General features: G+C 44.2%; 3 protein-coding genes across 23 annotated transcripts; 2 read left to right on the forward strand and 1 right to left on the reverse strand.

The window, feature by feature from the left end:
* Positions 1-20217: 20217 nt before the first annotated feature.
* TIAL1 (TIA1 cytotoxic granule associated RNA binding protein like 1) lies at positions 20218-42480 on the reverse strand. 15 transcript variants are annotated; one of them, XM_029245434.1, is made up of 15 exons: positions 41889-41933; positions 39723-39790; positions 39167-39228; positions 34113-34209; positions 28867-28949; positions 28423-28521; positions 28129-28183; positions 27884-27971; positions 25914-25989; positions 23892-24000; positions 23145-23240; positions 22951-23035; positions 22596-22719; positions 22119-22258; positions 20218-21282 (listed from the first exon to the last, which is right to left on the reverse strand). In XM_029245434.1, the coding sequence occupies exons 6-15, from the start codon at positions 28447-28449 to the stop codon at positions 21156-21158; spliced, it is 927 nt and encodes a 308-aa protein (XP_029101267.1). In that variant the 5' UTR covers positions 28450-28521; positions 28867-28949; positions 34113-34209; positions 39167-39228; positions 39723-39790; positions 41889-41933; the 3' UTR covers positions 20218-21155. The 15 variants fall into 15 exon arrangements, with proteins under 15 accessions (XP_029101267.1, XP_029101264.1, XP_029101272.1 ...); XM_029245431.1 differs by having other exon boundaries at positions 28423-28572; positions 41889-41932; XM_029245439.1 differs by having other exon boundaries at positions 25914-26826; positions 28423-28572; positions 41889-41918.
* On the forward strand, positions 41568-42252 carry LOC114908804 (protein bassoon-like). Its single transcript, XM_029245441.1, has 2 exons — positions 41568-41921; positions 42069-42252. Exons 1-2 carry the CDS (start codon positions 41743-41745, stop codon positions 42229-42231), a joined length of 342 nt encoding a protein of 113 aa, XP_029101274.1. The 5' UTR covers positions 41568-41742; the 3' UTR covers positions 42232-42252.
* Positions 42481-81555: 39075 nt separating the features above from the next.
* BAG3 (BCL2 associated athanogene 3) lies at positions 81556-104445 on the forward strand. 7 transcript variants are annotated; one of them, XM_029245424.1, is made up of 7 exons: positions 81576-82585; positions 90187-90332; positions 90658-90801; positions 95020-96257; positions 97694-98020; positions 99423-99827; positions 103071-104438. In XM_029245424.1, exons 4-7 carry the CDS (start codon positions 96240-96242, stop codon positions 103884-103886), a joined length of 1566 nt encoding a protein of 521 aa, XP_029101257.1. In that variant the 5' UTR covers positions 81576-82585; positions 90187-90332; positions 90658-90801; positions 95020-96239; the 3' UTR covers positions 103887-104438. The 7 variants fall into 7 exon arrangements, with proteins under 7 accessions (XP_029101251.1, XP_029101253.1, XP_029101250.1 ...); XM_029245423.1 differs by lacking the exon at positions 81576-82585 and adding an exon at positions 87985-89849; XM_029245418.1 differs by lacking the exons at positions 90187-90332; positions 90658-90801 and having other exon boundaries at positions 81556-81633; positions 81757-82585; positions 96156-96257.
* Positions 104446-121896: the final 17451 nt, after the last annotated feature.

The following is a 121896-nucleotide window of genomic DNA, read 5'->3' on the forward strand; positions in this document are numbered from 1 at the left end:
TTCCTGCTAAACAAAGGCAGGTTGATTATTTCAGTATGCAATCATACTTGTATTTCTCCAATCTCAAAGCAAAAAAAACACACAAAAAACCAAAAACAAAACAAAGCAGTTCTCTATTGCTCTATTTCACTGCAGCACTTCTCAGCAAAGTGCCTCGAATGAGTTGTCTGTACTCATCGTCTCCCATCCCTCTCCTCCACTCTCCTAAGCCCTCTCGGTCTGCTTGCTTCTCCACCACCCCACTCAACTGCTCTTGCAAAATCACAGTGGCATCCCCCTTGGGAAATTTAAGTCAGTTCCATCTCTGTCTTACTTGAGCCACTGTCAGCATCGGACCCTGTTGATGCCTTCCTCCCTTGAACCACTTTCTTCCTTTGACTTCCAAGACACCACTCTCTCCTGGTGTTCTTTCCACCACGTTTGCTGTCCCCACTGCCACCTCTCCTTCCACTTAAAGGTGAACACTGCATGCTTAATTTTAGGATCTCTCGTCTTGCACACTTACTCCCTTGACCATCTCATCAAGTCTCATGGCTTCTAATACCATTAAAAAAAATAGACTTTGGGGACTTCCCTGGCTGTCCAGTGGTTAAGACTCTGCGCTTCCACTGCAGGGGACTCAGGTTCGATCCCTGATCGAGGAACTAAGATCCCTCAAGTCGCGCAACGCTGCTAAAAATATAAAAAATAAAAATAGACTTTGTTTTTTAGAACAATTCTGGTTCCACAGCAGAATTAAACAGAAAGTACACAGAGTTCCCATGCACCCCTCACTCCCCGCCCCCAGTACAGCCTACCTCACCAGGGTGGTACATTTGCAACAAGCGGTGAATCTGTATCGACACATCATTTTCACCCAGGTACGTGTGAAATACCATTTTTAACTTTTTTTTTTGGCCGCACCACTTGTCTTGTGGGATCTAAGTTCCCCGACCAGGGATCGAACCCGGGTCCTCAGCAGTGAAAGTGCTGAGTCCTAACCACTGGACCGTCAGGGAATTCCCTGGAATACCATTTTCAGACCACACAACTCCCACCTTTCCATCTCCAGCCTGGACTTGCCTGTTTGACATCTCCTCTTGGATGCTGACTAAGACATCTCAAACTGAGTGTGTCCAAAACGGATCCGCCTCTTCCTGCCCACACCCACACTACCCGCAGCCTTCTCCTCTCCCCTGAAGACAGCTCCACCCTTGCAGTTGCTCAGACCAACTATCTCGGAGTCCCTTCTGATCATTCTTCTCACACCTCACATCTAGTCCATCAAGTAACTCTGCAGGTTCCACCTTCAAAATAAATCCAGAAGCCCATGCTTGCACCATCTCCATCTCCACATCAGCCCCATCCAAGTCACCATCCAGTGCCCTGGTTTACTACAGCATCCTCCTAACAGGTCACTCTGCTTCCAATTGCCATAGTCTATTCTAAACGCACCAACCAGAGTGAGCCTTTAGAAACAAGGGAAGTCTCACCATGTCAACTCTCTGTTCAAAGCTGCAGTGGCTCCCCATGTGGCCCCAAGAGAAAGCCCAAGACCTTATAAAGACTGACAAGACCCCACATGACTGGGACCTCCATTCCCCTCTGACCTCCTTTCCCGTTCTCCTGCCTCACTCATCTGTTCCAGCGAAACCTCCCCCTATCCCTCAATCCCACCCCTCCAACAACCCCACCTCATGACCTTTGCATTGGCTCTTCCCTCTGTCTAGGGTATGCATGGTGCGCGCTCTCAGTTTCTTCAGGTATTTAACCAAATGTCACCCCATCAGTGTTTAAAATGGCAATCCCACGCCTGTATTTCCATGCCCCGTTTTCCTCCACTCCTGCCGTGTTTCTCTGTAGCGCGCACCACCTTCTAACGTGCTGGAACTTACTTCCTATGTATGTATATTGTCTGTTTCTCTGTACAGTACCTACACTCGCTCCACTCTCCACTCTCCCTAGAATGTAAGCCCTGCTGTCCCAGCACCTAGAAGAGTGCTTGTCACATTTGTCACATAGTGAGCACTCCACAAAAATGTGCTGGTGAATCAAGACGAGAAATACTTATCCCCTGTCTCCCAAAACTCCACTAAGATGACAGAAAAGACCTTACAAATACAGTAATATATATATATATATAAATATATATTTTTTTTTTTTTTTTTTTTTTTTCCCGGTACACAGGCCTTTCACTGTTGTGGCCTCTCCCGTTGCAGAGCACAGGCTCCGGACGCGCAGGCTCAGCGGCCATGGCTCACGGGCCCAGCCGCTCCGCGGCATGTGGGATCCTCCCGGACCGGGGCACGAACCCGTGTCCCCTGCATCGGCAGGCAGACTCCCAACCACTGCGCCACCAGGGAAGCCCAATACAGTATATTTTTATAATAAGGTACAAACCTGCCTGGACAAGGGTACTGGCAAGGAGGCAATAATGGGAGAGATATTTCTTCTTTTTAAAATTGAAGTATAGTTGATTTACAATATTATAAAATGTCAACCAATCTGAAAGCAGATGGAGCAGCAGAAACTGCTTTAACACGATAAAGGAGCCACCACCGGAGGCGGGCAGCTGGGCGCTGGTGAGGGGGCCAGTGTACACTGCAGAGCCGCACATGAGTTCCGGACCACAGGGCAGGCAAGGGCTGAAAACGGGTTTTGGATCAATCTCTGTATAAGGAGGCCTCACTCAGCCTCCCTCCCACCCTAGCCCAGGAAACCAGAAATTGTTGTGGGAAATGTGGAGGCACAGAGGCTGTGGACTTAGGGACCACTGGTCAGGCTGAGGTGCAAATGAGACTCTGGGCTGTATGAGAGTTAAGTGAACGTCTGCATCCTGAACTGGGAGGCCCCTTCCCCTCCCTGCATCCAGAAAGCCAGCAGCAAGTTGCTGATAAATAAAACAAATCATAATAGATATGAATGTTTAGGGATTCCCCAAAGTTATCACATCTAACTAACCATAAAGAAATACACCGTCCACAAGCCTCTTTCACACACATACAGCTTCTGAGAGCTTTTGATGCCTCCCTCTCAAATATGAGGGGTATGCGAGGATCACAGACGTTTAATGCCTCTGACATGAGAGACCAGAACAAACAAGATAAGAATTCAGGGGAAAGACAATAGAGAGAGTAGAATAAATCTTTTTTAAAAACTGTATTTACCCGAGAGAGAGTGAAGTTATTGCATCCATAAAACAAGAAACAGAACTTGGAATATAAATATAAAAACAAAATATTTTTTAAAGGGGGTTGGAAGAAAAAGTCAAGGAAATCTCCTAAAAAGTAGAACAAATGAAGAAAACTGTATAATAGGAGAGAAAGAAAACTAGTAGAGAATCAGTCCAAGTAATAGGAGTTCTAGAAACACATTACAAGGAAAATAGTGGAGAGGAAATTAAAGATACAATTCAAGAAGATTGTCCAGACTAGAGAAAACTCATCTCCAAACTGAAAGAGCCCACAAAGTGGGCACAATGACACACCTACAACAAAGTACACCAGCAGGAAATTTCAAAACAGACAATTTCCAAAAAACTTACAAAAAAGCATACTGCTGGTGGGAATATAAAATGGTATAACCACTTCAGAAAGCAGTTTGGAAGTTTCTTTAAAAGTCAAACATATACCGAGTGTATAATTCAGACATTCCACTTCTATGTATTTACCCAAGAAAAATAAAAGCATATGTCTATACAAAGATTGTACATGAATGTTCACAGCAGCTTTATTTGTAATATCCTCAAACCGGAAACAACCCAAATGTCCATCAACAGCTGAAGAGATGGACATTCTGTGGTATATACATACAACAGAATCAATATTTTAAAAATTGTGGTATATACATACAACAGAATCAATATTAAAAAATAATGAATTATTGATACATTCAACAGCATGGATGAATCTCAAAACTATTATGCTCAGTAAAAAAGCCAAAACGGGTACATACTGTATGATTCCATTTATGTAAAATTCTAGAAAACGCAAACTAAACTATAGTGACAGGAAGTAGATCAGTGGTTGCTCGGGGATAATAGCGAGTGGAATGGGGTGGGGGGGTCAGGTGGGAAGGATGCATTTCAAAGGGGCACAAGGAAAGTTTAGAGGTGATGGATATGTCCATTATCTTGATTGTGGTGATGGCTTCACAGGTGTATACGTCTGTCAGAACTTAAATCGCATACTTTATGTATGTGCATTTCATCGTATATCAAGTATACGTCAATAAAGCTGTTTGTAAAATCACCTATGAGTTGAGAATGTAAAATGGTGTAGCCCCTTTGGAAATAGTTGGGCAGTTCCTCAAAAAGTTAAACATGAAATTACCGTATAACTCTGAAATTCCACTTCTGTGTATCTACCCAAGAGAAATGAAAACAAATGTCTGCACTAAAACTTGTGTGTATGAATGTTCAAAGCAGCATTATTGATAATAGCCAAAAAGTGGAAACCCAAATGCCCATCAACTGATGAAGGGATAAACAGATGTGGTGAATATTATTCAACAATACAAAGGAATGAACCCTGATGTATGCTACATGCACGAACCTGAAAAATATTTCACTAGGTGAAAGAACCATCACAGAATACCACATGCTGTGTGATCCAATTTAGATAAAGTTCGAAGTAAGCAAATCTGTAGAGACAGAAAGTAGATTAGTGGTTACTTAAGCCTGGAGGCAAAGAAGGAATGGGGGGGTGACTGTTAATAGGTACAAGCTTTCTTTTGGGGATGATGAAAAAGTCCTAAAATTAGGTTATGGTGACGGTTGAACAGTTCTGTAAATATACTTAAAATTATGTAATTGTATGCTTTAAATAGGTGAACACTATGTCAGCGGTCCCCAACATTTTTGGCACCAGGGACCGACTTCGTGGAAGACAATTTTTTCTCCGCAGGGAACGGGGGGATGTGGTTCAGGCGGTAATGCGAGCGACGGGGAGCGGCAGATGAAGCTTCACTCTCTCGCCCCCCACTCACCTCCTGCTGTACGGTTCGGTTCCTAACAGGCTGCGGACCAGTAGCGGTCCACGGCCCGGGGTTGGGGACCCTTGCTCTATGGTATATAAATTACATCTCAACAAAACTGTTAAAAATTTTTTTAATTGCAAAGATCAAAACCAGCTCACATACAAAGGTTCAGAAGGCAAACTGTCACTGGACTTCTTGGAAAACTACTGGAGGATATGGTGCAACAATATAAGAAAAGGCAAAAAGAGGGTAAAACTCAGGCTCCTAGGAACAGGGAACCCAACATCAAAGAGAGGCAAAGTCCCTGTTGGGATGCCGGTGGGCATGTGGTAAAGTCAGGACAGCCAGTCCAGAGGGAAGCATGACAGTAAAGGCTCCAGGAGCCTCATCTGATGAGTCTGAATGTTTTGACATTGTATTGAAAAGCATTTGATACATCTGTGGCTCTATTTGGCTAAAATTAGTGACAAGTTTATAGAAAACTAAGCAAAGAAAAATCAGTCAATTATTAACTCCAGGAAAAACCCCAAAGAGTACAAGAAAGAAAACAACTAAAATATACGACTTGTAATTAGTAATGACAGAGTCATAAATGCTTTTAACTGAAAACGGATACATTTGGGGGAGGGGGATTGAGGAGAACGAAAAGTAAGACAGCGAAATACTCATCTACCATAATGGGAAGTCAGCAGCAAAATTCTAAGATTGTTGCCTTAAGAGACAGCAGTATTGTATATTGTTCCTGTTATGTGGAGGTAAATATCAGAAGAAACAGTTAAAAATTTTAAACGATGGCCTCTGAGGAGTAAGCTTGGGAGAGGATGGTGAAGGGGAGTGCTCTTTGACTTGACTTTTTGTACTGTTTGACTTTTTAAGCTATTATATATCATTTTAAAATAAAAATTAATTTAAAAAATTCTAGTAGGGCTTCCCTGGTGGCGCAGTGGTTGAGAGTCCGCCTGCCGATGCAGGGGACATGGCTTCGTGCCCCGGTCCGGGAGGATCCCACATGCTGCAGAGCGGCTGGGCCCGTAAGCCATGGCCACTGAGCCTGCGCTCCGCAACGGGAGAGGCCACAACAGTGAGAGGCCCGCGTTCTGCAAAAAAAAAAAAAAATTCTAATAATCATCACGTGTCTAGTACATAACAAAAGAGGTAAGAAGACTTGGTGATATCACCAATAACAATAACAGCTAGATTTCACTGAGCAGTTTGTATGTGTGTGGCACGGTTCTAAGTACGGTTTTAAATACTGTTCTCATTTAACAACCCCTTGAAGGGGTCTTAATCCAGCTGCAAGTAAAATTGTGAGTCTCCATGGATTAAACAAGCACATTCACACACATTTTCATTTGATCTTCCCTAAACCTCATGATACGGGAATAAAGATGGAGAAAACTGAGTCTCAGAGAGGTCTGGACAACCGTTCAATGTCACAGGTACAACTGAAAAAACAGGACTGGAATTCAGGTCTTTGGGCTCCTGGTACTCTTTATACACATGCCTCACATCCACGAAAAAATGATTTTTAAAAATCGCTGTTCCTGGTGTCTACTTTGTAACACTGTTCCCTCATCATATTTTTATTTTTTGATGTAGACCATTTTTATTTTTTAAACATCTTTATTGGAGTATAATTGCTTTACATTGTTGTTAATTTCTGCTGTATAACAAAGTGAATCAGCTATACGAATACATATATCCCCATATCCCCTTCCTCTTGCGACTCCCTCCCACCCTCCCTATCCCACCCCTCTAGGTGGTCTCAAAGCACCGAGCTGATCTCCCCGTGCTATGCAGCTGCTTCCCACTAGCTATTTTACATTTGGTAGTGTATATATGTCACTTCGTCCCAGCTTACCCTTCCCTCTCCCCGTGTCCTCAAGTCCATCCTCTATGTCTGCATCTTTACTCCTGTCCTTCCCCTAGGTTCTTCAGAACCTTTTTTTTTTTTAGATTCCATATGTGTTAGCATTTGGTATTTGTTCTTTTCCTTCTGACTTACTTCACTCTGTATGACAGACTCTAGGTCCACCCACCTCACTACAAATAACTCAATTTCGTTTCTTTTTATGGCTGAGTAATATTTCATTGTATATATGTACCACATCTTCTTTATCCATTCACCTGTTGATGGACACTTAGGTTGCTTCCATGTCCTGGCTATTGTAAATAGAGCTGCAATGAACATTGTGGTACATGACTTTTTGAATTATGGTTTTCTCAGGGTATATGCCCAGTAGTGGGATTGCTGGGTCGTACGGTAATTCTATTTTTAGTTTTTTAAGGAACCTCCATACTGTTCTCCATAGTGGCTGTATCAATTTACATTCCCACCAACAGTGCAAGAGGGTTCCCTTTTCTCCACACCCTCTCCAGCATTTATTGTAGATTTTTTGATGATGGCCTTTTTTGATTCTGACTGGTGTGATGATACCTCATTGTAGTTTCGATTTGCATTTCTATAATGATTAGTGATGTTGAGCATCCTTTCATGTGTTTGTTGGCCATCTGTATATCTCCTTTGGAGAAATGTCTATTTAGGTCTTCTGCCCATTTTTGGATTGGGTTGTTTGCTTTTTTGATATTGAGCTGCATGTGCTGCTTGTATATTTTGGAGATTAATCCTTTGTCAGTTGCTTCGTTTGCAAATATTTTCTCCCATTCTGAGGGTTGTCTTTTCTTCTTGTTTATGGTTTCCTTTGCTGTGCAAAAGATTTGAAGTTTCATTAGGTCCCAATTGTTTATTTTTGTTTTTATTTCCATTTCTCTAGGAGGTGGGTCAAAAAGGATCTTCCTGTGAGTTATGTTCTGCCCATGTTCCTCATCTTATTTTTAAATGTTAAAGGAGAAAAGGGTTTGGCATTTTCAAGTATCTTAACCAGACCTTCCTTAAAATCCTTAAAATCCAGATGAAAACTGCTCTCTGAAAAGCCAAAAAAAAAAAAAAAAGGGAGAAAGAAGTGCATTTTTGCACACAAACTCATGCACAAATAAGGAATGACCATGACATAATAATTTTTTTTTTGAACAATCATATTGCAACACACATCTCGCACTAAATGTGGTCCATTCTGTGTGATCATGCAGACACTCCTCAGCACTCCTGAGACAACGGGGTGCTGCGACTGCTCAGACCTTACAAAAAAACTACTCCCTGGGTACGTCTAATGGTGAGCAATATCATGCAGCCGTCACCAGTTTTGGGAAACTGCTAAAAGCCATTTGATGGAAATCAGCAGAATGACATGGGTGATACAGTGGTGAAATGCTGGTGGGGGGCTGCGATACACAGCTGTAAAATAGCTGGGCCAACTTACGGGTGTGGCTTATAAACCAATCTCAAAAAACGACTTCAAAAGAATCAGCATTTGCCAAGAGGATTACAGGTGACTTTTTTTTTTTTTTTGTGCTACGCGGGCCTCTCACTGCTGTGGCCTCTCCCGTTGCGGAGCACAGGCCCCGGACGCGCAGGTTCAGCGGCCATGGCTCTCGGGCCCAGCCGCTCCGCGGCATGTGGGATCTTCCCGGACCGGGGCACGAACCCGCGTCCGCTGCATCGGCAGGCAGACTCTCAACCAGTGCGCCACCAGGGGAGCCCAGGTGACTACTTTTTAAGACAAATATATACTTCACATTTTGGATATATAAAATCTGGCATGATTAAAAGAAATTCATTTTATAAAAGCAAAAAGTTACAATACTAAAGTTTACGGCCATCATATAACACACCCACAAATGTTCCTTAGTACTTAGTAAAAAACAATGGACATTTTTTGAACTAGTCAGTTCCATAAGACAGAATTCAATGAAGAACATTTAAAAAATTATTTTTTAACCCAAGCCTAATTGATATTGAAAAATACAAAAGTTTTAACGATTTTAATTAAAAGTATCTGGTTATTCATCTACACTTATAAACTAATCTCCAGAACTCTTTTAAATGCTTTTAAAAATCATAAAACCTAACCAAGGTAGAAAGCAATCTTCAAAAGACAGGTCATTTATCAAGATATTCCCATTTACCATTTCCAAGTACCATTTGATCAGCCATCAAATTTCACCTAAAAGCTATTTTACAGCTGTTTCACATGTAGTTGAAGAAAATGTTAAAAATGGTGGTAAACATATAAGAAAATCATCTGACAAAATACAGGGACTGCAGATCATGTCGTTCTTGCCTACATTTTAGCCAGACAGAAACTTCTGTGAATCACTACTTCTTAGACGTTCACTGACCAAATTCTCAGGAAATGTACTTTGGCTCACAAGTTTGATATTTTTATCAGATTTTAAAGGAACATTACATGTGAGTTTTTGCACCTTAAACCAAAAAGAAAAAAAAAGCTGAAATAATATACAAAACCATAAGTCTTGAAGATACTTGGGGTGGAAAAATACACGTGTGTATACACAAATGAACATGTATGTACATATTCACCTATATGCATGCACATGTATGCATATATACATATTTAAATGAGTTTTTAAGCAAGCTGAAAAGCAGTGCGTTTTGTTGGCCCAGCAACTGGATAAATGCACTTTAGAAATAGTCTGCACAGCTACACCTCTCAAGAGTAGGCAATAGTTCCACACAGAGATCTGGCAATCATCAGATCCAAAGTTTTCAGCCCATAAAAAGGAGTTACCTTTATAGGGAGGCAAATACCACAAATTTCTGTTTATCAGGATTGTTAGATGATCTCTGTTGATAAAGACAGGAGAATCCACTAACAGTACTTAGTTTTACATGCTTCCAGTCATAAATACCAAAATACCTTCTTTAATAACTGCTAATCCCACACATTTACATCATAGGCTATAAAGTGCCATTTTTGATCCAGTCCATATTTTGAAGGGATTTACAGATACAGGTAAAATTTGTAGCCAGGCACTATTTACAACCTTGAACAATCTTTCCAGATGAGGCCACGTCTGTTCTCAGCCACTACTACCCTCAACCTTTTTCAGTCAGGGTCACCAGAAAGTTTTTTCACCCTTAACATAAACAGCAGTAAATTCTCCAAGGGCGAACATACCACATTCCTGACTTTATAGGATAAATGGATACGCGGCGGTTAAGGAAGACTGTTATCTGCTACATTTTGCAGGCATTGTTCTCCTAGTGTTGCTGAGGTTGATGGCCTACCTTATTTCTTCATGTCTAATATTTTTATGTCATTAGGTTAAAAAAATGACAGATTAAAATCACCTTAAGGCAATGTAAGAAGAAATTCACTAATAAGCTGATGACTAGCTGAGATCTTAACTCACCTAATGTCTTAAATAACTAAGTTCTGTCACATAAAATGAAAACTTGACAAAGCAAAGATGTGGAAGAGTACTGTTTCTCAAAAGGAAAAGTATCTAAGAACAGTCATCTAACAAGAAGAAAGCTGAGTAAATTTACACACAGACTCTAATTCTGTCAGAGAGAAAATGAGAAGAATTCTGAGATGTTACAAATCTGAAAGGAAAGTAGTGCCTAGGCCCAAGCAGTAACGACTCTGTTTATTATTATTATATTATTTTTTTTATTTTTATTTTTTGGGGTTGCGGGCCCCTCACTGTTGTGGTCTCTCCCGTTGTGGAGCACAGGCTCCGGACGCGCAGGCTCAGCGGCCATGGCTCACAGGCCTAGCCGCTCTGCGGCATGTGGGATCTTCCCGGACCGGGGCACGAACCCGCGTCCCCTGCATCGGCAAGCGGTCTTTCAACCACTGCGCCACCAGGGAAGCCCTCTGTTTATTATTTTTTAATGTGAGCTATAAAATTCAAAAGTTATATACGTTATTGTGTCAAAAATACACAACATAAAAATTTCCATCTTAGCCATTTTTAAGTGTACAGTTCAGTACGGTCACACTGTTGTGAAATAGATCTCCAGAACGTTTTCATCCTGCAAATCTGAAACTATACCCATAAAACAATTTCCCTTTCTCTCTTCCCTTCAGCTCCTGGTAACCTCTCCTTTACCTTCTTTCTCTATGAATCTGACTACTTTAGATACCTCATATAAGTGGAATTACACGGTAATTTTCTTTTTGTGACAGGCTTATTTCACTTAGCACAACTTCTTCAAGCTTCATCCAGGTTGCAGCGTGCATCAGAATTTCCTTCCTTTTAAAAGGCTGAAAAATATTCCATTATATATATATACGTTTTGTATAATCCATTCATCCGTCGATGGACATCTGAGTTGCTTCTATCTCTTGGCTATTGTGAACACTGCTATAAACATGGGTGTACAAATATCTCTTTGAGAATCTGCTTTCAACTCTTCTGGATATATACCTGGAAGTGGGATTGCTGGGTCATGTGGTAATTCTCTTTTTAATTTTTTGAGGACTCTCCAGATTGTTTTTCATAGCTGTTGCACCATTTTACAATCCTACCAACAGTGCACAAGTGTTTTAATTTCCCCACATCCTCATCGACATTTATTTTGTTTTGCTTTTTTATGGAGTAAAAAAAAAAAAAAAAGTTATACACTTTTTACGTCCACAGTAAAGTTTTCGGTTTAAGGTAAGTTAGAAAAATGGAAATAACTGTCTAAAAATTTTCAAAATTTTAAAGTGTATATAGCCAACTAGATCATTGTTCCCAGAACTTAAAACGTTTTAAACTCCACGTTATTTTTACTTAGATCTCTACTTATTCTTTCTTTTGAACACACTGTCCTTATTCTAGCCCATCCGGGAGCAGAAGATAAGTAAGGGTGCATTCAACTGTAAACATGGGAACAGCTGCCAGTGGTAGAGAAGGGGATGAGGCGGGTGTGCATGACAGGAGAAGGGCAGAAGGGCAGATCTGGAACCTAGACCAGCTTCCCTCTTGAAGATTTCCTTTCCAATCACTGCCACAAGCACGTTCAGGAACATCGACAGCAGCTCCTGAAAGGAAGCTGACTTGCCTTTTCCCCAAAACAGCTGAGAACTGAGAGGCTCCCATCACCAGCAGTAGCCACCTAGACTGCCAGAGGAAGCTCTCAACGGCCCACTTGACTTTGGGAGTGACAAGGTGGAAGGCGCAGCAACTGTGCCTTGAATAATAATAATAAATGACCCACACTGCTTCCTGTAGCAGTGCATTTCCCTCATTCTAACAGAACTAACCAGACCCATGCTCAAATTTTGTACACAATGCATCTATTTCCCTTCTGTTCCTACTTTATCATCATTATTTGCCATTAGGCCCTTTGTAAAGTTTGCAAATTTACCTCATAAAAACTTACTCATTCACTCAACAACTATTCATTAAGCATCTGATACATAGGTACTGTGAGAGTGGCAAACGAGACAAAATCACTACCCTCGTGGAATTTATAATCTGCTAGAATGCCATTAATCAAATAATCACATAACTATCTATGTCTATTGTTTCAAGGACCATAAAGAAAAAAATAAGGGATAATGAAAGTATAACTGGGCAATCCTTAAATTAGATGTGGGAATGAGGCAGTCAGGGAAGACTTATCTGAAAAAAATGACAAGCTGATACAAATAGCCAAGTAGAGAGTGGTAGGAGCTTTCTAGACTAAGAAGGCATATGCAAAGGCCCTGAGGTGGGAAAGCTCAGCCAGGGTGACTGGAGCTTGTTAACAGGGGGGAGGGGGAGAAGGGCTAGATGGGTAGGAAAGCACCCAGTTGTGCAGGGCTCTAAAGCATGGCAAGGACTTGAGATTTTAGGCTAAGTCCAGTGGGAAGTTATTGAGGCATTTTCAGGCTACATGTTAGTAAGTGTTTATTAAAAATTAATGCAACTGTATACTAAGATTTATTAAGTGAATAAAGAAAGGTGCAGAAGCGTACATACAGGGCTTCCCTGGTGGCGCAGTGGTTAAGAATCCGCCTGCCAATGCAGGGAGCACGGGTTCGAGCCCTGGTCCGGGAAGACCCCACATGCCGCGGCGCAACTAAGTCCATGTGCCACAACTACTGAGCCCGTGCTCTAGAGCCCACGTGCCACAACTACTGAAGCCTGCACACCTAGAGCCCGTGCTCCACAATAAGAGAAGCTACTGCAATGAAAAAGCCCACGCACTTCAACGAAGAGTAGCCCCTGCTCGCCACAACTAGAGAAAGTCCACGCACAACAACGAAGACCCAATGCAGCCAAAAATAAATAAATTAATTTTTAAAAAGTGTATATAATACACTATCATTTATGTGGAAAAGGGAGGGAGAATAAATGTTCATATATAGGTACCTCTGAAAAAAATACAAGACACTGATAACACTAGTGTCTCCTGAGATGGGAACTAGACGGCTAGGAGACAGTGGGAGGAACAATTTTTTACTGTATACCTTTTTTTTTTTTTTTGTGGTACACGGGCCTCTCACTCTTGTGGCCTCTCCCGTTGCGAAGCACAGGCTCCGGACGTGCAGGCTCAGCGGCCATGGCTCACGGGCCCAGCCGCTCCGCGGCATGTGGGATCTTCCCGGACTGGGGCACGAACCTGTGTCCCCTGCATCGGCAAGCAGACTCTCAACCACTGCGCCACCAGGGAAACCCCCTGTATACCTTTTTTTAATCTTTTGAATTATGTATCACACTTAAAGAGTTACCTATATAACAGTAAGTTAAAAATTAAAAAGTCACTCTGGCTGTTGTGTAGAAAAGACTAAAAGGGTTAAAAGCTTAGCTTAAGACATAGGTAAGATATAGGAACAGTTAAAAATGAAAAAGATTGATAACACCTAGTGTTGAGGAAATGCGGGGAGTAACTGGAATTTTCATATGCTGCATGCAAGTGCAAACTGATGCAACCATTTTTGGAAATTATTGGGGAGCATCTGCTAAAACTGATCAGACACATATCCTATAACCCAGACTTCCATCCCTAGGTATACTCAACAGAAATGTGTACTATGTTCCCTAAGATTTATAAAAATTCATTACAGCACTATACATAACTCCCAAATGGAAAACCAAGTGTTTAAGGAGAGTAGAATGGATAAATTGTAGCACATTCACACACTACTAGCACACTGAAAAACTCAGCTATATGCAACAAGAAACCCATTAACAGTAAATCAGAAACAAAAGAATATACACTGCTTAATTCCACAGTTATATAGTTCAAAAACAAGCAAACTGATTTAAGATCATAGAAATCAGGCTAGTGGTTATCTTAGGGGAAGAGCGGAGGTCAGAGACTAGAAAAAAGCATGAAGGCTTCTGAACTGCTGTCAATGTCCTATTTCCCAATCTTGGTGGCACTACATGAACGTGTTCGCTTTGTAAAAGTTCAGAGCTGTACACGTGTGTGTACTTCTGTGTGTCATGTCCTAACTTCTTAAAAGTATATATACCAGGTAAGAAGCTACTGTAGTAGTCGAAATCGAAGATGGTAGGTTAAACTAGCATAAGAATAGAGAACAGGGCTTCCCTGGTGGCGCAGTGGTTGAGAGTCCGCCTGCCGATGCAGGGGACACGGGTTCGTGCCCCAGTCCGGGAAGATCCCACATGCCGCGGAGCGGCTAGGCCTGTGAGCCATGGCCACTGAGCCGGAGCGTCTGGAGCCTGCGCGTCCAGAGCCTGTGCTCCACAATGGGAGAGGCCACAACAGTGAGAGGCCCGCGTACTGCAAAAAAAAAAAAAAAAAAATAGAGCAAGTAAAGACGAGATTTATAAAGTGAGATCTACTTTTTTTTTTTCCTGCTTTTGCATTTTGTCACCAGTCTAGTAGGTCTAATAAAAGCATCAGCAAATTGAAAGCCAAGACAAAGCCACTTGCTTGAATGAGGTTAACAAATTTGAGTAAGGTTGTAAAGTCCTGGGAGTAAACACAAGTAATTTCCAGATATATTAGAATTTAAAACCTTTGCGTTTGACAGCACTAGTTTCAGGACACATTTAAGACCCAATCAAACTAGAAATACAGAATATAGGGCATTCAATAAACATTTACCCTTCGTGATAGAAGGGCAGACTGAATTTTAAATACACTATTTTAAACGCGCACTTGCAGGTGACACCATACCATGAGAGATCAATACTATTAAAATTATTACCTACTGTTTTCCTACAAGTCTTTTATAAACTGTCTTATTCTCACATAATTAGGAAATTTCCTTATATCCTAACCAGTTTATCAGCATTGCTGAAGCACACACAAACTTTAGATGTCTATGTGATATATATATATAGCAATTATATACATAATCGCTACTTGAAGAATCTCAACTGTGTCACTTCCTATGGTTATTTCCAAGTAGTCTATTATACTCAGATGCTGCGTGGCCAGGAACCCAATTCTGCCTTGCTGGTAGCCCCTCTTCTGAGAAAATAATGCTCCCCAAACTATCTGACACCATGGCCCAGTATCACTCATGTCCTTGAAGAGTGCTACACAGGAGTAGCTATGGTTCCTACCTGGTACATCCAGGTACATTACCATCAGGTGTACATTCTAATCACCTTTGAAAGATGCTTAACAAACTATATTGGGTAGCAATCATAGTGATCATGCACTCTAAAAAACTAGTTTTTCTGGGAAATGTGTGACGACTACCCATGGGATTTTCTTCCCCTGACAACAGCTAGAAAAGGAAGGAAACCATGCCAATGAATTTTATTTCAGATTACATTCACCCACAACTGTGGAGCCTCAGAATCTGCATTTTAACAAGCACTCAGTTCATTCTGATCAAGTTCTAGTCAAGTAGAACACCAAGTGGTATTCTGGTTCTAAGAGGGAGACTAAAATATTCATTTACTTTTACTTCCTCAATCATGTTCATGCATTAAACATTTACTGAGTATTTACCATGTGCCAAGTATTCTTATGTAAGTCCTAGGGTTTGTGTAGTTACTAGAAGATCCTGCCCCCATGGAGCTTACATTCTAATGGAGGAAAACTGACATAACCAAAGACAGAAAAATAGTGAAGCAACCTGGGAATGAAGTTATCCATTTTTAAAAATAAAAGATTCCTGGTTATAATAAACTAAATGTGGCTTTTGAAGGATATTGTAATCCCATCATTTTACTGAAAATGCTCAAAGGCAGTATTTTAAAAACAGCAGCATGTGCCCAACATTCTAATACACAGATACAAAAATAAAACACACATTAAAGGAAATTGAAAAGAAATGATCAGGGCCAGTAAATGACACCAAGATGTTGGTAACACTTTTTCAATAACCTGGTAAAGTCTCCTAGCCTTCCTGACAAAATGTGCAGTTTGAGCTAACACGTTCAACATCTACACCCAAATTCTGATTATCATGCATATGCTTTACTACACTTGCCCAAGACTCTCTATTCCCATGTCAACGCTCTTCAGAATCAAGGGCTTCTCCCCTCTTCATTACCCTAGTCACCACTCCTTTCCCAATCTCATTAAACAGATAACCAAGGATGAGCTGGGCAATATGCTAAAATATAACCTAGCCAAAGGAAGTTAAAAATGTTCTTCCAAGTTTAGTCCTTTTCAAAAAAAAAGAAGCTAACTAAAATTACTGTACCTATTTTGTTTAGTTATGTTAAGATTGAAGAATTGGCTTTATTTTTGTGAGCAAAAGCAATCATATAAACCACGTATGGAACAATTCAACTCACAACTTTTTTTTTTTTTTTTTTGCGGTACGCGGGCCTCTCACTGTTGTGGCCTTTCCCGTTGCGGAGCACAGGCTCCAGACGCACAGGCTCAGCGGCCATGGCTCACGGTCCCAGCCGCTCCGCAGCATGTGGGATCTTCCCAGACTGGGGCACGAACCCACATCCCCTGCATCGGCAGGCGGACTCTCAACCACTGCACCACCAGGGAAGCCCTCAACTCACAACTTTTAACCAGTAAAATGAACTGTGAAAATTTGAAATTTATGCAATATTAGTATCAATTTTCATAACAGGCACAGTTGCATATGGCTACGTATTTCACGCCCATTTTGTCCAGATGGTTTTGGACCTCTCTTCATTGGTATACCAAAACCCAAGGAAGAAGGATACAGGAACAGGAGAAAAAAAAAAAAATTGCGGGTGGGCAAGTTATGATATCCACCGGATATATATACAGCAAAACCTGGCTTACCTCAAAAATACAATTCTGCTGCACCACCTGATAACCACACTGTTTGCAAACTCTTGTCAGTTCACAAGAACGACACACACAGTCAAAACAGGAGGTCCACAGGCAAGCTAAGCCCAGCTGCAAGATCGACAAGCGGACAGCTCCACCCCAAGAGATTACTTTTCAATGTAAAATTATCCTGGCTTTCCTCTGACAGCTATCCAACAGCACTTTGGTTTTTGTCATGTTTGGCAAACTTTCCAAGCTGACTTCAATATATTAGATGTGGATCACTTTGCCAGAGGAATATCTCAGAGCAACAATGGTTATTGAATTTTGAAAAATGCAACAATCTGGAAAAGTGAAAATTCAGCATTATGTATTAGAACTAGGTTGGAACACTAAGGAAATCATTTACTGGATACATACCTTTTGTCAACTGTTACTCTAATTGACACTGTTCAAAAGCCAAACTATGAACGTCATATGAATTAATCTTCTCTTCCCTTGAACAAAACCCTAATTCAACAAAAGGGTCCGTGAGTATTAGCACCCCCTGCCCCACTTTTTTGTCTAAGATAAACGACTACATATAATTCCCCCTCCTCTATTCACATTTGGGCAATTCTAAAATCAAGTTATTCTCGCCCCTAAAAGAGATACTTATACAAAGTATGTTGTGAATTACAGTTTCTAGTTTATCTGCACTTAAACCCACTCATTTGGACCTCTTAAGAAGGCTTATATAATAATAAAAGCCTAAAACATTTTTGCATCTTTCCAATACCTACTAAAAATGCAAATTCAATGTTTATAACGTATTAAGTGGAAGCCCAAATGCTGATTTTCAATGAATAGGTAAGAGATAATTTGGGTATACCTGCTAGAAAGGTGTCTAGATAATTCATTAAATTCTTTTTCTACTTTTTCTGTTTGTCGAGTGCAATCTTTACTCATAGGTACTACCAAAGATCAATCTAGAAACGGTAAAATTATGGTTCCCATTATTTGTGGTCTCTAATGAGATTTTACAATATTAATATTCAAGAGCATACATTTTTAAGGATGCAAATTTCTACTCCTCCATACCCAGAAATTAAATTTTATTTTATTTTATTTACTTATGGTTTTTTTGCGGTACACGGGCCTCTCACTGCTGTGGCCTCTCCCGTTGCGGAGCACAGGCTCCAGATGTGCAGGCTCAGGGGCCATGGCTCACGGGCCCAGCCGCTCCGCGGCATGTGGGATCTTCCCGGACCGGGGCACGAACCCGTGTCCCCTGCATCGGCAGGTGGACTCTCAACCACTGCGCCACCAGGGAAGCCCAGAAATTAAATTTTAATCCAACAAAAGCAAACAGACTTTTATCACTTATAGAGAACACAGAAATAGGTCCTGAATGTATGTATACTCCATATACCTTACTAAGAACTTAAAAGAAAATGGAATTACTTATTTCATGGCAGGCTGCAAGGAATAATTATGTAATGAACGACAATAAGAAAAAGCCACTTATCATATAGTCTAGTCTTTATTGAAAGACTTACTTCAACTGTTGTTTACAGCTTTGGCTTACGTTGGCCAGTCATTTTAGCCTCTCACTGCCAGCAGACATAAAAATCAAGTGGTAATGGCACGGGGGGAAATACTAGTAGAGAGATGAGAGCAAAGAAGATGGCAGTCAGAAACACATCACCAAAATGAATCTCAGAGTGATTATGAAATAAACATTTTCTTGCCTGCCGAAGAATCTCTGCTGCTGTTTTTAATGAACATGGAAAATGCAACGATTCTTAGGCTTAAACTGGATCAAGATAGCACTGACTTCACTTTGTGTTAAAAAATAGTCTTGAATAGCTTGACAGTTGTATTTTAAAACGGTGCATTTCATCTGGGTAAGTAGCTTTATTTTTTAAAAACCATTTAAAATGAAATAACTTCCATTAATTGAACTGAGCATGTAATCTTGTTCTTTCAGGTAAGATGAAGGACACTTCAGTCGTATGTTTACTATGCAATATAACTAGTCTGCATCGCTTTATTAAATCATAGAATATACCAGCAGCTATATTTAGCTGGTACTGTATTTAGCTACTTAATTTACTGGCAGACCAAAATAGGTAAATTGAGACTTTAATAGGCTTTTCTCAATATATATATAAAAAAATCTTTAGTTCAAGTTTCATATATATTTAAGAAATTTTAACTAGGAGGTATAATTAATTTGAGTGTTCTCCTTATAAAATATAAAGTAACTTTTCCATAACATCCCCCAAAGACACTAACCATGAACAAAAGAAATAAGGGTAAATTTTATAACAGAAGAGTGTAATAGATGAGTACTGTGGTTAAAACTAAAGTGCCATAAAAAATTTGGCCCGAAGATGAACAACTTCAGACCCTGTAAATTTTCATGTTCAACACATTTCTAAATGGGGGAAGAAGGAAAATACCAAAATTATTGTGGAGATCAATTTATAAAACCATCATTATTTTAAAGCTAACTGTAAGACGTCAAAAGTTTAAAAAACAGTAATCTGTGGGTGCTAGCTGAATCTTATTACTTAACTGTAAAGAGTTTTCTCATTTTGGTGCCCAGACCTCAGAACATTTCAAATACGCTGCCTAAACATTTGCACCCCCTAGCTGTCAGAACTCAAAAACAAAGGATTTTTATCTCTTTTACATACCTGCTATGATAGAAATTTGAGGCAGATTTTATGCACATGGCCTGAAAAATACCTCAGAAGCAAATGTCAATCTTACCCAATCAATTCATTTACAAACTCTGCACTCATACAACTCACAGCCTCTGTTCAGGTTTGTCATCCCATGCACACCACCCACAAGGAAAAAATTAATTAAAATAAAAGTCACAACTCTGTATACTATTTAAGTTGAATATCCAATTATAAATTGGTACATCAAAGTGTCTAAATAAGATGTTTTAGCAATCTTGTTAAAAAAATTCTCGGGCAAAATATATCTAATTTTAAAAAACACCCCAAGATTTTTTAAAAACACTGTACTATACAACTTATAGAAACCTTGAAATAGGTTTACAAGGTTTTAATCAAGGTATTTACATACCAAATGATGTAAAGCAAAAAAAGGAAAAAAAAAAAAAGAAATCTAATTTCCAATGACATTTTAAAATGTACTAATAATGCATCAAAGATTTGTATGAAATTAAAATTAAGGCTTTTTCTGTATAGTAATTTGTATAATTTTAATTTTACATAGTAGCCAACCTTGGAAATGTCAGTCTTAAACATTCTTATTCATCCACTGCATTCAATGCAGTGGAGTGTGTTAAGTGTTACTTCAAATAATTACATTGCTGCTACTTCTATGCTGAAGCATGCTTTTTAAACACTGTATTCAATATTTACAATGTATATCATTTAAACTTCATGTAAAAGCATAAGAATGACTGTCTGACTTTAATACAAACACCATACTTGGAATTCTCCCCCCAAAATGAAATGTAATTTACTACAGTTTTAATAATCAACACTTTTAAAAGTTTTAAAAATATGTCTTAATCTGGACCACCAATATTTGCTCAAGTAAGTCAGACAATGCTGTTCCTTATTTAGGTTGCAAAATTTCTTTTATCAGTCTGGCTTCAGTTTCTTTAGGCACAGAGAAAGTATTTCCTCCAAAGCGACTCCAAAATCATGCATTTCTTCTCAATATCACACTTTTTTTCTGCTGACTTCAAATGTGGTCCACCTTGGGGGAGGGGAGGGGAGTATCAAGGTTCAAGATGAACTTATTTGTGATTCCCAGTTTTCCATGATCCTCCCTTTTTTGCTCTTTTAAAAACACAGTGAGTTAAAATACTGAACAGCAAGATAAAAATGGAATAGTATCTAAGAATCAAAATGTATTACCCATTTCTCCTATTATATCAAAATTTGTAGTCAGAATTGTCTTAATTGACTTTATTGTAGTTTTTGTACACAAAGAAAAATCATGTTCATATCCATCATGAACAAAAACTTAAAAAGGCAGAACTAGAAGACATGTGTCCTTCACCAAAGCAAAGCTGTGCTAAAGGTTCCAAACATTTCAATTTTTAAAATAAATATTTTCATTTTCCGATGTCTACTTTCATGTCTTCAGAGTGTCACAAGGAAATTGAAGCTATCATGAATTACATTTTGTTTAGAGTCCCAGCTCACTGTGTTTGGTAACTGGCCATGCCATATCCAGCCTGGTTGGGAGGAGGTATTACAGGGGGAGGGGCTTGTCCTTGGGGAGGCTGAGCACCAAATCCACCCATCCAAGCAGCTGAAGGTGATTGACTTGGAAGAAAAAAAAAAAAAATCTTCAGCAAATGCAAAGAAAAAATTATCTATACAGTTATACAAAAGTCAAGCAGAGCCTAATCATAAACAAGAAATCAACATACTTAAAACAGAGAGCAAAGAAATAAATCATATATATCCATATATGCAAAATATATATTCCAATATTAGTCTTAAATTTTTGCTAAGATAACATATGACTTCTCTGAAAAGTATCTCAAAACTGATTTTTTAAAAATGACAAATGATTCAACTCATCATCTACCCACCATATATTGCACACATGGTATATCAATTTATAAACAATTATAAAAACACAAGTTTACTTTGTAAACAGGAGGAAGAACTGGTGAAAACAAAGGTTTGGGCTGGCTAGAAAAAGCACAAGGGACCAACGCAATCTATCAATAAAGGAAAAAAACTGAGCTACTTTATATTAGATAAATTTCAGAGACTTCTCACACAAGCCAACAGGCATAAATCATTAAATTGCTGAACATATCCAGACAAAGATCTTTTCCATGAAAAAATAAACAAGTAGATAAAACAGTGTATTAGAAATGTAAATCAAATTCTACCAACTGCTCATAGAGATAGGAGGACACATCATATGTTACCCCAAACTCCCTTTCCACCTAGAGAATAAAAAGCAAATTTTTAGCATTACAATTCATTTTTCATAAGGTTTCTACAATGCTTATAATGCCACATAGTTAATGCCACATAGTTCAATGTATTTAGTTTAAATAGATTCTCCCTAGGAAAACACACTTTTTAATTCCTTTTGTCGGAACTATATGTGCTTCTATACTGGAAAAACTCAAACAACTTACTCTACTCCAAATCCTTGTTGATTCCATGGTTGCCCATATACTCCATAAGGTGGTACTTGCCACCCATTTGCCATATACTGTCCATACTGTTGTGGGTTTCCATAAACTTGGCTCCACTGGCCCCACTGACTATAGTCGACCTAGGAAAAAGCAAATTACTGTTTTAGGGAACAAGTAAGAAACACAGTATTTGAAGAAAGTGGGAGACAAGGAAGAGAAAAACTAAGCACCCTTATGTGAATAGGACTCTGTTATTTATCATTGTCTAAGTTTATTGGGGTGGTGACACCTGTGAAAAGAAAGTATTAAGATTCAGTTAATACCGCAAAATAATCACTTTTGAAATAGCATTAATAAAATCAACTGAAAGCAGCTATATGCTTTACTTTTTTGTTTGCTTTCTTTTACAATTTCTAAAGCTTTTATGTAGATATGTAAGAAGGAGACCTTAAAAAGTGCTATGAAAAATTGGATTACCTGTTGGAAGTTTTTAGTCATATCAGGAGATTCTTTACCCCAATAGCATTTAACAACATGTCCTTCAATTGTAGTACCATTCACCGAAACAATGGCATGGGCCGCACTTTCATGGGTAGAAAATCTAAGAGAAGGTGAGAATGAAGTTTTTTGTTTTTTATTTTTTAAAGTACTTAGTAAGTAATACAGAAACTCCTTAATTTATAAGTATCAACTTGGTATTTTCCTAAAGTACATCATGTAGGAGTTTAAAGTTCTACATTGCAAAGAAGTACTAAAATAACAAACTCTGATACCTGAGGGGATCAAATAATATAACTGAAAGGAATGGATCAAATGTAAGGTAGGATTTTACCTGACAAATGAATAGCCCTTCTCTGGAAAAACTCTGATTTCCATAATTTGCCCAAATGGTGAGAATGTCTGTCTCATAAGCTGATCTGAAAAACAAACATACAAATAAAATATTTAAGGTTCATGTTATCATGAAATTGCTGCTAATAATGATGAAGCTCCAGAGAAGGGGATTAGAAAAACCAGACACTGTACCTGTTAACCCAGAAGCAATTCCTCCGCAGTACACAGTACAATTTTTTGGGCTTGACTGGTTTACTACATCTTCAAATCTCAACTGCTTAGTGTTATCTATATGCAGAAAGAAAACAAAAATGTTGATGGGGCTTCCCTGGTTGCACAGTGGTTAAGAATCTGCCTGCCAATGCAGGGGACACGGGTTCGAGCCCTGGTCCAGGAAGATCCCACATGCCACGGAGCAACTAAGCCCATGAGCCACAACTACTGAGCCTGCGATCTACAGAGCCCAGGAGCCACAACTACTGAGCCCGCGTGCCACAACTACTGAAGCCCACATGCCTAGAGCCCGTGCTCTGCAACAAGAGAAGCCACCACAGTGAGAAGCCCGCGCACCACAACGAAGAGTAGCCCCCGCTCGCCGCAACTAGAGAAAGCCCACGCGCAGCAATGAAGACCCAACGCAGCCAAAAAAAAAAAGTTATACATCATTATAAAACTGATTACCATATACTATTAAGATATGCCTCATTGTAGGCAGAAATAGAATTTTTTCTCCTTGACACTATGATCTGACCTATAAAATCACCTGGTTCACAGCTCCAAATATACTTGCATCAAAGCCCAGTTATTTTCCCACAATTGTATTGAAGATAAAATGAGTCTTGAAATGTTAATAAAATTTCAATGTTAAGAAATTAAGACTAAACTAATACATGATTTTGTGAAGTATCCATAAAAACATATAAAGGAGACATATCTTACTTTCTTGTGTACTTTTAGGGGCAGGTGGTTTACGTGTGGCCCAATTGGTTCTGATTTGACGACCACCCAACCACTGACCTCCCATATGCACAATTGCATTTTCTGCATCCTACGGAGAAAAAGAAAAAAAACAGCAATTACAAACACAGAAAAGAGTGGTTCATAAGACTCATTAAGATGAAATAAAACACTGGCACTTCTGGATCCAATAAATCTTATCAGTAAGTGACTCATTAAAGCAATATTTATTTATAGATTTTTAAATACCAGGACAGGGACTTCCCTGGTGGTCCAGTACCTAAAACTCCCGCGCTCCCAATGCAGGGGGCCCAGGTTCAATCTCGGGTCAGGGAACTAGATCCCACATGCCGCAACTAAGAGTTCACATGCTACAACTAAAGATCCTGCATGCTGCAAGGAAGATCGAAGATCCCGCGTGCAGCAACTAAGACCCGGTGCAGCCAAATAAATAAATTAAAATATTTTAGAAAAAAAAACAAAAAAAACCCAGGATAGCATTTAAGCATCAAGGGAAATTATAATTCAAACATAAAAGGAGAAAATTACAATCCCACTGATCACCAAAAAAAAGGACAGAATTCTTTTCAAATATCTTAATTTTATGGTTGATGTGTAATATGACTTTTACTGAAGTATCTAAAAACTCTTTGATACTATGGTCTAAATACCACCTAACCCCCCCATTCTACATTCTAATAACAATGGACTATGACACAAGATTTAAAACTTAAGACGGAAGACTTCTACATTATGATTTAGAATGCTGTAAAACTGAGTTCTACAATAAACTGAGTTAGGTATGGAACTCATGCCCCCTACAGTGGAAGTGAGGAGTTGTAACCACTGGACTGCCAGGGAATTCCCAAAAAATGAATTTAGGAAGTAATGTGAATTTGCAATGAATCTAAGCAAAAAAAGGATACAACTCCTGCCCTTTATCTTACTGCTTCAATAAAATGTAAACAATTTAAGTTGTTGAAACTGTTCCAAAACATTAATACCAAAGCCCATTTTATTATCTGATGTTACAGTTAATGCAAATGCTTAGATATTTGGTACCTCGTCCTTAAATACATGCAAAAATCAAGACAAATTGCTTAAAATTTCATTTACATAATTTGCTGTAGTCATTAACGTCCCAGCTACAAAAATATGGATAATAATTAAAAAGTTAAGGGACTTCCCTGGTGGTCCAGTGGTTGAGAATCCGCCTTCCAACGCAGGGGATGTGGGTTCAATCCCTGGTCGGGGAACTAAGATCCCACACTAAGCCCACGCACCACAACTAGAGAGCCCGCGTGCCCCAGGTACAGAGCCCACGTGGTGCACTACAACTGGAGAGAAGCCCATGCGCCACAACTAGAGAGAAGCCCACAGGCCACAACTAGAGAAGCCTGCATGCTGCAACAAAAGATCCTGCATGCCACAACTAAGACCCAACGCAGCCATACATACATACATAAATAAAAGCATTTTAAGAAAGTTAAAATTGAGATTTTCATGGTTAAGACAAATATAATTTTTAAAAACATTTATTTTATTATTTATTTGGTTATGCCAGGTCTTAGTTACGGCAGGTGAGCTCCTTAGTTGCGGCATGCGAATACTGAGTTGCAGCATGCATGTGGAATCTAGTTCCCTGACCAGGGATTGAACCCAAGCCCCCTGTGTTGGGAATGCGGAGTCTTAACCACTGTGCCACCAGGGAAGTCCCAAGACAAATATAATTTAACTTCCCTTCAAATTCTGAGATTAGCTCATTTGTCCTAGTTGTGAGTTTTACTTCTAACACATCTTACCCTTACCAAGTCACAAAGTTCAATATACTTCATTATAATCAGCCTATTTTTCCCAGTTATTTCCAAGCTTATGAAAAAAAAGAACGAACTACACCTTATTATTAAAACAAAATTACACAATAGTTGTTTGTAGTCAACATCCAAAAATATTCATTAACAACTAAACTTTGTATTAAATTCAAATTGAGTTGAAAGAACATACCAGTTTATTATAAAAAGATACAAAGCCATAGCCTTTGGATTTTCCAGTTGCCATGTCTTTAACTACTCGGGCATCCCTGTGAAAAGAAGCACAGCTAAATGAGGGAAGTAAAAGTCATCCTCAAAATAAAAACTAAAAGGAACCACACACACTGTATTGTGAGCATTTTTTTAAATAAAATTCCAGTTAGCCCTAATTAACTACAGCCATTCCTGAACTCTCCCTAACGCTTCTTTACCTGTTAGAAAAAAGCAGTAGGACAAAAACATGTAATAAACATGCAACCTAATCAAACAGCCTGTGCTTTCTAAACTAAATGCTCAAATTTGAAGATTAATAGGAACAATAGTTTCCTTTTCTAATATTCTATTCGCTAGTGTCCTCTAAGGTTTACTGGTTCTATAAATTACTGTAACAATGCTAACTACTTTACCATGCAATCTCTAAATAGTTAAATGTCTTCTGCCTAGTGATACAAAATATATGAAATATTAAAAAATTGAAAAAGAGGAAAAAATAGGAATTAAAAAGGCATACATGGCCTGTTAACAGATTTCTTTATTTTTCTTGGTCAATTCTCTACCATCATTTTGGAGTTTGGGCAGCTGTAAATTTTGAAAAATTGACATTTTCAGAAATTTAAGAAAGGAGAATAAAAAACTAACAACAATGCTAAGCACACCAGTACGAAAACAACAAATTTACACAGAAATTTTAGTGAGTAAGTTAAAATGATTGGAAATATAGAACTCCACTGAATATAGAATGTTAAAATGTAAATACTAAAATATGTATATATAAATAATGTATAATAAGAATAAATAGAAATGAGAAAAAAATCTACAACTGAGTTCCAGTGTGCACAGTTCCTTGCAGTTAGCCTTCAAGATCCTGTCCATTCTTATGAGCAATTCTGCAAAATAACCAGAATGCTATTACTTTTAATTGTGACTTGGACTTTAGAAAAACTGCAGGTCTCAGGTATAAATATAGATTGAAAAACAGCAACCTGTATTATTTTTTATACTGATTTTTAAAACAGTACTACTTACCACATCTAGATTAAAAAGCAAAGTAAATATCAAAATAGAAAATTAAGAATTAAATCTATCAAATAAATTAAATCTATAGAACAACAAATTGCAGAGAGAAATACTGTTGTTCTTAGGTGAAACGTATTTTTGTAAAGTAGTACTAAAACGTTTAACTTCAATCTATAGGAAATACATAAAATAAAGTGATTTTAAGCAGAAAGATAAATTGTGATAAACATTTTATAGAACTTGTAACACTTTAAATTTTCCAATATATTTGATCAAGTAACATACAGCAAAATCTGAGCACCAACTTCGTTTAAAAAAAAAAAAAAAAAAAAAATCAAACCACAATTGGGCCCTACCCTAGCAGAATCAAATACCACTAACAAAAAAAATCTACTAATTAATCCCACATTTATGGCTCAGACATTGAAACATTTTACTACTATAATAATGCTACTTTTCAGCTAAAATATCAAAACACATTTATCATTATAATTAAACATGTACATTTCCAATTTCACAATATATCCAAGGATTTACCTACTTTCCCCATTTATAAATTCCTCCTATAAAAGTTTAATACACAGTATGAATCATTTATTTTTGGTTAACCCGTATCTTTAACCACCAAAGTTTGAAAACACTTGACAAAAAGCTGGACTTTGTAATAAGTTTTACCACCCAAACATCTGCTTTAAAGATAACAAACAGAATCACTTAATTTTTAACATGTTATACACAGGATTAGATGAAAACAAGACCCCAAAACACTGAAATGACATTAACATTTTCAACAACATCTACTAATCAAAAAAACAAAACAAACAAAAATCACACTAACTAGGGAAAGAAAATCTTAGTTCTGATACAAGTTAATCATGTACAATTTTGCCTATCACTACTGAATATAGTATTGATTATGATACTTACGATATTTTACCAAAGGGGGCAAATGCTGATTTGATATCTTCTGTTGTAATTTCTGGACTCAAATCCCCAACAAACACGTGGAAATGATCTGAAATCAAAGCATTTGGTAATCAAATACTTAAGAAGTCAGGTACTAAACCTTTTTTAGGCAACACTAAAGGAAGAAAAAAACCTATTTGAGCTGGTAATGCTGCCAAGGATAATTTCAGAACTCTTCCACAGTAAAATGCAGCAGGAGTACTTACTGGAAGTATCTTTTTTCTGGCTACTTGGTGTTGTTGCCCAGTTTACTTTGACCTCCTAAAAATAAAGATTATATTTAATAAAATTATTAGGCATGTCATTATGAATCACAACACTTACCACTTATTAAATCATTTTATCAAGCAGGATTATTTTGGTAAAAGCACTAGGCTGAATAAAGCAAAACCATCACTTGGCAGAGCTGAATATTTGTTAAAAACTTGCTAAGAAAGAATACAAACTAATTTGACATGCAAATATATATACTCATAAGATGCCATCATTTATTATCTTACCTTTCCCAAAATTTTTCTCCCATTCATAGCAGCTAATGCAGCAGCTGCATCTCTGTGTTCATAAAATTCCACAAAGCAATATGGGTCATTGCTTGTATGCTGCAAAACAGAAAATCCAACAGAAGAGTTGACCCTTCTGCTATCGGGTTGCTGAGAAGAAAATCCAGGAAAAAACATTACTGATAGCTAGGCATGTACGAGGTGAGACTGCATAAGCTTATGAAAGCCTAACACTTTAAAAATAAGATTTACACCTATACCTGACTTTGCACCTCAGAATACTGTTGTACTCAAACAGAACTACAAAGCAGTACAGAATCATGACTACCAGCATTAAATCAAAGTACAGAATTCTGGTGAAGTATGTTAAATATAAAACAGAAGTTTATATTAGACCAAACAAAACCTCAAGTTCAGATTTGAGAGATAAGGACCACTCCTTACCACTGCTCTTCTCTCCCAACATTATTTTCAAAGGGATGAATTCTATTTATGCATCATAATCCTTCATAAACTGTATCCCATGACTATAAAAAAAATACAGAAATGAACCAACTTTACAAACTTTACTCCTGATCGAAACTAGGATTAGTACTATTGATACATATAATAAGACGAGATTATGTATTTCTTTTCTGTACAAGGAAGGAATAAGAATGAAAAAAGAAAAATTTCAGATTTATAACCAGCTGTTGAAATGAAATCCCTACCTTTCAAAATCTTCTGAAGCTCTGGAGATTCTATACACTTTGAATTTGGTCTTCCAAAGACCAGAAAAATATACTAGTGATTAAGAAAAGATTTCTGAAAATGTGTCTGAATAAAATATTCCACAACAAGCTAAAATTTTATATCACAAAACACCAATATAAGAGAGTGAATACCTAAAGAGTGGATATAAGTATATGTATAACTGATTCACCTTCCTGTACACCTGAAACACAACATTGTAAATCAACAATACTCCAATAAAAATTTTTTTTAAAAAGTGAGTACCTAATATGACACCAATGAATATAAAACACCAATATAAGATGAGAAAGTACCTAAGATATAACAACTGTAACACCTAAGAACCAAAACGGAAATGAATTTTATAAGACTGCAACCTATATTGAACAGCTATACAGTTGTACAAATATATTTTTTACATAAGGTTAAAAATATCACTATTCAATGTAAAATATCTAAAAATAATGTTTAAAATGTGGAATTCCAGTTGCACTTACAAGGGATTAAAAATACCAGATAAAATAAAGCTCTTTTCAACAACCACTGTTTTTCATTCCAGGGAAGTTTTACCAGAAAAATCCAAAATAAGACGTCTAAAACAATAGTGGTGAAGCAACCAGAAGGCATTTCCTTGAGGGGAAAAAAGCGTAATCATTAATACTGACAAGAAAACTACTATGGGCTCTCATACAAAATCCTATTGATGTAGCCACGTGAATGCTGTTCTTAGGAGGCAGAGAAAGGAAATAGGGAAAAGACTCCAAACATTCCTTTTGTAGAAGAGTTAATGTTTACCAGTAACACTCACTGAAGAAAAGGTTTAAAGGTAAATATGAAGCTAACACTGTGCTAGTCAACTTTTCCTTGTACTCCTACCTCTTCTGCCCTGATGGTCTCTAAGGAAAACACTGTTAACCATAGCAAAACATACAGGAGTCCAATGGTAGAACTATGATAACAACGGGCTTTAGTAAACTAGTCTACTCATGCATACTGACTTCAAATTTATCTAACTAGTAGTAGGCCAGATCCCATTCAGTGTATGTACATACATGTACACACACACACACACACACACACACACATATATTCACATCACACTGCATTTCATCTCATTTAAGACACCATTTTTTGTCACTGTCAGAGATGTTAAAATTTTTTAACATTTGCCTTAGAATTGATAATATACATTTATTATAATATACAGGGAAAGCTAGAATCTACAATAAACAGTATCTAAAGTAAAACATCGTAAAACTAAGGGGAGGAAAGGGATTTCTCATACCCTAAAATGAAATTTATGAAAGGAAACGAACAGTCTGTACTAGAGTTCATGAGTTCATGCCCTTTGAAAGTTTCCCATTTACACCACCACCAAGTGACACTCTGAAATCAACTGTGTCCTTGGCACGGTGTTGTCACCAATTTTTGTTGGATGACATAAATGTCAAGACAAAGAAATATGAAATTTTACAACTATTTACAAGTTCAAATATAGGAGTTGTAGAATACAGATAAATTATGAAAGTTCACTTCAAACTCCTCTACCCCTTCATATGGCTGACTGTGCACACAGGTTTTAAAAAATATATGTATCAAATGTTTCTCAAAAATTTTCTAGCGACTCTCCACTTTCTCACATTTCACTCTTTCCTAAACCCACTCCAGTCAGTTTCCAACCCAACCACGGAAAGGAAACTTCATGTTGAGCTCACCAATGACCTCCCTGCCATCTCTGTGATCCCTTTTCTGTCCTCACCTTGATTTTCAAGCAGAATTCAAAACTGTTGACAACTCTCCTCCTCTTCTAAATATTCTCCTGTAGATTCCACCATACTCTCTTGGTTTTCCTGTTTCTTCACTGGAGGATCTTTCAGAAAGTATTTCTTCCTCCTTAACTCAAACTATAAATGTCACTTAAGTGTTGAGATGCTCCAGGGCTCGAACCTAGGCCCCCTCTGCTCTCTTCTCTCTCAGCGCTCTCTCTAGATCTAGGAGCTAGATCTTATCCAGTCCCATGGCTTCAAATTATCACTGCAAGCTAGTATCATCAACACTGGTTTCCCTAGAGTTCCAAAACAGTTTATCCAACTGCCTACATATGACGTCCATTTATATGTCTAATGCACATCTTAAAATTAACATTGCCAAAACAGAGCTTGATTCCCACCACTCCCCACCCCCAATCAATCCTGTGTCTCCCTCAGTCATGCCATGCCCATTTTAGCAAATAGCATTAACATACACACAACTGCAAACAAGAATCTAAGGGGTCTTTCCTGATGTCTTCCTTTATGTCCCACGGCCAATCCAGTCCTACTGATTCTACCTCCAAAATGTATCCCAAACTTATCTACCTCTATTTCTATGGCTACGACTCTAAAGAACATCACCTCCTACCTAGGCTAGTGAAATAAACACAGCTGGTTTCCCTCTCCTTCCACTCTTGCCCCCTACAATCCATTCTCCATACAATAATCATTTTCCAAATAAAGTAACGTTAAAAATGCAAATAAGGGGCTCCCCTGGTGGCGCAGTGGTTGAGAGTCCGCCTGCCGATGCAGGGGACATGGGTTTGTGCCCTGGTCCGGGAGGATCCCACATGCCGCGGAGCGGCTGGGCCCGTAAGCCATGGCCGCTGAGCCTGCGCTCCACAACGGGAGAGGCCACAACAGTGAGAGGCCCATGTACTGCCAAAACAAAAAAGCAAATAAGAATACTTCATCAGGAGGACTTCCCTGGTGGTGAAGTGGTTAAGAACCTGCCTGCCAATGCAGGGGACATGGGTTCGAGCCCTGCTCCAGGAAGACTCCACATGCCGCGCAGCAACTAAGCCCGTGCGCTACAACTACTGAGCCTGCGCTCCAGAGCCCGCGAGCCACAACTACTGAAGCCCGCGCGCCTAGAGCCCGTGCCCCGAAACAAGAGAAGCCACCGCAATGAGAAGCCCACACACCGCGAAGAAGAGCAGCCCCCACTCGCCGCAACTAGAGAAAGCCTGCATGCAGCAATGAAGACCCAATGCAGCCAAAAACAAACAAACAAATAAATTAATAAAAAAGAATACTTCATCGCCCTACTTAAAATCCCCACTGCAGAGTAAAATCCAAACACTCTGTCGTGGCTCATACTGCCCTATGTGATTCCAAACCCTGCCTGCCTACTCTATTATACTCATTTCCCACCATTCACCAGGTTCCAACCACCCTGGTCTTTGGTTCCACAAATGCACCAAGCTCATTACCAACACAAGGCCTTTGTATGGGCTGTTCCCTCTGCCTCCAGCTCTTAATGTAGATGGCACCATCTTGTTATTCCTATCTCAGCTCAAAGAGGTGATTTCCGATAGTAGTCATTATCATGTTGGTCCCATACCAAACATCCATAGTCTAAAAAAGACTCATTTGATCTTTTAAAATTTGGTTGAGTCAACTGCCCACTGATTACAGATTTCTAGATCACAGATCATAACCAAAAAGCCTCAACATTCAATTATGCAACTTCAGTTCCCATCTCCTTAAGAACCTACATTATTACTTTCACAATATAGACGCCAACTGCAGCAAGACGTCATCCCTCACCACCTAGCCTATACAGCACCAACATTGCAATCATCATCACAGAACTGTTATATTCTCTTAAAAGCTCTTACTCCTATCCAGAATTATCTTGTTTACTTGTTATTTACAATACTCCCACTAACATGTAAACTCTTGTGAACCTCACTGGTCTAGCTCTGCATTATATCCCCAATGCTTTGAACACTGCCTAGTACAAAGTAAATTTTTGATTAATTAAAGAAAGAATGAATAAATAATTAAAGACAGGAAGGAAAGAAGAGATAATATACCAGAACAGAGTGATAATTATCCTTATTAGTTAAGAATGAAGATCAAAAGGCCACTTTGCTTTACATATTTCTAATAGTTCCCCTCCGTCTCAGAATATAACACAAACTCCTTAGCACAGCTCTGGCCCCTGCTGAACACTCCTGCCTCATCTCCTGGCATCTCCTAAGACTAATCCCTTTCGAAACTCCAACCACGTTATGGTTTCTATCTTTCCCTCTATCTCACAAGCACTCCCGCTCTCTGTCTACCAGGCTTGATCAACATTCTTCTCTCTACCTGGATTCCCTTCTCTCTCAAATTCCTGTCTAGCCAGTTTCCATTACTATCCTTTTCGGTTTCAGCCTAGACACTGAATCCTCCCCTGACTGAAGACTGTACGGACCTATAAGCTCCTATAGCACTTTAAACTATCAACTTCCACACTATTTATTATCCTATATCTTTAGTGCCTATTATTTCCTCTGTCTCCCTCACAGACTGGAAAATTCTATCGCGCTAGGAACCGTTTTATTCACCACTGTATCCCTAGCACTTACCGTGGTATCTGGTACATACTTAACAGTTGAAAAAAAAAAGTGTTAATAAATACAATGAAAACCGAGTCATTGGGCACTGCTCCAGAGTCTTAACCAGGAAAGTATAAAAAGTAAGATTTTTTTGAAAAAAAGGAAAATAAATTATCCTAACAATTTAAATCCCTATCTACATGAAGCCGCTCAGTCAGCATTCACTACAACTGAAGATGCCTGTGTGGCACTATACTCATAACCTAACGTTCTTCTACACACACCAATTCTTATTGGAAATATATGAAATATAACCCAGTTTTTCAACATTCTGAGATAAGCTCTAACAACTTTACACAAGCAGAATCACTTGAAGGTAACTACATCATGAAGGACCCTTTGAAAATAACAGCACAGAAACTCTGTCCTCTCAGATAAACTCCATTCTAAACCTAGTTTGTCAGTCAAATCAAATAAGTCAACACAACATGAATCTCTCCATCTAGTAACTTGAAACTTAAAATGATACTCATCAACTCATGTATCTCAAAATGTTAAACATTATGCTAATTGTCAGCACAGGGAACTGGGAAGATCTTACCTCTGTTATCATTTTACAGCTTTTACAGGGTCCAATCTGACTGAATAACTGAAGAATAAGAACTTCTGTCACATCTCTGGAGAGGTTACCTACGTATCTGTACAGAAAGAAAAAAAAAATCAGCTATTTCCCTTCAGCTCTGGCTCTAAAGCATTATCATCTACTCATCATCTTTTATTTCATCTTAACTTCCTCTGTCTTCAGTAAAATTTTTCCAATTAAGCCTGATCCTTTGAGTGTAAGATTAACTCTCATTTAGGAAAGCAATAATTATTCTTAGGTCACTAAAATATCACTTCAAAAGACTCTATTAAAAACAAATCAGGGGCTTCCCTGGTGGCGCGGTGGTTGAGAGTCCGCCTGCCGATGCAGGGGACACGGGTTCGTGCCCCGGTCCGGGAAGATCCCACGTGCCGCGGAGCGGCTGGGCCCGTGAGCCATGGCCGCTGAGCCTGCGCGTCTAGAGCCTGTGCTCCACAGTGGGAGAGGCCCACGTACGGCCAAAAAAAAAACCAAATCAATATGACCTTGCTTACCCCCCAAAGCATATTATTCTGTACCTATATATCATTTTCTCATCTTATTTGTTAGAATAAAAATAATAAAAATTTAAATCAGTCTCAAGATAACTATAATTTTTAGATATGAAACACAATTCAAAATAATGTATAACACACACACATAATACCACAAATATTGATTCATTAAAACACCTGATCATAGAAGGATATCAGACACAAGGTGAGTTTACCTTAGACCCCCAACCAAAGCAATTACATGAACAAAGAAGAGAATTAAAGTTATAGCAAAACACAAAGATTGAAGGATTTTGTTCTTTCTACCTTGCTAATAAGATTGTTATCGATGGTAGGTCTTCATAGTTTTGTTTTAGGAGAGCAGGGTAAAATAAAATTCACACTCAAAAATGCATCAGAATCAACAAAATACATCTTTATGTAGATAACAAAGCAAATATAAAGATTTCTCTAGAAATTCAGAGAAAATTTAAGACAAATCCAGGTATACTTTTCTCCTCGGCGGTACGCGGGCCTCTCACTGTTGTGGCGTCTCCCATTGCGGAGCACAGGCTCCAGACGCGCAGGCTCAGTGGCCATGGCTCATGTGCCCAGCCGCTCCGCCGCATGCGGGATCCCCCCAGACGGGGGCACGAACCCGTGTCCCCTGCATCAGCAGGAGGACTCTCAACCACTGCGCCACCAGGAAACCACCCAGGTATACTTTTGACTATAACATATCTAAAGATTTTTTAAAAAATTACAAATTGAATGTATGTATTTTATATAAGAAACTTAAAACACACATAAGTTTAAAAGAGAAGAACACCACCACCCAGAGATGACCACCTTGTATCATGGATCTTTTTCTTTTTTTTTTTTTGGAGTATAATTGCTTTAAAATGTTGTGTTAGTTTCTGCTGGACAGTGAAGTGAATCAGCTCTATGTATACATATACCCCCTCCCTCTCCCCCATCCCACCCATCTAGGTCTTCATAGAGCTCGGAGCTGAGCTCCCTGTGCTATACAGCAGGTTCCCACTAGCTATCCATTTTACACACGGTAATGTATTTATGTCAAACCGAATCCCCCAATTCATCCCACCCTCTGCTCCCCCCCTACCCTGTCCAAACATCCGTTCTCTATGTCTACCTTTCTATTCCTGCCCTGCAAATAGCTTCATCTGTACCGCTTTTCTAGATTCCACATATATGTGTTAATATACAGTATTTGTTTTTCTCTTTCTGACTTTCTTCACTCTGTATGACAGACTCTAGGTCTATCCACATCTCTACAAATGACCCAATTTCATTTCTTTTTATGGCTAATATTCCATTATATATATGTACCACATCTTCTTTACCATGGATCTATCTTAATTTAGCTTAATAAACTTTAAGTCTTTCTCGCACTCAGCATATAGTTCCTAAAACTCACATCAGTTATGATCCTCATAAACCAAACAACATTTATAAAATTTAACACATTTTCTTCTGGAAAGTAAAAGGACATAAGTTTTATTTTCCTAACTATAATACATAACATCTGGAAACAATGTACTGAGACCAATATAAGCCTTGTATCTACAGTTGCCATAGTTTAAGACAGGATACTCTGAAAGGGAAAAATAAGACTGAGAAAGGTAAGGTTAAGTGTTAAAAAGAAAAAAAAATTTGATTAAGAACGAATAGCAATTTTCTTTTCACCTAAGAATTTCACTGCAATGGGTGCTAATAACTTTAACACGCTCTAAAAATGAAACACAAGTCCAATGTTACTTAAATGGAAGACTAAACCAGTGACAAACTGGTTTAGGTCCACTATGCCACCTTTTTGTTATATTTAAAGTAGAGCAGACCCATCAGTAGGCTGTGCAGTGACATACTTTTCCCAGCAGTAGTGAAAGGTTATAGGCTTCTGAGCTAGCCAGACAATTGCCTATTTTCTTTTTTAACTCATAGGGGTTTGTGAACCTGTATCCATGGAATTTCTTTTTGTACAAGGTAGACCTATCTGTAAAGAAAATGAACAGTGACCTTGGTCTCTGAAGTGTTAACACTCAACTAACCTAAAATGCTAATAGTTAGCTCATTTCTAAGAGAATAGGAGCGGATAAAACTGATTCTCAAAAAAAAAAAAAAAACAAACTGATTCTCACATATCAAAGCTAACTAGCAACAAAGTTAAAATTATCACTTGAATGTAACAAACTGTAAATGATTTAAGTAATTTTAATTTGTATGACTGTTTAATGATTTTTCCAGGAAAAAATTGCACGGGCATTAACTACCTTACATACCTAACAGTCACAAAGCTGTTACTGTTTCACAGGATTTTTATTCCAAGTCAACCAATTTCTAATCAACTGAAGATTCTGAAGAATTTCTAGAGGCACATTTAGATATATTAATTTATATTTCAAGCACTGATAACAAAGAGCAAAAGGTTAACGCAAGTTTAGAATGTCATGAAATACTTAGAGAAAAAGTTTAGTTTTAAGGTTTCCTATTTTTCAAATATCTCCACTAAAAGTTCAGTTGGTAAAGTAGCAAACTCCAAAAACTAATATAAAAATGGCCTTCCAGGGCCTTCCCTGGTGGCGCAGTGGTTGAGAGTCCGCCTGCCGATGCAGGGGACACGGGTTCGTGCCCCAGTCCGGGAAGATCCCACATGCCGCGGAGCGGCTGAGCCCGTAATCCATGGCCGCTGAGCCTGCGCGTCCGGGGCCTGTGCTCCGCAACGGGAGAGGCCACAACAGTGAGAGGCCCGTGTACCGCAAAATAAATAAATAAATAAATAATAAAATAAAAATGGTCTTCCATAACAACATGTAGAACATCTTAATTTGCCAGGATAAAAAGGAGATAATTCACCATATAATTTCACCTAAATTATACAGAAACCTGAGACTGCCTTTTCCTTTACTCAAGAGTTCTGTAATTCATTCACCTACATTTGCCTTCATCCATCATAACACTTAATACAGAAACATTTTACAGCTTTTAAAATACTATACAGCTTAAGTACCTTTACGTTATCATAAAATTATCTGTCCCAAAATAAATACTAACAAAAATATTCAACTCTTGACCTGGTAAAAACATCATCTCTTGGTAGCACATAGAAATATTTACTTTTTCTTTCTAAATCATCTACACTTCACTTTCTTTCTACTTTGGTTATAAAATCGTCAATATATCCTAAAGTTCCAAGGGTTTAAATATAAAATTTCTACTTGAAGAACACATACAAAATAACAGAAAAAGACAAACGGCTCAAATTATTGTATTGAGATCAATTCAAAGAGTAAACACTTAGGAAATTCCAAAACGATTTTTAACTCAAGGGGGGAAAAAAAAGCAAACCTTAGGTCTATTTTGTCTTCTAAGAACAGGAACTGTAGGAACTAATGCATTAAAAATGGAAAATTATGTCTTTATCCCTAAAGTCAGGGTTAAAATCAAATTTGAGACTAGAACTTGGCAGTTTCACAGCAGGCAAAAGTTCACATTGCCAAACTACTTCCTATGTACAACCAGGCAGAATTTTAAGTTAAGAACATCATGCCTTTCAGAAGACTAATCACACTTTTCAATACTGAATGTGCTCTCACTCTGAAAAGATTAGCCCTACGAAGGCTGAAATTACCAGCACTTTTACACAAGACACTATGGCTAAGTAATATTTTTACTTTTGTTCTTGAAAATTCCTATATAAGAGGGGATTTTGTAACAGTATCCTTCAATGGGCCTCTAATGTGCTGATCAATTTGTCGATATTTCATTTTAGGAAGGAGGCAGGGTGGAGGAAAGGTGCAGGAGGCACAAGTGAACTGACCAACTATATAAGGAATATCAACACACATACACATACATTTTAAAGAAACAGAAAATATGATTAAATTGTATGAGAGGCTTAATTACAGCCACAATATAGCCAAATGTATGGTACAGCTAATCAATTTTATAATGGGATTTAACAGTATTTACTGCTATTGCCCTTAGATGTTCAGATTATACTCTAAATGAATGGCTTATTTCCTCCTTTTGACTGAGTCTCTATCGGGAAGAAAACGGCCTTAAAGATGGCATTGCATTAACATGGTATAATTCCAGATCCACAATTCCTACTCATTTTGGCGCATTGAGTAGATGAAGAAAATAAAACTACAATAGAACACCATTACAATTTAATGTTGTATAACAGATTCAGATATACCATGGATCAAATCACTGTACTCAAAGCTACACACAACACAAATCTGAAATGTGGGTCCTACAAGGTAGGTGTCAGGCAGTTCACTTCCAACACCAGTGTTATACAGCATGATCTCATTTGTTTTTTTAGATCCCAAGATACCCAATACATTTACCCCCCAATACAAAAAATGTCAAATGGGAACAAAGAACATCAGAAAACAGACCTTCAAAGAAACTATATGACAAATTTTAGGCTCAACATCAAAGCAATTCTATATCACTTTAAATACCATCAAATAAATTAGTAATACTGTAGGTAATGAATATTTAAAGACCTACCTAGGCTATAAACACCATATTGTTTTCTGATGATAGAACCATATGTCTTAGCTTGTGTGTGTCTGCAGGAAAAAAACCTCACTAGTAACACACAGGCATATTAAGGAAACAGTTTAAGATAAGCTTTGTTACGAGTACATTCTTTTAAAACATACCAGCCACTTGAAAGCCTAATCCAAAGATCACGATGTAAAATAAAAGAAGGATCTCCATAAATAAACAAAAAACCCTACTAGGTATCAACCTCTAAAGTCACCTTCAAAGTTTTTATCATGTTACCTGTATCTAAAAGAACCCTTTGAGAAATATGTAAAATGAACACTTAAAAAAATATGCATTTTTATTAAAATCTGACAAAAATCCAAATGTGGAACATTCGCTTTTATCTCAAAATTTTACATTTCAAATTTCAAAAAATATAAAAATCAACAGACCGCACCACATATGACCATCATGTCTGCTTATATAATTTTAAATCAATCAGGACTTTTTAAAAAAACGGACTTTATATTAATTTAATGAAAGGAAGTATAATCATTGTAAAATATTTGAGTACCTCTTATGTTCCAGGCAGTGAACTAAGTGCTGCAGGGTTAAGACCTAGGAAGATGTAGCAGTCCTTGTCTAAAAAAAAAAAAAAAAAAAAATCCTTCCCATGGAGAAGAGTGGGAGAAGGAAAAAGGAAGACAGAATAGTAAACATATACTGACATACAGATACAACGAAGCTCAAGATGTTTCTTTACTTATATGTATACATGTCACATTTTTAGATAACTGTAAACATAGACAACTTAACTGTGTTTCTGAGAAAGAACAGGAGACTGGAGAAGGTAGAGGTAGGAAATAAGTGACAAAGAAGTTAGCTTATTAGTCTACGGTCTAAGATGTGATGGAGATGAGAAGGCAGACGCAAAGTGCTTGTATGAATTAAAGGTACTGCAATAGCATTTTGTTTAGCATGACAAAACAGGAATTCTTCATAAGGAACAGATAGATACAGTTAATGAGAAATATGCCTTGAGGATTAACCAATTATTCAGTAGCTATTAGGATGGGATGACATTTCAGATTTTTAAATACAATGTAACTTTTATCGTTGTTAAATACATGCTTGCTAGGCCTAAATCAAGCTTTCCCAGATGCTTCCATCAAAGAACACATTGCTAACTAAATACCAAGTCTTGGCTTCAAGAGATGTTAGAGGACAAATTTCAAGTTTGTCCCAATGCTCTCTTTTCTGGGAAAAGAGAGCAGAAATGGAAGACAGCACAAAACATAAATATTGATACAAAACTTCCTACTAAGCAGACTTCCCATTCAAGCATTTGATGTACTTAAGTTGACCTCAAATTCTCAAAAGGGATAGCAGATACTTTAGTGAGACATTAGAGAAGTAGGAATAAAAAAGTGTAAGCCCCCCCCCAGCCAAAAAAACAAACTTGTATTAATGTTGAACATAGACATCTACCTTCTTTACGGAGCAAACTTTCTTTGGTAGGACTAGAGATGAGAAACTAGTCTAACTTCCTAAGTACCCATTCACCTTCATCTGTTCCCCAAAAAGTAATTTCCCCATCAGATAGCAGAGCCAAGTGAACTATGATCGTATCAATACCAGCAGAGGCAAGAGAAAACAAAGCAGCGACCTGACTGACTCCTTGCACTCGAGGCAGGTGTGCTGAGCTTCGAGAGACTTGGAAAACCCAAGATGCCCAACTTAAACATTTAATTAGAAATTACACTTAAAAAAATGCAGGAAAAAAGAAAGGACTGCCACACTATTTGGAAAGGAATGCAAATGCTGAGTCATCACTCTTCATTAGGAAGGAAAGGAAACTCGAATAAGCGATTCAAAGACGAAATTCATTCATTACACTGGGCTTCAGAGTAAAGAGCAACAGCAAGATAGAAGAAAAAGCGCTCAAAAGACACATCGAATAGCTGATAAAAACATCATTTTATCCAACTCTGAAGGTCTCGATCCACAGATTAGGAGGGGGTAACACCACTTTAACAACTGGTTGTCAGTTTAGCGCAGGTAGCGCTCAAAGTAAACTTCTTCATCCAAGAAGGGAAAGATGCTCCGGCGGCAAGAGGGATCCCTTTTGCACTTTAAAAGTAGCGGGCGCTGGGCAAAGTGTTTCTGACAGCGTGGGCGGGGGCACGTGGGGCAGAAAGACAGTAGGGGCTTGAGTAGTGTTAGAATGTCCGGCTTCCTCGAAGAGCTCAACTTGGGATAAGAGCAGGGAGCGACTGGGGACTTGGAGGGCGTGAGTGCTAATTCCTCGCGGCCCGCAGGGGATGTGGCTGCGGTCCCACCCCCGGTCCCACCCCCACCAGGCCCAGCCCCCGTGGGGGACCGGCAGCTCCCGGCCCGGCCCGGCCCAGGGCCCCCGGAGCAGAGGGGGAGCAGGAGCTCTACCGGGCCTGACAGGCTCTGGCGTGCAGAAACCCGGCTTAGGAGGAGGTTGCAAAGAAGGGCGCGAGAGGAAAAGGTCGAAATAAGCCCCGGACCCCAGGAAGTGACTATGTTTGGGGGAAGGGAGAGCTTCCTTTCTAAGGAAAAAGGGACAGATGAGGAATGCACTTCGCGTCCGCGCCACCGCGGCCAGGGAGCCGCCAAGAGTCCCGCCTTCGGCCCCGCTCTCCTGCTCCCTCCCACAGCGTCCCGCGGTGCCCGGGCCTCTCGGCGCCTGGCACCCCTCGTCTCGGGTACTCACAGAGTCCGGGGCTGCCCGTCGTCTTCCATCATGGTGGGTGCGACGGAGCGATCCCGGGACAAGGGGGAGGGCAGGGCCGGGGAGGGGAGGGGGTGGGGAGGAAGGGGAGGGGGGCTACGGGCACCGGCTGGGGACAGAGGAAAACGCACCGAACCCCGCTCTCGGGCTCTCTCCCCCCAGCCCGCTCCGGACACTGCGCTCCAACCAGGAGGAGCAAGAGGAGGAGGAGGATGAACAAAATGGCCGCCGCCACCAGCCAGGCAGGAAACGGGGCACAGCGCAGGCGCGGCCCGCCAGGTCACCGCTCAGGCCAGCCGCGACAGCCTGCAAAAGGGATATCTGAGTGAGTAGAAAAACAGGCCGCTGAGGAAACCCTGTGCCGGGTCACGACGGATCACGTCGTGGCTGTGCGCCGGGTGGTTGGCGAAGCGCGGCCAGCTCAAGAAGAGATAGAGTAAAAAGAGAACCGCCAGGAAGCTGAAGTCTCTGGGAATTGTGGTCCTGGAAATGAGAGAGGGAAGCACTTCCCCAGAGGGCTTCTGGGAACTGCAGTCCAAATAAGGCGGCCGGCGCCCGCGGCGCGCTGGGACGCGAAGAATAGAATTCTGGGGAGTGTAGTCGTACGTGAGACTGTGGCGACCCGGAAGCCGGCGTGCTGGGAGGGGAGGGGAAGAATAAAAGCGACGTTAAAAGGCGGGGAAACGAAGCGAGAAAGACTGCTGTCCGGGAGGTAGACTACGACTCCCAGAGTGCCTTGCGCTGGGGGCTGTCCTAGGGCTGCTCCAGGCATTTTAAGGCTCTTCTGGTGGCTCAGCCCGAGCTGCTGCTCCGCCTCCGTCCAGCCCGAGCGCGGTTTCTTCAACTGCGGCTGCGGCAGTGCTTTGGCTCCGCGTGGTGTCTGAGCCCTCAGGCCCTTGCGGCCCTCCTGTATTCATCAAAACGGCCGGCCCACGGTCATCAACCGCCGCCCCGCGCGAAGGGCGGAGGGCCTGGGGTGGATCTCAGGCCCTCGCTGAGCTGCAGGCTGCGCTCGCCGGGGCTCCTCCCGCTTTCCCAACGGCCGGCAGCGTCCTGTGGGCGCGTTTTCCCGCAAATAGGTATTCTAGCCTGGGTAGGCGGCTTGTAGATTGCTTTACAAGTTTCAAAGGTTTCCCCATCCATTAACTCATAGGATAAGGGGGTAAGAAGGGCAGCCCTCAATTCAAATGACTCTTCGAGTCAGTGTACAGGGGGTGATAATACCCTCCTACCCCCTTATTTAGTTCTTAGAGAGGAAGTCTTTGGTCAGAGACGTGCACAGACTTAAGGTTATGTTTACAGACATCCATGATATGGACGGGGAACGAAGTCTTGTTCGAACGTGTGGGAAACCATGTTCAAACTGGCTACGTAACACTAGAATTTGCTTTGTCTCCCGCAGCAGTTCACGGTATGCTTCCATCCCCACCCCACCTCCCTCTCTAAGCATCTTTAGGAGAACGTGATTGAGTTCGTACCTGCTCTTGTAGCCTAGTGAAGGGTAATGGTGAAGAAAGATTTTTCAGCCTGTTGTCGGAGCTTGAGGGTCCCAGTTAAACAGTGCCTTGAGAGTTGGTTTTACAAACACTACCAGTGAATCCTAATCCTGTAAGGGGAGTGAACCGTGCAAGAAAAGCGTTGTAAAGTCAATATGAGGAGGAGGGGGGATTTCTCTCTGGGAGGCTTCATAGAGACCGTGAGGAGAGAGTTGAGCCCCATGAATCAATAGGAGCAGCAAAAGGGCACAGAGGCCAGGACCCATGGCTAAAATGTATGGGTTTGGGGGAGGGAGGTGTGGGGGAAGACATGGAGTAGGGATATTGAGAGCTAAGTTAGAGAAAGTGAGCAGGGGCTTTATAGAACCGTGTTGTTAAGGATTGATACCAGGCTGAGGAGTTTGGGCTTTATCTTCCAGTCAATGAGGAGCTTATTCAAGGGTTTTATTTTTTTAACCGGACCTGGGTATAAAACTGTATTTATCATAATCCAATTCATCATTGATCCACGCCTGGCCCACTGTATTGATTTCCTGTTGTTGCTGTAACAAACTTAGTGGCTTAAAACAACAGGAATGCATTATCTTAGTGTTCTGGAGGTCAGAAGTCTGAAATCAGTTTCACTGGACTAAAACCAAGGTGCTGGCCAGGCTGGTTTCTTCTGAAGTCTAGGGGAGAATGGTTTTCTTGCCTTTTCCAGCTTCTAGAAGCTGCCTGCATTCCTTTGCTTTTGGATCCTTTATCTTCAAAAACAGCAGCATAGCGTCCTCTTTCCTCTGACCTCGGACTGCCTCTCTCCTTACCTCTCTTTCTGACTGATCATCCTTCCTCCCTCTTTGACTTACAAGGACCCATTGTGATTTCATTGGGCCCGGATAATCTCCCCACTTTAAGACCCTTAAACACATTAGCAAAATCCCTTTTACCATAACATAGTAAATTGACTGGTTCTGAGGATTAGGACATAGACATCGGTGGCGGGTCATTATTCAGCCTACTTTTAAAAATGCAATAATAACTGTGAGCCCTCCACCCTAAAAAAAAGTTATTAGGGCATCAATTTGCATCTAACTCTTCGGTTTGCCTCACACACACACTAACTCATCCTCCTGCCTCCCCTCACCAGGGTTAACCATCATCCTGAATCCTGAATTTACCATTTCTTGTTTTCCTTTTTACAAAATTTTATTTTATATATATATATACATATATATATTTCCAAAAAGTGTGTGTGTATACACATGTATTTTTGAATTGTTTTTAAAGATGTTGTAAAAAAGAATATGCCTATTAGAGTGGCTAGAATGCCAAACACTGACACCACCAAATGCTGGTGAGGATGTAAAGCAACAGGTACTCTCATTCAATGCTGGTGGGTGTGCAAAGTGACACAACACTTTGGAAGACATTTTGGCAATTTCTTACAAAGCTAAACATAGCTCCTAGGTATCTCAATGAGTTGAAACCTTATGTCCGCACAAAAACCTGCACGTAAATGTTTACAGCAGGTTTATTTGTAATTGTCAAAACTTGGAAGCAACCAAGATGTCTTTCAATAAGTGAATGGGACAACTGTAGTACATCCAGACAATGGAGTGTTATTCGGTGACAGAAAGAAATGAGCTATCAAGCCACAGAAAGACATGGAGGAAACGCCAGTCAGAAAAGGCTATATACTGTATGATTCCAACTGTGTGACGTGCTGGGAAAGGCAAAAAATACGGAGATAGTAAAAAGATGAATGGTTGTGGGAGATGGGGATGATAGGTGGAGCACAGGGCATTTTTAGTGGTGAAACTATTCTGTGTGGTACTGTAATGATGGATCCCATAGAATGTACAGCACAAAGAGTGAATCCTAATGTAAACTATGGACTCCGGTTAATAATAATCTGTCAACATTGGTCCATCGTTTGCAACAAACGTACCCATAAATGCAACATAGTAATAATAGGGGAAACTGTATGCTGGTAGAGAGAGGATGTATTGGAACTTTGCACTTTCTTCACAATTTTTCTGTAAACTTAAAACTGCTCTAAAAATAAAGTCCATTACAATGGGAAAAAAACAATGCCTTTGTATCCTCTTGGACTTTTTTCACCCACTGTAACATGGGAAGAATCAGCCATATTTTATGTATTTAGTTCATTTATTTTCACTATTGTATGATATTCCAGTGTGTGAATGTAGCACATTTTGTCTGATTTCTTGTTAATGGACATCTGGGTTGCTTCCAGGTTTTTACTGTTGTGAGCAGTGCTACTATGACTATTCTTGTACTCCCCTGTTATAGATGTACAAGAGCTTTCTTTTGTTTATTCGAGTCTATACCTAAAAGTAAAATTGTTGAGTCACGGGGTATGTGAGTATTCAATTTTAGAAGATAATGTCAAAAATGTCAAACATTTTTTCCAAAGTGGATACATGGATTTGTACTCCCATTAGCATTATGTAGTAGGGCTAATGAGTGGATCCACAACCTCTTCAACACTTGTGTTTGTCAGACTTTTTACATTTTTATCTGTCGAAGTGGTAGCTCAGTGTGGTCTTAATTTGCATTTACCTAATCAATAAGATCGAGTGTCTCTTCATATTTAATAGCCATATGTGTTTCCTCTTCTGAAAAATGCCTATTGATATATTTTGCCTAGTTTTCTATTGGGTTAAATGTGCTTTTTTTGATTGATTTTAAGGAATTCTTTTTTTTAAAACCAATTTATTTATTTATTTATTTATTTATTGGCTGTGTTGGGTCATCATTGCTGCGCGCGGGCTTTCTCTGGTTGCGGTGAGCGGGGGCTGCTCTTCGTTGCGGTGCGCGGGCTTCTCATTGCGGTGGCTTCTCTTGTTGCGGAGCACGGGCTCTAGGTGCGCAGGCTTCAGTAGCTGTGGCGCACGGGCTCAGTAGTTGTGGCTCATGGGCTCTAGAGCGCAGGCCCAGTAGTTGTAGTGCATGGGCTTAGTTGCTCCGCGGCATGTGGGATCTTCCCGGACCAAGGCTCGAACCCGTGTTCCCTGCATTGGCAGGCGGATTCTTAACCACTGCGCCACCAGGGAAGTCCCTTAAGGAATTCGTGATGCTAATCCTTTCGCAGTTATGTATATTGCAAATATCTTCTCCCAGTTTACAACCTCTCTCTCTCTTTAAATGCCTTTAATGAACAAAAGTGCTTAATTAATTAATTAATTAATTATTTGGCTGCACCATGTGGCTTGCAGGATCTTAGTTCCCGGACCAGGGGAGAACCCGCGCCCTTGGCAGTGAAAGTGCAGAGTCCTAACCACCAGACCATCAGGGAATTCCCAAAGGTGCTTAATTTTAAAGTGGTCACATTTATTTGGGGTGTGTATGTGTGTGTGTGTGTGTGTGTATGTGTGTGTGTGTGTGTGTATATGTATGTGTGTGTCTTGTTTAAGAAATATTTCCCTACCTCGAGGTCTAAATTATAGACTCTGAAAGATACTCATCCATAGCGTCTACTAAAAGTTTTTAAACTTAGTATTTGAAATTTAAGTCATTAATCTACCTGGAGTTAAATTTTATACAAATGTAGGGTAGGGATCCAATTTCATATTTTTCCATGTGGATAATCATTATTTTAAAATTCCATTCATTGAACAGCTCCACGCAACTTTTCCCAGTGGATCTGACATGCTCCTTATGTCATCGTGTAATTTGGGTCCTCTAAGAGGTAATAAGATGGAATTAGTTGTGCAAGAGATGCATTGAGGGGAAACTCTTGTGAAGGATGAGAGAATGGGAATAGGCAAGAGTCCCACAATACAGGTTGGACACTTATGAAAAGAGAAGGGAGGAAGGAGGATTGCCTAGGAATTGCCTTCAACTTGTTGCAGCTGTAAGAAAGGCTTGGCTAGGCCATTGGGGACCCTCAGAGAAAAGTTTGCCTCTTAGAGGAGACCCATGTCAGACAGAAATGGCCCATCTCCTATACCCCCGCTGTCTCAGTCACTGGCTGAAAGCAGCCTTGGGAGAGAGCATGGTCTCTACGTGAATGCTACAGTGGATATAAAGTTGCTGTCTTCTAACCTGGGCAAGCCCTGGAGGCTGTCCACTAACTATGCTCCTTGCCCCAGGTTCTCTTGGAGGGAGGTCTTAGTAGGGTACCTTCACGGTCACCAGAGTCCTATGCCAGAATTTCAGATATGCACAGGTTTTTTTCTGGGCTCTCTATTCTATGCCTGTGCCAGTACAAAACTGTTATCTTCATAATAAGCTCAAATCGTGGTAGGCTTAGTCTCCTCCTTCCTGCTTTTCTCTACAAGTGTCCTGGCTACTCTTGGCCCTTTACCCTTCCATGTATATTCGGAGGTTTTAAGCAGAGGAGTAATATCAGACCTGTACTATAGCAGGATAACTCAAGCAGTTGTGTAGGTTATCATACAGATGAAAGGTTTCAGGTTGAGAGAGCTTCTGGGACATAATTTCAATAGTCCAGGTAAGAGAACAGGAGTTACAGATTGAGTGGATTTAGGCAGTAGCAATGAAGAAGACAACGTTATGGATACAAGATAACAGGGAGACAGTAAGGTGGGAGAAAGGAAAAACCAAGTTAAGTCCCCTGTTAATGGCTTGGCCATCTGCCCAGGTTGTGGGGTCTTTCGCTGAGTCAGGAAATACAGAAAGAAGAACAGGTTTTAGGGAAAGTTAGTTTGGTTTTGCACTTGCTGATTGCACATGTTCTTAAAGCTGCCCAATGTTCAAATGGATATGGTGGTCTAGAGCTCATGTAGGGACCAAGACTGGCTACGGGAGTAATTAATCTGTAGGTATAACTGAAGTCTTAGGTGAGAGGAAGTGTCACCTGGGGAGGGTATGGAAGGTAGGAGGGCTGAGAATATGAGAGGACACTAACACATAAGGAGAAATCAGAGGAAGAGGAAGGAAGAGGAACTATACCTTAAAAATTGATAAGGAACAATCAAAAGGAAAGGCTACTACCCAAAACCCATTAGGATGGCTACTATCGAAAACGCCAAAAAACAAAAACAAAACATAACAACTGTTGGTGAGGATGTGGAGAAATTGAAACCCTTGAGCACTGTCGATGGGAATGTAAAATGGTGCAGCCACTGTGGAAAACAGTATGGCAGTTCCTCAAAATTAAAAATAGAAATAGCCATACGATCCAGCAATTCCACTTTTGAATGCATACCGTAAGGAGTTGAAAGCAGGATCTCAAAGAGAAACAATACACCCATGTGGATAGCAGCATTGTTCACAATAGCAAAAGGTGGAGGCAACCCAAGTGTCCATTGATGGATGGATAAACAAAGTGTGGTATATACATGCAATGGAATATTATTCAGCTTTAAAGAGGAAGGAAATTCGGACACATGCTACAACATGGATGAACCTTGAAGACATTCTACTAAGTGGAATAAGCCAGTCCCAAAGGACAAATATTGTATGGTTCCACTTATATGAGGTACCTAGCATAGTCAAATTCAGAGAGAAAGGAAGTAGAAGGGTGGCAGCTGGCGGCTGCGGGAGGGAGGGATGGGGAGCTAGTATTTGACGGGCAGAGTTTCCGTTTGGGATGATGAAAAAGCTCTGGTGATAGATGGTGCTGATGGTCGCACAGTGTGAATGCACTTAATGCCACCGAACAGTACACGTAAAAATGGTTAAGATGGTAAGTTTTGTTATGTATATTTTACCACAATCTTTTAAAAAGAGTCTGAGAGAGATTTCTTCAAGAAGATGAAATGTAATGAATACCTAATCTGCTTGATCTCATTGAAAGGAGACCAAACAACTGGGGGAAAATTGTTGGATAAGTTAATAAGTACATGGAAAACCGAGTGAACAGGAAATAAGACATTTACCAACTCCTTAAAAAGAAAATTATATAGGAAAGGAGAAGTATTGATAATTACATTGTATTATTTGGCTCAGCTGTACATAGCATTTACATGGTCATGATAATAAAGACACTGAATATTGATGTAACCAAAATTATGGTACATATTGGAGGATGAGAGGACAGAAAATATGCATTTGTATGGTAGATGAGGGGTGAAAGAGAGATAAATTCATATCTTTTATAGGGGCAAGTCAACAGATGATACCTAAAATTGAGGAACCGGGAAATGGCAATATAGTCAAGCTATTGAAAGATAGGGACGTAAATACTAAAAATGCAGTTGAGTTGAAAATGGATGATTCTGGGAATAGGAAATGAGAGAGGTTCCAGGAGAGAATTTCTGGTTTTCCTAACAAGCCTTAGAGATTCTGATTCTTTAAACGATGTATATAGATCTGACAAAAATTAGAATTAATCTAAAAAGAAAAGAAAGCATCAATATGGTTGCACCAGTGGAAAAACTAACCCTCCCCTTCCCAATACTAAGCTTCAGACCTGAGAGTGCCCTGTAGATGATGAAAGGCCCTACTTTTGGTAAAATCAAGCAACTAAAACATATATAGTGAAAGGCTGATCTAAATTTGAAATCAGACAAATGAGGAACGCAGACACCCTGAAAACCTAGCCCGTAGCAGTCTCATCCTCTACTGCATGTAAAGTCATTTAGAAACAATTTCAAAAAATCACAGACCTCGGGCTTCCCTGCTGGCGCAGTTGTTGGGAGTCCGCCTGCCGATGCAGGGGACACAGGTTCGTGCCCCGGTCCGGGAAGATCCCACGTGCTGCGGAGCGGCTGGGCCTGTAAGCCATGGCCGCTGAGCCTGCGCGTCCAGAGCCTGTGCTCCGCAACGGGAGAGGCCACAACAGTGAGAGGCCCGCGTACTGCAAAAAAAAAAAGAAAAATCACAAACCTCTGATCTGATGAAAGGTAAAGTGTTCTCAAATCTGTGGTCAGTTACAGTTGGGGACTGGGATCCATTATGTCCTCCAGAGGCCTTAACATGCTCCTTCCTGTAGTGCTTTAACTCCCTGATCTCAAGTCTGTTCAATCAGGACCCTAACGTGGACACAGTCATCAGTTAAGAGACTCTACCTTAAGTTCTCACCCCCTTAACCACTTTGAAAAACAGTTTGACAGTTATCTATAAAATTAAACATAAAAATTACTATATGATCCAGCTGTCCCACTCTAAGTTATTTACTCGAGTGAAATGAAAACTTATACTCACACAAAACCCACACCAGGAATGTTTATAGCAGCTTTATTCGTGTTCATCAAAAACTGGAAGTATCTTGTGACAATTTTACATGCCAACTTGGCTAGACTGTAGTGCCCAGTTGTTTGGTCAGACATTAGTCCAGATGTTGCCGTGGGGGTGTTTTGTAGATGTGAGTAACATTTACAATCAGTTGACTTTAAGTGCTGGAGATTACCTTCATTAATGTGGGTGGGCCTTGTCAAATCAGTTGAAGGTCTTAAGAGCAATCACTGAGGTTTCCTGGAGAAGAAGAAATTCTGCCTTGAAAATGTAACATAGGAGTCCTTCCTGCCTGAGTGTGCAGCCTGCTGGCCTACCCTTCATATTTTGGACTTACTAGCCTTACAATCACATGGGCCTCAAAATAAATTTTTTGTCTCAGTAGATAGATAGATAGACATAGATACAGATATTGATACGGATGATGTAGATAGGTATAGAGGTATATATGCATGTGTATATATGTATAGGTATATGTATACATATATGTACATATATACATATATGTATATCCTACTGGATCTGTTTCTCTGGAGAACCCTGACCGGTACATATCCTACATATCCTTAAACTTCTGAATAGATAAACTGGTACAACATTCATACAATGGAATCACACTTAACAGTGAAAAGGAATGAAACAGCAAGCATGCAACAACAGCAGTGAACCTCAAATGCATAATGCTAAATGAAAGAAGTCAGGTTCCAAAGTCTACGTACTGTGTGACTCCATTTATATGAAATTCTGAAAAAGGCAAAACTGTAGGGACGGAAAACAGATCAGTGGTTGCCAGAGGTCGAGGGCTGGAAGAGGAGTTGACTGCAGAAGGATTTAGGGAGATTTTGGGGTGTGGTGGAACTGTTTTATAGCTTGATTTTATGATAGTTACTTGACTGCATATAAATTATACCTTCATAAAAATATTCTAAGAAATGAATAGGAGGCAATCATGTAAAGAAAATTATTCTACTGAGAAGAAACTGTATGGTAACACAAAACTGCCTACTTAAATATATTAATGATACATAGAAATTGAGACTAAATCTGCAATATAGTAATTATCTTAAAAATAATGTCGGGGCTTCCCTGGTGGCGCAGTGGTTGAGAGTCCGCCTGCCGATGCAGGGGACACGGGTTCGTGCCCCGGTCCGGGAAGATCCCACGTGCCGCGGAGCGGCTGGGCCCGTGAGCCATGGCCGCTGAGCCTGCGCGTCCGGAGCCTGTGCTCCGCAACGGGAGAGGCCACACCAGTGAGAGGCCCGCGTACGGCAAAAAAAAATAATAATAATAATGTCGGTACTTCCCTGGCAATCCACAGGTTAAGATTCTGTGCTTCCACTGCAGGCGGGCAGAGGTTCAATCCTTGGTCGGGGAACTAAGATCCTGCATGCAGTGTAGCCAAACAAACAAACGAAAAACCACACAAGGCAGTTAATAAAAATATTAAAAAAAATAATATGTCATGTACATTAAATTTAATTGAGATATGTACCCTACATAAATTAAATTTAATTGAGATATTTAATTGAGATAAATTAAATTTAATTTAATTGAGATATGTACCCTACATAAATTATATATTTTTAATTGAAATAGTGTTATTTAAGAAATTTATATAAAAAAACCCAAACACCAGTAAACTGAGACTGTTAAAAACAAAAAATCCATGTTGTTGCATGTGACTTTAGTTTATTTTCTCTTCTGTGTTACATTCCATTGTGTGACCATTGCAGTGTATTCATTCTTTCATTAATGTGCACTTTATGCTATCATGAGTAGTGTTGCTATGAATATTAAAGTATTATTTAGTAATAATAATTACCTTTTCCTGAAAATTTACCATTATCCCTATTGCCTACAAATAAAACCCAAAGGGACTCTTATGGCTGCATCAGTAGCTTGTCCTGGGCTCTGGCTTCTGCCTGCGTTCAGCCAATGGAGAGTACTGGCTAGGTTTGCCAGATAAAATACAGGACACTCAGTTAAATTTGAATTTCAGTTAAACAACAATACTTTAGCATAGGTATTTCCCATGTAATCTGGCAACCCTCATATTAGCACGTAGGAGGAAAGAGAAGACAGTATTTATTCCCTCAACTTCCTGCCCACTGGGTGGCTACGCTACAATGGGCTGGCTGTGACACACCCCCGCCTCGGCCATCGGCCCTCAACATACAGCTCACCAGGTTCTAGTAACTGGTCCTTCTTGCTCTGTCAAGCCTAAAGTGGTAGTTGATAGCTCCCAGCTATTATTAGTACCAGGGTACTGTACCAACTCCCCCTTGTTGCTGTTACTAAACCCTGCCCACACTTTTGAAAATAGATCCCTGATTCATTTCCTTTCAGTTTCCCAGTTTGAGTGTGTTGTCTGTGTCCTGCAGAGATGAGGCTGTTCCCAGCTTTTTGAGACAGAATACGTAAATCTTTCCTTTTTTGGCACTCCCACAGCAATTTGTGTATACCCTTCTAACTCCTGGAGAGGCCAGAGTATAGGGCCCCTCCTGCAGGCCCAACGTAAGCTAAGCCCCTCTGATTCTTTCTCTCCTGCTGGTTTGTCACTATCATCTCCTTTAGGGCAGGAAAAACAACAAAAAACTGTTCCAGGGACCTCAGGGCTTCCTTTCCTCTCTGTGCTTTTGGTATGAGCTCTGTATTCTGAACCCTCCAGGCTCTTGGTCTCTGAAACCTCAGGAAACCTTTTCTCTCTCAATAAGCCTAGCTCTTGCAATTGAAAAGTATAGCTTTCAAGACCATTGTCTTGGTTAAATGTTTGAAAAATCCACTCAGAAGCTCTGTGAACTTCTGTGACAGGCCTAGCCCTGACACACTCCCCCCTGAGATGATAAATGTCACTGCCTTTATGGATGAGGGCCAGAGAGCAGTAAGAAGATACTGGGATAGAATAAAGCCTCAGTTACCTCCAAATTTTCTCTCATTGCATGGTACTTAGTATAGTGAGAGTTCAGTGCAATTGTGCTTAAGAAAGATGAAAAAAGAGTTAATAACATAAAAATAGTTATCCGTTATTGAACATTTCATCTGGGCTGTGCAAACAATACCGGTCTTCACCATGCCTGCAAGGCAAGGGAGATTTCGTTTCAGCTCTCACCCGTCTACCCTGTGCTCTGTGATTCATGCCAGGGCTGGGAGTCTGCAAGGTACGTTTCTCCTTTGTCAACTGGCCAAAAAAGGGCCACTAGGGGGAGTTTGGAAGGCAGAAGGGACTTGTTCCTTCTTATTTGCTTGCCAGGAACAGCAGATGGTTCCAATTTCCAACTTCTTTCCACATTCCCGGCATTGCTGGGTGGCGCCCACTTTTCAGCAGTCTGTGCCCCAGCCCCGTGAGACCCCTCCTCCAAGGTCCTGAGGTAGCAGCAGTAGCTGGAGCCCCGTTCTCTAAACTTGTAGGTTCTTGTGATCAACTGTTACACCAATGACCCTTGATGGATGATGCCTCTTGAAGTCAATGCCCTCGTGGAGTTCCCGCCAACATAACTTGGGCTAGGCCAGGTGATCTGCTGTGGCCAGTGGGATATCAGCTAACACAAAGCAGAGCCTGGATCAGAACTTACGCTTCGGGACTCATTTTCTTGGATTGTTGCTGCCACCATCACACGAGGGAGCCCCGTTTAGTTTCCTTGAGGATGAAAGACAGAGACAGAGAGAGAGGCCAACCACCAGGATGTCCCAACCTACTTTCCAGCAGAAGACTGCAGCATGAATGACCCCAGGTGAGACCTGCAGAAGAACTGTCAGGCCAGCCCAGACAATGTGAAGCCTCTAAGCTTTGGGGTAATTTGTTGAGCAGCAATAGAGGGCTGAAGTAGTTCTAATAACCCCAACCTCTTCTCTCCACCAAAGGAATGGTAGCTGCCTCTTGTGGTTATTATCTGTAGCTTCAAAATACCTGTTTTGTTTTTTCAGTCTTCCAACACATGTTTAACAACTTCCCCATGTTCTCTCTGTTAAATCAACTAGTGTAATTTCTTTTGCTGACCGATACAGTGTTATTATACCCATTGTACAGATGAGAAAACTGAGGCTCAGAAATTAAGAAATATGCCAAAGGTCACTGCTAATAAGGGTCCCAGGCTGACTCCAGAGCCCTTGCTATACTTCATAGTAACATTATTCATCTATAGCAATAGATAATTGTACTAGATAGTAAGCAAATTGTTATAGATTGTTATGATGACAATTATTTGAAGTTGATGTCACATAAGAAGTGTTTTGTTCAACATCCAGAAGTCTCCAGCTTGTGAGCCAGCAGAGGGAGCTCTGTCCCCAAGGACCCAGCCAGCCACTGGCTGGCCCAATGGGGAGTAAGGATAACATACCTCTCACCATCAAAGGTTTGGGCAGAGGAAACTGTGGGCTCCTTGAGGAGAAGGGAAAGGAAGCAATGTAACATTTATTAAGCCTCAAGAACTGTGTCAATTTAAATTTTAAAATATTAAACTAGAGCCACTTGTTTCGAGTGGATTGTCCTCCAGGAGGAGGAATCCAGGGTCCCTTCCTCTCCTCCGCCCGGCCTACGCCTGATTCCACCCTGAGGTCAAGAGGAGTTTCTCTGGAACTCAATATGGGCCACACTTGCCAGTGGACAGATTTACTGAGTTAAAGGGACCTCGGGTACAGTGTGGCTCTTTCCTCAGTTTCTTCCGGTAAAATGATAGCAGGAGTAGGAAAGGGCAGGCCTGCTCCCTCCCCAAGACTGCCTCTGACCCCTCCCCGCTTCTTTTCCCGACCTGCACCAGCTCTGCACTTGGCTCCTTGGCTCTTGCCCTCTGGCTACATTTCTCCCTGATGATGAAGGGTTTGTGTGAAGCCAACTTTTCCTCATCACGGTGGCAAAATCTGAGACTCAAGTCTGAGTTCTGTGGTAGGAAGTACTAGACCTCAGAACCTGTAAGCAGGCCTCACAGCCCAACCAACCCGGGCAAGAGAGGGAATACCGGTCCAGCCTCCCTGCATTGGGGTTTAGAGCAAACAATCAATGACCCCTTGGCCTCCCAGTTGCCTGCCATTCCCTCCTGTTTTGGAACTAGGTCTAGCTAGAGCTGATAGGCCAAAGGTAACATTTGGGCGTTCCGGACTTCCCCTAGCTAAATGCCATTTTAAAACATGATGTAATATGTAACACATACTAAAGAATATATATAACATATGACAGTGTCAAGGATAATAAAGTGAATTCTTAGGAACCCACCACCCAACCTAAGAATTAGTACATAACCCACCCCCAGGTTTCTATCTATATGCTCCCCCTCCTCTCATCTAATCTCTACTCCTTTAAGTTAAGGGTTAACTTAAACTAGGCTGAATCTTTTTCCATTCCCTTCTTTCAAATACTAATTTATCACAGTTGTATTTCTTCTTTAATTACATTGACCCTTTTTAAAGGTTCAGGCTCTCGAGTTGGATTTGTCTCATTGTTTTCTCATAATTATATTCAGGCTAAATATTTTTGGTAGGAACACCTTATAGGTGATGCTGTGTCCTCAATACATCCCGTTAGAAGCTACATGGTGTTGATTTGTCCCATTACTGATCATATTAAAGAAGATGCGAAGAAGATAACTGGTGAAGATGTCCACCAGATTTTTCTTTTGGAAAGGAAATTACTGTTGGTAATTAATAAGTAATCTGTGAAGTAATCATTCGAGTTGATGTAAATATCCTTTTCCCCAACATTTTTTCAGCAGTGGTTTTAGCACTTATTGATGATTCTTCCCTGAAACAATTAGTACTACAGTGCTTCCAAAGTTTTCTAGTAAACTCTTTTTCACCAACCCTCGTGCTCTCCCAGTATTTGATTTGAAGTCATATCCTTTTGTTCCCAGTTAAGAGCCATAAAGTAATCAAAAAGCTTATTCTCTTATTTCACCTTCATTCTTTAATTTATTTTCTCCCAGTGTTCTGAAGGTATTGTCTACTCTTTGCTGGCTTCTATTATCGGAAGTGAGAAGTCTCTTGGCACCTAGGGCTGCCCTAACAAAGTACCACAAACTGGGTGTCTTAAACAACAGAAAATTTTCTTCTCCCAATTCTGGAGGCTAGAAGTCTGAGATCAAGGTATTGGCAGCATTGGCTTCTCCTGAACCTCTCTCTGTGGTTTGCAGGTGGCTCTCTTCTCCCTGTGTTTTCACGTGGTCTTTCCTCTGTGTATATCTACATCCTAATCTCCTCTCTCATAAGGACATCAGGGCCTATGTGCTCAGGGCCCTAATGACCTCATTTAGCTTAATTACTTCTTTAAAGACCCTATCTCCAAACACAGTCACATTCTAAGGTACTGGGGCTTAGGACTTCAACACATGTACTTTGTGGGGGAGGGAGGGTGGGGACATTTCAGTTCATAGCAATAAGAATTACAGTATATATCAGGTATGGTAAAAAAAAAAAAAAAAAAGAAATCCACACCCAACACAATATAGTGCAATTGCTCAACACCGAAGACAAAGAGACGATTGTAAAAGCAACCAGAGGAAAAGTCACGCCTCATTTAACAGTAGAGGGGCTCCCTGCCAGGCATCCTGGAATCCAGCTTCTAAAAGCTGTCAAAGCTCAGCTGCGCCCCGCCCCCTGCCGGATGTCTTGTCCTGAGGTTTGCCTTCTCTGAACTTCTCAGCACTAGTTTAGTCCCAAGCCTGTAATGTGGCCTTTCTGCTCACCTGCAGCAGAGGGGTTCTGGCAAAAGTCCCCAGGTGGAGCCAGACCTTAAATCTCTCTCCCACCCAGACCAAAAATGAAAAATCCACCTGGGTTACAGCACCGCTTTAAAAAGTAGATGGGGGACTTCCCTGGCGGTCCCGTGGTTACAGCTCCGCGCTTCCAATGCAGGGGGTGTGGGTTCAATCCCTGGCCGGGGAGCTAGGCTCTCCCATGCCGCGTGGCGCAGCCAAAACAATTTTAAAAATAAATAAAAAGCAAATGCGTGTTGGGGCCACGAAATCTGGCAGGTGGGGTCTGAGTAGAGGGTCAGTGTGGGAGATGAGGTGGGTCTGTATTCCTGGCTGGGGAAATAAAGGCGGCAGAGACTTTATAGAGTTCACAGTTTTGCCAAGGGTCGCAAAGGCAGATGTCTGTGCAGCTAATGAAATCGTCCCTGCTGCCCCTGACTTTCGTGCCCACAGTCACCAGTGCCTGAGGCCTGGCATCTTATGATTCAATTCGTCAGGTGGGGATGTTTGGTCTATCCATGAGACAGGCGTCTGTCTTAGCATTTCCTACAACCCCTATTGCACCAGACATCTGTGTCTGTGCCAGGCAAGTGCTCAGCAGAGGAGTGATGAGTGGGTTGATTGGAAACCCTGGAGGATCTTTGTATCCTGGAACCTGTTGGAGGAATTTATAACTGAGCTGTGCATCTGCTGCTGTAACAACTGTCTCCACCACTCTTGCCTGGAATATGGGCACCACCTTCTCCATGGCGTTCCTTCCCTTCAATGAATTCTCCACATAGCAGTCATGTGGTCTTTGTGAAAAAATAGGAATCAGACTACATCACTGTTTTGCTTAACATCTTCTATGGCTTCCCATGGCACTGAGAATAAAATCCAAGCTCCTTGCTATGGTTTATACGACCCTGCAAGATCTAGGCCCCATTGGCAGAGTCTCTTCTCCTCCTCTTTGTCACTATGGTCCAGCCACCTGGGCTTTCTCAGTTCACCAAACATACCGAGCCCTTCCCCACCCCCAGGACCTTGGCCCTTGTTCATCCTTTTGCCTAGAATGGTCTCTCTCAGTTCTCCCCGGAGCCAGGCCCTTCTCATCTATCAAGTCTCAGTTCACATGTCCCCTCCCTAACGTCCTATGGAAAGCGGACTCTCCCAGTTACTCTCTATTTCATCACTTTATTTCCTTCTGGGTGCTAACCCTAAGCTCTATCCATTTTGTTTCCTTGCTTGTTTACGTCTGTCTCCCCAGCTAGAACCCTACAGTACAGGGACCCTCTCTCATTCTGTTGTCCATTGCATCTCTAGCTCCCAGCACAGTGCCTGGTGCATTCAGTAGGCTTCATGTGCCAGGTGAGGTCTGCCCTGGGTCCTGGACCCTGTAGCAGAACTCTTTTCTTACATTCCAAGGGAAGCCAAAGCTTAGCAGAATCACCAGAGCTGCAGCTCTGGCTCAGTCCAGCTCCTGAGCATCCAGTCTATCAGAATTTAAATGGACCCCAGGAGCCAAAAAGAGTTGAAATGCAGAGCTAGCAACTGTTTACCTCCATAAATTCACCTCCCCATTGCTCACAGTATTAACTCTGGTTTCAGGCGCTTCCACTTCAATTAAGACTTGGCACAGTTCAAAATACCTCTGAACAGTGGGACACTGATTGAATTCCAGGTGCCAGGAAGCCAAATGGAAAAATAACAGTAAAACCACTGGTCCTTTGACATTATAGTTAAAAGCTTTAACAAACAACTATTACACTTCCTTTGATGTTGATTCTGTTCCAGATTAATCTGGAATAAGTGTAGTAACTTACACTGTTTTTAACAGGCCCCATTAGGCACGTCCAGTCCTGTCCACAGTGCTCTTGATCTGAGGTTCCAATTTGTCTCTCTGCACCACTGTTGGTACACAGGGCCGGTCAAGTCTATAAGATTTGTAAATGTTGTAAAGGATGTTTGAATTATTCCAATGGTTGTTTGCATGTATGTTCAAATATAGAACCTCTGGACAAGTTTGTAATTATATATTTTAAGTGCTCTCCTTTCGTCATATAAATTATGGTACCTATTCAATGAAATACTGCCCAGTTATTTAAAAAGAATGTGGGAAATCAATATGTATTAATATGGAAACATGCCCAAACTATTGTTAAGTGAAAACAGCAAGTTGCAGAGCATTAAGTATAACATCTCTCTGTGAGCATGTGTATGTAGATAAATTTTGTTGTAAGCATGGAGTATTTCTGGAAAGAGACCCTACATCATCTCTGGAAGTACAATGGCTATGATGACTATCATTAACATATGTGAGGTGCTTGCTCTCCGCCAGGCGTTGCACCAAGCATTTTTCAATGCCTTCCTTTAATCTCCACAATAATCCTAAGAGGAAGATATTACTATTATCCCTCAATTACAGATTAGGAAACTGAGGCCAGGAGAAGTAACGTAACTCAGTTTCAGTGTCCTAGACTTTTTTTTTTTTTAACTTTGAATCTACATTACTTCTCTCATAAAATCTTTCCCTCTTGGATTTTGAAACTGAGAGGGACAGTAGAAATGTTCAGTCCCAACAGGTTCTATTATGACAGTGAATGAAAATCCAGGTTGCATCACTTCTCGCTGGATGCACTTTCTTCTGGCAGCCTTGCATGGAGAAGGTGATCGGGAGCCCCTGGAGTCATAGCAGAGCTCAGTGGAAGCAGGAAGGAAGAGAGGCCGGTGTGAGGCGCTTCAGGAACCCGCGACTCTGGTTTCCTAAGCGTGTGATTATGCACGAGCTGACCCCACTGCCACTAGGGCGACATTAAGGAGGCCTCAGAACTGAAGAGTAGGGGCTTCCCTGGTGATGCAGTGGTTAAGAATCCGCCTGCCAATGCAGGGGACACGGGTTCAAGCCCTGGTCCAGGAAGATCCCACATGCTGCGGAGCAACTAAGCCCGTGCGCCACAACTACTGATCCTGTGCTCCAGAGCCCGTGAGCCACAACTACTGAAGCCTGCGTGCCTAGAGCCCGTGCTCTGCAACAAGGAAAGCCACTGCAATGAGAAGCCCGCATGCAGCACAACAAAGAGTAGCCCCCGCTCTCTGTAACTAGAGAAAGCCCGCGCACAGCAATGAAGACCCAATGCAGCCAATAAATAAATAAATAAAATACTTTAAAAAAAAACAAAAAACTGAAGGGTAGCACTGTCCCCCAGTAGCCTACATAATTTAAGATTACCCACTGACTGCAACCTTTTATCCAGTGGTACCTGGATAAAACCCATTACCATTCAACACTCATCATGATGCCAGGCCTTACATTAACAATTCGTTTGACACCCACAATTACCCATGAGCCTCCTTATCCCCATTTTAACAGCAAGGAATCTGGCACTTTGTGCAACTCAATAATTTAAGGCCCACAGCAAACTGCAAGATTCGGACTTGAACTCAGGTCTGTCTGATTCCCTGTGAACTTCCATTGTGGGCTTCCCGTGGGTGACCTGATGCTGGACAGGTGTCACAAATTTCATAGGTTCAGCACCCCCTTACTAAGCATCCTTCACCCAAACTGTGTAGGATACAAAAAGTGAACAAGTGCAAGGCTCCTGCCTCTTGAGCCAGCCTCTGTCTGCTCTCAAGTCTTCTTCGTTGGAGGAACATTGAGCAAAGTGGCCATCTGCTACCAGATTGCCCTATGGCCACCTGCCTAATGACCTCTGAAACTGCCCTGAATCTTGTTCCTGTGGTCTACAGCCGAGATCTTCCTGGACTGATTGTTGTGTCCTGGAATTTTCACCTGGGCTCTGGTGCCTCACCCTCCATGGACTGGCCACTCTGCCACCCATGGACCTTAATTTTAATTACTCAGGCCCCATTGCACTCTAGAGATCCAGCTTGGAAATGCAACTGCTTGGCCTCTGCAGAACTTGGGAGGGTTCATCGTGCTCTGAATCTCATGCTCTAGAAATCTGGTGTCTTGGAGATAAGATACCAGGGCAGTTCCTGAAGGATATTCTGAGGCTAAAAATGATGGTGATGGGCAAAGCTAGTCTCCCAGCAATCCCACTTGAACACGGGGCTGCCTGGAGGCACAGGCACACACACGTGTGTGCATACACACACACAGCCACGCTCACACACCACGTTTCATACCTCTGGGTCCTGGCTTGCTCTTCCCTCTGCCTGAAATGCCCTCTCTTCGCGTGGCTGACTGTTACTTAATCTTGGAGATTCAGCTCGGATGTCATACCCTCAACCCCCAAGCTGAGCTAATGCTTTCACAGCACCAGGGTTTACCGCCATGCCAGCCTCCTACAGTGAAACACACCTTCCTCTTTGGACTGCATGTATTTAAGGATGGAGCCGAGGTTCAGGTCCCCTGCGGTTGCTCAGGGTCTCACCTTAAGTCTGGCACGCGCGGGCGCTCAGAGCAGGTAGTTGGCTCTGTCCAGCAGTTGTGTTCTGAGCCTCCAGGTGGCCTCTTCGTTGTGCTGCCACAGGTTCCCATTGTGTGGAAACGTTACCTAAGTGCAGGACTTGTAAGTTTCGGCTTATCTGAGGTTCCTCTGCAGAAGCCGCAATTAAAACAGCTTCCACGATGGAAAAATCACTTCTAGAATTCAATTTCCAAGCCTGTGGCCTGGATCGTTCAAGCTGATTACCGGAAATGGTTGGAGTGCTAATGTCCCTGTGCTGAATCCAAATGGGTGCGTTTACTAGGCTGAGAAATGTTAATCCTGTCTTTGGCCCCAGAAATGTCTGGCCTTCACTTTGGAGGAAAATAGAAAAATAGAGTAGTATAGCCAGCTAGGCTCAATTATATTCCTCTTAAGGAATGTTTTTTCAAAACAAAGCTGGCAGGGGGTGGCAGTGGGGTCCTGCCAATTCTAACCTGGGGCTGCTGGGGGACCTTTGCTGTTCAGGAGATAGTGTGTTACTGACATTGATTTTAAAAATTCAGAAAAAGAGTTGTGAGTAGTCAGTCTTTAGCGCCATCACAAGGCTGGCCAAACATCAAGAGAGTCTGAATGCTGAAGGAGGAGTGCACCTAGGGGAAAGAGCAGAGGTCTGAATCTGCTCTCCTTATGTAAGTAAGAGGGCGCATGTGATCAAATGACAACAAGAAGAATTGACTGAGCCCTGGCTTCTTGCCAAGCATCATGCGGAAAAACTCTACATCCCTTACATCATTTGATCCAATAACTCTTGGAGGTAGATGCTAATACTAACTCCATTACAGCCAGGGAAATAAAGGTTCAAAGAGTGGCCTGTCCGAAGCAGTAGGTGTCCTACATGCTTTGCAAACACTTTTCACAACTTTAAACAATTTTTTCATCCCCCATCTATGGTAGCAACGCAACTGGCCCTGCTTCTGTGTGGCCACCCCTGTGCTGTGTAGTGAGAATTCAAGTTGATCTGACTGAAAGATTGGCAGATGCTCCCCAGGTGGTAGGGCAGCAGGTGCCCTTTTCTCCCCAGGACTCTTCCACGCAGAGCTCAAGACAGCAGAGACAACAGATTCATTAACTAAATGAGTGACCCGCCACCTGCTTGCCCCGTCCAAGCTCTGTGAGGGTCTGTCTTGGGTTACGAGTGCAGGGAGCAGCCATGGAGAGGAACAGACCTTTTGAAGCCCCATGGTCTGGCGTGGAAGTACCTCTGGGCCTCCCCTACCACCTTCCCACCAGTGCTAGGGAGACAGCAAGGAGGGAAGAGTCCCGCTTTGTCAATCAGGAACGCCGCCTCCTGGTGCTGGCACCAGAAGAGGGCGCTGAGCCTACCTCTGGCCCCTGAGCTCAGCCCTGTGACCCAGCCCCAGAGCCCCTGCCTTGCATACATGGTTTGTGGAGCGCTGTAATTAGCTAATGAACCATCTGAATGATATTTCTCTAGTCGTTCAACCAGCCCCTCTCCTCAGGGTGGTAATTGTATTTGAGGTTATTTTGAAATGTTGCTGTATCCAAATAGAGTTTACATCAGCAGACAGCGTGATTAGTAATCCTGCTCTCCCTTGGTGTTTCTAAGCTGTGCTATGAACTGCCTGGTGAGTCGTGCAAAAATGGCTTCTCCAGCCACGGGACCCCCAGGGGGGCTCCTCTGCCAGAAATAACCAACCATCTGAGAGGGGAAGTAGTAAAAGTAACTTCTGGCCAGAATCCAGTTGACCTTGGTTTAGAACAGGTGTTTCCAGAAGAGGTGCGCTGCTGATCTGATCATTGTCTTGAGATGTGAACTCACTCTCCTTTATCTTTACAAGAAAATGTTCTGACACTAATCTCAGACCACCTTCCTTTACCACCTTTTATGGAATTATTAGAGTGATACAGTTAAAAGCATGTAACCCTGCTTACTAAACATCTCCAAGCCTCCATTTCTTTGTCTGTAAAATGGGGATCATGGCAGTGACAGTAACAGGAGTTAACATTTTAGAGCTTATCATGTGTCAGGCACTGTTCCAAGTATTTTACATGAATTGTCTCACGTGAGCCTCAGGATAGCTCCGTGAGATAATATGATTAGGTAATATAACCAGATACCTATGATTATCCTCATTCTTCCTGTCGGGAAACTGAGTAGTGGAGAGGGTCAGTAACTTCTCCAAGATCACTCCCCTGCAAGTAGGAGTGATCCAAATTCTGGAGACTGATTCTAGAACCTACGCACTAACCACTCCGCTACTCTGCCTTTTTCATAAAGTTGTGAGGACTCAGTGACATTCACTAAAGAAATATTTACTCTGTGCCAAATACTGTCACGGGTGTTAGAGTTAAGGACAAGTTCCACCCCCGCCCCCAGCCCCCATAGATATCACATCCAAGTAGGGAAGATTATCCATTTAAAGCTTTTAGTGTAACACTCAGGAGAAGGCCAGTGCCCAGCTCCAGGTGTTAGGGCTTTAGACGTTTCTACATGGTATTTTAGTTATTTATATACATGTTTTAATGCTCCTGCTAGACTGTAAGTTCCCTGAAGGCAAGATTAAATTCTGATTCCTTTCTATATGTTTTCTAACTCCTTACACATAGTGGGAAGTCAGTAAATATTTGTTGAATTAACAAACCTATAGATCCTGAATGTATGTGAAAGAATTGCAAAAAGTGCTTTATCCATGTAGTAATGCAAACGTTTTCAATGTAAAGTTAATCTATAGTGGTAGTTATATCTGAAATGTATTCAATAGAATTACACACCCATGTCAATTGCTAAGAGGATCAGATGAGAGGTATATGAAATGCTGTTTGAAAACTAACACACCAAACCTAAGTAACATGTCATTGGTATAAACGATACAGAGAGATGTATTATATCTCTTCTAGGCTTTCAGTGGAGCAGATGCTAATCCTAGGGCATAAAATGTCCTAGAATGTGGATGAGAACCTACCAACCACACAAGGTAGCAGTGAGTAAATAGTGAGTATTTACACACAAGCCAATACAAGGGATTTTTTAAATTTATTTATTTTTTGGCTGTGTCGGGTCTTAGTTGCGGCACGTGGGATCTTTTGTTGCAGTGCGTGGGCTTCTCTCTAGTTGTGGCGCATGGGCTCCAGAACACTTGGCCTCAGTAGTTGCGGCACTTGGGCTCTCTAGTTGTGGCACACGGGCTTAGTTGCCCCACGGCATGTGGGATCTTAGTTCCCCAACCAGGGATCCAGCCTGTGTCCCCTGCATTGGAACTCAAGATTCTTAACCACTGGACCACCAGGGAAGTCCCTACAAGGGATTTTTATTGTAAGAAGCAAAAAGCTGTATTAGTTATCTATCACTGTATAACATATTACCACGTTTTGTGGCTTAAAACAACAGCAAACACTTATCATCTCACACAGTGTCTGTGGGTCAGAAATTTGGGAGCAGCTTAGCTGGAGGTTTCAGCTCAGTGTTTCACACAGTCAAAATGTCTGACAAGGGCTTGTGGGGCAGGAGGATACACTTCCCAGGTGACTCACTCACAAGTTGGTGCTGGTTGCTGGTGGGAGGCCTCAGCTCCTCTCCATAAGGGCCTCTCCACAAAGCTGCTTGAGTGTCTTCTCAACATGGTGACTGGCTTCCCCCAGGGGGAGTGATTCAAGAGACTAAGGCAGAATCATCAATGTCTTTTATGTTCTATCTTGGAAGTCACACACCCTCTCTTTCTCAGTATCCTATTGGTCACATGAGTCAGCCTTATTCAATGTGGGAGGGGACTATACAAAGGCAAGTACCAGGAGGGGATGGTCATGGGGCCATCCTGGAGGCTGGCTACCACGAAGGGAAACTGGAGCTCAGAAATCAAGAACGGTGGCCACAGCCAGGCCTCCTGAGACAAGAGCTAGAGGGTATCCTGGAGCCAAGACAGCTCTGGACACTTAGGTAGCAGACATCCTTAAGTCTTCACTCTTGTTCTCTGCCCTTCATGTGACTCAGTCACACCTCTGTCTTCTGCCAGTTATTTCTATGTTTCTTACTTCACGTTCCTAAAAGCAAAGCTTGAGGGTTCAGTTCATCTTTTTTTCCCAGGTCATTGCAGGTCACATACCAGCCATTGAGTTGGCTTCTGGGGACCCACTCCTAGCCCAGACATTTAGGGGAGTTAAGGTTCACATGGTCCAAAACACAGACACTTTAGCATAGAGTTTAGTCCGTGATCAGGACAGTCTTGCTAAGATGAGATTGGGGGGAGGTGGGGTCAGAGCTCAAGAAGCATAGTCTGCCCAGTGTGGCTATTGCTCACCAGGCACTGTGCTGGACAGATGGGCCGCAGATGGGGAGAAAGAAGAAAAGCAAATACAAATAAGTTGATCCTTGGCCTCTCTGTCTAACGAGGAAGATGCCCATAACCAAATAATTATAATTTGTGTATAATAAAGTATACTAGTAGTACCTGAGTCAGGTGGGGAAAGTTTTCTAAGAAGACCCGTCTGCCAGGGTCTTGAAGGATGAGATGGATAGGATCCAGATGAAGAGAAGGGAGAAGGGCATTTCTGTCAGGAAGGAACCCATATAGGATATTTTGCGGGGAGGTGAGACTCTGTAGTGGGACTGGCAAGTGGGGTGGATGGGAGGAAAGCTGGCAAGGTTGGCTGGGGTGACACTGCGTTGGGTTTGGCGGCTTAGTGAAGAGTTTGGGTTGTTCCCTGAGAGTGGTGGGAAGTTCTCGAAGGCTCTGAAACAGGAATGAGGACTCCTGTGGGTGGCTCCCGGGGCTGAGGCTTCCTTCGAAGTCTTGTTTAAACACACGCGCATCCATCCCCTTCAGGTTCTAGATCACAGGGGGTTGTGTATGATTTGAGGAAAGCTGTAGTCTCCATTACGCAGAGACATCCATTCTTGTGAGCAACTAATGACTGCCCCTCCGCTGGCTTCCTTTAATAGCAACCAAATATAATTCCACAGGCGTCCAAATTGAGCAAAGTTTTTTCAGCACCAAGAAGGCCACATCTGCAGAATGAAAAGATGTCGTCAGAAGTCTGCGAAAAGTCTCCCTGTGGACTCCTCATCAAATAACTTGTCATCCTCCTACCAAAAAACCTCCCAACCAATTCGGCAAATAATATTTGGAAAATAACCCTTTTTAGCAGTTCAGGTCCTACCAATAAGCAGCTTACAGCAGACTCACAATTCCTATGTAAGTGAGCAAAGTCCAGAGATGCTAGTCGCAGGTTTTATTATTTAAATGTCCATGGGCCAATTTTACGTCTGGGCTTTCACTCTGTGGTTGCTTTGGTGAAGCGTGGTCCTGCATAGGGGAACCATTATGCTGCAGAAGCTCCTGGAAGCTGCATGGCCCATGGTTAAGAGCCTGCCTCTGCAGCCAGCCTGCCTGGGCTGATGTCCTGGCTCTGACACTTTCTACTCTGTGACCTTGGGTAAGTTACTTGAGGTCTCGGCACCTCTGTTTCTCATCTGTGAAATAAGAATGGTCTTAGTCTGTTTGGGCTGTTCTAACAAAATAACAGACTCGGTAGCTTACATGAACAGAAATTTATTTCTCACAGTTCTGGAGGCTGGAGTCCAACATGAAGGAGCCAGTATGATCCGTTCTGGGGGAAGCCCTCTCCATTGTTCACAGCTGGTGCCTTCTCACTTTGTCCTCACGTGGTGGAAGGTGGTCAGGGATATCTCTGGAATCTCTTTCATAAGGCACTGATCCCATTCAGGAGGGCTCCACCCTCATGACTTAAGCACCTTCCAAAGACCCCACCTACTACTACCATCATCTTTGGGGGTTAAGATTTCAACATATGAATTTTTGGGGGGGAGACACAAACATTCAAACAGAATGAATTAATCCTCATGGAAGATTATGAGCATATGGCATATAGCTCCATATAAGTATATGCTGTCATTATTACCCTAGTATAAATTAATTGATCTGCAACTTTTCTCCCATTAAGCTGTACCTATAAATTTTTTTTGTTTTGAGTTAGCTGTCCCAATCATAATAAATGGCACCAATCATCTGGTTGGGTTCATGGAAGAAACCATCCAATCAATCACCAAGTTCTGTTATTTCTTACTCCTAAGTATATTTTGAGTCTTATCTATTTCTTTCTAGTACATATGGTACATATGGTCATTAAGCCTACAGGCTTTGGACCCAGAGTGCCCAGGTGTAAATCCTGACTCTCCATTCGCCAACTGTGTGACCTTGAGCAAATTTCTTTTTTTTTTTTTTTTGCGGTACGCGGGCCTCTCACTGTTGTGGCCTCTCCCGTTGCGGAGCACAGGCTCCAGACGCGCAGGCTCAGCGGCCATGGCACACGGGCCCAGCCGCTCCGCGGCGTGTGGGATCTTCCCGTACCGGGGCACGAACCCGCGTCCCCTGCATCGGCAGGCGGACTCTCAACCACTGCGCCACCAGGGAAGCCCTTGAGCAAATTTCTTAAACTCTCTGAGCCTCGACATTCTCTATAAAACAACAAAAATAATGATACCTACTTCATAGGTGTTTGTGAGGATTGAATGAAATCATGCAGGTGCCTGGCACTTAGTTATACATTCAATAAAACCTAATCTTCATTAATATTATCCCCATTCTAGTCCCAGCCATATCATCTCTCACTTAGATGTTCATGTTGGCCTCTTAACTTAGTACCCTGACCTCCAATCTTGCTTTCCTATGAGGCATTCTCCACATGGCAGCTAAACAATTTCCTAAAAACACAAATCTGATCGTGTCACTCACGGCTTAAAATTCTGCAAATGACGCCCATTGTCCTTGGGATAAGATCCCACACCCTAGAGAGGCCTTGCTGGTTAACACAGACCTTCACACATACTGCAGAATGACTCCTCTGTCCAGCTAACTCCTATTCATCCCACAAGGGCCAGCTGATGTGTGACTTCCTCAAAGATGCCTTCCCAACCTTCTGGCTAGGATGGCTGTTCCTTCTTGGTGTTAACAATTGTGACTAAATTCTTATCTGTACAACTTTCGTGCCCATGGTCTAGAGTTTGTGCTGTTCACGGAAAATCCTCCGAGCTTGGTGTGGTGCCCTGTCCATAGTAACCACTCAATAAATATTTACAGAGTTGTGAATGAATGAACGGACAGATGTGGCATTCCCAGGGAACTAACCCTCTTCTGCAAGTGCCACTCTGCAGAGCCTTGATTCACTTTGCCTTCTTTTGCTCTCTGGGGCAGCGGTGGGGAAAAGGGACACACTGTTTAAAACCCAGCAGGCTGAGGACAGGTTGTCCTGTCACAGAATCAGAGCAGGAAGGCCCTTTAGAGGCTGGTCATTCAGTCCCCTTCCTTGTTAACACTGCCAGTGACCAAGAGCTCACTCTGAACTGTTAGCACGTTCTTCCCCATCTCAATCTTAATCCCGTCTCCTTAAAAGTTGCCATCCAGGGACATCCCTGGTAGTCCAGTGGGTAAGACTCTGCGCTCCCAATGCAGGGGGCCCGGGTTCCATACCTGGTCAGGGAACTAGATCCCGCACGCTGCGGTGAAGATCCTGCATGCTGCAACTAAGACCCAGTGCGGCCTAAATAAATAAATATTAAGGAAAAAAAAAGTTCCCATCCATGTGTGAGACTTTCATTTTCTTCTGTGACTTCTGTATTTTCCAACTTTTACAGAGTGTATATAAACTGCTTGTGTAATTACAGAGAAAACAATAAAAATCTTTAAATTCTAATCACAAAATCTAGTTATGCTTTTTACACGAACAAGAAAGAAAAAGAGAAAGAAACCTAACTGCTGGCCTCCTCTCCCACATGAGGTTGGTAACTGAGTCCAGCGTGAGCACAGCTTGGCCTCCCTTGTCTTTGGGACCTGCCTGCTATTGGCACGGACAGTGAGCTGTTAATAACTAGCATATGCTTTTCCCGACTTTCAAATGCACATTTACCAGCCTAGCGCTGTGGGCAAGGAATGCTATATGGACTCCTAGGGTGCTACCAGGCCTGTCCCAGAGGGTGCAGGCTGCCTCACCATGTTGTAGATGCCATGAAGGCAAACACTGCCTGCTCTAGTTCCCAAGTAGGTCTTGGAACCTTGTGGCCGATCAACAGTACAGGATAGCTGGGTGGGTAAAATGAATATAATTAATCTGGGAAACAGAGACATTTTGGAAAATCATAACAGATTTTTCCCAGGTACAAGTGGGTTAAGATCTAGCCTCCACTGTGTAAGAACAACCCTAAAGAATGCAGAGAAAGAACAGATTAAGATATTGGATGAAATGCTTCATTTATACTTGAGTTTAAAATTTAAAACACATTTTCAAACAGTGGTATATCTTGTATATTATTTATGTACTTAAAAAATAACACTAAAAAACTCCAAACATAAACAATGGAAATGCTGCTAATTACTCCTATTTACTGAGAGTAATGCTTCTTTTTGTGAGTGAAGAGTGATAAAAACTAAACCAGTTTGGCCTGTCAGGGTGAAGAATGTGATCTTTAAACACAAACAATAACCCCCAAAATCATAAAACTAAAGAGGCTGAGTTGCCAGAGGGATCCACAGAAAAAATGAAAAGGGCCCTTCAAATTTAACAACCTATTCTGTATAAAATGGGAATGGCTCCAGTGAAATGCCCTGAGAGATTTGTTCTCCACAGCCTCGGAAAGGGAAAGGAAAATGTGTATTTCAAGCACAGCAACAACTAAAGACCATGTGTCCAGCGGCCAAGAGATGGTACAGAAACACCCAAGTTGGGAAAAGCTTTGATTCTGTGAGACGCTCTCAAATCTGCTCAACCCTCCCGGAAGGCAGGGGAACCCTGTGTCTCTCTACTTTACCTTTGTATTTCAGTCCCTAACACACAGCAGTAGGTGCTTAATAAATATGACGGTCCTGATTCAAGAGCAAGGAGAGATCTGACAACGTGGAATTAATAACGTATCACATTCTACAGTTAACCATGATTAAAATAAAAATTTATTGGCGTATAGTTGATTTACAATGTTGTGTCAGTTTCAGGTGTACAGCAAAGTGAATCAGTTATACATATACATATATCCACTCTTTTTTAGATTCTTTTCCCATACAGGCCATTACAGAGTATTGAGTAGAGTTCCCTGTGCTATAAAGTAGGTCCTTATTAGTTATTTATTTTATATCTAGTAGTGTATATATGTCAATCCCAATCTCCCAATTTATCTCTCCCCCCCTTCGCCCCTGGTAACCATAAGTTTGTTTTCTGCATCTGTGATTCTATTTCTCTTTTGTAAATAAGTCCATCTGCACCATTTTTTAGATTCCACATATAAGCAATAGCATATGATATCTGTCTTTCTCTGTCTGACTTACTTCACTAGTATGACAATCTCCATGTCCATCCATGTTGCTGCAAATGGCATTATTTCGGCAGTTAACGGTGATTAATGTTATTTCATTTCCATCTCATCTCTGGGCAGCAGGACTACAGATGTTCTATTTTCTATTTTTCTGCATTGTCTGAATTGTTTATGAGTATGTTTTGTGGAAAGAAAGTAATATAATTATTTCCCTATTGGGAAAAAGTAATTCTCTTAACCATCATCACCAATTTCTTGACCCCTTCTGGAACAAGGTTGGGAATTCATTCTTCCATAGATTATAATTCAATACAAGGACAAAGTGAATACATTCACTCCATCAATAAATTTATTCAGCACCAACTTGTGGTAACAATTTAGGTAGGCATGGGGAATATGTATGCTTAAAAACCACCAGGTTATGGCCTAAGAGGGAGTCAGACATTAAACACATACTTCTACTAACAAGGTCCAGTTGCAACTCTGACAACTGCAGTGTGGAAGGTACCTGGAGCTAGGAGCACCTGTGTCTCCGGGATCATTCCCCTGCTTAGGCCCAGCTTTCCTCTTCCTCTTTCCCCTCCCAGAAGGCCCTTCCTCCCTCTTCCACCTATTCAAACTTGTCCTTGCTTCAGAATCCTGCTCACCTCTCCAGTTCCTGCTCAAGGCCTCCCTGACGGCTGAGGCCCACCTTCCTCCCTCCCCTCAGCATCTCTCTCAGCTTGTGCTAAGTCAGATACTGCCTTGAGGGTCACACAGCTCACTAGTAGTTGTATTAGTCAGGGTTCTCCAGAGAAAGAGAAAAACAGAGTCTATCTATCTATCTATCTATCTTTCACAAGGCAGAGGAGAGATGGAGAGAGAAAGAGATATTTATTTTAAGGAATTGATTCACACAATTGCGGAAGGGCAAGTCCACAAGCTTCACGGTAGGCCAGCAGGCTGGGCACCCAGGAAAGAGTTTTAGTCCAAGTCCAAAGGCAGTCTGCTGGCAGAACTCCCTTTTGCTCAGAGGACATCAGTTTTTGTTCTGATTAAGGCCTTCAAGGATTAGATGAGGTCCACTCACATTATGGAGGGCAATCTGCTTAACTCAAAGTCCACTATTTTTAAAACTTCATCTCATCCAAAATACGTCTTTACATAAACATCCAAAATAATGTTTGACCAAGTATCTGGGCACCATGGCCCAGCCAAGTTGACACATACAATTAACCATCACAGTAGCCTTATTTCCCTAACTAGAGTCTACCATCTTGGAAGGCACAGGTCAGCTCTTTTTTTTTTTTTTTGCGGTACGCGGGCCTCTCACTGTTGTGGCCTCTCCCGTTGCGGAGCACAGGTTCCAGACGCGCAGGCTCAGCGGCCACAGCTCACGGGCCCAGCCGCTCCGTGGCATGTGGGATCCTCCCGGACCGGGGCACGAACCTGTATCCCCTGCATTGGCAGGCGGACTCTCAACCACTGTGCCATCAGGGAAGCCCCACAGGTCAGCTCTCTCATGTCTGTATCTTCCCACAGGGCCAAGCTCAGGGATTATTGTCAGGAGGTGTTCCATAAATCCCCAAAGAATGGAAAAATAGAACAGCAAGACTTGATAGACTCTCTGGAAGCAACCCTAGGCACCTTCTGGAAACAATAGGGGATGTGTGACCAACATCTGCTTAATCCCCAGAGTGCAAAACACGCGGCTGCAGAGAAACCAGAAGCATAACCCGGATCCTTTCTCTGTTCTGAAAACAGCTCTTCAGACATACTCAGTTATACCTTCCAAGATAATGACAGATTGAGACAGAACTGGCTGTTCGTTTGAGTTTGAACTCAGCACAGCCCTAGCCGGTGAAGAAAGAACAAAAGAACAACACAAAAGCATGCTGTGGCCTAGGGAGGAATTTCTGAACCTGGTCTCTGACTGTCTTTTTAGGACTATGTACCTGTTTCAAGCCTCACCTTTCTCCTAAACCTGTTCCAAATTCAAGCAAAAAGCTCCCACCTCTTATGCCCCTTCCTGGCCCCCACCAACTTTGATCAGCCCCCTGGAGATAAACCAGGCTCAAAGGAGGGGCCCAGTGCTTTCTCAGACGACTCCCAGTCCAAGCTCAAATGTGCAATTCTAAACCCAGAATCTAGTTTCCAGGCTTCCCCTTGGCTCCTGAGCAGCCCCTTGCTTAGGCTGGAGAAGGAAGAAATCTCAAACAGCTGGAGAGGTGGTAGTTCCTCCAGCCATCCTCAGGGCCAGTCGTCATCTTCGTGTGCCCCACAATTATCTGACGCCCCTTTAAAATTCCATCTTTCTGCTTCTGTAAAAACCCTTTTCATTCCTCCTCAGTTTCAGCAGAAAAATGGGCAAAGGATAGCTACAGGCTTAAAGAAAGGGAATACCAAATGTCTCTTAAACAGATGAAAAGATGCTCAATTATGCTCATAATAATAGAAATGCAAATTAAAAATACAAAGCGAATATATCAGATTGGCAAAGATCAGGAAGTTAGGTACACAGTCTGGTAAGATTATGGGGAAACAGGCACTGTGAACACGGCTCGTGCGAGGCTGACCTTTTCTGACCTCTTTGGAGAGCAATTTGGTAAAACAGCTCAAATTTTTAAAATGCACTGGTTCGATGACCAAGCACTTTCACCTCCAGGTATTAATAGATGTACATTCATGCAAAATGACGTGTGCCGGAGAATATACATTGTGGCATTGTTTGTAATAGCAGAAGGCTGGGAACTATCTAAATGTTTATTAAGAGAGGACCAGTTAAATAAATTATAGATTGTTGTACAGCCACTTAAGGGAATAAAGAAGGTCTGTGTGGACTGATATGGAAAATTTCACAGGGTATTAAGTGAAAAGAGTAAAGAGGATGCCAGTGCACATGATGTGCTAGTATTTGTGTGTGGGAAGAATGCACATACATGCTGAGAGATGTATGGCAGAATACCCAGTAACCTGGGATTACTGGTTGCGGGCACCTGGGAGCAGGGACCTGGGAGGCTTGGGAACATTAGAGGAAAGGAGATTTATATTTTTCTGAGTACTGTTACGGGTTGAAATGTGACCCACAAAATTCATTTGTTGAAGTCCTTACCCTCAGTATCTCAAAATGAGACCTTATTTGGTAATAGGGTCATTGCAGAGGTAATTAGTTAACATGAAGTCATACAGGAGTAGTGTGGGCCCCTAATCCAATGAGCCATGTATCCTTATACAAAGGGGAAATTTGGAAACAGACAGGCACACAGGGAGAACATGATGAAGAATGGAGATATTTTTGTTGAGGAAAAATGATGATAAAAATTTTGTCCTACAGTTGGTTGGGTGGGAAAAAAAGGACAAATTTGTATGGATCCAAAAAGTGATAAAAGGTTTGTGAAAAAGGAACTTTGAGAAAAGAATTTTGTATGTTGTCAGGATTAAGATTAGACTGAATTTAATTAGGTAAATGAATTTTGTTATTAACAGTAAATTGGTACAAGACTAAATGTGGTTTTCTCTCTCTGTTAAGAAAATTTTTTTTTCTAAACCAATTAGGATTATTTGGTATGTTTAATTATATGGGAAACATTTGATAACTTTCAGATCATACTGTTGAACTGGGTAAGCAATTAAAAAAAAATTCTGACCGAACGCTATTGTTTTGTTTCTAACCATACTTTTGACCCTGATTTTCAGGATGGAAAAAATTGTCCAGTGAGGTTGTCACAGAGTATAACTACTCATGATGTGTATCACTGCTGGCTCTAAGTTTACTGCTTAAAGCACATGTACAATGTTTGTGTGAGAACTGGATATAAATGGTAAAGTGTATGGTCTATAAAGCATTTCCCAATTAACATACCTCTGAGTCTGTTCATGATATCTGATTAGTTTTCCCTCAACGTGGACAACTAGGCAAATATACAAACAAAAAGAGGCCTAGCACCGAGGGACATGAATGGATCCAGAGCAGGCAACTGAGCCACTCTGGAAAAATATATTGCATATCAGTGCTTTCTATGGAAAGAGTTACAATTAAAAGGGGGAAATGATGGAGGAAATTCTCACATATTGAGGTACGGGGAAGTCATTCTGGCTTATACATGATTTAACTTGAACTTCAAGCAAACCAAAACAGCCTGTTTATGGCCTATTAAACATACATTGTACATCTGCTTTAACCATTTAGAAAAAATACATCCAGGGGCTTCCCTGGTGGCGCAGTGATTGAGAGTCCGCCTGCCGATGCAGGGGACGCAGGTTCGTGCCCCGGTCCGGGAAGATCCCACGTGCCGCGGAGCGGCTGGGCCCGTGAGCCATGGCCGCTGAGCCTGTGTGTCCAGAGCCTGTGCTCCGCAATGGGAGAGGCCACAACAGTGAGAGGCCCACGTACCGCAAAAAAAAAAAGAAAAAAGAAATGAAAGAAAAAATACATTCAGAGAATAATACAAAGATGCATCTTGATTATTATCTTCATTGTAAAATGTCTACAGATTTTCACGTGTTTGTCCAGGTACTATGAAAAGGAATCAAGGAGAGAGGTAATGTTCTCATAATACAAAATATGGATGCTAAGCATGGAGCTCGAGATTATTTCCAATTCTGTCCATTCCCCAAATTAGGCAGGACTATGCCCCACTTCAGCAAGAAGTAACCAAGAGCGGTCGTCGCCCCATTCTCTCAAACAGTTGGGGAAAATTGAAACAGAAATGGAACTAAACCCGAGCTCCTCTGTCAAGTTGATGACTAACCCTCTACCCAAAACCTTCTTCCCCTCTTGTTCTGTACCCATCCCTCCTGAAGATTGAGGAGTATCAAAGAAAAGAGGGCATTGAAACGGAGCAGGACCCTGTGGTCCTTGCCCCCCATGTCCTCCGCCTGCCTTTTGTCTGCGGAAAAACTTTAGCCAAAGAATAAGTTTAATCAGAGAACTGAAAAAATGCAGAAACAGAGAAAAACAGTCAAAGGAGACCAAATAATAATAGTTTAGTCATTAAACATAGTCAAGGACCTTTAGTTCCTCCTTAAGGGCTACAGATAACATTCTGAGCCACATCCTGCAAGCTGTCTTACAGGTACAGAAACCCTCACCAGGTAGAAGAAGCGAACTACATGGTGACCAGACTGTAGCCACGGCATAAGCTGCCACAATTCCGAGAATTGGACTCAAAGAAATGGAAACAAACCGACCCTGGAACTGAAGATTAACTCTACCTAAAACAATTGAGATAACGCTGGTCAGACCACCGATGACCAAATTTCGAGATGACTGTCAGAGCTGGCTGTGCTGTTTCTGCTCGCAGCCCCTCCCTCCGTCTATAGACGCTCTTGTCCACTGATTGTCGGGGGAGGGGGGAGTCGGCCTTTGGACAGGCATCCGCCCTCCTCCCTGCTTGCTGGCATCCAAAACAAAGCAAACTTTCCTTTCCACCAACCTGGCCTCTTTATTGGCTTTTGAGTAGTGAGCAGCCGGACCCCACTTTCGGTTACAGGTTGAATCCTGCCTGGTGGGGAGATGAGGAATCAAGAAATTCTACCTCCCTGCATGGCTGTGCGTGATGAGGGACAAATGAAACAATTTGTCAATCATGCTCCAAAGGGTGGTTCTTATTTTGGATTACAGAAGCAACGTTTGGGTTAGACAATAAAGACTGATAGTATGGCTGCTGTATTGGTTTCCTAGGGCTGCCTTAACAAAGTATTACAAACTGGGTAGCTTAAAACAACAGAAATTTATTGTCTCTGGGGAGGATCCTTCCTTGCCTCTCCCAGCTTCTGGTGTTTGCTGGCAATCCTTGGCTTGTCGGTGCATCACTCCAATTTCTGCATCACATGGCGTTTTCCCTGCGTGTGTGTGTGTGTGTGTGTGGCCACATTTTCCTCCTCTTATTAGGACACCTGTCATCAGATTAGGGTCCTCCCTAATCAAGTATGACCTCATCTTAACTTGAACACATCTGCAAAGTAAGGTCACATTCTGAGGTTCTGGGTAGATATGAATTTGGGGGGAATGCTATCCAACCTAGCACAGCTGCTCAGCTGGGACTCACTGAGGATGGAGAAGCAGCAAAAGGCAAAGGCGTGTTTAACCTTGTAATTAAGCACAGGCCATGGAATCAGACAGATTTAATTTCAGATCCTTATTCTGATCAGCTATGTGAACTTGGGCAAGTTACTCAATATCTCTAAACCCGTTTCCTCCTCTGTGCAATGGGCTTAATGCATCCTAGAACTGCTGTGTGAAATAAATAAGATCAGGTCCTGGTGTGCTTAGCACTGTGCCTGATATTTTTAAAAACTTAGCTTTTGGGACTTCCCTGGTGGTCCAGTGGTTAAGACTTCGCTTTCCAATGCAGCGGGTGCGGGTTTGATCCCTGGTCAGGGAGCTAAGAGCCCACTTGCCTCGCGGCCAAAAAACCAAAACATAAAATAGAAGCAATAGGGACTTCCCTGGTGGCACAGTGGTTAAGAATCCGCCTGCCAATGCAGGGGACACGGGTTTGAGCCCTGGTCCGAGAAGATCCCACATGCTGCGGAGCAACTAAACCCGTGTGCCACAACTACTGAGCCCACGCACCTAGAGCCCATGCTCCACAAGAGAAGCCACCGCAGCGAGAAGTCCGCACACCGCGACGAAGAGTAGCCCCTGCTCGCGGCAACTAGAGAAAGCCCGCACACGGCAACAAAGACCCAACGCAGCCAAAAATAAAACAAATAAATTTAAAAAAAAAATAGAAGCAATATTGTAACAAATTCAATAAGGACTTTAAAAATTGTCCACATCAAAAATAATCTTTAAAGTAAAATTAGCTTTTAACACTAGCGTCCCCATTTCCACGGCTCCTGCCATCCTTTCAGGGAAGAACATAGACCGTTAGATAGCAAAGCAAAGTAGTTTATGATTAAAGGCCCAGATGCCTGGAACAGGATGTGCCTGGAACAGGGTGTACCTGCCACAGGAGGTCAGAGAGCACAGGGCGGCCGGGCTGGAGCAGGCACAGACTATAACTTTTAATAACAAACAGATGCATAGTTAGTGCTGAAATCTGAAACTCTGAGCTAAGCCATATTGATTTTCCCCTCCCCCTCCACAGGGTGTATATCTAGAGCTTATCATTGAGGTCTACACAGCATAACCAGACCAGACATCTCCTATTCATCTCTCTGCTCTACCACGGACTGCCTGTGGCCCCTCCCAATGAACTTGACCATCAAGACATTCAAAAGAGGTCAGAGCTTCCATCCAGGTGGGCCTGGATGCATGTGTTGTTCTCTGATCACATCTCAAAGCAAACAGAAAAAAAAAAAAAAAGCAAACAGAAACAACTTGGGCTGATCAGCATTTGCACAGATTGAGGAGAGCTGGCTGTCCTTCTATGCCAGCTCATGTGTTCCATTAGAAATGGATTAAATCATCCAGACACTGAGATCTTTCAGGTGACATTTTCGTTTAGAACTCTCCTTTATGGCTGGGCTTGAGTCCCCTCTCTGTGACCTGTGTTATGAGTCAGCCAGGCCCGTCCACACCATTGACAGGACAGACTGTGATCGTCCCCAGACATTTGCTGCTGCCCTTGTTTCCTCGGCATTGAGAAAATTATGTACACAAAGCTTTGTTTCTCAATAGTAGCTTTAAAATTTTTTTTCCTTGGTGACTAGTGGGACTAAGCCATTGATTCACTTATTGTATTTATCGAGTGCCTGGTTAAAAGCGTAGGCTCTAGAATCAATTGCCTGAACTTAAATCCATGAGCTTTGTGACACTGAGCAAGTTACTAAACCGTAATTGCTTCATCTGTAAAGGGAGAATCTTAGTAACACTTACCCATGAGGCTGCTGAGAGGTTTGTTCCAGGTTTGGTTCCTCGGGAAGCAGATTGTGAGACAGAAGTTAGCCAGCAGGATTTTATGAAGGGATTCTCTTAAGAGCAACAGGGTAAGAGGGAGAAGCAGAGCTGGGATGCAGTCCCAAGAAAGCAGCAGCCAAACCCAGAGGGCGCTCTGGAGCTGGGAGAGCACGTTAGCCCCTACCCCGAATTGAACCCAAAGGACAGGGCAGTGATGCCCCTCTGTTGATCAGTCACTGGATCCAGGCTGCCCCTAGAAGGAGGTGTGACCATGTGCAAGGCAGTTTTCTTCAGCTGAGCCAATCCCCAAAGGACACCTGAGATTGGGTTTCCTGCAGTGTTCGCAGCATCTAGGTCCTTCATTCCTGAAAGGGGATCACAGGCTCCATCACAAAGATTAAATGAGATTATCCACATAAAGTTTGTAACACAGTACCTGGCACGCAGTAAATGCTTAATAAGTGGTCGCCATTACAATTGTTGCTGTTTTTATAACTGTTATTTGCCAGGCACTGTGCTACAGGCTGGGGACTCAGTGTTGATCAAGATTCTGCTCCTGCCCTTAAGAAACTCAATCCATAGCAAATCAGACCATCAAGCAAGCAATTGTAATGCAGTGCACTTGATAGGGTGTCACAGGATTTGTATGGGAGCATCCAGAAGGGACACATGACCCAGACTAGGAAGGCGAAGGAAAGTGATACCCAAGGTGATACCTGGAGGAGGAGAGGAAGGAGCCAGCCAGGCAAAGGGAGTGGGAGGCGTCGGGGGCGGGGAAGAAGGTTGAGGAAGCAGTGTGCGCATGATGCAGTCCAGCAGGGCCAGCACGGAGTGGGCGCCAGGAAGAGGGGAAGAAGGGTCTGATATACACCAGGGCAAGGAGTGTTGGACTTGGATATAAAGAGGGCCATGGGGAGCCATTAAAGCATACTAACCAGAGAAAGGACATGGCCCTTTTGTGCTTGACAAAAGTCACTCCGGCCACCATTTGGTCAACGGATTGAACATGGACAACATTAGAGGCTGTTTCCAGGGTCCAGATGAGAGATAAGGATGACCTGGACCAGGGTGGTGACACTGAAGAAAGAGAAGGGTACCCAAAGTCAAGGAATACTGAGGTGGTGGAATCTACAGACTTGGTGACGATTGGATGGTAAGAGAGAAAGGGAAATTCAGGGTCATGTTTAAGCTTCTGATATGGGCAAGTGAATTCCAGAAGGCCTGGTGTCTTAGTCCATTCAGGCTGCTATAACAGAATAACACAGACTGGGTGGCTTATATACAACAGAAATTTATTTCTCACAGTTCTGGAGGCTGGGAATTCCAAGATCAAGGCACCAGCTGATTTGGTATCTGGTAGGAGCCCGAGGAACAGCTGTATTCTCACTGTGCCTTCACATGGTGGAAGCAAGCAGTGAGAGAGATCTCTGGGGTGTTTTTTATAACAGCACTAAACCCATTCATAAAGGCTCCATCCTCATGACCTAATCACCTCTGAAAGGACCCGCCTCCAAATAGCATCACACTGGGGATTATGTTTCAATGTATGAATTCTGGAGGGACACAAACATTCAGTCTATAGCCCCTGGGGAATGTGTGTCCTAAGACCTAGAAGAAAAAAAGCCAAGGACAGACATGCCCCTCATTATTCAGCATGGCTCAAAGGAGCTTCTTCCAGGCAGTTCTCCAAGACTTACAGCTCCTTTTTAGACAAACCCACTTGAAGCCCCCGTGGAATATAACTCTCAGGAGCAGCTATGTTAATCCCAGAGGAACCTGCCTCCTCCCTGCTCCTGTCTAGCAAATCTAACAAACAAACAAATGAACAAAACACCAGCAAAGAATGCTCTCAGTGTTTAAGCGTAGTTGTAGTGGAAAACAAATTGAGCAAAGGAAGAAGACAAAGATAAAAATTCACTTTGGAATCAATCTTCAATAAACATCAATATTTATTGAATATGAACTCTGGGCCCAGCCTTGTGCTCAGGGTTTCAGAAATAAGGAAGAATAAGAGAGCCACTGACTAGTGCATTTGAGGGTCTAGCTCCTTCAATAGTAATACTTCTTATGGTAAATTACTGCACTGGCATTTGGGTTTATACCCCATTCTCGTGTGTTTGGTGACCCAAGTCAGTCCCTGGGGCTTAATCATCTCTGTGTTTTCACAAAACTGAGTTTTTGTACTTTAAAGCTGATAAGTAGACCTATGTAAGTGAGAATCATTCCATTGGAAGTGATTGGCAGGCCTCTCTAGCATTTGCTCCAAAAGGAGTAATTTGCGGGCGGGAAGACACAAAAGGTGTTGTCTCTGAGGGTTCCAGAGTATTCTCTGCATTTGAGTTAGAAAGCTGGGCCCAATATTAGCCCAAGACAACTTCTCAAAATGTTTCTGGCTAAGGGAATGAGTCTGCGTGCCTAAGGATCTAAAATGGGACCCCCCCAAACATTCTGCCTCTGGGGGCGCACTCTTTCTCCCAGAGGAATTGAGGTGCTTGGCTGAGGTTACAAGTGCAACCCACCACTGAATTAACCAAACAAAATTTTTTCCTGATTTGAATTCTCCCCTACTTTCCAAATGAAGGTCAAATTAAGATAGCAAGAACCAACTTCCACCATAAAAAAGACCCAAACCCAAAAGAATATTTTTTTTTCTTTAAAGTTGTTCAATGCAATGATAGCTTCTACATTTGAGATTTGAGGTTCGGGAGCATAAAACCATGCGCTGATGCAATCTTTCTTTAGGTTTCTAAAGAAAGGCAGGTGAGTTTCCATTTGTACTTTCATTTTCTCCCTGGCTTGGTGATGGTGTCGGATCAACATTCCAGAGCTCCTTCCGGACGGCCCTTAAGCCTATGGAAAAAAGTGATTAAAACGTAACTGAGGGACGCCAATATCCTGGAGTATCAGTACATGGGGATGCAAAAGGGAGGTGGGACAGACTCGAGTTTAAATCCAGCGACTTTAAAGGTTAACGATGACTTTGTTTTTATACGAAGGAGCCAGTCCCGGGAACACCCACGCGGCTCGAAGAAGAGGGAACGAGTCTGAAAACCGAAACCGGCCCAGGACACACAGACGATGTCCCCGGGGCTCGCTAGTCCTGCCGGCCGGCGGCACGCGGACTCCGCGGATGCACCGGGCCCACCCCAGGGCCATCTCGGCCGGGGAAGCCCCGCCGGGGAAGCTGGGGCTGGGGAGGAGGTGGAGGGGTGGAGGAGGGGCGGCCTGGCCGAGGCCTCGCCCACGCCCTGCCCACGCCCCGCCCCGCCACGATTATAGCTGATGACTCAGGGCGGAGCTCCACATCCAAGCGGCGCCGCCGCCAACTTATCTGGATGGGGCCAGAAGTTTCTAGTCGGCCAGTTGCTACCTCCCTTTATCTCCTCCTTCCCCTTTGGCAGCGAAGAGGCTATTTCCGGACGCTTCCAGCCCTCTCCGGCCACGTCACCCCCTCCTTTAATTCATAAAGGTGCCCAGCGCCGGCTTCCCGGACACGTCGGCGGCGCGCACGACTCTAGCTCCGGTCGCGGCCAGCGAGCGACTCTGCACCTGGAGGTCCGGCACCCCGCGACCCCGTGACCCGGCACCCCGCGATCCGGCACCCAGGCGGCCGCCCCTCTGGGCCGACCCCGACCCAGCATGAGCGCTGCCACCCACTCGCCCATGGTGCAGATGGCGTCCGGCAGCGGTGCCGGCGACCGCGACCCCCTGCCCCCTGGGTGGGAAATCAAGATCGACCCGCAGACCGGCTGGCCCTTCTTCGTGGACCACAATAGCCGTACCACGACGTGGAACGACCCGCGTGTGCCCCCCGAGGTCCCCAAGGTGAGCAGGGCCCGCGCCGCAGGCCGCCGGGTCAGCGGCCCCCCCCTCGACGGCCAGCGGTCGGCACAGGGCCGTAGGGGGCGGCTGGACTGGGCCGGGCTGCGGGGACGCGAGGCGCCAGGTGCTCGCCGGCCGTAGCCCGCCTGAGCCTGTGCCCCGGAGGTCAGTGAAGGCCACCTGGGACGCACGGACCCCCCAGAAGGATACCAGCTCTCAGGGGGTCGGCCTGCTGCCCCCCCAACGAGCCCCCTCCCATGGCCGGCGCCGGGGCGGGGGGAGGTCCCGGAGAGGACTGTCCTCCCTGGGCCGCGTTTGGTTTCCGGGGGTCGGGCGGGAAGTGAGACCCGCGCGGTGGCGCCGGGTCCGGTCCACCGGCTCGATTCGAGGGGCCGTGGGCCAGGAGACGAGGGGAGGCCGGCCTGGTCAGCATCGGAGGCCCGGGCCAGGCCCGGCCGCGGCCTCCGCCCGGCTTCCAGGACCGAGATCCTGGTTTCACCCTGCTGACCATACTTTGGCGGACGCCGGGGGGCCATTGGCAAGCTGGGGTGGGGGTCTTTTAGGGTCTGTTAGGAATTTTACCCCCTAAAGTTCCTGAATTCGATTGAAGGTGTCTTGACTTCACCCTCCCATCTCAGGCACAGAGTGACTCAGGAGACTGGATGTAAATTCATTCCTTTCTTTTTTCCCCATTCTGTATTTGAAATTAAAATTGTATTATTGGTTGAAACTGTTTTCACTAAGAATATATTCTAGTATGACTTGTTAAAAACAAGATGCTGTTCTTCCAGGCAGTTTCTAAACTAAAGATGTGGGACTGTCTCCTAGTTGGCTATTGCCTTAGACATTGCCTCACACTGGCAAGAAAGAGACTTTTTTTTTTTTAATGGCAATACATTCCCTTCCTTGTTATGTTACTAAAATACCTAGGATTTGTTTCTAATACACAAATAACTGTGTAGTAATACTTTTGTATTAGAAGGATGCCTCATTTACATATATGCAGGGATATATACTACTTAATCCTTAGAAGCATGAAAATTTGAAAATAGGAGCTTGGAATGAGTCTGTTAACTTAAAAAATTATAACTAATCGTACTACTCTTGTAATTTTCTATAAATTTGAACTTTTTCAAAATATAAAGCTTGACAAAAAGAAATATACTTAAAGGGTAGTGTTACGTTGTCTGGGCAAAATAAAAATAAAAGTCATAGAGAGTTAATAAGTTATTTTGAAGATTTAAAAATTCACAAAATTAAAAATGCTTTATAAATCATTATTTTAGAAGAAAGATCTGTGTTATCCACCTTCATTTTTATGCAGTTTTTTTCTTAAAAATATTTATAAGACTGGTGCCCAACAGTGAGACACTGTAAATTCAGCAGCTTACATTTATAAGAAATTAATTGTATATTTATTTCTGAAAATTAGTACCAGAGGCTATAATTAGCTGGGATGGGCGTAACCATATATACTTTTTTGCTTGCCTGTTCAGCCCATTATTGAGTGAAACTGATGCTCATTTCAAACCAGCTCTGTTACTGCAGCCTGCAAGGACGTAGATCTTTACTGTGGGCAAAAAAACACAAAAAACAAAAAAAAGTATCATTTTGAGGCTTCCTTCCTATAGAGACAGGGACAGTCGGAATCCGCTGGCATCCTTGGTGGTGAGCGAAGATCAGGTTTGGACACATCCACTCTGAGTGCAGGGTTAAGTCCCGCCTTGCTGGCGCTTTGTTTCCAACATGAAACTCACTCAGCACGTTGAGATCTTTGTGCATCTGTACAGTGGATGGGTTAGGCTGTGGTTTTATAAACTTTTTCAAGGGGGAAGAAAACAGGTTGAGTTACTATTATTGTTCTCGACAAGTAGAAAATGCAAGCTACTAAATCAGAAGTCTGATGCTGGAAAAGTTGATTTGAAAATTTAACAGTCAGAATTTTAAAGTGGAAAAAGGTCCTTAAAGACCTTTTACCCCAGCCTCTATTTTTCTGAGAAAGAAACCCAGAGAGGGGCTTCCCTGGTGGCACAGTGGTTAAGAATCCGCCTGCCAATGCAGGGGACACGGGTTTGAGCCCTGGTCCGGGAAGATCCCACATGCCTTGGAGCAGCTAAGCCCGTGTGCCACAACTACTGAACCTGGGCTCTAGAGCCCGTGAGCCACAACTACGGAGCCCACATAATAAATAAATTTATTAAAAAAACACAAAAAAACACAAAAAACAACCCAGAGAGTTCAAGTGTGTTTCCAAAGGCCACTCAGCTAGTACCAAGAGCAAAGAGAGAACTACACTGAAAAGTCGATAAGAGGCAGTGTATCTGTTCAGAGGAAGGTAGAAGTGTCTTAAATTTTTATGAAACTATGAAACGTGCAGGCTGGAATACTTGATAATTTTTGTGTCCTCCCAACCATCAAGTATTGGGTGGCTGACCTCTGTTCTGTGACTACTTAGATGGTGATGGCTGGATGTGATCAACTCAAGAAAAGAGCTCTCTTTACCAAATTAATTACTTGAGATTTCTCAGCATGGTACCAAAACATAGGGAGAAAACTAACATTCAGTTCATTAGCTCTGGGCTTCATTGCTTTCAAGACTGTGCTTTGATATACACAGAACATCTGTGTGACTAATTCACTTTCACTTATATGAATGACACCTTACTTCAGAGTAAATACAATGGAAAATCCTTCACTGTTACTTTATATTGGAAATTTGGTTTCTTAATGTGGAATGAGAAAAGGGCTCTGGCAGAAAACAAAGGGTGGTTTTAGAGGAACTGAGCTAAGAGGACCCTATGAGCATCCTTACTTTCAAGAGGAGATGCTGTCAATCAATAAAGAGCTATTCATTGAGCATGAAAAACAGAGAAAGCCCTCTTCTGGAGAAGACAGCTTCTGGGTGTTTACAGTTTAACCATGTAGGTACAGAAATGGCTTTCGTGGAAGGAAGAAAAAGATTAGAACTTTGGTTTAGTCTTATCCTCTGTTGTCTTATGATTGATCCTCTCTCATTCCCCTGAGGTGGTTAGAGTGACTTTTCATCCCATTTTTACAGAGGCGGCAACTGAAAGCAAGTGTCTTGCCCTTCATTGCAGAGGCAGGACAGCTAGAGGCAAAGGCTTTGGGCTCAGTCCAGCTCCACTCTGAGCAACTGAACCTGCAGTCTTCCCGGATATTGATTTTCTGCACACGTGGGCTTCCCACTAATCTCCTGGCAATTTCATACCAGTCCAGGCCCCGTCTCTGGCAGAGAGCTTGACGTCCACTTTGGAATCAGGAGATGTGCAGTTTCTGTGCAGCCACTCCTCCGGGCTCTCTTGCTAAATAAACAGAGGCCAGATATTTTGGGGTGTGGCGCTGTGCTGCTCCCTCACAATCCTTCCTGCGACCAGAGCGAGACCCTCCTCCCTGGAGGAGCAGGGCTGTTCTAGCTCTGCCGGTCTTGGAGGTCCCCGGCACGGATTCCCAAGCCTGGCAGTCTCCAGGGAAGCCTTTTAAGAACACACATTGCCAGCTGGGTACCCCCTTGTTCAATCCGAGTTGCTCAGGGTAGGGCCCAGAAATCTGTATGTCAGAAAAGCTTCCCTCTTGGTTCTTGGTTCCGGCAGTCTGGCATTTGGGAGCCACCGAAGGACAATGATCCCACTTCTTAGGGGGGCGGGGGAGCTGTGACTTCACGTGCGCCTGTGTAGGCCTTGGCATCCTCAAGGGGCCTGCTCAACATCTAACCTGCAGAGCCATCACCGGAGCCTCCCTTCCTTCGTGGTGAAACTCACCCGGTGCGTGGCTTCTGGGAACGAACATAGGGGTAGCGTGGGGAGGGGTGGAGCCTGGTGGGGTGCCAGTGCCGGGTGTGGGGAGGTGGTCCCGAGACCCTCCTGAACCCCAGGAAGAAGCAAGCCAGAGTCTCTCCCTCTTGTCTTCCGCTGCCGGCAGAATCTCACCACAGTAATTTGACAGATTATCCTCAGGCTCTGTGCGAGACAGGTAGGAACATCCTTTCAGAGGAAATCGGAAATGTTTTGAATGTCGACTGAAGTAGAGTCCCATTTCTTCCCCTTCATGTTCAGCGGAGCCTCCTGCATTTTCTTAAAGATGAGATCACCTTGTTCTTTGCAGATTGACTGCAGGCTCCTGTGCCTCTTAGAATTGGAACACAGTCAGGAAATGAGTGGCCATTCTCTCCTTTGTGTTTCCAGCAAGTTGCAGTTACTCTGGAGCCCACTTCTTTACCACTGACGAATAGTGATTTGCTGGGGGTGCATAAAGAACGTGGCCAGATGCCTTATGAGTCCAGCTCATCCGGGACCTTCATTCTCCCTCTAAAGAACAGTCTGTGTTTGGCTTATGCAAGAACTGAGCAAAATTTGTCTCCTGTTTTGTGGAGTATATTTACCCTTTACAAGGGTAGAGTCAGTGCCTGGGAACCGTGGCAGTGTTTGACGTTAGCCAGGGCCGGGAAGGCTTGGTTGTTTGTTGCTGTTGGGCTGCCTGTGAGTCAGAAGGCTTCATACCGCCCATGAGGCTTGATTAGCACTGTCCTCGTTTCTGGAATGACACACCGTTGCCTTATATAAACCACTCCGCATGTCTGTTACTTCCTATTGACATTTTAAAATGATCTGGTAATTTTCATAAAAATTAAGAAACCATGCCCAAACCTACTCTTTCTCCCTCATAGTTTTGCTGTTTTCATGTTGCTCTTACATATTTAAGACACCTTATATAGAAAAACGGGGAGCAGGAGGCAAAGGCCTTGCTTATTAGGAACCTCCGAGGACCCTCTAGTGCTGATGGACACCGAGGAGACCTCTCTCCTACCTGACTGAGAAATTCTCCAGCCCCTCCCGGCTCCCCCTTGCTCGTGAATCAAGTCTACACACCCTTTTGTGCCTCAGCCCTCAGACTCACAGCTGGACTTTTGAAGCTAGGCTCCAGATCCCCTCCTTTTGCAGGTGTGGAAGCTGATCTCTAGCCCTTGTTTGGCGTGTGCAGCTGCGTGAGCTATCCGGTGTTCTTAAACTCTTCACATATTTCTATGACAATTTCTTTGGGGGCCTTGGCAGCTTCTCAGCAAGCCAGGCAGCTTGTAAAAGCTTAAGCAGAGAGAATTTCTTCAGGAAGGGATGAACTATTTTTTTGTCTGTCAACATATTTATAGCTATGTGCCAGACGCAGGTGGGTGCTTTTCCAAACCTCTCTTTAAATCCTCAAAGCAGCTCACTAAGGTGGAAGCTGTCAGGCTCACCTTATGCATGAGGAAACAGACTTGGAGAGAGGGGATGTGCCTGGCCTGTCAGCTATGAGGAAACAGAAAGACTGTTATAGCCAGAGGTTTACCACCCCCACCCCCACCCCCGCCCCAGGTGACAGCCAGGCTTGCCGCTAGTGGACCTGGCTGCTTCTCTATACTCAGTCCTTTACGCTCCGAGCTCGCCAGACACAGTTCTGCTGATAAACAGCCTTGAGTCCATCTCTTACAGCCGATCAGAAATGTTGGCTCGTTTCCTGAGCCTGGGTCTGAACCTAGAAGATGGCCCCCAGTCTTCACTCATTCATCTCTTCCGACATTTTTGAGCACCTGCTCTCTGTAAGTCATGGTGTTAAAGGCCACACAGAGGACAGTTCTGCCTCCTCCGGTGCCATTTTCCACAAAGCATTTATTCCGTCTCTCCGGTGAAGTAGGCTGTCCCTGCTCTGGACTCCACGTTACTTCCATTCGAATCTTTCTTCCAAAAGGCAGCACTTTTCTGCTTTGCCTTGGGGTCACGTCCCTGTGGGCTGGGAGTCCCAGAGGCACAGTCTGCGTCTCTTTCCCCTTTCTGCCTCTCAGAGCCCGGCAGGGTCTACAGGCTCAGAGTGTGAAGGATTCCGCGTGGGGAAGAGTAAAACATGGGCCTGGGCTCCAGAGTGGACAGGCTGGTTGAAGGAAAGCATCCCTTACTGAAGAGCGTGTCGCGGGGAGCCTCCTGTTGGTTCCTAAGCAGTGTTATCTTCTGCTCCCAGATGTCTCCCGGGAGCCAGTTCCTTTTTATTGAATTTCTGAATGGCCTTTTCTCCACAGGGGACTTTGGTATTGATTCCCTAAATTCATCCTTACGGGTCTGGAGAAGCTCTTTTTTGTCCCCGCCAGTGACACAGCGTCTTGGAGCAGGCCTGCCCGGGGGGGCAGGCTGCTGGCAACAGCCCGACGCCGCTGAGCCACAACGGCAGAGAGCAGCCCCGGCGCCACGGAAGGAGTCTCTCTCCGGTTTTTGTGTCCATGAAGCTGGCAGTAAGATCAGACGCTACAGAGCGAAGCCTCTTATTCACTGTCAATTCTGAAGCGCCCAGGATTGTAGATTGCCTGCTGCCTACATTAGGAGCCTGTAAACAGTGCGCCTCCCGAGTCCCCGCGCAGAGCTGTGTCCCTAGTGATTGAGGCGAGACTTTCCCCTGAAAATGCCTTAGCATCCTTTTGAAGAGCAAACATTTCCTATTTTGAAGTAACTTCCTCATTTTCTTGAAAATTTAATTTAGTTTAAAGTAGACTTGTTGTTCTTTTCAGTTATTTAAAAAATTCTTCTTGGACAAAGAAAGAAAGAATGAATAGTTTAGAAATGGCAGGAAGAAAGGAAAGGACGTGTGTGGCAGAGAAGGCAGCCACATCGCTTTTGAATCTTCCAGATTATCCCATGGACCCTGAGTGTCAGAGCAGGACCAGCTCTCCTGCTGGGCTAGACCTGGGTTCTGTCCCTGCAGAGGCCCCATGCTGGGCTTGTGTGGAGTCTTGGGGCTGTGGTGACTCAGAGGTGCGCCCTGCTCTCGCTGCCCTGCCTCAGCCAGGCAGTGACTCAGCATCAAGCCCTGGCTCCCTGACCGAGACCACACTCGAACTGAATGTTCCAGGTCTGTGCCTCAGCCCAGCTCCAACCGGGCGAAATGAAATGCTTTCCCTCCTGCTGCGTTTTACCCCAAGAAGCTGAAGGGTTTGGAGACATTAGCCAATAATTATCACACAGTGTACAGGAGTGGCAGGAATAGTGAAAGGGTTAACGTATTCCCGGCCTTGGCGTCTGACAGACCTGGGTTCTGGTGATCTCAGGTAAATCACTCAACTTCCCCGAGCCTCAGTCTCTCCCTCTGAGAAATGGGCATACACCAGTACCTGTCCAGCAGGGTCGTGAGGATCCGGAAAGTGATGAGCCAGGGCCTGACCTGAGGCATGTGTGTGGTCCGTGGCGACAGTCCCAGTCTTCGCCAAGAAGTCGGAGGGGATTCACAGGTGCTTGGCTTTCCCACAGAGTGGACAGTGCTGGCTGGACGTGGGTCTCTTGGTTCCCAGATGGGTATGAAGTCTCGTTTCCCAAGACAAGGCCTCTTCTTATCGCCCCTGGACCACTTTAGCTGACTCTCCTTCCACCAGTGTCCGGACACCCTCAGCACCCTTCCCGGGGGTTTCCTGTGTCCCTCGTGGGGGTGGTGGGTGGCAGTAACTCAGCGTGAGGGCAGATGAAGGTTCTCAGCCAGACCTGCAGCCCACAGCCTCATCAGCCTGTGGACTCACCCCAGATCCCCTGCCCAAGATGGGCCAGCGGAATTGTGTATCCTGTGTTCTGCAGGGGGCGCTGTGTTTACCCTGAATCCCGACTGCTTGAGGCGGGGCTCTCCCTCCAAGCCTCTGCACAGGCCTGAGGACCGACCAGGTGCCCAGTGGTGTTGCGGGGAAACGGAGCCACGTTAAACGAGGGGCTGGCCGTCTGCACAGGTGTACTGGACCCTGCCCTAAGGGGGGGAAATGTCACTGTGGGTGGAGGAGAGAGGCAGGGGGTTTCTAATTGCCACCACCCTTTTGGGGGAGGGTGGTTGCTGGGGAAGGAATGCTTTGAGAAGCTGCTTAGGGTGGGGGAGGAGTCCCTCCAGCAATCCCCCCAAGACTGCCACCATCTGTCAGAGTCTCCCCTTGCCGGAGCTGTGGTTGATGAATTGGAGATTTTTTTCTTTTGCGAAACGGTGTTTTGTACAACATACATGTCCAGTGAAGCCCAGCACCCTGATAACAACAGATGCTTTGCATGGTTGACATCTCACAGATGGAGGAGCCCGGTGACTGAACAGTGTTCTACCTGAGTCTGAGAAAGAACCTTGAGAAACCCATGGAAATGTGTCCATGGGGATGAAGAGGTCTCTTTGTCTAAATTCAGACAAGATTTCGCTTCCTAATATGGAAATTTCAGGTACTTTTCCGTTTGTGATTTATGCCTTTAGATTGATCCCTACCCTTTTTTTTTTTTTTTTTTCCTGAAGAGGAAGTAGGTAGTCTTTAATTTCCCTGAAGCCGTTGAGCTCAGGAGCTGAACCCCAGTGACCGGGATTCTCTTCCTGGTTCTGCAGTCACTTCCCATGTGACCTTGGGCCACATCTGCTCCATGGTATCCTTGAGGAGGGGTCCAGGGGGCCCATGGGGGACTCTGAGCCCCGAGCGCTCTCCCCAGCAGAGGACATACCCAGCTGTGGCCTGGAGACTGCTTATACGCCTTGGGGGGACACACTGAGAATATTAGGGGGACACCAGCAGATGTTCTACTCCCAGACACCAGCCTGGCTTGGCTCTCTCCCCTGGGTCTCAGGGGCATGTGTGCAGGAACCACAGTCACTGCAGGTTGTGTGTTGATTCTCAGGTGAGTTTGTCTGCAAGGCAGACCCCTTCAGCGCCTGGGGCCTGTTGAGGGGAGAGGGGAGTTTAGGGCTCAGGCCCCTAGAGTTGTTTTTAGCTGTGTTTGCTTCCAGGTTGTGAAACTTTAGATACATTTCTTAGCAGAGAAAGTGCCATCCCTGCTAATTAGTGCTCTTAAGACTCTCAGATTAAGGGGCTTCAGACTCTAACGGGCTCATTACCAACTTGGTGAGATCACTGAAGAATTAAACCCAAATTCACAACTCTGTAAACAATAGGCCCAACCAACTGTTGCTTGGGAAAAGCTGGGTTCGTCAATAACTATTTGTGGAATGGAGGAACGTAGTTGTATAGGGCATGGGACGGCTCAGAGTTTCCAAAGACTTTCTCGTGCCTTATTTCACTTAAATCTTGCAGAAAGCCCTGGAAGGCATGGGGATTTTTATAGCTGGGGGAACTGAGTCTTAGTAGCAAGGAGTCCTGTCCGAGGGCACACACCTGGCGAGCAGCAGGGCGGGATTGGAGTCCCGAATGGCAACTTGAAAACAGGGGCTCATCTCTCTCATTTTAAGCACATCTTTAAAATGTGCTTTTCCCTAGCAGAAGCACATAGGGACACCCATCTGAGTAATCCCAGGATCGACTATACATACTTTTTTTTTTTTTTTAATTTTTATTGGGGTATAGTTGATTTACAATGTTGTGTTAGTTTCAGGTGTACAGCAACGTGAATGTGTTATACATACACATATATCCACTCTTTCTTAGATTCTTTTCCCATATAGGCCAATACACAATATTGAGTAGAGTTCCCTGTGCTATACAGTAGGTCCTTATTAGCTATCTATTTTATATATAGTAGTGGGTATGTGTCAATCCCAATCTTCCAATTTATCCCTCCCCCATCCCTTACCTCCTGGTACCATAAGTTTATTTTCTACATCTGTAACTCTTTGTAGATAAGTATGCATACTTTAATAACAGGGCATATCAGTTAAAACCTCCAAGCACCTGGGACTAGGTTGCTTACAGCACAGACTCTTTTCTCACTAGGAGTGCTGTAAACAGACTTTGGTGGATGTGGACTTTACTTATTATGTAGAATATGCCCAAAGTCCATTACGTGCCCCAAACAGGGCTGGGGGCAGTGGAAGAGACCCTTTGCCACATTCCAGTGGGAACTTTGAGTTCGGCTGTGGGGATGTAGATATCTCTTTATATATCACATTGGCAATACCTTATTTCATGTCTGTTGCCTGTAATACCAAATGGAAAGTTTTGGTAGAATGTTGAAGCTCAGGTCTCTATGTGTGCTTTAGAAGGAAGTTTTTCTTTTGTTTTGCTTCCTGCCTGAAAGAGGCAAGCCAAGCCACTTTATTTTATTTTTATTTTTTTGTGGTACGCGGGCCTCTCACCGTTGTGGCTCCTCCCGCTGCGGAGCACAGGCTCCAGACGCGCAGGCTCAGCGGCCATGGCTCATGGGCCCAGCCGCTCGGCGGCATGTGGGATCCTCCTGGACCGGGACACGAACCCGCGTCCCCTGCATCGGCAGGCGGACTCTCAACCACTGCGCCACCAGGGAAGCCCCAAGCCACTTTATTTTGATCCACGTCCTCGCTAAATGGGGAGTCCCAGGATTCTTATTGCCCGTCGTCGTTTTTTCTTTGTTTTAGGAGTACTGAAGTGTCTTTAGTAAAAGTCACTGCCTGGCAGGCGTGAGACTCTTCCGGCCTAGAAACCCAGTTGATAGAATCGGTGCCCTACTTAGGACTCCAGGCTGTTGAGGCGGAGGTGCTGCAGGGCAGCCCTCAGAGTGGCCTTCGTCGCTGTTCCCCTTCATTCAGACTGTGGTCTGTAGGTGTCGAGCCCCCGTTTGAAAGAGCACTGTACCGTGGAGCTGGGGTCGGGGCTCACAGGGGCGCCGCCGTTTTCAGGGTTTATGGTTCTGCCCTGCTTTTAAGGTGCAAGGTCAGCGGCTTCCTCCTCTTCACTTGGTTCATGCAACTTTGGAGCACCTTGAATTCCAGAGAGTTCTAATGTGATTTAACTGGGTGCAGTCAAGAGTGGTCATTTTTAGATTTCCGCCACGTCAGCTTTTCCTTGTTTTTGAGCTTTATGTAGGTGTTTAGAGCTAGAAGAGATCTTGGAATCAGAGGTCACGGAGAACGTCAGGGCTGCAAGGAACCTCCTTTAGGTCAGTGCTCCCACTGCCATGGGGGCTGGACTTGCCCACACACCTCCTGAGTCAGACTTTGTTGGGGTCTGAACGTAGCGTCTGCACCTTTTTGCGTTTCCTGGGCGCTCCGGACGCCCCCTAGAGTCTGAGGACCACTGCTTTACAGAACATCTGGGCCTCCCCTTCATTTCGCAGCTGAGGAAACTAAGGCCCAGGGAGGGGATGTGAGTTGCTTGCGTAGCACACATATTTCAGAGCAGAGTCAGCTTTAGGACCAAGCGCGGCCTCTTTCCAAGTCTCCTAGCTGTCCCCTAAGCACCCACATTGTTACTAAAACTCAGTAGTGAAGTTTAGTTGTGCTCTTAAGCAAACAAGACCTGTGTGAGCCGCGGGCTCATCCAAGCTCAGAACCTGGCCCCAGGCTTGTCTAGTAATAATACCTTGTACTCGATAGGGCAGACTTTGGCTCACCTGAGGTAGTTTTCCCTGCTTTTTATCCCGGCCTTCACATGGAGTTGTTTGGCACCCACAGAGGATTTTAATGCAATGCACAAAGAAGCAGCTTGAACCAGTTCATTTTATCAATTAATGCAGTGAGATAAGCAGTGGAAGTCAGGCTCTTATTTCCTAATTGGATTTCATGTGTATGTATTCCTGATGGCCCCGCCCACAGATGAGGATGACGAGCTGAGCTGGTTGGAAGATCCTGTAACGCCGTCGCTGCTCCTTAGGGAGCTTAGGCAGCTGGTCAGATGAGGAGGCAGGGCTGGCCCCGTCCCTGTCACGGGGTCACACAGAAGTGCAACCCCCAGGAGACGGAGTCCCCAGTCCCCGGCGAAGTCAGGGTGGGGCAGGTAGTGCCTTTCCTCTATGAAAGATGCTGGTTGGTATAACCAGTAGGCTTGGGCTTGAACTCGAGGACACTTCTCACGGGACTGAGGAGACATGTTCTGGTCATATTCTAGGAGAATTATAAATATGAAACATTTAAAAAACTTTTTTCTTGGACTTCCCTGGCGGTCCAGCGGTTAATACTCCGCCCTTCCAATGCAGGGGGTGCGGGTTTGATCCTACATGCTGCGTGGCGTGGCCAAAAAAAAAAACAACCAAACTTTTTCCTTTGAAAAATATTATGTCTTTTTTTTTTTTTTTTTTTTTACTAGACTGTGATGAAAACACAGAAGATAGGAAGGGCAATTTAACTCTTTTGGGCAGTGTTTTTGGTTAGTAAAACTGAAGCGTTTGTTGACAGGGCTCTGATGAGAGGAGAGTAGAAACAGAGGTGGTGTCAGCACCTGGTGCAGACCTTGTTATATGGGTGGGCGTTTCATTTTCGGTTTAAATTATTCACGTAGAAGTGTTAGTTTTCTATTCTGTAGAAGTGAGGTGGTCTTTTTAACTTACCTAAAGCAGTGTTTTCTAAACAAAGCCCCCACCAGAGTGGCAAGGCAGCCCACCTTCTTTCAGAGGCCATCATGAGAGATGTGTGGGTTTTTATCGCATGGCATAAATGGGTCGTTAATTCACACGGAACCAGGAGTACAGACCTCAGGACTGTAGGAAAGTAGCCTCCAGGCCTCCCGTAGCCACCCTGCCTTCCAGCTTGGGCCCCTGACACCCCCAGCCCTGCCTGCGGTGACCGCGCGCTCCCTTCACTGACCCGGACCACTACTCCCAAGACCAGGTCAGGTATCGCCTCCGCTGTCGCAGCCCCTGGGGCAGGTGGAACTGCTCTCCCGCCCGCCTTCCCTTCTTCCTTCCTTTTTCTTCCCTTTTCTTTTTCAGTTGAGGCACAAAATATGCTCAGGGAGATGCATAAAAAGCACAACTCGTGGCAGGCCGGCTCCAGTACCTTCTGGATCCGGGAGCTTCCCCCAGGAGCGGGCAAGCCTCAGCCAGGCCTCTGTATGGCTTCCAGGCCCCGGGAGGGTCTGAGGTGGAGGCCCAGCCAGCAGCTGGCTGTGCGACGATGCTGGGGGTGGCAGCCCTCACCTGTTCGGTCTGGACAGTGTGGGTGGAATGTGGCAGGGGAGGGGCAGTGTGGGGGTCCCGGGGAAGTGGACGGTGTGAGAGACTTCGACACGTATGTACACCCGTTTACCACCACCCAGAGAAAGACGGAGAACATTTCCATCCCCTCCGAAGGTTCCTTCCCAGACGACTCCGTTTTCTCCAGGTGCAGTCACCGTTCTACTCTGGTCACCACCAGTTAACTTCGCCCTTCAGCTTTGATTCCTCTGACACTCTGGGGTCTGAGGAGCATAATCATGGGCCTGTTTAGGGGGGATTCACATGCCTTTTGGCCTTCCCGGCATCACTCTTTTTTTTTGGGGGGGGGCGTCCCTCTTGACGTGCTCTCGTAAAACCTCACGACAGTCCTATGAAGTGGGTGTTGCTAGCTCATTTTCTAGAAAAGGGGATTAAGGCTCACCGAGGTTAAGAGAATTACCCCAGATGAAAGAACTGTTACTAACAGAGGTAAGAATGAACTTGCATCCTCTCTAGAAAGCCCCCTCCTACTAGAAAAGCCCAGGCGGTCCCCCATCCGCAGGGCCTCCTGTGCTTTCCAGGTAGTTTTGCTTCCTGTTTGTTTCATGCAGCCCCCAGTTGGCAGGGATCGTGCCTTGCTGGTTTGGTGATCCCATGGTACCAAGCAACTCGGGAGCAGGACGTTGACCAGGGGCCAGTCAGCGGATGAGGGCCGCTGACTGCTCAGCTCTGCTTTTGTGCGTGGCCAGGAGGAAGCCCGCAGAGACGATGCCCCGGCACTCGTCCAGGCCCCTGCTCCAGTCTGGAAGGAAGGTGCCCAGTGCGTGGAGAAAATGCCCGGACGGCCTATTGTGAGTCAGCTCCGAGCAGCACGGCGTTTCTTCGGTCCCTCTTGCTGCCTCCCTTTTGGTGTCCCTCTCATGGCAGGAATTTGGTTCTGAATGTGAGGCCTGGACCCACTCCCTGCTCTTGGGTGACCTGAGTTAAGCAGGCTAAAATAATGCCGCTGCCCTGAGCACGTGGGTATTCTAATCTGAGAGTGCCTGTCTGCTGGCGTCCCCAAGGACATGGCAACACCCTTGCCTCTCCTTCGTGCTGGAGGCCCTCTGGGGCGGGGCTCGGCAGGAGGCAAGCAGTTCATGGGTCTGAAAGGGCTAAGTTCCAGGGTCAGCCCTTGGCTTTCCCCACTTGTGACCAGTTTCGCCCCACTGGGAATTACACCCTGAAGCTCCTAGAGCCTCAGCTCTTGGCGTTCGTTTGCAGTTCAGAGGGCTGCCTCGTGAGGAAGGATCATGCTCCTTCGTAATAGTTGACCCACTCGGGTGTGTGTCAGTGGCACAAATCCTCGGCCTCCTCCTCCGTAAGAGGACCCTCTAGTGCTCAGGAGGTCGTCAGGACCGGAAGCCGTGGGGGCCCCTGGTTTCAGTTGCCCAGCCTCTGCTTGGTGAGAAGTGACATTGCCCGGCGAGTGACGGGCGAGCCTTGTTGTCTGAAACAAGATCTTTCTCTGTGGTACATCTGGAACTTGGCCTTCTCAAGGGTCCCAAAATAGCCGGGCCGCTGAAGGGAGAGCTTCGTGAGAGGACGTGAGAGAGACCCAGCCGCTCCTCGCCAAGCAAACCTTGTTGGCATCACAAGACCAGCACAATTAATCCCCGGGTTTTGTCCTCATCCCGTGCTGCTTCTGCACCCCCGTGTGTCCCCCTCTCTCGCAGCTTGTTCTGAAAATATGCCTGAGGAGGCAGCGTCCCGCTGCCGCCCCTTCTCGGCAGACTTCCAGGCTGTGGCCTGCGTTGGGGTCCAGCACGAGTCTGTATCGCTAGGAGACATGAGGACCTTTTAGAAAGCAGAGAAGCTGGCTGTGGCTTAGGGAGCTGGAATTGAATGCTCCTCGCACCTTCTGATCTGGGTCTGAAGATTTGGGAGGCGGTCAGTGACTCACCTATATGCACTGCCGCCGTGTCACCCAGCAAAGAAACCTGTCTTACCAGTTTGGGAAACTGGGACTTCTCTTGTGCTCAACAGTTACCTTGGCTCCCCTGCTTCCTCTGGATGCTTCTGATTCTTAAACTGCTGCCCATACAGCGGCTTCACTAGGGGAGGGGGCGTCTGGAAGAAGTGGGGGGGTCAGGGGAGGCGCCCACACTGTGTGTGCTCAGCTGCCCTGGCTGGCACTGTGGGACCCAGGGTCACTCTGGAAGGTCGGAGTGCTCGGCGCCATGCTTGCTCCTGTTCAGGGCTGTCTCCTTCCCAGTTTCTAACAGGTCTGTGTTTCTCTTTATTTTAGGAAACCGCGTCCTCTGCAAACGGGCCTTCGAGGGAGGGCTCCAGGCCGCTGCCCACGAGGGAAGGCCACGCCGTGTACCCCCGGCTCCGGCCAGGCTACATTCCCATCCCCGTCCTCCACGACGGTGCCCAGAGCCGGCAGCCACATCCTGTCTTCGCCTACCCCCAGCCTGGGACGCAGCGCTTCCAAACCGAGGTAGCCCCGGCGGCCCCGCAGAGGCCCCAGTCACCTCTGCGGGGAGTGGCGGAAGCCACCCAGCCAGATAAACAGTGTGGACAGGCGGTAGCGGCTGCGGCAGCCCAGCCCCCAGCCTCCCATGGACCTGAGGTAAGGAGAGGCTTGGCTCGCGGGCCTGTGGGGTGCGACCCGGGGGTGCCGGGTTTTGTGCTTCCTAGGCTGCCCCAGACCCTGATGCGGTGCCCAGGGCAACGCCTGGTGAGATGCGGGGCATCTGGGCCTGGCCCGCAGCGTCAGAGGTCACCCAGCAAAGATCGCTTGCAAGACAGCCCAGCGTCCCCCCAGCGTTTCACAGGTTGGTTTTTCAGGTGGGCAGGGATCATGGTTTATTTTGGTAGTTAAGGAATTGGGGCTCAGAAGGGTAAACGGCTTGGTCCACAATCATAAAGTTGGAAGTGGCGTCGCTGGGACTGGAAGCCTGGCCTTCTGGCTCCTCACGCGATGCCCCGTACACCCACCGAGCTTTCTATATCAGAAATACAGAGATACTCTGTGTTATTTCATTCAGTTCAGTGTTCACAGGTAAGTATTAACTGCTTGGAGCTGTACTGACGTGAAAATGAGACCGCGTACCTGCCCTTAACATGGTCCACAGTTTCAAAGGAAATGTAAAATCAGGAGTCAGGAAGGCAGCTGCTTTTCAGGTTTTAAGCCTGAAGCCGACACTTCTTGCACTAATGTCTAAAGAATAGTTCTTAATCTAGTTCTTAGCTGAGATTTGAAGGCCAGTGGACCCCAGTAGGAATCCTGAGCCGTAAGCCCTCTGGGTTTTGCAGTCTGCACAGCATCCCATCGTGTCTCCTGCACTGCTCTTGAGCACAAATGCTTGCTCCGGGGGTGAAAAATCATAGTTAATGTGGGACACCAGGAGGCTCTTTTCCCTTCCTTGGAGAAACGGTACCTGAATTTGTAATGTTTTTGTTGTAAAAATCAAAAGTGACACGTCAGTCAGAGAAACCTGAACAAATTTAAGCTAGCAGGGCCCTTAGAAGCCAGCTGCGGAAACACCCTTCTGATTTTCTAGAACAGAAAGTAGGTGGCCGGGAAGGGAAAGGGGCCTGGCCTGCCTCGGTCCACACAGGGGACACAGTTCCCAGTGCCCAGCTGAGTTCTCTGTGGATAAGCAGGAAAAGAGTTACGGAGAGAGGAAATGCAGTGACAACAATAAGTAAAACGTAGCGAGCGCTTCCTGTGTGTGGCGCAGGGGCTGGGACACACGCACAGATTATTTTACCGAATTGTCAGGTCAGCCCAGTGACTGGGCTGGGGGTTAAACGCAGCTCCTAAGGCTATTGAGCTGTTAAGAATTTGAGCCCAGGCCTCTTGACTCCTGAGCTCCCAGTCTTAACACTACATTTTGAAAATGGAAAGGCTTACAGACGAGAGGTCATATTAAACCTGCTGCCCAGAGCAGGCGCATAATGGGGACACAGTCGGAGGGCCAGACAGCGGTGGCTCACGGGGCTGTGTATCCACCCTTTGCGTCTTGCAGCGATCCCAGTCTCCGGCTGCCTCGGACTGCTCATCCTCGTCCTCCTCGGCCAGCCTGCCCTCCTCCTCTGGCAGGAGCAGCCTGGGCAGTCACCAGCTCCCCCGGGGCTACATCTCCATCCCGGTGATACATGAACAGAATGTCACCCGGCCGGCAGCCCAGCCCTCCTTCCACCAAGCCCAGAAGACCCACTACCCAGCTCAGCAGGGCGAACACCAGACCCACCAGCCTGTGTACCACAAGATCCAGGGAGATGACTGGGAGCCCCGGACCGTGTGGGCAGCGTCCCCGTTCCGGTCACCCGTCCGGGGTGCGTCCAGCCGGGAGGGCTCTCCAGCCAGAAGCAGCACGCCGGTGCACACCCCGCCGTCCGTCCGCGTGCAAACCGTGGTCGACAGGCCTCAGGTATGGGAGTCGGTGTTGGCAGACTAGCTGGGGCAGCATCTCTCCAGGGCCTGAGGAGCTCTGTGCAGGTGCCCTGGGTCCCCCCCCCCGGCCCCGCCCCACCAGCCCCTCCTGGTTTACGCACATAACTGGGGGGGAGAGCGAGATCCTGAAAACAGCTGGTCATCAGCAGAAATGCAGGCGAGGGCTGTGAGCCTCCAGTGCTTTCTACAGCTTTTGCTCATTTTTCGCTGCAGCTGCCTCAGGGGCAGAGCTCCAGCCACCACCGTGGGCAACGGTGGGCAGAACACAGCGTCACACACCTGTGGGGGGGGGGCCCAGGTGTCTCAGTGCCCACCATACCCTTGCAGTGCCCTGCAGCCCCTCCACACCCCACCCTCAGCCTCGTCTCCTGCCTCACTCACACCCCTTCCTGCACTCTGCAGGCCCTTCACTCTGTTGTCTCCTCTTTTGTGCCTTTGCTTGTGCTGGACCCACTTCCTGACATGCCTTCACAATCCAAGCTGTCCCCATCCTCCAGGGGACAAGCCAGTCTTGCCGCTTCCACGAAGCCTCCTCATCTTTCCCACGGTGCCTAGTATGAGTCCCTTACAGTTCAGCTCTGATTATTCTGTGCATTTATTTCGAAAGTGTTCATCCATCCGCTCTCTTCAGCTCTGCTCTGACCTTGGCCACAGGGAGCATGTCTTACTCCTTTCTCCTCCTTTGCGGTAGAGGACCACGTTCCCTGGCCGATGCCTGGCTGGCTGGGCGGATGGGAAGCCTTCCTTCATGCCTGGTGAAAGTTACAGGCAGGGCCCGCTTATCCTTCAGTAGAGACGTGCAGGCACTGGTTCCTGGGGGAGGAAGTCTTCTAGTTTTAGCCGAAGAACACTCGGCAGCCGGGGCCACTCAGCTGCTGAGTGAATTCTTGGCCACAGTTTTTATTTTTTATTGTTATTTAAATATTTATTTATTTTTTTCAACATTGTGGAAGTGCCTTTACATTTATTTATTTATTTTTGGCTACGTTGGGTCTTCCTTGCTGCGTGCAGGCTTTCTCTAGTTGCGGCGAGCGGGAGCTACTCTTCCTTGTGGTGCGCGGGCTTCTCACTGCGGTGGCTTCTCTTGTTGCAGAGCACGGGCCCTAGGCGCACGGGCTTCAGTAGCTGTGGTGCGTGGGCTCAGTAGTTGTGGCTCGCGGGCTCTAGATCGCAGGCTCAGTAGTTGTGGCGCACGGGCTTCGTTGCTCCGTGGCACGTGGGATCTTCCCGGACCAGGGCTCGAACCCACGTCCTCTGCATTGGCAGGCGGATTCTTAACCACTACGCCACCAGGGAAGTCCCTTGGTCACAGTTTTTAAAAGGAAAGTGCCCTGTAAACAAATGCAGGGCATCTTCTTACTACAGATGGTGACACTGTTCAGGGCCCTCAAACAGAACACCTCCTTTTATGGTTTTTTTGTTTGTTTGCTTTTTTATTTGGAAATGATTTCAACCTTACAGAAGAGAAGTCCAGTATATATGAAATTCATGAAAGCAAAGATTCACCCATATTTACTGTTAACATTTTGCTACATTTGCTTTGTCATCTTTTCCTCTCTCCATATATTATCTATACTTTTTGTTTGAGGTTTAATTGTAAATATCATGCCCAGTACCCCTAAATATGTCAGCAGATATTTTCCTAAGAGAGCGACCTTCTCATTCATACCCACAGTAGAATTGTCAGATGCAGGAAGTTTAACGTCCTTAAAACATCGTTGTCTCATACGCAGTCCCTTCTCAGATCTCCTTTATAGCAATTTCCTCCTGTTCCAGGATCTAATGCAGGATCATGAGCACTGCACGCAGATGTCGTTTTCCTTTAGTCTCCTTTAATCTGGAAAACAGGTTCTCAGTCTTTCTCTGCTTTCATGACCTTGACATTTTTGAAGAGTACAAGCCATAGGGCACCCCCTCTTAAGTGTTTCCGAAGTCACTTACTCAGCCATTGTTTTAAAACCCAAGAAGAGGCGTGTGGCTGGTTCATGAGTGCTAAGGGCCAAAGTTAAGCATTTCTGGTTGGCAGAAGAGATTTGATGGAAAAGGAGGCTACTGGTGTTCAAACAAAACAGCCAAGCGTCCGTCAGATCCTTACTCAGACTCAGTAATCCTTTCAAATGGGAAAGAAGTGCCCATTTGCAAAGCTGGAGCTGTTTCCTCTCATACCTTTCCCATGTTATCAATATTTTCTATAATTGGTGGAACAATATTTAATCCTATTTCCACTTAATCCTATTTGTTTGTAGTGGCCTCCCTTTTATAGCTTGTCTAGAAATCCCTTTTTAGAGGCTTGCAGAGATTTGACCTAACTGAACATTATAGTGGGATTTAGTGTTTTTCATATGGAGTACTTTAGAAATAATGTAGTCCAACTCCTATTTCCCAGTTGATAAAATCAGTGTGTGAGATTTTTAAGGGGGTTTTAGATGTTCACTTAAATGCTAGGTGAACCAAGATGTTTCTGTTTCAAGCATAGTTAATTTTTTAAAATATCGCTATAGCTTATAGTCACATTAGAGAGTATCTCAGCCTCTGTAGCCAATGTAGTCAGTGCAGAGATCCTGCACTGCTGAATGTTAGCTCTGGCACAAATGTGTCCAGGCAGAATTCTTACTGCGTTACCCATTTTCAGCGTCTTGCTCATTCTCAAAAAATACATCAGTCTGGGCAGAAACCACAAGGCTGTCATAGGTGCTTTTAAAAAAAAAAAAAAAAAAAAAGACCATTATAACTTTTCTGAAACAGGAGATGGGAAGGCCACACACTGAGCGGAGACTGTCACACAGGGTGATGAAGGGGGCCAAGTGGGCATTACTACTCCCTGGCTCCATCACCTGAAAGTCTGAGTCACCCAGGACTTTGCTTTGAGGTAAAGTAACTCAGCCGTCAGCATGAGTTTTTGGTATTTTCATTTTTGAAAATTCTGTTGGTTTTCTTTTCATTGCCGTAAGAATACCATCTCCAGAAAAATTCAGTGAGAGATGACAGACCAAGAGACCAGGGTTAACGAACGGAAGCATAACAATGGTTTGGTCACATACATGATGAATATCATATTTTAATTTTGTAACAGGTTTGGCTGACTTTGAAAATCCCTCTTATACTATTAAACTTTTAAAAAGTCATTTCTGTTTTCTTCTAGTCAGTACTAGCTACAAACGACTGCCTGTGACTCTCAGCCAGGTATTAAAACTATCTCTGTGTCCTTGCCTCTTCTCAGCAACCCATGACCCATCGAGAACCTTCACCTATTCCCCAACCTGAAAACAAACCAGAAAGCAAGCCAGGCCCAGCTGGACCAGATCTCCCTCCTGGACACATCCCGATTCAAGTGATCCGCAAAGAGGTGGATTCTCAACCTGTTTCGCAGAAGCCCCTGCCTCCCTCTGAGAAAGTGGAAGTAAAGGTTCCCTCTGCTCCGGTGCCTTGTCCTCCCAGCCCGGCCCCTTCTGCCGTCCCCTCTCCCCCCAAGAACGTGGCTGCAGAAGAGAGAGCAGCCCCCAGCCCTGCCCCTGCAGAAGCCACACCCCCAAAACCAGGAGAAGCTGAGGTACCCCCAAAACATCCAGGTGTGCTGAAAGTAGAAGCCATCTTGGAGAAGGTGCAAGGGCTGGAGCAGGCTGTGGACAACTTTGAAGGCAAGAAGACGGACAAAAAGTACCTGATGATAGAAGAGTATTTGACCAAAGAGCTACTGGCCCTGGATTCGGTAGACCCAGAAGGACGCGCTGATGTCCGCCAGGCCAGGAGAGATGGCGTCAGGAAGGTTCAGACCATCCTGGAAAAACTTGAACAGAAAGCAATAGATGTCCCAGGTCAAGTCCAGGTTTATGAACTCCAGCCCAGCTCCCTTGACACCGATCAGCCACTTCAGGAAATCATGGAGATGGGTGCCGTGACAGCAGACAAGAGCAAGAAAAGTGCTGGAAATGGAGAAGATCCCAGTACTGAAACCCAGCAGCCAGAAGCCAGAGAGGCAGCAGCTCCAAACCCCGGCAGCACGACAGACACAGCTGCAAACCCAGCAGCACCATAGTCTCCACGAAATAAAAAATCAGCCCTGGAGACTGGGAACTGATTGTGTGCTTTAGAGAATTTTAAGTTGCATGCATTTCAGGGCCTTAAAACCAGTTGGTTTTTACTCTTCATAGCTGCTTGGTAGGCAGTAACTTGGGTGGAGGCGAAACACACTAATAAAAGGCCTAAAAGGAGAATGATGCTTTTCCTGTGTATTCGTATTCTGTACAAATAAAGAAGTTGCTTGTTACAGAAGTTTAACCCCATAGCTTGCTGTTTTGGAGCCCTCTCTATATGGGTCCCACTTGTTAGTCATGGATGTGAACTGTCTTTCTACAGCTCTGGACTGAAGGAGTTTTTGCGGGGGTAGATGGGAAGTCGATTTCTCATCAGTAAATATGAAACCCATTTTTCAGAAGTGTTGCCATTTCAATGGGATGATTTTTGTCATCTCATAGCTAAAATACTTAACTTTAGATAGAATAAAATGTGTAAGGAGCTGTAGGAATATCTGTATGTTGGATGACTTTAATGCTACATTTAAAAAAAGGAAAATAAAGTAATAATGTAACTCAAAATGTCTTCTGTGGTTTCTAAATTTTGAAGAGTGGCGGCATCAAGATGGTCTTTCACTGGCTTCAGGAAAAATAAACAGACACATTTACAGGCCTGCTCTGGGATTCGTAACATCTCTACTGGCCCGACCCATGAGAAGATGAGTCTTGGTCATTTTTCATTCTCAGGTTGCAGCTGCAACCTGGGAAGACTCAGAGCTGTGAACCCAGGTAATGGGAACGTGCCCATCACACCTCTTCAGATTGCTCCAGCAGAGGTGCATCTCTGCCCACCTGGCCCCAGGCCATCCGCAGGCCTCACTAAAGGGCTGAGTGGGTTCAAAAGTGCACAGTTCCCAGTATTGTCTGAGGCTGGCCCAAGCGTTCCCTGGAGCCCAGCTCACTGGGGGTTGGGCACATGTTCTATGAGAGTCTTGGGGTCATCTTTATCTGACACTCCCCTGAGTCACCAAGCCAGTCCGAGACCAGGTTTACCTTCCCACATTGGGTTCCTCGAAGTCACTGGGGTTAGGGATCAGATGCGCTGCGAAGCCACTGGGGGGAAGAAGATTGTTCTAGGCTAAGGTTTTTTAAGGGCTTGGGAAGGACCACCGCCCAGAATGCAGAGATGTGCAAGGTTTTGTTTTCTTAAGTCCTTTGCCAAATAAACCTGAAATTGAGAAGGAAGAGAAAGATGGGTCTGAGATCTTGGAACTCCAAGGGAGCCCTCTGGCTTAAGAGCCCCTGAGCTGAATTCCTCATGACTGTATTGAGTTTAATATTGGTGCCTGACGATGCTGCACAAAAATACACGCCGGTGTGCTTGCCACTCTCGGCTTCATGAGAAAGGTTGAAGTCATTCTGATGGGAATCGCCAACATCTTTACAGGGTGAACTCATTTGAGGAGTAAAAGCTGACTGCTAACAACACCACCGATTCTAGAAACGCAAATTTGTAAATAGGAAAAAAGCTTACTGGACTATTTCTTAGATGAATCAAAGATAAAGAACGTGACCATCTTTTTGGTGACTTGGGCATCTACCCTCAACGGATCTCACCGTTAAGGCTTCTTAAGTGGTTACTGAATTAGGTTGATGTTTTATCACTGAAGATCATCAACAGGTAGCCCTTTAACGTAGTTAGAATGTTTTCAGTCATCCAAATTAGATGGTACGTGAATATCAGGCAGGAGTTACCCGACCTGTGTTGGTGGTTCCTGGGCCTTGCATGGCGGCAACCGGCTGGGCATAGGGCCGGCTGCAAGGCTCTTGTTAACGTGCCTGTCTGCCCCTGTAGGAGTCGGGGGACATACATCCACTGAGTGTCTCCTAGTGTCAGGGGAGTTCGGCTTATTTAATCATCCCAGTGCTCTTTAAGAGAACATTAAAAAGAGAGAGAAGATTATGGGCTTCCCTGATGGCGCAGTGGTTGGGAGTCCGCCTGCCGATGCAGGGGACGTGGGTTCGTGCCCCGGTCCGGGAATATCCCACGTGCCGCGGAGCGGCTGGGCCCGTGAGCCACGGCCGCTGGGCCTGCGCGTCTGGAGCCTGTGCTCCGCAACGGGAGAGGCCACAACTGTGAGAGGCCCGCGTACCGCAAAAAAAAAAAAAAAAAGAGAGAACATTATACTTTAGAACACAGGCTTGAATCAGAACTCCTGGGTTCAAATCAGAGCTTCACAGAAAAGCTCTGGGATGGTGGGCAAGTTACATAGCCTTTTCTTTCCTGGTTTCCTCGGTTGTAAAATGGGGCCGGGGGAGCGGTAATGATTAAATGAAATCAGACATAGGAAGCAGTGAAAGGAGTGCCTGCTGGCACGTTAGCTGTAATTAACGTCCTCGTGTAATGGGCAAAGGAAGTGACTTGCGCTGGCCGAGCCAGGAGCAGGGGCAGGATTGAATCCAGGCCCAGGAGACACTGAAGTGCATGCTGGTCTCACCATCTTCTTTAGCACCGAGAAGAAAAGGACTCCGCGTGAGGTACCACAGAAACTTGAGAATAACCTCTCACCTCTTCCTTGGTCAGAACGTCGGTTCTTTTTTTTAACATATTGCGTCCAAATCCTATGAGATTATTCCTGTCTCTCAGATAAAACGAGTGACTTAGAACTATTTTTTTTTCGGCTGCGCCACGCGTCTCACAAAATCTTAGTTCCCCCGCGGCAGTGAGACTGTGAGGGAATTCCCAACTTGGAGCTATTAAGTAATGGCGTCTATACTAGAGTCACCAGCAGACTCAACGCTGGGCGCCCAGACCCCTGGGTTTGGTTTCCAGAGGTTCCTGGAGCTCCCCTCCCCCTCTCACCTTGCCTCTGCTCCCCTCCAGCCATTCCCACCCGAGTCTGCGCCCACCCTTGAGGCCTACCTGTCTGTGAGACCTTCCTGGCTCAGACGGTACCCTTCTTCTCAAACTTCCATTTCCTGAGATTCCTAACAGCCTTCAGTCTGTTTGCCAGGGGACAGTTGTCTTCCAGCTGTTTTAATATCTTTAGTCACTTCCTAAGCAAGACTGTAAGTCCCCTGAGGGCAGGTCCATTCTGACACCTTATTCCCACATTGTTGTCCAGACCTGGCACATGGGCACCCTGGACGGCCAAGGTCTCTTAAAGTTCCTTTGACATAAGGTCTTAGGATTCCAAGGCTAAATTGACGTTTACTCAGAAATAAACATCGGTATTAGTTGACGAGAGTTTAGAGCCAGCTCTCCCACCAGCTTTCTCTTGTAATCCCCAGAATGTATGTTTAGGCAAATTGATTCCCTCTCTGGGCCATTTTCTCCCCATCTATGAAAGGTAGGCATTGACCCAGGCCCTGGTTGGTGGTCTGGACGATTCCAGCAAGTTGGCACTTCTTCCTGTTGTGGTCTCTGTGCTTCCTTTTTCTCCAGCCATGCAGCACAGAGCTCCGTCGTGGGCTGGGCATTCCCGCAGCGCCTGTGTGAGTGTGGCCGCCGCTCTGTAACGTTATACAAACGTAATCATATGCCAAGGGACAGGATCCAGGGCTGCAGTTATTTTGGGACGTGCAGGAGCCTGTGGGAAAATGCTGGAACATGTCTGAGTCACCCAGGCAAATACCTTTCTTTCCGTGTTCCAACATGTTTTGAACTTCCAGGCGGCACAAAAGAAGCCCCAGCAGGGCACACACGCCCTTTGTGTCTTTGTGCCCTTCCTGGGCTGCACCTCTGTTTCTCGGCTGTGTCCCTACATCCTCTGAGCACTGAAACGTTTGCATGTGGAGGGGTGCGAGGCGGGGCTGGATTAAGCCCTTGGAGGCCCTAAGCGTGGAAAAAATTGTGGTGCCTCCCCACAGTGTAATTCAAAATAAAAACAACCGTAAGCCTCAAAAGAAGAGTAAGGATGATCTGAGTTTGCCCTGCTCTATACTCTTGTTGCTTTTTTAAAAATTAAAAAATTCCTCCAGCTGTGTGTGTGTGAGGTTGGGCGTGTCCCTACTTTCCTGATACTCAAGCTGCCTGTTGTCCAGCGCTGCCCACTAGCAACCAGTGGAGACCAGGAAGGGCTGCTTCAGTCCCGGGGGAGAGTCCTGAGCAGGGCGAGGAGGGTCCAGGAGCAGAAGAGAGAGCAGGAGAGGCCAGAGCTGGTGCCATCCGCTCTCAGTGGGAAGGGGGGGAAGGCAGCCACGGGTCACGTGCTCAGGTCCCCATACTCGGGCGCCCAGGACAGTGGGGGGCAGAGTTCCTGGAGCCTCTGGAAGCCCGTCTTTTTTTTTTTTTTTTTGTATTGCTTTAATTTTTATAATAATTTATTCTCATGGCAATAATTTGTGTGGCTAAAAAGGCAGTCTTAAGGAGGTACAAGGAGGTGGGGAGGGCATGGGAAAAAGAATTCCAGGCAGACGGGGCCTTTTTCTAGAACGCTCCCTTTCCTGTCCTTTCCTGCCCTAGCCAGCCCTCCACTCTGATGCCCTGGGTTGTCCACAGCCCTGTTGCTGAGGAAGCAGGTCTCCTCTGATCCAAAGAGAAATCCTACCATCAGCCCCTCCCTGTTCCTGTCCACCTCACCTCTCTTTCTCTCTCACCTGGCTCCTTCCTTCTCCTGAGCCTACAAAGTACAAACCAAAAAGAGGCATTTCCTCCTCGATCCCCAGTTTACCCCCCTTACTATTAAATACCTGGGAAGAGCAGCTGAATACCTAAATACCTGGCCTAAATACCTGGCCTCCCTAAATACCTGGCCTCCCAGGCTCTGCTCTTCCTGCTGCAGTCCACCCCCTGCCCGCGCCTGTGGCCCGGGCTGCAGTCCCGGCACAGCGGCCTGGACTCGCCCCCTCCCCTGCGCACTCTTACAGTGAGGTCTCCCAGGCTCCCGTCCCCATCCCACAGCTCCTATCACTGTGTGACGCTTAGTTTTCTGTGTCGGCTTGGCTTGGTGATAGTACCCGGCTATTAAGCAGACACTAGTCTAGGTGTTGCTGTGCAGGTATTCTGTAGAAGTGGGTGGGCCTCATAAAATCAGTCGAAGGCCTTAAGACCACTAACAGATTTCTTGGAAAAGAAGACATCCTGCCTCAAGATTGCAGGGTCAGCTGCCGCCCGAGTCTCCAGCCTGGGGACCTAACCCACAGATTCCCCACTTGCCTATCCCCACAATCGCCAATTCCTTAAAATCTCTGTTAAACACACACACACACACACACACACACACACACACACACACATTTTCTGGGGAACCCTGACTGATGATACATACTGTTCACATTCTCACTGGGTCACTGGCTTCTACTTCCCAGACCCCGGTCACCTCTGGGTCTGTGTTTCTGGTACCTACTTTCTCCTGAGCACCAAACTTCTATGCACAGTTGCCTTCAGGGCACACAGGAAAGTGAGCAGTCACTTGATACCCTCCAGGAACCTAGAATCTAAACTCCAGGGTTCCTTCAGCACCAACAGCGCTGTCACAGCACAAGCCTTCAGTGGGGCACAATCCCAGATGCTCACGGAGGCCACCAGCTGGAGGAGCAGCAGAGCCAGCCATCCCAGAGGGCATGGCTGGGGGCAGATGCCACCCTCCTCAGTCCCAGCCCATGGTTGCCATGTGAGGACATGGGTCCAGTGTTGTAAGAGCTTTCCAATTTTCAAGCAAGGCCAGAAATCTGTTTCTGTGAAGTCTCTCAATTTTTAAATATTTTTAAATGTTAAAATCCCCCAGCAGGCCCAACAAAACCCATCTGCATGCCAGATCTGGCCTTCAGCTGCCAATTAGCAAGGCTCAAGTCCAACTGTGCTATAAATACTTAATTCTGTCTCGGTCCCTCCGTCCTTCCCTCTGCCCCTGGGAGTTGAGAGAGCAAGGCCTGTGGCCCAGGTTCTTGGACCACTGTGCCCCGCCTGGGGTGGACCACGTGACCGGGAGAAGTGGCAGCAGAGAGGCAGGGCTCAGCTCCCTGCTCCCCTTCTCTCCATCTTGTTGAAATCCTGCTTTATTCCCCACCGCATCCACGGCTTTCATCCTGCCCCTCAAGAGCGCCAGCAGTGCCCTGTGGTATCTGCTTCAGAGCTGGCCTGCCTGCGAGTTCTCCAGCCCCGACCGCTCTGTGCCAAAGGACTCGGGCTGTCTCCTGGCCCCCTCGTGCAAGCACATTCAAGTCCCTCCTCTTTTCCTGGCCTGCACTCTTCACACACGGTTTAAGGGCAGCGGTTGGGAGTCGGCGCTGGCGTCAGATAGGCTGAGTCCCAATCCCAGCCTCATCACTCAATGGCTCTGTGACCTTAGGACAGGTTCGCTAACCTTTTTGAGTCTTGGTTTCTCCCTCAGCTAAATGGTGGTAATAAGAGCACCTCAGTCTACATGCCTTAACACATCTAATCCCGGGGACAGCAATTTGTCCAACTGAGAACATTGTTTCCACCATCCTTCCCTACACACCACCCAGTGACAAGGAGAAGGGGCCAAGGAACCGTTCCACAGGTCCTTCTGGTCTCCAACCTCAAGATGGTATCTGGGCAGAGTCCAGGGGAGGGGTAATCAAACACATCTCGGTTTCTTCTCTCCCAGCCCTCACCATCCCTCTCTGCAACCCCCCGCTCAGGCCTGGATTATGTCATTTTACAGTGCGTTCCAGGCGGGGATTTTACAGTTGCAAGGAACAGGGAACAGAGACCCCCTCCCCGCATAAGATCTCAAGCAACAGGGTCTATTGCAAAGATCTTTGATCCCCAGAACCCAGGAAACACCCAGGCCAGGCCTTGAGAGGATCAGAAGCTGAAGGAAGGCTGGGATCCAGAGTGGCCCAGGGTCTGCCATTGGACTTAGCAGCCAGCTCTCCCTGAAGTTGCTCTGCTCTTCTCTACCCAACAACGATTAGGACATAAGAATCAGGGCACATTATGCCATCAGGGAAGCACTCAAGTTGGCAACTACTGGCCATTCCAATTGCCATGAGATGGAACCTTTGGGGAGAATGACCTCAGCAAAGAGACCAGGAAACAGAGTGGTTCCTGGGAGCTGGAATCTGCTCACAGCTTCTGGAATCTACACACAGGAATCTAGAAATGGGGGCTGTAAGAGCACACTGACCCTTAATGCCCCTGGCAGTTGGTATCTAACAATGGCAGTCACCCTTCAGGGCCCTTCAACACTATGTATATGGAAGGGTAATGTTTAAGGGGACAGTCCAATTCCAAAACTGAGACACAAAAAGGATGCCCCTTTATACATTTCTAAACAAAATGTAAGCAAAGTCAATCCTAGGTGGTGGGATGTTGAGCCAGACAGAGCATGTGTGAGGACCAGCTCATGACCTAGATCCTTAAAGGCATACATGCCCAGCCTCACAAAAACCCCCCATGCCCACTGTGCCTTCCTAGCATCCTCCCACTGATACGGGAAGGGTGTGACAGAACAGACAAACTTCCAGCAAAAAGGCCTCGGTTGGGAATCAGTCACATGGAAATTCACAGTGGACAAGCTCCAGGAGGAATACCTACAATGTGGCTCTTTATGGCCTATAGATTCTTGGAACACGCCAGTGTGGGAATAATGTGAAAAGCAGTGAAATCACACAGCTTTAGGAGACCTTATCACCTTCCTCCTCCTTCCATCCCTCCTAGAGATATAGCTTCTATACACCCAGAACTTCAGTTTACATAGGCTCCTCATGGCCACATGGTCTTTCTTCATATCTGAACCATTTAGCTTCCTCTCCCATTGTTCACTGTTTCATTATCTACATGTCTTTTTCTTTTAAATTCATATACCATACAATTGACCCATTAAAATGTACAATTCAGGGCTTCCCTGGTGGCGCAGTGGTTAAGAATCCGCCTGCCAATGCAGGGGGCACGGGTTCAATCCCTGGTCCAGGAAGATCCCACATGCCGCGAAGCAGCTAAGCCTGTGCGCCACAACTACTGAGCCCGCACGCCTAGAACCCGTGCTCCACAACAAGAGAAGCCACTGCAATGAGGAGCCTGTGCACCGCAACGAAGAGTAGCCCCCACTCACGGCAACTAGAGAAAGCGCGTGCGCAGCAACGAAGACCCAACGCAGCCAAAAATAAATAAATAAATAAATAAATTATAAAAAACAACAACATTAGAACATTTTCATCACCCCCTAAACAAAACTCCACACCCATTAGCATTTACTCCCCATTTCCTCATAACCCTCTCCCCCCCCCCCCCAGCCCTTGGTAACCATAATCTACTTTCTGTCTCTACAGATTTACCTGTTCTGGACATTTCATATAAACGGAAGCATTCAATTTTTGATCTTTTGTGACTGGCTTCTTTCACTTAATGTAACGTTTTCAAGGTCATCCACATTGTAGCATGAATCAGGACTTCACTTCTTTTTGGTGCTGAAAAACATCTGTTGTGTGGTCACACCACACTTTATTTATCCATTCCTCAGTGTATGAGTATTTGGGTTGTTTCCACTTTTTGGCTATTATGAATAATGCTGCTATGAAAATCTGTGTGTAAATTTTTGTGTGGACATATGTTTTCATTTCACTTGAGTATATACCCAAGTGAATATACTTGCTGGGTCACATGGTAACTCCTATGTGTAACTTTTTGAGGAACTGCCAGACTGGTTTCCAAAGCGGCTGCACCATTTCTACATTCCCACCAGCAGTGTAGGAAGGTTCCAATTTCTCCACATTTCATTCTTTACATATCTTAGTTAAATGTTTGAGTATAGATTTGGCTGACAGCTCATCTCTCAGCACCAGGAGATATAGTTCACTGACTAGTCCACGGATTGTCTGCCTTGGGTTGGATATTCAGCCTTGGTCAACTCAGCTAGGGCCAGGGTGAGGAAGCAGAGTAACATGTTCAAAGCAAGGCTGCAGAACGCCCATACCTTCAGCACAGTCCGTGGGGAGGAGAAGAGGTTTGAATGACTCAGTTCCCTAAAGGCAGAGTGCTTGAGGATGAGGCCAGCTGCATCTCAGGACCACACACACCCAGAGGGCAGCTGGCTACAGAAACAAAATGGTATTGCTTTTCTTGGGACTCTAAACAAGGCAAATTAGGAGATCTTGTAACTAGTTTTATCTGCTTCAACCAATGCTTTGGGGTCCACATACAGTCAGGTCTCTAATTTTTCCAATTAGTTGCTGGAGCAACTGCGTGCCCTCATGGGCAAGAAGCCCCGTGTCTTCATCACAAGGCCTCTCCTTTCCTCCCTGAGTTATCCAAGACCCTCAGGAGGCACTCAGGTCAGTGGGCTCCACCCTGCTGCAGGTACGGAAAGAGAGAGAACAGGAGGTGAGCTTTTTTCACCAGCTAGTGCCTCATAGTCACCCCGGTGTTGCCATTGAAAGCAGGCCCTTCCTTGTTGGGTGGACACTTGCTCCTTTTGTAGAGACCTGGCCTGGATCCCTAAGGCCACCACCTTGGGGCCACATTCCAGGCTCCAGGTTCAAGGCTCTCTTGGATCACACTGATACAGCCAACAGCTGGATCCAGGACTTTCTCCTCAGCCATACCCTGTGCGGGAACCAGCATGTGGTCCCCATGAAGATGCAGCCCAAGCTTGAGGCCTAGGAGTAATGGACACGGACCTTTCCAGCTCATTGGATCGCAAACTCACACACCTGTTAGCATAAGCTGATAAACAGTTTACTTAACACAAAGAATATGGCTGCTGAGAGGGGTTCACAGTTCACCTTCCTTCCCAGGTGTGATGCAGAACAGGTGTTTATCACCATAACAAGACTCTTCTGAACACCTTCACCTGAACAAGCGTCTTAGCCAACTTCAACAGAACGCAGCTGAAACAGTCAACCAATTTTTACCCATGGACCTCCACCTTTGGGCCTCCAGGTATGTCCTCCTGTGAACCTTCGCTAAGCTCCTTGCCGCCCCCCAACAATCTCCCCACCTTCACACCCCTGGTCTCCAGTTCAGATTTCTCTCACAGAATTTCCCTTGGGGCCTTTGGTATTCTTTTCTGTCGGCAACCTTTCATCTATCCCAACAGGTTTCCTGTCTTTGAATCTCAGAGAGAAAGGCCTGGGATCTGGAGATTTCGCACCGGCAAAACTCCTTAACTGTCAGGCAAGTTTATATTCTTTCTCCCTGGCAACCGGATTTACTTATCAGGAAGTATTAAGGGAGAAACGGGCTTCATCAACCCTTTATAAACAAAGTTAACGTCACTTTCCACTCATGGCAATGAGTGCCTACTTGCACAAAATCTTCATAACTAAAAGAATCTACACGGAGACTCTTGCCTGAATAATGAAAGTTCTAAGATGACTCTGGGTCTGCCCTCCGACACAATCATAATTATGACATAATTTATAAATTTCTCCCAATAGGTGCCCAGTTATATTTTTAAAAAATTTAAGATAATTTCGGTGAATTATTGGGTGACAAAGTTCTTTCAGACAAAGAGAGACAAAATGATCATTATCCCCTATATATATATATATATATATATATATATATATATATATATATATATATATATTTTGCGGTACGCGGGCCTCTCATTTTTGTGGCCTTGCCCGTTGCGCAGCACAGGCTCCAGACGCGCAGGCTCAGCGGCCATGGCTCACGGGCCCAGCCGCTCCTCGGCATGTGGGATCTTACCGGACCGGGGCACGAACCCGCGTCCCCTGCATCGGCAGGCGGACTCTCAACCACTGCGCCACCAGGGAAGCCCCCCCAATATATTTTTAAACCCTGAGGGTTTAGAAATACTAAAAATATGGTAACTCTTCCATTTTGTTCATTATATTTCACCCTACCGATCAAGATTTTATAAAATACGTAGTTTAAAAGTAAAGTAACATTTCATAATAATGAAATAACATTTCATTCATTTCATGAAAGGTTTTAAGGATTAAGTTTCTTCGAATGATAAGAGAAAAGAGGAAGTAGGAGGTAGGAGGAAGGAGGGAGGAGGAAAAAGTGGAAGGAAGGGAGGGAGGGAAGGAAGGAGGGGGTCCCAAGAATAACATTATCAATTAGTACAAAAGGTATGGCTGAGACGGTTTATTTTATTATAAATGTGATTTTATTTGGAATGTGAAGCTCGAAATACTTCTTTAGAGCTAAGGCTTTACCAAAAGCTATTTGAAACTTGGAAATCTCCAGGGAAGTTAATTTATGAGCACAGACTGAAGCTGGCAGCTTCTGGCCTGGGTGGACTGTGGCTATTAAATTAGGCCCTGGGATCCTGAGATCCTGGCTCTTCATCCCAGCATCCCCAGTAACTCACTGTGTGTATTAGCAAGCTGCTTCCCCTTGGACTCACGAAATACAGCTTCAGTTCCATGATTGCTAACAGAGGACTCAACGCCACAAATAACTAAAATCTGAGGTCAGTGATTTAACTCCGTTGAGCGGTAGGGGGCGACTCATGACTGTGCTTTCCATTTTTACCCCAGCCCGAAGAAATCCTTTCCTGCTTTCTCAGGAAGTCATTCTTGTGACTGTGGGCTGCATTTCAGAATGAATTCGTTCTTTCATTATTTTTTTATTTCTTATAATACAAGTGATACACTAACAGAGATCAAGGCCTTCCTTGAAAACCAAGTAAAAAAAGCAAGTACAGGATGTGGTGCTGGTCTAAGATTAGAACACAGCCATGCATTCATTCATGTTTTCATTCCATGAATAAATGAGACACCCCCATTTTCTAAAACTGGGGAGATTTGTGAATCATAAATAATCTAATTCACAATCTGATTAGAATTCTATTCCAGTAATGGAAACTGACCACACCTATTGAGATGAGATGATATGGCCCACTCATATCTTGGTTGGTTTCCTAGCAATGTAAGCCTGACTTTGGGGGGAAAATGCAAATGGTCTTAGCACTTAATGCCAGGCTTATTCTTTCATAAGGAGCAGGGTCAAAATAAAATTTCCTCGTAAAAGACAGAGCTATATTATCCTTGTCTGAGAATGGAAAAATTAATGATGAGTCATGTTTACTTCTTAGATGACTAGTAAGACACCCCACCACCCCACAGCCCTCTCCCGTTGCTCTTGACGGTGGCAGTAATTATGGGAAATCAGAGCACCCATCATCATTCCTGCCACTGGGATGAAACTCAGAGAAGAAACTCAGCATCATGGTAAGGCCTAAAGCCTGCCTTTGAAAGACTTGAGAAAAGAGTCAGAAGCAACTTCCTCCCTCTGTGGAAAGCGATGGTTCCATAATGGCAGATCAGCAGATCAGCAGATCAACCCTCCTATCGAGAACAGCTAGAAAAGCTGAACAAAACATCGAAGACATGTGTTTGAAGGTGAGCTACCAAGGTGGTGAGGATTTGAGGGCCAAGATCCTAGAGAAAAGGGTTAACAGAGAAGTTAGTTTTGAGATATTTTCCCATTCTTAAGAGGCAGAGACGTTTCCAGCATCTTATGCTAAGGGGACAAAAATTGGAGCCCAAGGAGGAGGACCCCAAGTAATCACCTTAGGCTTTCAGCTGGGACTTCCAAAGGGCTACAGCAAGGAGTGGGGTGAAAATAGAGAAACCCTCACAAAGATTGAAGTTCAGCTTCCAGTCAGCTCTATTTCTGATTGGCAAGTTTATATTCTTGCAAGGTTTCTCAACCTGAGTGCTATTGTCATTTGGGGGCAGCTAATTCTCTGCTGAGGGGGCTGTCCTATGTTGTAGGATGTTTAGCAGCATCCCTGGCCTCTACCCACTAGAGGTGCCAGTAGTACCCCCCTCTCCCAAGTTCTGACAACCAGAGCTGTCTCCAGGCATTGCCAGTGTCCCCTGGTGAGCAGAATCACCTCTGGTTTAAAACCAGAGTGTAAGGGTATCTGCCCAGACCCTACTGCCTGCCAGAAGCAAAAATAAATCTTACCATCATCCGGAGCCTCAAATTATATCTGTAAGTTTTCCTACATGATATCCAGCACCTGATAAAAACATCACTTTAAAATAGATGACAAAGTTGACAGACATAAAAACAAATAGACACAATCACAGCGGGAGATTTTAGGACACATTTCTCAGGAATTGATGGAATAAGCAGGAAAAAAATCAACAAGATTTGGGCAACAGGGTTAATAAACTGTGAAGAAGGGAGAGTTTCTAGAAGGAAAGAATAGGGCAGCAGGTCCAGTTCCACAACGGTGGGGTGCGGGGGCTGGAGGAAAGGGAGGCATTAGGGGAGATGGACAGAGATGGGGAGAAAAGGAGTGTCTTTGTGGGCACCCTTATTCTGAAGGCCTAATGCTATAAGACCTCTTCACTGTGGGTGGTACAAGGGAACTGCCTAAGTGCAGACATTTCTTTTGTTCCTTCCTCTAAAAACTATACTGGCTGCTCTGTGAGATCTCCCGGCATCTCAGTCCACAACTGTGGCCTCCATCACATTTAGTGATGTTTGTGTTAGCAAAGACTAGTAAGGCAGGCAAAGGAGTGGTAAGCACTTTCTGATCAACTGGGAGTGTGTCTCCAACAGAGGAGAAGCTGAAATTCTCCTCCTCCTGGACCCCTGCCATTGAGGTACCGCTGAATATCACCAGACTTAGAGTCCTATTGTCTGAGAGCAGTTTCCAAATTGGGAGACAGTAGGACTATCTGATTACTGTTACCACTCTCCCCTCAATATGTTAGCAAGAAGCACTCCAGGACACAGAAGAGGGGCCTGTCCCACCTGGGTTACGCAGGTATTGTTGATACCTGCTATATGGCAGATGTTGTTCTAATTGCTGCCAAGACACAGAGAGTATAATAAGACTGGGATACAGAGATGGATGAGACCTATCCTTTGCCTCCAGGGAGCTCCTCCCAGTCTAGCAGGGGTGAGGGCCTGAGCAGCAGCAAAACAAGCAAACCAATAGTTTGAACACGGTGTGCTGAGGCTCTGCGTGACGGAACATAGTATGCTAATAAAATGCAGGTGTAATGGGACTCGAGTGGTTCATGGAGAGAGAAGACAGTAGATATGGGGAAGCTGGTTTAAGCATTGTCTGGGGAGCAGGAATAAAGTGAACAAAAGTCTGCAGGTGGAAAAGTATGAAGTTCATTCAGGGAAATTTTTACCCAATAGTTATTGAGTGCCTGCTCTATACCAGGCATCATGCTAGGAGCTAGATGTACATCAGCAAGCAAGACTCAGCCCTTCCCTCTAAGTTGCTTAGGGCTGATCCAGTAGGGAAGTTTGAAAAGGAAACAGGTGATTTCTGGACCTTGCTGGGGAGAAATTCTACAGTGAGCTGTCTGGAGTAGCTGGAGCATGGAATGTATACAAAGAAGTAGTGGGAAATAAATACATCTGTCAGATTACCTAGGGGCCATATTATGCCTTAAAACTCAAGGTGAGGCCTTTTTTTTGCCAAATTTGATTGATAATAGGGAGCTACTGAAGTCTATTGAGCAGGGAATTGGTGTTTTACACATGTGAACTCATTAGGCAAGATGCTGTCTTGTCCTTGACTCCTTCACCAGGGCCAAATCAGAGCTCAAGGTGGAATGGACAGCAGCATGTGTGTGATTGGTAGGATGGATGTTGAGGCCTGAGTTCAAGCTTGTGGGGCATGGAGGTCCCCTGTTAGTATCCGTCCTACCCCCACTGCCTGGGAAGATCAGGTGCCTGGCCTGATGGAGGGGGAAGGCTCAGCAGCTGACACCCTCAGTGTTTTTCTGGAAAAAAAAAATTTTGTGACACTGACTCCTTATAGCTAGAAAGGACATTAGAGATTTTGGGTACAGCTCTCTCATTTTCAGATGTGGACATCAGTGTCCAGAGAGATTGGGTGACTTCCCCACAGGTAAGGCAGATCTCAGAATAAACCTGATCACCAATATGGGCATCTGATGTCATTGCCTGCTCACTGTTTCCCCTTCTGCTAACAGAAGAACCGCAGTTTTACTTTGGGAACACTCTGATCCCCCACTCTCAGGCCACCTGGCTCAGCTGGGGCCTTTTTCCTTTCTATACCATTTCTCAGGCTTGGCTCATCAGAACCCCAGCACCAGCTCCGTGGCTTTTGCTGAAGCTATGAGTATCTTTTTCTGGAGAACCTGGAGCTTCCAGGGGCCACTATGCAGAAAGAACATGCCACAAAACCATCAATCAGGGGAAAACAAAGCTGAGAGGTGGAGAGAGTGAGACCAAGGTCTGATAACATAGTTTGAACCCCTGGATCCAGCCATGCCTGATGGATATTGACTCCTGGACTTTTCTTTTTCTTAATTAATTTATTTATTTTTGGCTGTGTTGGGTCTTCGTTTCCATGCAAGGGCTTTCTCTAGTTGTGGCAAGCGGGGGCCACTCTTCATCACGGTGCACGGGCCTCTCACTGTTGCGGCCTCTCTTTTTGCGGAGCACAGGCTCCAGACGCGCAGGCTCAGTAGGTGTGGCTCACGGGCCTAGTTGCTCCACGGCATGTGGGATCTTCCCAGACCAGGGCTCGAACCTGTATCTCCTGCATTGGCAGGCAGATTCTCAACCACCCCACCACCAGGGAAACCCGACTCCTGGACTTTTCAGTATGTGAACCAATACATTTTCTTATTTGTTTTGTGTTGTGTTTCACTTGCAAGTGTGTCTGAACTAATACATTCCTGACTTGCGTTCCTTTTTCCTTTTGAGCCACAAATGCTAATCCTTGGGTTTCTCCGGCAGGGTCACTGAGGTCTGTGACACAATTTCTTTCCCCATCTATTATTGCCTTCTGCTGTGGAGACTCTCCAAGCAGGACAGTGATGGCAGCAAGGAGTGAGTGAGGCAGTTAGCCATGGGCCTGCAACACGGAGAGGAGGCTTGGTTTCTAAAGACTTGGGCCTAGGGAGTTCCTTGGTGGTCCAATGGTTAGGACTCAGTACTTTCACTGTCGTGGGCCCGGGTTCAATCCCTGGTTGGGGAACTAAGATCCCGCAAGTGACACATGGTGTGGCCAAAAAATAAAAATAAAATAAATAAAGACTTGAGCCTGCATTTCATTCATCTCAGTGGATTTCTGTAGTAACATCAACGTTAGCAGAAATACAGGCAACTTGTTCAAATGAGAAACTAACAAAGATATAGATAATTCATCATTTTTGTCTCTTGTTTTCAAATTATATGTATAATATGTGTGTGCATGTGTGTGCAGGTATACATATTATACATATATTAATATGTGTGTATATATATAGATTATACATACATGAGTAAGTGATATATATATATATACATATTCTGATTTTAGAAGTAATATACTACTTCCATTGAAGAAAATTCAGAAGGCAAAAAACATATGCAATGAAGAAACTCTTCCATAATGTTAACACCCAGGGAATACTGCTATTGGCATTATGTTATATTTACCTTTACTGTTTTTTCTATACATGTATAATTTACAAAATTATCAGGTTGTATATTCAGTTTTGAGTATTGTTAAATGAAAAAGCAAGCTGTAACATGTAAAAGAATGAACTTAGAACACTCCCTAACACCATACACAAAAATAAACTCAAAATGGATTAAAGACCTAAATGTAAGGCCAGACACTATAAAACTCTTAGAGGAAAACATAGGCAGAACACTCCATGACAAAAATCACAACAAGATCCTTTTTTGACCTACCTCTTAGAGAAATGGAAATAAAAACAAAAATAAACAAATGGGACCTAATGAAACTTAAAAGCTTTTGCACAGCAAAGGAAACCATAAACAAGATGAAAAGACAACCCTCAGAATGGGAGAAAATATTTGCAAATGAAGCAACTGACAAAGGATTCATCTCCAAAATTTACAAGCAGCTCATGCAGCTCAATAACAAAAAAGCAAACAACCTAATCCAAAAATAGGCAGAAGACCTAAATAGACATTTCTCCAAAGAAGATATATAGATTGCCAACAAACACATGAAAGGATGCTCAATGTCACTAATCATTAGAGAAATGCAAATCAAAACTACAATGAAGGGCTTCCCTGGTGGCGCAGTGGTTGAGGGTCCGCCTGCCGTTGCAGGGGACACGGGTTCGTGCCCCGGTCCGGAAAGATCCCACGTGCCGCGGAGCGGTTGAGCCCGTGAGCCATGGCCGCTGAGCCTGCGCGTCCGGAGCCTGTGCTCCGCAACGGGAGAGGCCACACCAGTGAGAGGCCCGCGTACCGCAAAAAAAAAAAAAAAGAAAAAAGAAAAAGCAAGCTGTAGAAGAGAAGGTGAATGGCAGCTTTTTTGTTGTATTTATGTGTATATCATATGTCTGGGAAATATATGTCATACTATTTATATAAATAGATTCTCTCTGGAATTGAAACACAGGAAACTTTTACTTTGTAAGCTCTACATTACTATATTCCCTGAACTTTTTGGAAAAATTATGGGTTTCCCTGTTTTTGTTTTTTGGAGTTTTTTTTAAAGCATTTTAAAAGAATTAATTTATTTATTCTTGGCTGCTTTGGGTTTTGTTGCTGCACGTGGGCTTTCTCTAGTTGCAGAGAGTGGGGCTACTCTTTGGTGCAGTGCACAGGCTTCTCATTGCAGTGGCTTCTCTTGTGTAGCACGGGCTTTAGGCGCTTGGGCTTCAGTAGTTGTGGCTCAAGGGTTCTAGAGCGCAGGCTCAGTAGTTGTGGCACACGGGCTTAGTTGCTCCGCGGCATGTGGGTTCTTCCCAGACCAGGGCTCGAATCCGTGTCCCCTGCATTGGCAGGCGGATTCTTAACCACTGTGCCACCATGGAAGTCCCTAAGGGTTTCCTTTGTTATCTAAATAAAGGTAAATAGCAATTTCTTTAGCATTAATTCCTCATTCAATTTCATTCATGCAGCTGAACATTACTATTTATTCCCCAACTCATCTGCTAAAACCAGTGTTTAAGTGAGCTGTATCAAAGCAGCCAGAATATAACCAACTCCATCGTTTTTTTTTCCTTTGGCTGTGCTGCGTGGCTTGCGGGATCTTAGTTCCCGGACCAGGGATTGAACCCGGGTCACCTGTAGTGAAAGCACTGAGTCCGAACCATTGGACCACCAGAGAATTCCAACCAACTTCATCTTTGAAGCTCTTTATTAGAGCCGGGTGCTGATAAAGTCCAACGGGAAGC

The sequence above is a fragment of the Monodon monoceros genome, unplaced genomic scaffold (assembly GCF_005190385.1).
Source record: "Monodon monoceros isolate NGI ecotype Baffin Bay Population unplaced genomic scaffold, NGI_Narwhal_1 Super_Scaffold_4, whole genome shotgun sequence".
Lineage (NCBI taxonomy): Eukaryota > Metazoa > Chordata > Mammalia > Artiodactyla > Monodontidae > Monodon > Monodon monoceros.

Excerpts from the sequence above, each read along its gene's own strand:
- BAG3 (XM_029245418.1), top strand. The coding sequence starts at position 82,400 with ATGAGCGCTGCCACCCACTCGCCCATGGTGCAGATGGCGTCCGGCAGC. Across the intron at positions 82,586-96,155 it reads TGCCCCCCGAGGTCCCCAAG|GAGGAAGCCCGCAGAGACGA; the intron begins GTGAGCAGGGCC and ends GTGCGTGGCCAG. Across the intron at positions 96,258-97,693 it reads AAATGCCCGGACGGCCTATT|GAAACCGCGTCCTCTGCAAA; the intron begins GTGAGTCAGCTC and ends TCTTTATTTTAG.
- TIAL1 (XM_029245425.1), bottom strand. The coding sequence starts at position 41,920 with ATGATGGAAGACGACGGGCAGCCCCGGACTCT. Across the intron at positions 28,184-28,422 it reads GGAGAAAAATTTTGGGAAAG|GAGGTCAAAGTAAACTGGGC; the intron begins GTAAGATAATAA and ends CTTTATTTTTAG. Across the intron at positions 22,720-22,950 it reads AAGGGCTATTCATTTGTCAG|ATTTTCTACCCATGAAAGTG; the intron begins GTAAAATCCTAC and ends ACCTTCTCTTAG.
- LOC114908804 (XM_029245441.1), top strand. The coding sequence starts at position 41,743 with ATGAGGAATGCACTTCGCGTCCGCGCCACCGCGGCCAGGGAGCCGCCA. Across the intron at positions 41,922-42,068 it reads GCCCGTCGTCTTCCATCATG|CCCGCTCCGGACACTGCGCT; the intron begins GTGGGTGCGACG and ends CTCTCCCCCCAG.